Source organism: Chenopodium quinoa, unplaced genomic scaffold (assembly GCF_001683475.1).
Source record: "Chenopodium quinoa cultivar QQ74 unplaced genomic scaffold, ASM168347v1, whole genome shotgun sequence".
NCBI classification, from domain to species: Eukaryota; Viridiplantae; Streptophyta; class Magnoliopsida; order Caryophyllales; family Amaranthaceae; genus Chenopodium; species Chenopodium quinoa.
In genome coordinates, this window is record NW_018743920.1 from 28534 (window position 1) to 172712 (window position 144179).

A 144179-nucleotide genomic window follows, 5' to 3' on the forward strand; every position below is an offset into this window, starting at 1 on the left:
AGATGGGGGCATGTCACTGTTCTGTGAAACAGTGTTGAATTCAACATAATTCAATTGCACATCTAAGAAAGAAAATTCATCCTTGTGGAAGATTGCAAGCAATACTAAAGTATTAAACTCAAACTTCAAGAGGAAGTGACAGTTAGCAGCTACATTTTGGTCACCAGTAAATAAATACAAAGGGTCTCTGAAGGAGTTATGAACTCTAACCATGGCTCCTGCAAGGAATGCTGTTGGATTTCTGACTCCAAGAGAGAATCGTTCAACTGTTTATTAGGGAAAATGTAATACATAAACAGTCAGTAAATCATTCCAAATGCTAGACAAGCTGCATATTTAATTAAGGGAAACAGGACTAGCAAATAATTATAATAGATAAATGAGAAAGATTGCATTCCAGAAAACTAAATTAATTCTTAAACAACAATAAAGCTTTTGTTAGGGTCATTTGAACAACTACCAAAGAAAAGCGGCATGCATCGAAGTAGATGTACTAAAGGTTTTTTTTTTTTTCTTTTTTTTTTAGTTCTACTTCCCATTCATATATATAAGTATATTACCATACTATAGCTACAAGGACTCGTCAAATCTTAAAGGCAGGTTAGATGACACAACCTTGCCTGCAAAATTGTAAAGAGGCTCTTTTACCCAAACCATTAGCATTCATAGAGCATTAAAGGAATTCTTGCACCCAATTTCTTATACTTCCTCCGTTCTTTTAATATCGCATCACTTGCCTTTTTGGGAAGTTTCACAAATACTGCATCACTTCCATTTTAGGACGAAAAATATCTATGTTCATACTGTAAATACCCAACATACCCTTACTTTTTCACACTTACTTTTTATTTTATCTTTACATTACATGGACAATTTTGTATTTTTACGTTTCTCCCTCTTACATTTTCCCACTACCAAATTTTGCCTTCAAAACCCCTATGATGCAATAAAAAAAGAACGGAGGAAGTATATAGCTAAAGCAAGCTGTATAATGATCTTACAATAATCAACAATATAAATTCAAAACCGTAGAATATAGGATTAGCTAGTCAATGCCTAAATAATACTTGTAGAAAGACAATCTCTCTGCGTTATCCCACGTTACAAAGATCATATAACAGGGCAGTCAAAGGTCCCAAGGAAATAAGAGGAGCAAGAACACTTTTTTATAAAACAGAAAACTCAAACTACCCTCATCTATGCCAGTACATCAAGCAAGATCAAACCTGTGACTATATCCCCTTATTGGCATTTATACATGATAATGGCCTACTCTAAACCATAGGACATGATATTACAGACCACAAAATAAGTTGGAGAAAATGACTAGCAAGTTCAGAATATTTACCGAAACCACTAAGATTTCCATATCTTTGAACAGCTTGTGTAATGTTCATCGCCTTCTCTTTGCTAACCCCTAACTGCATTTATTGAAAGAATATTCAAATACAGGAAAAAAAATGCAAGGAAAGAGAAGAGGAGAGGAGACCTAGGAAAGTTTAGGCTTTAGGGCTCAATCCAGTTGCATAGATTTTGGAATAAAAGTCCTCTACATTTGAATTATGGATGAAGAGCAAACCTTTGAACACAAATCATCAGAAGCTCCAGATTGCTTAAATAGCTTCCCAACGTAAAATGGTATCATATCACTGATGCAAACTCCCCTAAAGAAAAGAAAGTTTCGTGAGTTTATCTAAGAGCAGAAAAAGTCATGGAAGGAGAACATTTTTTTCCCCTGGGAAATCTGTTAATACATAAACAGCATTAAATAAAAATAAATAAATAAATAAAAAACCACTAACCAGTATACCCATAAAACTGTAGAGATTATATATGGCGCATTACTGGAGAATGATGCAGCAAAGGATTGCCATGTACCATCCAAACATAATTTCCGTGCCAATGTTATACCAACCTATATCTTACACATTCAGTCAACCAATGAAAACATGAAATAGCTATGAAACACAAAACAAACATTGGAGTTTGTGAAACAGAAGTACCAGCAGAAAGGACAGACCCATATATTTAAAGCCTCTTCACTGATGAAAAGTCCACATCCAGCAGCCATGAGCAACAAGAAGTAGATCCACCTGTTATTGTTTTTCTATAGATTTTAGTTTTTACACTACATTGAAGAAAGCAATAGGTCCAAATTGAAAAAACATGATGTAATGTCCAAAGAGGAAAAAGCAAAATAGCATTGAAAATAAGTGTTTACAACAACATGATGCAATGACATACTCATACAATTTTACTCTTGGTTCTATATAAGCTCTATCCTTAAATGGTGAATACTTTCAGTCTTTCACAAACCAAACAAACTATAGAGTGAATGAGTGATGCCATTAAAACAATATATTACACCATCCTTTCGCTTTTGAACAAACAGACAAGTCAAAGGCTTCACTTAACAGTTAATGTAAGGTTCAATGATTGATTTGACACATACCCTGGAGCATACTGTGGAAGTAAAACTCTGTAACCAAATGCTTTAAAAGAGAAGCCAACAGATGATGCAGCCAAGCTTGAAGACGATGAAATATCAGACAGGCGTTGGATTTCAATTCCAAGGGAAGTTCCCAAATTTTGCTGCTTGAAACCAATAGACAAGAAGGTGACAGTTGCAACCACTCCAAGGCCAATTGCCAATTTTGCCAAAAATGAACTGCCTTTCCCACTATCTTGCTGGCCCTTGAACAACTCCTCATTCAACTTTACACCTCTATTCAAGGAATTGCCCGTGTTTGCAGCATCATCAACCCCTGCATCTTCTGGCTGAAAACTTCTCACACTGTTGGTGTCGAGCAAGACAACATAATGTATGAATTTGATATTTTGAGAAAATGATAAGACAAAACACTGAACACATATTCCATATATCATGCAAAAGATGAGGAAACCAAATAATAAATAAAAGCTCTCTACAAAACACACCTTCTCCCACCCCTCCCCCCACCCCAAAGAAAAAAAATAAAGAGCTGGCCTAAGATAGCTCAGTCCAGCGGAGGCCCTCCTTACTATCCTCTCAAAATAATGCCAACTTGGTCAATGCTTCTCCACCACAAAGAAATACTCATAACTCTTATCCTTCCACAAATCACTTAGAGGACCTCACACCAGGGCATACTTCAACCAACAATACAAATGACAAGTTCCAATGTCAAGTCAGATTTATTCAATTTGCAAAATATATTAAGACAATTAAATTGTTAATAAGTGAGCTAATGCCCCAAAGTGAGCCATGCTATTCAATGCCAATTGGTTAAGGATAGAGGCATTCGGTTCACAACAATAAGCAAGTGGGCTTTGACTCGATACATGATCATGTATGGAACCTTGTGCCTTGGGCACATATCCACATCATTGTGCAAAATTAACCTCACATTCATAATTAGCAACAAAAGAACATTTGTGTGGATGCCAATTAGCTTATCTAATTAGAGACTTAGGGGTAGTACCGTAGTACCATTACCCAAGATTCGTAATCAAATCCTGTCTATATTAATGCCCTTTATGACACCCTATACACCAAAAAACAAAAGACCATTGACACCTAGCTATCAACAACACTCACCAATATCAACTGCCAATCAATAACATTATTTCACAAATCTAAGGCTAGCAATTTTTCTCAAAAATAACCATGCCAACAATTTGAGCTCAATAAACTATCACAAAAACAATATCTATGATATATAACAATTACCCAACAAAGATTATAACACAAAAGGCAAGAAATAGAGAAAATAAGGAAGATATATACCGAAAACATAAATATTTGGAGAAGTGGGTAGCAGAAAGAAGCACCCTTTTGTGAGGAAAAGCACCATGAACTCCATTGAAGCAGCTTGAAAGCTTCAGAAAACGTGGTTTACAGGCATGGGAAATTGCTAAAGGAGGGCTAAGAGAAGGGTAGTGAGAGAAAACCGTCGCCATTGACGACATTCTTTCTCCTAAATGTGCTTCTCAATTAATCAGTTGTCAGTCAGAAGAATTCAGCAACACTCAGAATTATTCAATAATGGGGTGTAAAAGACAAGAATTGAATTACCATGTTAATTTTATTTTCAATTTCTTTGGGAAGTTTGTAACTTCTGTGGGGGGGAGTGAGTGTCAAGTTTTGGGGGAATCAGCAGAAGCATATGCCTATTAAGTAGGAAGTGTGTTTGTGTGAATCACTTTATATTATACCAAAGGAAAGGATTGTCTTCGGCCAGTTGTGTGATAAGAGTAATCTATTAGTCGACTAGATGATTCTCGATTCATGCTCGGTTTTTAAAATATATTTCCTCTGTTTTTTAAAATACAACACATCTTTTTGACACGTTTTTTTAGGAGGTGATTCGAATAGGTAAGTGAGCTATCAAAATAATTTTAACACCACGATTAGAGAAGGGTTAGCTAATATGTGTATAAATTATTTTGATTAATTTGTCTGTTTACCTACTCTAATCACCTCCTAAAAAAGCGTGAAAAAAAGGTGTGTTGCATTTGAAAGAAACGGAGGAAGTAGAAGTTTTTGGATAAATGTAACACAATAATCAATATTTAATTACAACAATAAATAAATAATGAATTTCTTTGACAAATTGATGATTATGTAAAAGATAGAATAGAGTCTAGGAGGGAAATTTCTCTCTAAAAAAATTCCACTTTGATATAGGTAAATAGACTTGTTAGGGCATACGATATCATTTTGCATCATCACTTCTAATTTTACGTGTTATTTGAGGTTAAGTCTTCAGTCGTTTATGATTTCAATGGCCAATATGGATATCAAATATTCTAAAAGCAAGGCAATTACAAAGTAGTTGCTAATCACTTGGTCATCAATTTTCTTAATTACTCCATTTCTCTACTACAGAGTATTGTATTAGTTAGATTATCAGAAAAGTATATCGTTTGTGATATATTATTCATATTAATTTTGAAAAGACTTGCTACATACAACTATTATTTTTGGGAGATTACTGCACCTATAAATCCATTAAATTTCAATATCGCTTCTACAGAGACTATTGGCATCCAAAGAGAATCTTAAACGTCCATAATTTATGTTTCATACCTTGTTTTACGATGTTATGTTGTTTTTATCCTGCTCAATTGCTCTTATGCTTGCCACTATCATTCCTATATACAAGTAATAAAGTCGTTTATACGGGTCAACTTTCACTTGTTTATGCTTTACAGATTTTATTTTTGAATTCAAGAAAATAAAATATATTAATATATAAACAAAATCTACTCTTGCCTACAGATGCATGAACTAGCCTGTCTATACAGCATTCAACATGCCAAAGCCAAACTTTTGTACATTTATTTAGGGGGCGCTTTATTGAACATGCTGCACCCATGCACCCAAAGTTACGGGTCTCGATCGGATTTATTGTTTCTTTTTATTTGCAACAAATGAATTTTTTATGTCTCACATAAAATACCCCTTTGTTGTAAATAAAAAAGAAACAGAGGTAGTATGTTTTTATGCCTTCCTTTGAGGTTTACTGTGGCGTGGCAAACTCATCCAACATTTCATCAACTATAGTAATACTCGCATTACTTTCATCCAGATTTAATTGTCACGATACTAGCTAAATACACTATCGTGTTGGAGGGAGATTATCCAAATAAGATGGGTAACAAGATATGCGCTGAAAGTAGGGGAAGTAACAAGAACATACAGGTTACTTCAGAACCAAAACTTAATTTTGCAAGTCCTGCAGCAGCATGCACTTCTTCACCAAAGTCAGTACAGAGAATTCACATTCATGTACAAGACAAATATACTTAATACACCAAGTGCAAGCACAGCATTACCGACAAGTTAGAACCAACCAAATGTCATATCTTTGGGAAGATAGCATCTACATAAGCATGGTGCATTGGATCACCCAGCCAGAGTTTTGACAGTTGATGGTATGAAGCTGTGCAGCGATGAACTTCCTCCACAAACCAGATGGTTGCTTCCGCTTTAAGAGGATGAATAACGGTGTCCAATGGCTGGTACTCATCACCGGTTTCAAATCTTGCTTGATCCCACTGTTTTAGGAGAGTGTTTGTGAGGTAGTGCAGTGGCTGCCCATATAGCTCCTTGATTGATTTGGCTAATCCCATCCATGAATTACACGGTATGACTGATCCGCGTTGGCATGGAATGGGGACCTTTTTCATGTACTCCTGGTATATTTTTGCCCTTCTCACCATGGCACCTGCACAATGTGAAGCACAATATAGACATCAGCAGCTGCATTCATAAATATACAACAGATCATACCACACACAGTAGTATCAGATGTTAAATGTGTGTAGAGAAATATCTAAAAGGCTGTGCTGGGAGAGATAAGAATTAAAGACTTCAGACACTTTCAATAAATAAGTTTGATTACAATACTCTCTCAAAAACTCAGATGCAGAAAAACTAGCAAAACATACATCTAGTAATAATTATTTCACTCTTGAATAAAAATCACGTCTCTTTCTCACCAGTTCCCTCTCATTCAGAATCAGAAACTCTTGCCGCAAAAAAGACCTCCACTTTTCCACCAAGTATGTTCTACCTCTGTGCATTGATATCAATTTTCCAGCCCCCTATGACAGAACAGTTATTCAATTGCCTTTCTCTTCCTCTTAAGATGTTCATTGGGCCAAAACATAGCCTAAATTCTCTAAAAAATCTCGAAATCAACTTCAGATCTTTGGGAAGCAAGAAATAATGTTCCTAATCTAACTTCTATCACTTTCCGTCTTAGTGCAATTGACTACAGTTTTGGGCTCTGCCTCCCAACCTCATTTACTTTACGACCTCACCATCCCATGTTAAAAATATTCAATGGCTTCAGAGTCATAAGATCAAAGTTCAAGGAACCTAATGAACTGAAGAGAAATAGTCAACTTTGACGAGAAAGAGGTGAGACTATTTTGTTGATGATAAAGAACACAATTGTTCAAGAAAAGAGTTGGGTTATTAAAAACTATACTAAGAATTAGGCAAGATTTATTAAAAGCATGGTAGTGACTGGCAGGTTTCAGTGATCTTTATATGCGGATACATGAATCAGTAAGGGCACTACTGATGGTGCTTTTGCTGATGGCATGCAGCATTTTGTAAAGGCCAGTAGATAGCCATTAATCTCTAGAAAAATTGCAAGGGACTAAGGGAGGTAGAGCTGCTTCAATGAAAGCTAAGACAACAGTAATAATTGGCATATAAAATTTAGGAAAATTTGTCAAAAAAAAACCTTTTAAATGCACCATTTTGCGAAAAAAAACCTTTTAAAAGGTTTTTCGTAAAAGAAAACCCAAAGTTAAATTTTTTTGCAAAAGACAACCGGTGCCTCTAATTCACTTAATTAAGCTCTAATTTTTTCGTAATTATCCTATAACTCTCACTTAGCCATTTTATAATTAAATTAAATAAAAACCACCATATCATCCCTACCACCACTCCACCAGCCAGCCACCCTCTCCGTCTCCTCCCCCTCCCCCCTCCCTTGGCAGCAGCCCCCTCCCCCCAACTGAGCCACCGCCCTGAATCGCTAGCCGGCCTCTCTCCCTTTACCCCTTACCCCCCGCTGCAACCCTCCCCCTTCCCTAAACCCTAACCCCGACCATCCACCTTCCCTCCTTAGACAGCGATGAGAGCATCAACATCGAGTGGCGGACGACAACGCGGCGGCGACTGCGAGAAAGAGGGAGAGAGAGTGAGTCAACGAGAGAAAAGGAAGAGGGAGAAGAAGCGTGCCACCTGACCAGAAACACCCATTAATTGCTCGATGTTATTGGCCGTCGAGGTGGGTCACCGGGAGTTGGGGGTTCAAGGCGGTGGCTCGGTTCAGGGGAGGGGGCTGCTGCCATGGGAGGGGGAAAAGGAGGGAGTGGCTGGTTGGTGGTGGGGGTGGTGGTTTTTATTGGCCGTCGAGGTGGGTCGCTGGGAGTTGGGGGTTCAAGGCGGTGGCTCAGTTCGGGGGAGGGGGCTGCTGCCATGGGAGGGGGAAAAGGAGGGAGTGGCTGGTTGGTGGTGGGGGTGGTGGTTTTTGGGGTTTTTTTTTATTTATAAGTTAAATTAATTAATAAATGGTTAAGTGAGACTTAGAGGATAATTAGAAGAAATTAGAGCTTAATTAAGTGAATTAGAGGCATTAGGTTGTCTTCAACAAAAAAATTTCACAATTGAGTTTTCTTTTGCAAAAAAATTTAACTTCGGGTTTTCTTTTACGAAAAAGCTTTTAAAAGGTTTTTTTTTCGCAAAATGGTGCATTTAAAAGGTTTTTTTTGACAAATTTTCCTAAAATTTATGTATTGTTCTGACTTAACTTTACAGTGAACTTATACACCACTACTACTATATGTAACTAAATCATCACCAAGGGATCATTTGCCAAAAAGACATAATACAAGAATTTATAAAGGGCATCAAGGCCCACCATCAAGCAGTATTCAAACATTAGAGAGGAACCAAGAACTGTTCATCCATCAAAATATAAAAGCTTACAAGTAATCATGTACCTTCAGAATGTTTTTCATTGGCAGGTTGGTAACTAAGACCATCGATGTTAGGCTTTTGGTCAGAGGCGCCATCATCTGCCTCCATATCTGCTGCTTCATCATCTGATGACACAAGATCTACCTGATCATCCCATGGAACTGGCCTTTTCGCCATTGATAGATTTCCAAATTGGAACACGGGTATTGCTTAGTTCAATCTGGTTCCAACAACAGAGGCAGTCTTTAATCAGACACACTAGACACATGATAAGAACATTATAATAATGTTTGCAGAGATTATTTATCACTCATTGACAATGTTAGAATATAGGGGGTTGATTATTAGAGAGTTGATTGGGCAAAAATTTGCTCTTTTCTCCATAGCCACCCATCAATTCATTCTTCTGGACATGAATTTGATCCAATTATGCCTGCAAATGAATCCAAAATTGTTACTGCACCTGCACTCAAACTTTTCAAAAGAAATTTATCAATCCTATACTATCTCCAAACCACACTCTCAAACTGGCTCAATTTCTTCACATGAATTCAAATATTGTTGCTGCATCTGCACTTAAATTTGCTCACTTCCAAGAATATGACATGAAGTACAATAAACCAAATGTCCAACAGCTCTCCCTAATTATCAGTATCATCATTCCCAAACTTATTTCATCAGTCTTATCATCCACTGAAAGATCAAAAACATATACCATCCCAAACCTGTACTATAACGAGGCAACATATAATATCACTCATCTTACAGCCAACACGACTAATCCACTCCTCCAAAAAAACCACTACCACTACACCAAAGCTCTTTCCACCACCAAAAAATTAAATGAATCAAGATTCCTAAAATAACATATGTAGCTAAACTTGTCTGCTCAAATTGTCAATGGTAATAAGATTTTTTATTCTCATGATTTTCATGGTTGACAGATTGGTGGTCAAATTTGACCACCAAATTAAAGTGAGGAATGGCAATTGAAGTGGTGCCAGAGCAACAGAGAAGGTGGACGCAATTGTTTTGGTGGAATAAGGCCTCTCGGTTTTTTATGAAGAGCCATATCCTATTAAAAACACAAACCATTGAATATCTAAAACAGAATTGGGGGGGGGGGGGTAGATCAGAAAACAGACAAAAGATATTAGGGGATGGCAAGGAAAAATTGAGAAAAAACTATCAGGATTCATGTAACGGGCCACTAGGCCAGACTTCCTTCTTTTTTATTTTTGCTATAATACCATTGATATAATTTTTTAACAAGTTAATAGCTAGCATTAGTACACTGTCTCTCTAATAAACCAATACTAGACAAGGTTATTGATAATATAAGAACTCGATGCAACAAATGACAAACTGAAACAATGAGCCATGGTAGCACTAATGAAGAACTAAAAACAAACAACTTGAGTAGTTCCATTGGAACTCATCAGACTAAGAAGAAACTCAAGAACATTACAGCAAACAAAAATTCTTGTTAGAGAGGAAAACAATTCTACCTTAGAGTCTTATCTCTCTTCAGCAATGCTTCTTTGGCATTTGAAGAGCTAAAACTAGCAATATGTTACATATAATCATGTCACAATAAGCAAAAAATGGAGAAGGCAGAAACTTGGAATGAGTTCCGCTACCAAATTCTTCCCTAGTCACAAAACTCACTATTGCAACCATCATCGGAAACCAAAAGTCCTATTATGTGGGTGATACTTCTGCCTTCAACATTAAACTTTCAATCTGCTGCTTCGCTTTCACCATGCCTTTCTGCTCAAGTTTTTCCATCAGCAACTGGTACGTGTTATCCTTAGGAACCATTCCCTTCAAGATAATTAGTTCAACAAAGGAACAGGCATGCTCCAGTTTCCCACTCTTACATAGCCGATCCACAAGAAGGCAATATGTTGAGAAATCAACACTAATATTTTTCAAAAACATGTAATCTAGCAAGTACTTGAGAACCTTCATTCTCTTCTGCACACAGCACATTTTCAGCAATGGTATAAAAGTCTGAAGATTAGGTCTACAAGACTTCTCCTCCATTTCTTTGAGTAACTCAAAAGCATATTCTTCTTTTGAATGAGCACAAGCAGAAGATATCATGGTATTGTATGTCAAGACATCAGGGGCAACATTTTGCTTTGGCATATCATTGAAGAGATCACATGCATCTTTAAACCTTCCAGAATTGCTCAGGATGAAAATCAAGGCACTATAGAAGCTTGAGTCAGGGACACAACCATTTTGCATCATTTTTTGATAAATTTCCAAGGATTCGTTTATCTCTTTAGCTTTCCCCAAAGCAAGCATAAAAATAGTATAAGTCACTACATTAGGGGGGCAACCTTTTTGCTGCATCTCATTTAAAATTTCATCAACTTTACGAAAATCTTTCTCTTGGCAATATGACTCAACAAAACAAGTATATGATGCCACATCAGGGAGACAGCCATGCTTCTCCATAACCTCCATTATTTTTCTTGCTTCATTATGTTTCCTAGCCTTGCACCAACCATGGATCAAGATATTAAAAGTGCGACAATTCAGAGCTATTTCATCCTTAAACTCCAAAAATACTTCCTGAGCACGCTCAACATTCTTTTCTTTCACCAAGGTATCCATTATTATGTGCAATGCTGTAGTGTCTTTGATCATGCCATAGTGCTCAAATTTCTTAAATGTCTCAACAGCATCATCATATTTTCCAGCTTTAGAAAGCCTTCTCATAACCCTACTCATTGTGACAATTGAAACTAATCCTCCCAATTTGTGCATCTCATCGACCAACTCCCACATTAATTCAAATTTCCTTGACATCCCCAATATATCAACCATCATATTGTAGCACTTATCCGTGGGCATAAAACCTGTTTGATCTTTGGCCCATTTAAAAAACCCAAATGCAGGGACCCAGTCATTACGAAATCTCTGTAAAATCTTCTCCACCAAGCTCTCAGATAAATCAATTTGCCCACACTCAGCCAGAGCATAGCCAACAGCATTGGGCAACTCAGACTGTCCCTTTATAACTTCGGCCAACCTATTGACGTCACTATCCACAATTTCACCTACCATGTGTTTGACATACTTGCTATGGTCAACATGTAGCTTTTGGGTGTCAGCCCATTCAGCAATTTTGGGCAAAACAAAATCATCCGATTCCACAACAGAAGGGTCTTCATGTTCACAAAACTTTATCCAATTAGGTAACTCGGGTGACTCAACAACATTAAGGGTATCAGCAGCATTAGGTGACTCCGGGAAAGTGCAAAAGGAAGCACAAATTGGACGTCTATAGCTGGTAATGTTTTGATAAACACCATACAAATGTACAGCTTCCCGAGGCCAAAAGCACACGACACACTTGGCAATTTTGCGACACGAAAGCATTTTTCCAAACGGGTTTTTTGTAATGAGCTGTGACAAACAAGAAAAGAAAGAAAGAAAAGAGAAAGAGGAACCCAGGACCGGTATGCTTCACTGTGCAGCAATGACCCAGAAAACTTTGCGGCCGAAATTCCTAAATAATAGGTCATAATTAGCGAATCCAATTAATTTCCAAGTACCATATTCAAACCCTAAATCATCAATCTAATAAAACTTCTCATAGCTTTTTTTAAGCTTTCTTCAAAATGTATCATTTCTCACCCAACCTTAATACAACAAAAATCATGCAAATCATAATACAACTTTAAAAAAAATATATAAACACTTATATAAATTCTCAAGTCAGATGTAAATTTCAGGGCAGGAGGTAGAAGATGTCCAATTTCATAGTTCAATCCTAACATTAGAGGGTTCTGAACACATTAGCAACAAAATTTGATTCAATTGCTAAATCAAGCTCGAAAAATCACATAAATTTAGGGAGAAGAAGGCATATTTGATTCAATTATCAAATAAGGCTCATAATTTTCTTCTCTCGCTCGTAATTAGAACCAATAGTTCGATTATTCGAACCCTAAATTTACTATACTGATAATTAAATTAGATAAACGATTAACCCTAGATTGTGAAATTGATATGATGATTACAAAAAAGAAACAACAAATTACCTCAGAAGCTGCTTCAATGGAGGATTGAAATATCAGAAGGTGCCTCAATGCAAACGGTGGTGTGAACTTCAATGGCAGAGTAAGAGTGGGAGAGTGAGAGTGAGAGAGAAGGACAAATAGGGCTACAACGTAAATAGAGTTAATCATATATTCATATTCATAATTTCTATCTAAGTTGAGCTAAGCTTGGTTCAGTGTTAAGGATGTTATATTTATTCTATTAACTATTACTAAAACAGAGTATGCTGACGTTTTCACTACTTATATGTCGCTCTTTTAATAAAAAAAATTCCCGTCTAAGTTCTAGGATGATGTGCTTCTACATTACTACTAAAACCTATCACTTTATCCTAGGAAATTGAAATAATTTTAAACAGTATAATAATAAATTGCCTCCTACATTGAAATATGTATTAGGTGACGTTAAACCGGTTCTATATCATAATCTTGATGAAAGTCTAAAATTTTAAAATTACTCATTTTTTTTCTTACAGGATGCATAGTTCTTATATAGATTTTATATAAATCGTGCATCGCACAGGTTCTAACCTAGTTTATACTAGTTTAGATCCCGTGCATGCACGGGTAATATTAAGTTACTTAATTCAAAATCTATCATAAATAAAATTTAATGAAATCAATTGACACATAAGTATATTTTGCATTTGAGTTTATACTAACATCAGTTTTATAATAAATTATTATGTATAAAAAGTTTATTTTTAAAATTATATTTAAATATTAAAAAAAAAGTAAATTTATTGTTACTAATAGTTAATGATATATCATGTACATATCTTGACTTATATATTACATAAAAAAAATACTCAGTATTATTATAATCATCCATGAAAATAATAATTTAAGAAATATTAATGATTAGTATCAATTATATTAAAAGAGAAATTTGGAAAGAAAAATTAGACGGAAATTTTTTTAACCACACATTGACACGTGTCGTTTAAGATTCGCTTTTAGTATAGGTTTATTGATTATTGATTGATCTCAAGATTAATGCTTTTCTTTTTTGATAAATAAAAGTACTCGTACCGGTTAAAAGACACTTTGAAGGTGATGATCCTTTACCCTACCTTTCCCCCTCACTCTCAAAGTGTCTGACCCGCAAATACCGGACCAAAAAAATCGTGAGGGTAATTTTAGGATACTAGACATCGGATAATGAATTTTTTGATACTCAATAATGATTGGAAAATATATTTTAAATGGTACGAGTACTTTTATTTATCAAAAAAGAAAAGCATTAATCTTGACATAAATATAATTAATCTATATATAAATTTTACATGATTAATTTGACTATATGAAACTTTGGTTTGAATATACAAACTTTTGTTCCAATACACAAACTTTAGTTTCAAAAAAGCAAGTGTTGTAGACATTGTAGACAAATTAAAGGAAAATCGCCTTAATTTATCTCCTCTCCTACTTAGTGCAACTGAAGCTATTAGAAGACAAAAGATGGCTAGTGGAGGTGATGCATATTTATCACGAAGGAAATAGAATAGTTGATTGGCTCGCCAATCAAGAGTATCACAGAACAACAAAGTTGATGTGTTGGTTTAGTTCCCAACTTTAACCTTAATTATTAGGCCATACTACGGATTTTACATGAGGATAGAGTGTGACATTCCCTTAGTTTGTTCCACACTTCCACCTTTGTTTTATTTAATATTTTTAGTTTCTTTCTAAGCCCCTCGTTTGCACCCCAAAATAAAAATAAAAATGTCAAAAAAAAAAAAAAGAGTAGGCATATAGCAAAGTGAAAGAAAAGAAAATATGTAAGAAGGTAAGTTCCGATTTTCATTTAGCTTTTATTTCATGAGTCCCACAATCAACACGTAGATCAGCATGTCAAAATTAACATATGTAGGGCCTACTGATTAGGGGATTTTTATCCACCAATCAGCATCTGACACGTGGACCAGCCAGGCTCCGCCGCGTGTCCATCACGTAGGCCAATGGGAGCTTGCCACGTGTCAACCGGAGATACGTCCTCCATGGACCAATTGCGACGCGACACGTGTCCATCCATGCCAAATGGATAAATCAGCCAACAAGGCCCAATTTTTGTGGGAAGCCCAGTCAGCCTTAGGTTTAACCTAAACCTAGTATTGGCACGCATCCCAAGGCATATAAATATGCCCATTAATCCTCATTAAAGGGGATTACACACATTTAACACTCTCACCTAGAGAGACCCAATTACATTTTTTCCGCATTAATTACTCCTTAATCAAGTACTAACTTGACCGTTGGAGGCGGATCTCCCATCATCCGGAGCATCCGTTTGTTTTGCAGGTACAGGCGTCCGGTTCCAGTCTCGGAATTGTAACTCTCCCGCAGGACATCAAAAAACCCCGAAACATCTTGGCGCCGTCTGTGGGGAGAGTACTTCTGATATGGCATCAACGTCTGTACCGAATCCTGAAGAGAGGCATCCCCTAGACGACCCTCAAATTCAGTCGGACCATGATACTGAAGGAGTTTTAAGTTGAAGCTCATACAGCTTCAGACGGGACCCTAAGGGCCCGGCGCACCCGTCATACCGAAAGGAGAGAACGGGAGGATCTTCAAACTGGACTCAGTGATCCAGTCGGCGCACCGCCTGTTCAGCAGCCGGCTGATGGGTCTGCTCCCATTACAAGGAACGAACTCATGACCTTCATGAGGGGCTTCGAGGGAGAGATTCAAGAGTTGCTCAACAAAAAGACGCCTGCTCTGGCCAAGGAGCAGTCGGCTAAGAAACCTTCCTCTTCAGGGAAGAGGAAGCCTGTTCAAGGGAGGGAGGCGACTCCTCATCTTAACTCTAGGAAGTGGGAGCCGCGTGTCCTTGATTTCGCAAAGTATCGCTTTCCTATTCTAAAGGAAAGAGGAAACCCGTTCGTCATATTCAGGCGGACGGTTCGAAGAAAACATACACAGACGCTCGGCTATTGCTAGAGCAGAAGAAGAACGACCGACTGTCAGAGTCGGCCTCTACTTCAGACTTCCAAGACAGTCTACGCAATACCTCGATGAGGTATACTCAGTCACATCATGAGAGTCAGTCAGGCGGTACCTCCCGTCAGTCCGGCTTTCATACTGACCAGGCGGTACCAAGCTTACCATTTGTACCGCAACAACAATATTTTTTGCAGCCACCTCTGTTTGGAGGACATGCGGCAAAGAATGTCCAACCTATGGACTGGCAACTACGGTTGCTTAGACTTGGGGAACAGCCGTCGGCCTTCTCCAAGGAAATTACTGAAGCCGCTCAGCCGGCCAAAGTGAAAAATGTGTTAGTAGGCGCCTATGACGGCACTACTAACCCAGAAGACCATTTGATGGCATTCACCAACCTGATGTACCTTCAAGGGTTGGATGGTCCCACTTGGTGCAAGTGTTTTCCAGCGACTCTCAAAGGAATCGCACAACAATGGTTCGGCAACCTGCCGACTGGTTGTGTGATTAACTTCAGGACGCTTGCTTACTTATTCACCTCCAACTTTGCCATGAACATACCTGCGAAGAAGACGACCCTTGATTTAGGGACGATTCAGCAAGGCGAGAAGGAGGGGCTTCGTTCTTACATCAGGCAGGTTAACCTGATGAGAATACAGATCCAAGGGCTACCGGATGAGGTGGCCTACACTGAATTTTTCAGAGGCCTCAAAGACGGGTCGACCTTCAAGTTTGATTTGGTTCGGAAGAGGGTGGCGACTCTTCAAGAAGCCTTGATTGAAGCAGAAGCCTATATACAGGCAACTGATCTTTGTAGTACGGGAAAACAGTCGGACGGGAAGAGGTTCGACAAAAAAGAGGGACGACAGAAACAGTCGTCCAACAAAGATGAGAAAAAGAGAAAAGAGGTATGGGCGGCTGATTCCTCTAAACCGCCGGCCCAGAAAAAGAAGAAAGAGTTCAAACCATACTCTCCGAAGTACGCATTTAACAAGGATAGCCAAACTATCCTAAAAGAAATCAAGGGACGGATCTCAATTGAGAAGCCGGACCCCATGAAGGGTTCTGCGAGCAACCGGAACCAAGAAAAATTCTGTGATTATCATGAAGATGTTGGTCATCAAACCAACGAATGCATCAGCCTCATGCGGTATCTGGACCGCCTGGCTGAACAAGGCGATCTTGACTCTTATGTCAAGAAATCTAAGGGGAACACTTCCTCGAAGAAGTAGTCGTCCAAAAAGAATCAACAGGCCGACAGCTCTGATACAGATGATGCAGTTGTCTACACCATTGCAGGCGGCTTCTCAGGAGGCGGCCCCACTATTAGGGGCAACAAAGACAATATCAGGCGGCTAGACGTCAATTCCGTTCACCAAGAACGGCCCTCCAAATATTCATTTCCTGAAATTGTCATCACTGAAGAAGATCTAGGAGGGGTAAGGGGGCCGCATGACGACCCTATTGTTATTGAATGTAAAGTGGCCAACCAGAGAGTTGGCCGAATCCTCATCGATACCGGCAGCTCCTCAGACCTTATCAGTAGCAAATGTCTGTCAAAACTCAAATATCAGACTGATTGCATACATCCGGTATCCCACCCTCTAGTAGGGTTTGGAGGAGGAGGAGTCCACCCAGTGGGACGAGTGGATTTACCCATCCGTCTGGGTGAAAAAGGGGAAGGTCGACACATGGTGGTCCGGTTCTTGGTAGTTGAGGAACTCTCAGCCTACAACATGATTCTGGGACGACCAACCCTGAATAATTCCAAGGCTGTTATAATCCCGTCTCTTATGTTGCTCAAGTTTGAGAGGGATGATGGAACAGTCGGCTCCCTAAGGGGGGATCAGAAGATGGCCCGAGAATGTTATCTCTCGGATATTAAGCCCACTGTCATGGCCGCTGGGTCAAGGGGTGGGAAAACAGACCTTGACAATGTCAAGGAGAGTGCGCCTGTTCAAGAAGCAGGCGGCAAGAAGAGAAAGGCTGCCCAGATGGGGGCCGCAAGAAAAGAGAAAAAATAGCAATCATTGGCAGAGGAGCGGTCAGATGAATTCCGCCCTCAGCCGGCTGGTGAGCATACGGACCTGATCCTAGATGACTCGCGTCCCGACCGAACAGTCAAAGTTGGGACGACTGCTCTGAGAGTCCTAGGTGACGACTTTCACCAACTCTTGAAAGAATACAAAGACATCTTTGCATTCAAAGTCCATGAAATGCCAGGCATCAGCCCTGACCTGGCGGTACATAAACTGGTTGTGGATCCAAAAAAGAAGCCGATAAGGCAGAAGAAGCGGAACCATGGCGAAGAAAGAAGTCAGGCGGCAGCCGCCGAAGTTAAGAAATTGCTTGATGCGGGGTTCATTCGGCAATGTTACTTCCCAGACTGGGTTGCAAATGTAGTGCTTGTTAAAAAGCCGAATGGTACCTGGCGAATGTGTGTAGACTACACAGACTTAAACAAGGCGTGCCCCAAAGACAGTTACCCTCTGCCTAAAATTGATAACCTGGTCGACTCAATAGCCGACCATGCTTTGATGAGCTTTATGGACGCCTATTCTGGTTTCCATCAAATTCCTTTATGGAAGAAAGATCAAGAAAAGACGGCCTTCGTCACTGATCAAGGGTTATACTGTTACACGGTCATGCCGTTTAGTCTGAAGAATGCCCCGGCCACCTTCCAGCGAATGATAAATACTGTGTTCTTTGATCAGATTGGGAGGAACGTCGAAGCATACATTGATGATATGATCGTTAAGTCTAAGATTCAGATAGATCATTTGTCGGACCTCCGAGAAACTTTCGCCACACTCAGGCGGCACCATGTCATGCTCAATCCCAAGAAATGTGTATTTGGAGTTGAGTCTGGGAAATTTCTCGGATTCCTTATCAATCAGAGAGGAATAGAGGCGAACCCTGAGAAGGTGCAGGCGGTCATCGACATGCAGTCGCCTCGCACCGTCCGAGAGGTTCAGAAGTTAACAGGTTGTCTGGCGGCCTAGGGAAGATTTCTAAGCCGATCAGGCGACAAATGCTTATACTTCTTCCAGGCCATCAAGAAAAAGGCAAGGTTTGAATGGGAGCCGGATGCTGAGGCGGCTTTCCAAAAATTGAAAGTTCCCAAAGAAGTACTTTACATGTACCTGGCCGTCTCTGATCATGCGTTAAGCGTTGTTCTTCTTGCTGAAAGAGACGGCTGTCAGCTCCCGGTCTACGTTGTCAGTCATGTACTGAAAAATGCCGAGTTGAGGTATCCCTTAGTGGAGAAATTTGGTCTTGCACTCTTCATGGCTGTTAAAAAATTGAAGCCCTACTTTTTGGCACATGCAGTCGTCGTGAATACAGATCAACCTATCAAGCGGCCTCTGACCACCATGGAGTCGTCAGGCCGGATGATCAAATGGGACATAGAAATTCAGAGCCTCGAAGTTACATTCGAGCCTAGAAAAGCAGTGAAGGGGCAAGCCTTTGCTGATTTTATTGTTGAGATGACTCGTCCCCCCGACTCTCAAGTTCCAGACCAAGTCTGGAAGGTATATGTGGACGGAAGCTCTACTTCGAATGGTTGTGGAGCAGTCGTCATATGTCAGTCGCCTGAGGGCGACAGGTACGAGTATGCTCTACGCTTCAGTTTTCAGGCCTCAAACAATGAGGCAGAATATGAAGCTTTACTAGCCGGAATCCGCATGTGCAAGGCGGCAGGGGCAAGAAAGATAGACGCCTGTTCTGATTCACAATTGATAGTGAGTCAGTATAATGGTGAATACGAAGCAACTAATCCGGCCATGATGAAGTATTTACAGGCGGTACGACAAGCAGTCGGATCCCTTGAAGATTTTCATCTGACTCAAGTGCCGAGTTCAGAAAACAACCGGGCGGATGCTCTTTCAAAATTAGTATCCTCCGCCTCTTGTGATACTCCTCGAACTGTTTTTTGGGAAGTAATGGAGAAAAGAAGCATCGAGGAAGACCCCATTGGAGTCCTAGACAGAAGTTCAACTTGGATGGATCCAATCAGGGCGTATCTGACAAATGGTACCTTGCCGGATGATCATCACCAGGCGGCTGCACTGAAAAAGCGAGCAGCCAGTTTTGAAATGATAAAGGGAGAACTTCACAAAAGAGGGTATCTCCAACCCTACTTGAAGTGTGTTACTCCAGAAAAGGGGCGAGAGATACTAGACGATCTTCACTCTGGTTACTGCGCTTCCCATATAGGCGGCAGGTCGCTTGCCCAACGGACAAGGCGGCAGGGCTACTTTTGGCCTACTTTAGAAGCAGATGCAATGGAGATGGTGAAAAAATGTGACAAGTGTCAAAAGTTTGGCAAACTAATTCACCGTCCGGCTACTGATCTCACTACCATTCATAGCCCACTATCGTTTTCCAAGTAGGGCATGGATATTCTGGGTCCCTATACGCCTGCTACAAGCGGTAGGAAGTACATACTTGTTGCAGTCGACTACTTCACTAAATGGGTGGAGGCGGAGGCTGTAAAGGGAATCAAGACGAAGGATGTAATTTCATTCATCTGGAAAAATGTCATCACTCGGTTCGGGGTTCCCATGTCTATGGTTTTTGATAATGGTCCCCAATTTGAGACGCCTGTTCTCAAAAGCTGGTTGGGTGACCAGGTTATCGCACACCACTTTGCATCAGTCGGCCGTCCACAAGCAAACGACCAGGTAGAAGCCTTTAATAAAATCATCTCAGACGGTCTCAAGAAAAAGATTGAACGAGCAGGCGGCCTATGGGCGGATGAACTACCACATGTTCTCTGGGCCATTAGGACGACTGAAAAAGGGGCGACTGGAGAAACTCCGTTCCTCCTAACCTATGGTGCGGAAGCTGTTCTTCCAATTGAACACTACGAGCCGACTCTTCGAGTAATGTTATACGACGAAGAGGCAAACTAGGAATCCATGCGCTTGGCATTGGACTCACTCCCAGAAAGAAGGGGCAATGCCGTCTTGCACCATGAAATTTACCGCCTGAGAATGACCAGATCATACAACAAAAAAGTACACAGGCGTCCACTCAAAGTGGGGGACTTTGTACTAAGAAAAATGGAAGCAGTCGGCAGGGCCAATAAGTCTAGCAAATTAACTCCCAACTGGGAGGGACCCTACCGAATTTATGAAGAGGTCAGGGACGGTACCTACCGTCTGGAAACACCAGACGGCCAACCGTTACCTCGAACTTGGAACGTAGATAATTTAAAGACGTATTATTTTTGAATGATGTAAATAGCCGAGAGCTAATTAATAAAAGTTTGATGTTTCATTCAATCTTGTACTAAGAGAGGCATGCCTACTGACAAACAGTCGGCTACTCTCCATGTTTTATTTTCATTCTTACTTAAGAGGGGCATGCCGCTTGTTCCACACAACTGGCTATTCTCCCATAACACAGTTCACCAAGAACTATCAAAGGCTCATGGCCGAAATGATCAGACCAGGCGCCAGGCCAACTGATCCAAATATTAAATTAATTCGACCTGTCCCAACATTATAGCAGGCGTCCGGCGGCATCCATCCGGATGAAATTCGTCGCAGAGAGCAGCTCCCTTTTGGGTGGAACATTGTTCTATAAAATCATTACACGGCACCTATACGACTGTCTAACTAAGACAACCACGTAGCCGTTTCTTAGACAAGGATACCTCTCACTTAACCGACTAATCAGGTCAAACAAGTGCTTGAGCACCCATCCGTGTCAATTAACCGACTAAACTACTTGGGATAAGAACAGTCGGTACCTTATGAGTTAATAACCAACAAACATTGGCGAATAAAGGGGAACAATTGGTACCCACCGCTTGAAACCTCTACTACTCAGTCACCCGGCGACTAAGTAACAACCATGTTTACTTGGTCACTTCTTAAAACTTAGTATGAAACTAAAAAGGTGTTCACATAGCGCCTATTTACACTAAGTTAAATATAGCAGGGACCAGCCGGCCTAGACCGCCTAGAGTCTCTAGCCTAAAAACATGGCAGGTAGGAAACCACTTTCCTACTTGGTTAATTTTACAAATGACAGGACCGCCTGCCTAAAGGGGATCCAGTCTTTAAAATGAGTCAAATACCGATTGGATAAATGGCCGACTGATCGCCTAGCCTGGAAACATACAACCAGTCGTCCAGGGGCATAGGCGGCGTGACTACCTCTTACCTGTCTGCAACTATCGGCCATGCAGAACAGTCGGTATAGTATGCAATTGGATATCAGAGTTTCGATACTTGGAAAAATAAAAGCACAAATTTGAAACATTTTGGCAAAAAGGCGACCTAAAATAATGGTCGCCTAAGTTATATTAACAACCGGCCATAAAGACCGGCATAAACATTCAAAACCCAGGCCCTTGGCCGGGTAAAATATACAAAAGAAGCCGGCCATTAAGACCGGCAAAATATTCAGAGCCCCGGCCCCATGGCCGGGTAAAGGAAAGCAAACGGCACGCAGGCCGAAGAAAAAGAAGACAAAAAACTTAAGAAGGGGGCAGATCTTCAATAATAGCAACTGCCGCCTGGTCATCATTCTTTTTGCTAGACTCGGCATCAGCTGCATCCTTCTTCGATGCATCCACCCCAATCGGCACTATGGCCACTACCGGCTCCTCCACCTCAAACGCCTCGTCCTCAGCAGCCGCCAGGATCTCTTGATTGTATCTACCAGAACACTGGCGGTACGTTTTTTCCCATGAGGCAAAGTTGGCATTGGGGAAGAGGCGGCCCCAGGTCAGGCGCTGGATCTGAGCAGAGTCTTCCATCATCTCTCGGACCAGCTCCTTCTTTTCCTGCTCGGCCTTTGCCGAGAGCTCCTGAGTGAGGCTCTTCTCCTGATTCGCCAGGCGCTCATTAACGCTCGCCAAGGATTTCTCCAAGGTGTCGTATGAGCTCATTTTCTGGCGAAGAGGCTTCAGCTCGGCCTTGAGGTTGTTGATGGTCGCCTCCAGATCATTGTTCTTCTTCTGGGCCGCCTCCAACTGAGTCCGGATAGCAGAAGTAGCTTGCGCCTGATAATAAAGAATATCAGTTGTCAAAATCTCATTTTGGGCAATTTGAAACATTGCCTTATCACAGTCAAAGGCGGCCATAGCTTTAGCAGCCTTTACCTCTTTGTTCTTCCTATCAAGCGGCTTGCGAAGGCCGTTCACTCAGAGCAAGGCCTAAGTAAAAGGGAACAGGCGTCAGTCTCAAACAAAAAACAAGCGTCCTGGAATTTAAATGACAAAAATATGCTAAGTATACCTCAGCAAGGACCCCTGCGATACCGTCTAGGTCAAGGGTGCCGACACCCCTGACCGCCTCTCTTTCAGCCGGAGGGACGACTTTGATCATAGACTTGGCCACCTCGACCAAGTCCGGTTCCTGAGGGCCGACTGCATCAAGCATAAACAAACGCGTTAGACCTAGTAAAGAAGGAAGCAAGTCTAAATTCACAAGGACAGTTCCATACTTCTAGGCAGCCTGTTTAGAGTTTGAGAAGGAGTGGACGGCTGTTTCTCAGCCGCCGCATGTTTCCTGGAAGTACCAGGAGAGCTCGCAACAGTCGTCCTCCGGGTCTTGGAGTCCGGCTGTTGGGAAGAAGAGGTTCTTGGAGTGCCCGTCTAAAAAAAAAACACACAACAAAACACACGGTCAGTATCTGCATAAACTCTAACTTCAAAAAGGAGTGAGAGGCTTGGAACTTACCAAGGGCGCCTCCTTGTTGGGGGAGTCGGCAGAGGACTGTTGCATGATGGAAGCACGCAACATAGCAGCCGCAGTCTTTGAGGCGGTAATTTTGCTCATGGCGTCCTCTGCAAGAACAAATACCAAGGTTAATAACAGTAATAACAGTAATGCAAGGCAAAATAGAGTATTCGACAGGCCGGCTATCTCTTGAGCACCGACTGCTGAGGCCACAGGCGGCCAAAAAGTACTCGTCATAGAGCCATTTAAAGCTCGGGATGCAGTGCAGGGGCACTTGCTCTCGCACCCCTGTAGTAGAGTCGACCCTCGACTCTACTTTGAAGAGTCCTTTGTCCAGGATCTCTTTCTTAGCCTTTGGAGGAACAGGCGGCATGCTGCGGCCGTTTGCAAGAAGAGGTGGATCCCTGTTCCACCTGTTGAAGCGCTTGTTCAGCTCTGTGTCTGAACTTTCAATTATAAGGAAGGTGCTTCGCCAATCCTTCCATTTATTTTCTTTACCTCTTGCCATGAGGTAGCCTCGGTGGCTCGTCAATTGGTACCAGCCGGTACCCCCTGCCTTAGGGGTCCGGCTGAGATAGTTCATATGGGCGAAAGCCTCGAAGTTTGGCTCCACCCCGTGCAGTTCGCACCCGGCCACATAGCCGAGAACGTTGAACCAGGAGTTTGGGGCTAACTGCCATAACCCCAACTCATACCCATCCAAGATCCGCTGAACATCCGGATGTAGAGGAAAGCGCAACCCAGCCTTGATGGCCGCCTCGTAGCAGCCAAAGCAGGCGCCATCATAGTTAGTACCAGCCGGCCAGACAACCGTTTCTTCTGGATCCGGCATAAAAACTAAAAAGCCGGGGCCCATTGTGTGGTTCGCAATAAAGCTCCCCACTTTCTCTTGCATGGCCTTGATCCGGCCCTGTGGGACAGTGCAGTAGTAAGGGGTATTTTGCTCCCTGTAAGAGGCGGACGGCTCCGCCCAATTGTCCCCCTTCTCAACTGCGTGAGAAAGCCTCGCCTCTTGTAGGCGGCTATTTTTCTCTTCTGTGTCTAGAGAAGCATGACCAGAAGAACTAGACTCGGACTCGTCCTCTGACGAATCCGAAGAGGACGACTCCTCCCCTCTCCCAGAGGGACCCGCCTCCTCTCCTTCAATGGGAGTAGGAGAGAAGGTAGACATGTCAAGTGTAAAATGGGAAGGGACCACCTTGACCCCTCCCTCAGAACTGTCGGCGGTCAAGCCGCCTTGGTTCACTTCAGCATCTGGCGCCTGGTCAGATGTTTCACTAATCGGCACCCTATGGGAGGAGCCGTCTGAGTTCGAGATCCTAGCAGTTCTTTTTGTTCTGGTCATCATGTTCTGCATAGACACAGAGACAGTCGGACTTTGTATAAAGGGCAAAGATGGGTCCGGAAAAGGGCAGGTGGCACTCCTAGTCCTAGATTCAGCCGTCCCCGGTGACCGACTGATCACTAACCTAGGTCGTGTCGTGTGCTTCCGTGGTGCCATTTCAAAAAGGAAAAATAAAGAAAAATAAAAGGATGAGAACCGACGGTTACCTAAACGAGCGAAGTTGACGAAGTTCTGAAAATTCTGAGTAGCCGGCTTGTCAGAGCAGATGGTAGGCAGAAAGAGTCCCGAATGTCAGAGCAAGTTCAGGGGTCCGAATGTTCTCTTCAAAAGTTCTCAAGTGTGAAAATGACTGAAGTCAACACACCCTTATATAGGCAAAATGAGAAGGCGAAGAGTCACTCCCAAAATTCAAAATTTGGGCGGGAAAATCTCTCGGCCTTTCACCGCGTGACACCTGTAGCAGGCCGTCGCCTGTTACGGTGCGACACCTGTCACAGGTAACACGTGACCAGTCACGTGCCACCTGTGAGGGGCAAATGATTAGGGGATTTTTATCCACCAATCAGCATCTGACACGTGGACCAGCCAGGTTCCGCCGCGTGTCCATCACGTAGGCCAATGGGAGCTTGCCACGTGTCAACCAGAGATACGTCCTCCATGGACCAATTGCGACGCGACACGTGTCCATCCATGCCAAATGGATAAATCAGCCAACAAGGCCCAATTTTTGTGGGAAGCCCAGTCAGCCTTAGGTTTAACCTAAACCTAGTATTGGCACGCATCCCAAGGCATATAAATATGCCCATTAATCCTCATTAAAGGGGATTACGCACATTTAACACTCTCACCTAGAGAGACCCAATTACATTTTTTCCGCATTAATTACTCCTTAATCAAGTACTAACTTGACCGTTGGAGGCGGATCTCCCATCATCCGGAGCATCCGTTTGTTTTGCAGGTACAGGCGTCCGGTTCCAGTCTCGGAATTGTAACTCTCCCGCAGGACATCAAAAAACCCCGAAACACCTACTACACCCCTAAATAAAGAATAATAAAATTGGACACAAGCGAACGATAACTTCATATATACGAAGTAGGAAACAACAAATAAACAAAATTAAATTGCCTTTAAAAAAACTTTGAGATCCTATGCATAATCCACCAGAATACAAGTAGAACTAATATAGTGGAATTTCTGTGTCATCTTCCATATATATATAAAACCATTATCATATTTTTAGCTTTTAATTTCCCCATACTTACTAATTAAGTTTCCCATGTTACTCACAAGGATGTATCCTTCCTATTTGATCGAGTTATTATTTTAGTTTAACTAAGATTGATATATTATAAGCACATGTTACAGTAATTACGTTGTAATTATGTTTCATACTTTCATTTTGGTTTTTTTTTAGCCATGATATGTTGTCAAGATATTATAGCATAATACTAGTAAGTATGTTGTGCATGCTCAACAAGTGTGTACAGTAATTGTAACTTTTATTAGAGATAATTTGTTTATATTAATCTATATACCTTTGTAGACATATTTGTGATCCTAAACTATTACCCTATTGAGATCTACTAATACGTCTTATTATATGATGCACAACTCAACACGTCACATTTACTGATATAATCAAATATTTTACATATCTTAGAAAAGCTAAGGGAGTAGTTATTGGATGATTAACTAAAAGGCCAACTCAATCTAGTCAATATGTAATTATGTATCCATCTTAGAAGAAAATTCTTGATGAGAAAGAGAGAGTTGTATCTCTTCCATTGTTTCTTTTATATACGATCTGATCCTCCATAAAAGCTAATATTAAGAAGATATTTTTTTTCTCAAGTGAAGTATGCCATGATGATTGAACCATGTTATATGATGTTCTCTTCTTCACTTGCTTTTATCTTCTCATGCTTATGCTCGTCTAGACTTTGTTGTCCATGTTTTGCACAAATTATTGTCTAATTCATTGCATCAACTAAAATAAAACGATGTCCTATAACAAGAAATATAAAATTCCCAAACTTAACTACTCTAATCACCAAAACATTGTGATGGCACCAATCTATGAATCGAGTAATTTTGGTTGTGATAAAGATATGATATGAATTTTTTTTTTTTTTTTTTTGAAACAATATGTATCCAATAATTTTATAAGATAATAATGAAAATCGGTTTAAAATTAAAGTTCTTTATGTTTTTTTTTCATGCAAATTTTCTTTATGTGTGATTTTGGTAGGTAGAATTAGCGGCGATGAATAGTTGAATACTTCTACATATCAGTGGTAAGTAGGACATCCAACGGTTCTGTTTGATACAAGTAATTTATGATGGGGAATGGGGATACCATTTAATTTGGTTGTACGATATTTTTGCGTTTGTTTTGAAAAGATCCAATTTCTATGTTCAAATCTACATTAAAAGAATTTTTTCTTTTGGAATTCTAGTATGGCCATATGATATGGGCTATCTTGTATCAAGACCCGTTCAACGGGCTGAATCCATATAATTGGTATCTGGAATTAGTATTACGGGTTCAAGTCATAGTATTATTGGCTATTTGTGGCGGATCTAGGAATTTTGTTACTACGACTACTCTTATAATGAAGATTTTGAAATTAATGCAAACTTCATTTTTGAACTTATTCAATGGTACAATTGCAGAAGTACTATAATAGCATTACACCTATGTTTTCATTACTAGTTCCAATAGCAACTTAAAATTCTTGTTGGAGCTCCCATCAAGGGCAATAGGCTTTCGAACCACGTCGTTTAGGCATTTGATAGCCTCTTTCATTTTCTTCCCTTCATCACGCACGCAAAAAATTCGATCCAAGCTCTTCAATACTTCATACTTGGTAAAAACCCTTCCTTCAACTTGCAGTCCAATTTTCCAAACGGCCTCTACCAGTCGTCCGTTTAGCTTATTGTCACCGAGAAAGGGCCTCCCAATCATCGAAACTTCGGCTTCTACACTCTCAAAGACGGAATGGTAACCAAAGTGGGTGATATACACCCCTACTGCATCATGTGCTAGGACATCTTTCCGAGGTGCCCAAGGGACTACCATACCATTTTCTTTGTTATTTTCCAAAAAACCATTTGGAAAAATGTACCTGTTTAGGTCATGTAAAAAAGTTCAATGCAACACTGTATAAGTATTATTTTAACTTATTACATACACATGACTATTAATTATAGACAGAAAGAGTAATACCTTTAAGTGATCTTTAATCGACCATAAGAACTTGAGTCCACTAGCTTGAAGAGCCTCAGCCAAAGTGAAAAGCTCATTTGGAGTTGGTGTAGCAACATAACCAAAGCTCACATAAACAACCGAGTTAGCCCTTTGTTTGTCAAGCCAGCCCAAACAATTATAAGTGTCTGCCACTTTTGATGGTGCAACCACTAAGCTCAGAGGACCGACCTCAAACACGTTTAAGAACTTAGACTTTAAGTCATTGGTAAAAATTGGGTCTAATTCTTCACAAGAGCGAATGCAAACTGCATTTGCATAAGGTAAAACTTGACTCATTTTATGTAGCATTTGAGAAATGGGTGAATTAAGATTTCTTGTTACAAAACAACATCAATGCAAAAAATTGTGAAGTCTTATCTTAATAAGACAAGTTGAAACCACTTTATGATAATGTTATGACAAGTCTTAAGATTTAGGGCTAATTTTGCCTCTTACACTCGCGATAATAAAGTAGATTACGAGAGACTCCTAGAGAGACGATATTCTAAGGAAAATAAACAATTTAAGAGAACTTATTGACCTAAATAGTTGACCATATTCATGATATTTATGTGATAGCTTGTTAAATTCCTGATATTCTTTGATAGTGTATCTCTTAGAATTTTTACTATTTGATTTTATTCTTGATTTTCGTTTTAATTGCTCTTACATAGTCTAGATCTTTTTAATCGACAATCATGCATAGAATAATAACTATCTATTTGCGGATCCGACCCTACCCCCCTTTCTATTTTAGCTAGTGGACTTTAGGTTATATTTAATTAAGTGATACGACTTTAACATGTCAAATATATAGTATCCATATTTTCAAAGAAATTGATAATATAATTATATAATATCGAATCTTTTTTAGAAAATGTGAAAACAAAAAAATGGTTGGAATTCACTAGGAAATGATATATGTCGTCATATCTAGTGCGTGATTTAGTATTTTATACTTCTTCCGCTAACATATAACCTCACACACACTATGAGGAAGGGAATAGATAATATAAATCGACAAATTAATTAATATAATTTATACTTATAGTAATTTAGTCTTCTTTTATTTCTTATGTAAAATTTGTTCTGATGTAATCGTTTGATTACTTTCTCAATGCCTCTTTAATATGATTATAAGAGTATTATTGATTCAATGATATTGATTATGCATATAAACCTTAAATGATTAATTTCTTTTTCAATATTTAATGTTTTCATGAGCTATTTTATAAAAGATGTTACATAATCATTCTACTTTTACGTACATTCTTTAATAACTATTATTCCTTTGGAAAATTTGTCTAGATCCACTTTTTAAAAACTAAAATTTGTGAAAAACCACCTTATAAAATATGTTACAAGAACCAATTCAGCTATTTTAAAAAAAAAAATTCGCAATTTATCACCTTTTGTCGGAATATGTGACATTGACTGAGCATGTGCCGGGTACATAATTTCATTTAACCCCCAAAATTAGTAAATGTTGTTAGAAAACACCTTTTAGAAAGCAAAATTTGTACAAAAAAAAAAAACACCTTATAAAAATAATATGTTGTAAAAAACCATCTTTAAAAAAACTTAATAAAAAACCAGAAAGAAAAAGGAAATATTGAATTTTAACACTACAAAAAAACACGAAAATGGTTTTTAACACTATTTAAAAAAAAAAATTAAAAAAAAAATTATTTTAACACCGCAAAAAATTCACAAAATTGGTTATTACCACCACTTACCAGTTTCCATCAAAAAATCCGTTAAGTGGGGTCCGTTGTGCTACGTGTCGCCATATTGTTAGTTTAAAAAAAAAATTAAAAATTTAAAAAAAAAAAAAAAAAAAAAAAAAAACCATGTAGGATAGTTGGTAAAGTGAGAAAATCCATGAATTAATTTAATTCTAAATTAAATTAAAAAGCATGTTCAATAGTCAAATAACAAGTGTCAATTCAAGGGAGGGTTAGGTAAGGACCACAAACACTCCCCTTGGAGAGCAAGCAAGTCTCAACTACCCCATGTGCATGACATGCCCCTAGCCTTGGGCCTCAAGGCATGCTGCGCTGGCAGCCTTGGCCTTCGGCTGGGCCTGCCTCGCAAGCCCAGCTTGCTCCTGGTGCTTGCGGCATTACGGGCTGGCCTCGCTGGCTGGCAGTGCACATAAGCGTGCTGGGCCAGCAGCCTTGAAGCACGCAACGGCGTGCAAGCCTAGCACACTTGTTGTGTGCTTGCGGGCTGGCGTTGCTAGCTAGCCTGCTCGGCCAGCTTGCCCAGCCAGCACACATGCATGGTTGTTGGGCTTGCAGCCAAGGCAAGCACATGGCTAGCAGCCTTGCTAGCATAGCACGCCTAGCCCTCGCTTGGCCAGGCCAATGCGAGGCTAGGCACGTGCGCGTTGACTTGTCATTTGACTTATTTTCTCATTTTCTCGATTCGATGAATCAACTCGACGTTCAACGCTCTAAGCTCAAAATTCGACGTCTTTGTTCGTAAAACTCTATTGACTCATTTAATCCTTCGGATTAATTCGTCAATTCGGTTCGGTTACTCAATTGGGTGTGACCCGAAGGGTTCAGTCAAGATTAAGCTGTAATATTAATTATGCATAAATATTACTAATCGGAAGCGACCTCCAACTAGGCATTCCGATCACTTGACCTCACTGTATAATTAGCTTTCTAATAATTCCAAACCCTCTATCTGAATAATACACTTGTTTGAAGGACACCATTCCTTTCATGACCAACTTAACAAGAATGTGACTTTTGTTCTACAAGGTTTTAAAGCTTGGTGTTATTTATGGCTCTTGAACTTTGAAGATTTCTTTTTGATAAAAATCAACTCAAAACTAGACTTGTACAATTCTGAACAAGTAATCTTTGTATATCTGAAGTGTATGTCTCTCACTCTCTCAAATGCATTGCTAGGAAATTGATCAATTCTGGAATCCCTTGTTGATATGCAGGGCCTTACCTTTTATAACTTTGGGCTGTTATGTAACACCCCCAAATCTCCCTCTACGGAAATACTTGTATAATACTTATAATTATACCGTAGAGATAGACTTAGGCGTATTACCGCTGCGTGATTACGCAAAGCTACTCAAAATACTTAACTCAAACAAAACTTGCAACGGAAAACTCAATTTTCTTTTATTAATACTTATAAAAATAGTAACATTGTTATGAGTACTCAAAATAAAGACAAAACCAACATTCCTAAACTAGGTGAAGTAAATCCCGAGACTCCCATATGCTCATTCATGACTCCACCTGAATATATTCAACACTGGTTACCAATAAGGTAAACAGGGCAAACTAAAACAAATAGAAAATACGGATTAACAAAATAGTCTAAGTACGATAACTGCAAGATAAATAAACTCAATTTATTAGCAAGCATGCTTTTAAAACCAGTTCCAATAATTAATCCAATAATTCTAAAACTCTTGATTCAAAACCAAGTTTTTCAAACTTCTCAATATAATTCCAATAACTCAAGAATTCAATAATAATGATTTATAAAATCAACTCTTTTAAAAAACCCAATTCCTCTCTAAGTGTGCACACCCCTGGCCCCAAGCTAGTATCTTTATGTTGAAAGGCTATCCTTGAGGAAAAACTAGGTCATACAAAATCCATAGTTTTCAATGAATCCGCATAGTGGGATTAATATAATAATCATGCTTGTAAAGCTTTTATAAATAATTCAATAATTCTCATGAAATTCCTCTTTTGAATAAAATCAAACTTTATAATAGAATAATTCAAAAACTCCTTTTATATTTAATTCAATAAATTTTTAAAATAAAACCTTTTAAAAACTCTTTAAAGCAATCCAACATATTTTTAAAAACCAAATTCCTTTAAACATAATAAATAATTTCAAACCATTAAAAACAATATAGAAATCCATTCTCAAACATATCTATTAAAACATGAATTCTCAAGGTTAATTTATAAATCATAATTCAAAACGATTAAATCACACAAACATGCTTATTCATTCAACAATTTCGAAGGCATATATCTAGCCACCTAAACGTACCTTGATTCCGAATCTCAATCAACAATTCGCACTTTCAAAGTTCAATCACGAATACACCTTGCAATTAACATAACCATAAGGTTATCACAACTTCCTTACACATAAACCCAAATCTAATGTGCATGGACTATAAAACTCTTTTAAAAATAAAACTATAATATAAAATTATAGCTTTGAAATAAGTATTTATATTTTAGAAAACTAACCATAAAGAAAATAAAGGAATAGGATTAAAGAAAATTGAATTTGTGTTGGAAACAATAGGCAAAATTTGTAGAGGCTATAACTTCTTCAATATAACTTCGAACTGAATGATTCTTGAGCCTAATCTCAAGGATTTTTCGATAGAAACAATTTTTCGTGAAATAGCAAAACCCCAAAACTGACCAGAAGTCCCAAAAATTGGCTTCAAAGATATACGAGCTGATTTTCTTTTAGAAAAGAGGAGAAGAAGAGTGGAAAAGGTTGAGGGAAAAGAAGAGTAAGACAGAAAAAAAGAATTGAGTTTTTGGTGTGAAACAATATGAGAGGTATTAGGGGCTATTTATAGGTTCATGAATGAAAGAATTAAGGTAAGATTTTGTAGGAAGAATTATGGTAAATTCAGTTTAAGGAATTACTTGGAAAAGAGAGTTAAAGAATTTAGGAAAGTCTAGTTTATGGTGATTAAGAAATGAAGAAATAAGGTAAGTATGTAGTCATGAAATATTAAATGGTAAATGGCTTTGCTTGGGGAATGATCAAGAATGATTTAAGGCAAATAAATTGTATGATCAAATCTTTGTGAGATGGAGAATACGAATTAAGGAAATAAGGAAGATAATTAAAATACAAAACTAACAAAATAATTAACCCAAAATTAACATAGGGTGGCCGAAAATATTGAGCATATCCATGCTCATATTTTCAGACCTCCACTATTAGTTTTAGGATAATATTTGCTAGATTTTAAGGATTAAAAGTGATTGTGTAAATAATATATTTTGTAGAAAATAATTAATTAGAAAATATTAACTTAAAACTAACTTAATTAACTAATACAAATCAGATTTTCTACACTTAGAAAATCCGAAAATCTCATTAATTAATTTAGGAATTTTGGCCCTTTAATTTATAAATAAGAAATATAATTTTTGTTAATTAAAATATACGAAAATATATATATAATTCGATTTTTATTAAAATAAATGGATAATAAATCTTATCCAAAATCCACAATAATCAAAATGTGTTGGCGCCCAAAATTCAAATATCATTTTGGCTCCAAAATTCAAATAGTAAAATAAATTACTAAAATGCCCTTTTTAAAAAATACGTCTAATATTAATGTGGAAAGAAAGAAAAAGAAAATGAAAAAAAGGTGAATGCGTGTTTGACGTTGCACATTGGGGTTAGAATTTGTAGACTTTATGTCCAACTTGTAAAAAGTCTTCTATGAGAAGGAAGACTTGAAGATGTACTTGTCAGCCTTTGTCTATGTAGAGTAGGCAATAGGTATTGACTTTTCGAGGCTTGCAATTATGGCATTTGGTAGAAAGCTTATGTAAGAAGATTTGCACATATATGTGGCAGTGGCGGAGCCAGGATTTATAATTCGGGGGGACAAATTTTGGAGGTTAAAGTTTCGGCAAAAATCTCAAGAAAAAAATTGATCACCTAAATTGTTTAATATTTATTTGAAATCACATATGCCAATTATTTCTATATGGCAAAAGAGGAATAAAAAAGTTTTATTGTATATTAAGAAAATTATCCAACAAAAATGAATAAATTTATGTTTGTAAATCCTGTTATGTAATCACATAATTGATATATACGAATTAATTACCTTATCATAAAGTCAAATAATTATCGTTAGAACAAATTGATGGTAGATATGAAGGGTCTGGGTTTGAGTTACATTCGAAAAAATAAACTCAACTTTCTCAAATCAATCATATTATTACATATGTATTTCGTATGTATTAATAAAAGTTAAAACACAGTTACAAACAATTAATTAATAGTAATCTATTTATTAGAAATGTAAAAAAATAGAGTTTAAGCACATAATAAAATTAAAAATCCTAAAACAAGAAATAGGAAATGAAAAATAAAATTAAAAAGACTATTGAAAATTAGAGTAATCAAAAAACAAGTAGGGGAAAAAAAACAAAAAAGCTGAAAAATAGTAGAGTAGGGAATCGAACCTAAGACCAAGGCACAGCCTTACTAAGGACTCAACCACCAAACCATATTCAATATTGTGATATTTACTGTAAGTATATGATATTTATAGCCTTTTACTGTATTTTCTTGATTTTTTTTTTTAAAAAAAAAAAACTTTTTTTTCGAAAATGGGGGGACAACTGTCCCCCCTTGTTCTAATGTGGCTCCGCCATTGATATGTGGTGTGCCGTGTGTGTTGAAGTGTGTGTGGGGTAAGATACACCACCATAGAAGGAGGGTAGCAAAATGTAGTTTACTAGCAAGAAGAAGTGTGAGTGTGGGTGAGAAGCCACACCATTGTGGAAGTGAGGCTAGCTAGAAGAAGGGAGTGTGTAAGACGGCACACATCGTGAGGAAGTGGAGTTAGCAAGATGTAGTAGCTAGCAATTGAGGGTAGAAACAGTGAGTGCATCTTAAAGTGAAATAGAGCACAATAGCTGTAGTAGTGAGGGAGGAACAGACGAGAGGCAAACACCATATCAGTGTGAGGGGTATTTTATGATTAGTATAAGTACCAATGTTAAGGGTACTTAGAGTAGACTATCCTATAAATACAGTGTATCTAATATTGTAATTGTAGTGGTGGTCATTGTACTCCCGAAATTATTGCTAGTGAAATTGTTTTCGTCCGTGGAGATGCGGACCGTGGTTCTTCCACTTATTGAGGAGGGGTTTTCCACGTAAAAATCTTGTGTGTTGTTTTCTGGTTGTTCCGTATTTTATTATTCTTCCCGATGTTGTGTTTATCTGTTGCTCCGTCCCCAACACTTTCATTCCTTAACTATTGTACAAGTCAAAGGTTTATTGGCGGTGCTAATTAATTAATGATATACATTATCAATAAGCTGATTAAGAAAGCACCTTATATGTTCTAGATGTGATGTTATATTAATTCGTAAAACCTTTTCATACTTGTAGTCGTTGTAGGTTCATCTACTTTCCGATGTTATGCATGGATTGCTCAAATCAGCTGCTAACATTTCGTTCATCGTTTTCCAACTTGTGTTTAGTAGACAACTGCTATATCAATAGCCATGGCCAAAGAAGTTTTCCGATTGATTCACAATAAATCATTGATCACCAAGTCGGTATCTTTTTCACTCCATCCTTGGTAAAAACACCGCCTTTTCAACTTCCAAACCTATTTAAGTGGTTATTGACAATCTTTAGACGCATTTTGGACTAAATTAATTTGAACTCGACTTCTATAGTGTATCGATGACTTTGTGTTAGTGCCTTGTTGAAAAATTATGCTGAAAATTATTTAGATAGTATGCATATATGTCCGTCTCTAAGCAACTTAATCAAAAAATCCTACTGATGTGCATATTCTTGAGCCAATCAGTATTGATTGATAATTACATTGGCTTAGGACTTAGCTACATACCGACCTCAAATCTATTTGAAGCAAACTACTTCATGGATCACATTGTTAAAGATAATCATCACTCAAGAGGCGAAAAAGAATTACCTTTAAATTGTCCCTTAGAGACCATATAAACTTGCCTACACTTGCTTCCAGTCCTTGAGCTAAAGCTGCAAACTCACTTCGACTAGGCCTTGCAAAACTAAACATACATGACCACTTTTAGCCTCGTGCTGTTTATCAAGCCAAACTAAACAGCTGTTTGTATCAGGAATTTCCGGGGGTGGCATTATTAGACTAGGAGGTCTAAGGCAAAGCGCGCAAGTTTGGAAGCTTGGATTTCAAACCATTGAGTGAAGCAGAATTCAGTTCTGTACAAGTACTAACACACATTACAGCTGCTCGAAGTAAGACTTGAGCCATTTCGTGAAGCATCTTGAAGAAAAAGGATACGAAATTTCCCAATACTTTATCATCTGCTAAATGATCTCCAACTCTAAACTTTTACATTCCTCATACAACATCTAAGAGCTCATCCTTTTTTCTTTCAGCAATGTCTGTTCATTTAGGAGGGAAATACCAGTTGTCACCAGTCAGACTAATCATATGCATAGGAGCTAAATACTTCGTATGTTATACTTGGACTTGAGGACTCATATTAGACGCGGACATGCTTCCAAGTGTAGAATTGATACAAGTACACTTGAGGTGCGATGAAGAGTCCTAAGTACACATAACAAGGTATAACTAACACAAACAATAATGAAATTGATGTGGATAATTGTTTCTTCATGTGAAAATTCAAGATATAAATAAGAAACATGCTTTGTAAATCAAGGTGCAAGAATGCAGTCATCCTATGCTACTATATTAATATGCAGCATAGCAGAAACAACTAATAAATGACTTAACAGATTGATATACCACTAACATAAAACCTGTATTATTAAGTTTTTGGTGTCATTTTTTGCTGAAGCTTTGCAATTAGTCTTTAATTCTGGCTAACTAGCTGGACTTGTTCACTACCTTTAACAACTTCTTAAAATCTTCGTTGCAGCTTCCCTTGGAGCTAATGGCCTTTTCTACAAGACTTCTTAGACCACTGCCATTTTCTCTCATTTTTTTGCCTTCATCACCATGTAGAATTTTCTCCAGGCTCTTGACTACTCCATCCTTGGTGAGAATTCCGCCTTCAACTTCCAGACCTATCTCCCACACAGCTTCTACTAATCGTCCATTTAACTTCTGTTCACCATGGAATGGCCTTCCGATGAGTGGAACTCCAGAGGCTACGCTTTCCATTATGGAGTTGTGACCGAAATGGGTTATGAACACTCCTACTGCATCATGTGCCAAAATATCTGTTTGTGGTGCCCATGACACGAGAATGCCATTCTTCCTGCTGTCCTCTAGAAATCCATGTGGTAGATGCTCCTGTAAACGTCGTTCCCATGTCAAATACTTGGGGCAGTAAAATGCAGGAACATTAACAGTTATAGTGCAGTGTCTAGCCAGCTATATATGGTCGAAATTCAATTTCTTAAGAATGTTTAAAGCCTTGCCGCATGCCTTGTATGTTACTACTATAGAAGGTTGGATATTAGGCCTCTATAATGTAACACTACGACCGCCGAGGGTAGCTACTATATGCATATTCAGGGACTTACAATTTGCCTCACAAACTACACACATGTTTTTCTAGCACATTTTGGTTTCATTTACGTGTATACTCAGAAACTTCCCAAGAGGTCACCCATCTAAGACTACACCCTTAGTACTCTGTACATCAAATCAGAGTTATCGTATCACATATAGTGTATAACGGATTTTGTGTTAGTGCCTTGTTGAAACATTATACTCCGGATTTGTTTCCAGGCTTATAATTAATTAAATCAATAAAACTTGTTTGGTTACAAACATCGAGAGAATTTGCAAAGTTGCATATATGTTCTCTGCATCCAATTTAACCAAGAAAGTCTACTGATATGCATATTCTTGAGACATTGGCTTAGGACTAATTATGTTCTTATTGACCTCAAACTCTATATGAATCAAACAAGTACTTGACTGAGATAGTTACAGAAATTGATCACCAAAGAAGCGAAAAGGAATTACCTTTAAATTGTCCCTTAGAGACCATATAAACTTAACTCCACTTGCTTCCAATCCTTGAGCTAAAGCTGCAATCTCACTTGGACTTGGCCTTGCAATAGAGCCAAAACTAACATACACAACCTCTGAATTATTATGAGCCTCCTGCTGTTTATCAAGCCAAACTAGGCAGTTGTTTATGTCAGGAGTTTTCGGTGGTGGCATTATTAGACTAAGAGGTCCAAGGCAAAGCAAGTTTGGCAGCTTCGACTTCAAATCATCGAGTACAGCAGAGTTGAGCTCTGCACATGTACTAACACACACTGCAGCTGCTCGCGGTAAGACTTGAGCCATTTGGTGAAGCATCTTTGAGAAAAAGGATCTGAAGTTTCCCATGACAATACCATCAGGCAAATCTCTTACTCTGAACTTTGACATTCCTGGTACAAATTCTAACAGCTCATCTTTTTTTTGTTCAGCAATGCCTGTATTCATTTAGGAAGGGTAAAAACATCAGCTATGTATGTTATTTGGACTACTCAAAAACTTGTATCAGACACGAGTATGTGACCAAGTGTCACACTTGACTATTTTATGAAAGGATTTTTCATGTTTATGATTTAAAATAGTGTCTACACACAAAATAAATCGGAGTATCAAAGAACCGACACACATACTTGAGGTAAAATAAAGAGTTCCAAGTAACGAACATAGCTAACACAAGCAACACGTAATGAATGTATTAACGTGTATAGTTTCATAATTAGCTTCATGTATGTGAAAATTCAAGGTATTCCTAACATACATTCTTTATAAATCAAGGTGAACTGATGAAGGGAATAGTACTATTAACATTCACCAACCTTATCATATGTATTAGTTTAGCCACAATATAATTATAAAAAAGAATAGATTCCCTTTACTTCATTTTTCTTTTTTTCTAAAAGATTGTCCCGTAGTTAGCTGTAGCAAGGCCAGGGCAGGTGGGGCGACCGCCCTAGGTCCCCAAACCAAAAGCCCATCTTCAGATTTAATAAAGGCCCCAAAATAATTATTTATAAAAAAAAATAACAAAAAATAAAAGAAAAAAGGAAGAAGCGTATTATAGTAATTAGCAAAACATTGAGTTTCAGAAGAATTTCAAACACCAATTTCGCTGTTCAACCTCCTTCCTCCCTAATTTTTCTCCCAAAATATTCACTTTCCTAAGTGAATTTTGATTAACCCAAAAAAAAAAAAAAAACTGTCATTATTTCAATTTTATCCCCTTTTGTCGGTGATTTTGTTCTTCAAAATGTATCTCAATTCAATTTTCAGTCAGATTAATTCCTTCTCCTTCGTGATTATGATAAATGGTAATTTTATCCTTCAATTATCAAAGGGAATTTATCTAATTATATATAATCCTCTTTGTATATTCTACTTTATTCATCAAAATCTTTTCTTTCTATTAAGTTTTCATAATCTTTACAATTTCTTTCAATCAAGAATTATAAAATTGGGGGAAAAAAATATCTAATTCATTGATTGAATTGGTTCGTTTGATAACTTTAATTGTTCTAATTGGAGTAATTTCTTATTTGCTTGATTTGCTACGGCCCTGATTGCTTGATTTGCTTCGAGTCCTTCGTCCGTCGACGAGAGCCACGGCCTACGGGATCATCATTTCATCAAAATGCTAGATTGCTAGTATGCTAAGGTTAATTCTTATTTAACTTTTTAATTTCATACTTTTTCATTCCTAAATAATCATAATGTAATTATGTAATTTTATTTTTATTTGGTTAATTTTAATTGTTTCAGTTCTTCGACCGTCGACGAGAGCTAAATTTTTTTGTTTCAATTGTTTTCTATTTTTTAAATTTGATTACTTGAGATGACATTTGTTTGGAGTGCAAATTGAGCGTATTAAGTCTTTTGTTCAATTGCTTCAATAATCAGGTGTTTTTGTTCTTTTCTATACTTATTAATTTATTATTGGCTTTGTTTGATAGAATGTTGCCTAGAAAATATTTATCTAGTAATGATAAGAGGAAAAAAAGAAACGGGCAGAAGAGTTAATAGAATCTCAAAAGAGTGTCATTGACAAATTTTTTTACTAAAGTAGTATAAGTAGAAGAGTCTTCTAATGAATTGGGTGAAGATGAAAATCATGAACAATTTAATGAGAATATAAATAATGAAAATCGTGATAATGAGGCAAATGAGCCAAATGAGGATGCGACTAATATGAATGAACCAGCGAATGTACCAAATACATCCGATGTTAATGATGTTGGCATTGATCAAGTAGTCCCTCCTTTAGATATTTATGATCCTAAAAATTGGGGTATCTTGACATTAAAGGAAGGGATATTTTGATACAAAAAGGACCTATTAGAGATTTGAACCTTGTGTTTCCAATTGATAACAAATTAAGGCATTTTTCATATGCCTATTATACTAAGAAGTTGAGTAATGGTGAGACTTTTGATAGAAAATGGTTGGTTTACTCAAAATTAGCTGATAAAGTATATTGTTTTTGTTGTAAATTGTTCACATCTCAAAATAACAAAACTTTTTTAGCAAGTGATGGTGTGAATGATTGGAAACATCTTGGCTAGAAACTCAAATTACATGAGAATAGTGTTGAGCATATGACTAATATGAACACTTGGTATGAAACAAGTGTGAGATTAGAATTGAATAAAGGCATTGATAAAGACTTGCAAGAGTCAATTTCAAAGAAAAAAGAGCATTGGAGGCAAGTCTTAATTCGAATTGTTTCTGTTGTGAAATGTCTAGCTAAAAATAATTTAGCTTTTCGTGGATCTAGTGGAAAACTTTATGATGATAGTAATGCTAATATTTTGGGCTTAATTGAAATGATAGTTGAATTTGATTTGGTAATGCAAGATCATGTTAGACGTATTCAAAGCCAAGAAATTCACAAACATTACCGTGGTCCTCAAATTCAAAATGAGCTTATTTATCTTTTATCTAATGGTGTTCGGACTTCAATGATAAAAATAATAAAAGAGTCAAAATATTTTTCTGTAATCCTTGGTTGTACCCCTGATGTGAGCCATCAAGAACAAATGACTTTGATAGTAAGATATGTGAATGTATTAAGTGATAAAATCAAGATAGAAGAGTTTTTTTTAGAATTCTCAAAAGTAGATGATACTACTGGTTTGGGACTTTTTAATGTATTGTTAGATGTATGTAAGTCCCTTGATTTGGATATTGATGATGTAAGGGGGCAAGGTTATGACGAATCGACAATGGCTTTAATATGAAAGGGAAACACCAAGGGGTTCAAAAGAGATTGCTTGAAATTAATCCAAGGGCTTTATATATGCCATGTGCTTGTCATAGTCTTAATCTCACTCTTTCTGATATGGCACATTCTTGTGTTAAAACTATTTCTTTTTTTGAAATTGTACAACGTATAAACACATTATTTGCACATTCCGCTAAAAGGTGGAAGATTTTAGTTGACAATATCCCAAGTTTAACTGTTAAATCTTTGTGCAATACTAGATGGGAGAGTCGAATTAAGGGTGTTAGAGCTATAAGGTTTCAATCTCCTCAAATTAGATTAGCTTTGTTGGAATTGTATAATTTTAGTGGTGATGACGCTAATATTGCTAAAACAAAAAGTGAAGCCGAAAGTTTGGATAATTCTCTTGCAAGTTTTGAATTTTTACTTGGCATGGTAATTTGGTATGATATTTTATTTGCTATTAACATTGTGAGTAAAAAGTTGCGATCTAAATCCATGAGTATTGGAGTTGTAATGAACGAAGTGCAAGGTATGATCACATATTTTGAGAAATATAGAATTGAAGGGTTTGAATCTAGTTTGAATACTGCCAAAATCCATGCACTTGATATGGATATAGAGCCAACATTTCCAATCAAGCTTCGCATCACTAGGAAAAGACAATTTGATGAGAATGAGAATGACGATATTGATGAGGAAATACAATCACCCGAGGAATCTTTTAGAGTCAATTATTTTTTGGTGGTTGTTGATATTGCAATAGCTTCTTTGAAACACTACTAGAAATAGGCTTATTTCCGAGGGAAAGCTTCCGACGGACTTTAATTCCCTCGGAAAATTCAAAAATTCCGAGGGAAATTGACTTCGTAGGAAAAATTCGTCGGAACTGTTCCCTTCCGACAGAATATTCCGTCGAAATAGTTGCGACGGATTTGTTTTCCCTCGGAATATTGATGTTTCGACGGAATATTCCCTCGGAGAAGCTTCCGACGGAAATATTTCCCTCGGAAATCACAAGTTCCGACGGAAAATTCCGTCGGAAGATGTGGTTTCCGAGGGAAATAATTCCGTCGGAAGCTGCGATTAATTAAAAAAAAGAAATAACGTTCTGCAGTCTGCACAGAAGCGAAAATAAAAATAACGAAAGAAGAGAGAGAAGGCGACAGGAAAAGGAAGAAGAAGAGAGAGAAAGAGGAAGAGGGAGAAGGAGGAAGAGGGAGAAAGAGGAAGAGGGAGAAAGGGGAAGAGAGAGGAAGCGGAAGAGAGAGAAAGGGAGGAGGAGAACGAGGAAGAGTGAGAAAGGCCTCCACCCAGTCGCCGCCGCCGCCACAGGGCCCCCTCCGCTGCCGCCCCGCCGCCGGTAAGGGTTTGTTTATATTGTTTTTAATTTTTTTTTCCTTCAAACCTTAACCACCACCTTTGAACTAGGGTGTACGGGAGTGTTCACCTAGTGGTGAAGTTGCCGGCGAGTCAACCACGACCAGCCACCGCCACCGCCGTCGCCGCCAGCAGGTTGTTTGTTTTTTTCTTTGTTTTTCTGTTTTTTGTTTTTTTTTTTTTTTTTTTAAGTTAATTATTCAAGCTTAAACCATAAATGTAGTTCATGATTTTGTTTGGTGTTAATTATTTTTGTTAAATTTGAATATTTGTAGGTTTTGTGTGTTGAATTGTTTTTTTGGCAATTACAAACTCAGATCTACAGGTTAGACATTATTCTAAAGCTAAATTTATAAATTTAGTACATACTTGGCATGTTAAATCCTAATGGTGTGTAGATATGTGGTAGGTTATTATTGTTTTTAGTTATTGTATTTACAATTTGTTATATTTATATTTCAATTTGTTGAAATTTTTGAAATGAATGTGTTTGTGTTATAATATGTTAGATTAGTGTAGTTAATTTAAGTATAGTTTTTAATCACTTTATTATAACCCGTTACTTTAGTTTGGTATAGTTTAGGGTAATATGTTAGTTTAGTGTAGTTGTATTATAATAGGTTAGTTTAGTTTGGTTTAGTTAAATACAATAATGTATGTTGGCTTAGTTTAGTTTAGCTTAATATGATGTATGTTAGCTTACTTTATTTTAATATAATGTTGTTTAGTTTTGTTTAATTTGTTATAATGTAGGTTGGTTTGGTTTAGTTTAATATGATGTATGTTACATTACTTTAGTTTAATATATTGTAGCTTAGTTTAGTTTAATTTATATAATGTATCCTATTTTGGTTTAATATAATGAAATTTTATTGTAGTTTGGTTTTGTTTGATTGGTTTATTTGAATATTATGATATTATGATATGTTAGTTTTCTTTAGATAAATTATGATATATTTGTTAGTTTAATGTAATGCAAGTTAGTTTATATATATATATATATATATATATATATATATATATATATATATATATATATATATATATATATATATATATTATAATAAATGAATCATTTGCATAATCATATGCCTAGATACCCGTTCAAGGCGTACACATTAGGAGTATGTCTTGAATAGTCCCCGGTTGGGACTGTCCTTGTACGCTTATTCTCACTTAGGTGGTGAATGTAAGCCTTGTTTTTTATTTTAGGGAAAATCCTGTCTTTTCATGCACTTCTCTACCGTGTTCTCTGGGTACATATGTAGGTGTGTATAATCGCCTACATCGTGTACCTGGAGAACTGTAGGGAAATGCTGGCGGATTTTCCATAGAATTGAAAACCTGGGTTACATTCACTAGTGAGAATAAACGTACAAGGATGGGTTAGGTTGGAGTGATAAGGACCCTTTGGAAGCATTTCAAATCTCATTTGCATTTCCATAACGCTGTGGTGGATAATTACTGCGAAATACCATTCATGACTAATGTGATTGTACATATGCGTGAACTGTGTAGAAGCTGTAATCATGAAACGAAGAGAACGTAGCTGGATGTATAAACGGACGATTGAGAAAAGTATTAATCCAGATTTCGTGAAAGGAGTTGATGAATTCATTCAGTACGTCAGAGATCATCCCGAGAGTAGTAATCCGGATGAGGTTAGGTGTCCATGTGTTAAATGTAAGAACAAACGCCTTTGGAATGCGGATACGGTTAAAATTCATCTGTATGACAAGGGTTTTGTACCTAACTATTATGTGTGGATGTGTCAAGGGGAGGGGTATCTGGGAGTTCCCGAACGGCGGTCCAATGAATATCATGACATGGTTTTGGATGCTTTTGGTCATAGTCAAGATCAGGGGCATTCCGAGGAGGCTAGTGTTTCATCAGAGGAGGAGCCTAATGCAACTGCTAAGCATTTTCTGGATTTGTTGAAGGCTTCAAAAGGCCATTATACGAAGGGAGTTCTTTGTCTGTGTTAGAGATGGCCGCTAGAATCACTAGTCTCAAATGTGAGTATAATTTTCCTCACAGATGTGTTTATGGGTTTGCTTCTTTGCTAAGTGAGGCGATTGCGAACAACAATCATATGGCCGACACTTTCTACGAGGTGAAGAAGATTGTGAAGGGGTTGGAACTATCCCATCAAAAGATTCATGCGTGCCCGAAAGGGTGTATGTTGTTTTGGAAGGATGATGCTCAGTTGTCTGAATGCAGGGTGTGTGGCAGCGATCGATACAAGCAGACTTCCAAAGGTATCCTAGTGCCTTTGAATGTTCTATTTTATTTCCCGATCACACCCAGGTTGCAAAGACTGTTTGCAACGAAGAACAGTTTGGAGGAAATGACATGGCATTCGAAAAATCCCAGAGTTCAAGGTACAATGGCACACCCTAGTGACAGCGCAGCTTGGAAGCACCTCGATTGTCGGTTTCCAGAGTTTGCTTCTGAGCCTCGTAATGTGAGACTTGGCTTGTGTATAGATGGTTTTTCTCCTCATGGTAAGTTTGGGGGTCAATATTCTTGTTGTCTTGTCATTTTGACCCCTTATAACTTGCCTCCCTCAATGTGCATGAAAAGACAATTCATGTTCCTTTCGTTGCTCGTTCCTGGTCCTAAAAACCCTAAGGGCAACTTGGATGTTTACATGCAACCATTGATAGAGGAGTTGAAACTGTTGTGGGAAGTCGGCGCGGCTACTTATGATATTTCGAAGAAACAGAATTTCAATCTTCGAGCAGCCATCCTATGGACCGTTAGTGACTTCCCGGCTTATGGCATGTTGTCTGGTTGGGCCACGGCTAGTAAGAAAGCTTGTCCACATTGCATGGAGAAGACCAAAGCATTTTGGCTTGAACATGGTGGTAAAGTTTCTTGGTTTTATTGCCACCGACAATTCCTGCCAACAGATCACCCTTTTCGGAACAGTAAAACAGCATTCTGTAAAAACAAAGTAGAGAAAGAAGCCCCTCCACACATCATGTCAGGAGAGGAGCTGTGGGAATGTGTTAAGGACCTTCCGAAGGCTACAGATGGACCCGATTCAATTAAAAGGCTGAAAAATGAAAAGAAGGGGTGGTTCAAGCAAAGAACCTTGTGGGAGCTCCCATATTGGAAGCATCTCCTCATTCGTCATAACTTAGATGTCATGCACATCGAGAAGAACTTCTTTGATCAATTAATTCACACTGTAATGGATGTGAAAAAGCTTACGTGTGACACGCCTTCAACTCGGAATGACATTGCTAAATATTGTAAACGTCCCCAGCTTCATCTTCAAGAGGATGATAGAGGAAAAGAGGTAATGCCAAAGGCTCCATTCGCTCTTGACAAGGCTCAGAGAAAAGTTTTGTGTGAGTGGGTTAAACAGTTGCGGTTCCCTGATGGTTACGCCTCCAATTTGAGCAGATACGTAGATTTGCAAGCGTGTAATCTCTATGGAATGAAAAGCCATGACTGTCACGTGTTCATGGAGAGGATGTTGCCCATGGCTTTGAGGGAATTGCTCCCTGTCCATATTTGGAATGCAATTACAGAGATTAGCCAATTCTTCCGCGACTTGTGTTGCTATACAACATCAGTTAGTAACATGGAGCGATTGGAGAAAAACATACCTGAGATCCTCTGCAAGCTTGAGAAGATCTTCCCTCCTGCATTCTTTAACTCCATGCAGCATTTGCCTACACAATTTTCGTACGAGGGGAAGTTATGTGGTCCTGTACAATACAGGTGGATGTATCCCTTCGAAAGGTAAATCAAATACCCTAATTTCACATCCTTTATTTTACATCCTAATCAATTGTTCATACAGTTACATAACAACTGTAATTGCAGGTTCCTCAATCATTTGAAACGGAAAATTGGGAACAAGGCTCGTGTTGAAGGGTCCATATGCAATGCTTATCTCACTGAAGAGATAGCAAACTTCTGCTCCAATTACTTTCAGTCGACAGTTGACACTAAAACTCGAGATCTTGGTCGAAATGTGAATGCCGACATTGAGTCCACATCAAACGACGCTGAAATACCAGAGTTGTTCAAAGAGGACAGTGGTGGTGTGTCAAATGAGGGTAGAACTCGGTTCTTAGATGACAAAGAACTCGAGTGTGCACATTTGTTCGTGTTACGAAACACCGACATTCTTGGCGAATACGAAAGGTATAATAGGCCCAGGTATTCAGTGTATTCGTATTTACGATCATTTACAATGATGACTTTGTAGATTTACATTGTGTGTTTGGCCTCGTAGGAAGTTTGAGGACTACATTCTTAGTACTCGACCTTTCCTGCGTAGAGAAGATGTCATGGAGAATTTCGAAACTGAATTTTCTGATTGGTTTCATCACAAGGTGATATACGCGGTGTAACCGTGAAATAATAATGAATTTTACATGTTACATTTCAATTCATTGAATTCAGGAACCTTGATGCTGATATTCAACCACTTTATAGGTGGTCGAAGAGAAGCCAAATTCGGATGTCCTGCGAGTGTTGTGCATGCGTCCCTTCAGGCGAGTTTGTACTTGGGGCCAGATTTTTGTAGGTGGATTTAATTTCCATACACATGCCCATGGCAAGCGTTGGGACTTGTAGTAAATGGGTAAATAATAGGTCATATACTTCATAGTTGGTTCAATTTGGCTCCAAATGCGTCCCAAAACGTAGGGACTTGTAGTTTTTTGTGATTTCAAGTCATGAACCCCTTAGAATACCTATAATAGACATGTTATGAGAAAGAAATAGGTCATTTGGTCGAAAACGTAGTAAATGGGTAAATAATAGGTCATATACTTCATAGTTGGTTCAATTTGGCTCCAAATGCGTCCCAAAACGTAGGGACTTGTAGTTTTTTGTGATTTCAAGTCATGAACCCCTTAGAATACCTATAATAGACATGTTATGAGAAAGAAATAGTTCATTTGGTCAAAAACGTAGTAAATGGGTAAATAATAGGTCATATACGTCATAGTTGGTTCAATTTGGCTCCAAATGCGTCCCAAAACGTAGGGAGTTGTTGTTATTTGTGATTTCAAGTCATGAACCCCTTATAATACCTATAATAGACATGTTATGAGAAAGAAATAGGTCATTTGGTCGAAAACGTAGTAAATGGGTAAATAATAGGTCATATACTTCATAGTTGGTTCAATTTGGCTCCAAATGCGTCCCAAAACGTAGGGACTTGTAGTTTTTTGTGATTTCAGGTCATGAACCCCTTAAAATACCTATAATAGACATGTTATGAGAAAGAAATAGTTTATTTGGTCAAAAACATAGAAAATGGGCAAAGAATAGGTCATACAGGCCTTAGTTGGTTCATTTTGGCTCCAAAATGCGTCCCAAACCTTAGGGAGTTGTATTTTTTTGGCATTTCAAGGCATGTACCCCTTAGACTACCTGTAATAGAGATGTTTAGAGAAAAAAATAATTCATTTGGTCAAAAACATAGAAAATGGGCAAAGAATAGGTCATATACTTCATAGTTGGTTCAATTTGGCTCCAAATGCGTCCCAAAACGTAGGGACTTGTAGTTTTTTGTGATTTCAAGGCTTGTACCCCTTACAATACCTAAAATATGCATGTTTAGAGAAAGAAATTGTTCATTTGGTCAAAAACATAGAAAATGGGCAAGTAATAGGTCATATAGGCCATAGTTGGCTCAATTTGGCTCCAAAATGCGTCCCAAACCTTAGGGAGTTGTATTTTTTTGGAATTTCAAGGCATGTACCCCTTAAACTACCTGTAATAGAGATGTTTAGAGAAAAAAATAGTTCATTTGGTCAAAAACATAGAAAATGGGCAAAGAATAGGTTATACAGGCCATAGTTGGCTCCATTTGGCTCAAAATGCGTCTCAAACCTTAGGGACTTGTAGTTTTTTGTGATTTCAAGGCTTGTACCCCTTACAATACCTAAAATATGCATGTTTAGAGAAAGAAATTGTTCATTTGGTCAAAAACATAGAAAATGGGCAAAGAATAGGTCATATAGGCCATAGATGGCTCAATTTGGTTTAGCTTATTTGTATAACTTACTACCTTGTTTTTTCCTTTTTATATGTTTATCTTGTAGGATACCTACCAGAAGAGGGTTGAGGCGGCTAGCACTCAAAGGATTCAGAAGAGTCCGAATGAGCTGTACTGGGAGACAGTGGGTGGTCGGAACAAAAAAGGATGTGTGAAGGGACTAGACGAAAGTGCTGACATGTACTATGGCAGCCAGATAGGTCGCCGACTTTCTACCTCTTCCATGCAGTACACGCCCTCCTTTGTTTCTCAGATGCAGGATCAGATGGAATCCAGGGTCCAGGCTCTTCGGAAACAAATGGAAGCCGACATGGAAGCCCGAGTTCAAGCCCAACTACAAGCCCAAATGGAAGAAATGGAGAAGAGGTTGGAAGAAAGGATGATGGGTCGTTACGCCAATGACCCATGTTCCAACGTGCGACCTCCATTTCGAGATCCCAGGGACGACGACCCGGGTTTTGGTGGAGCTGGCCAGGGCTCTCGCGATGTTGTATAGCATTGATGAACTTAGTGTTTGTTAGTTCTAATTTTATATTAACTTAGTGTTTATTGTAAACATTGGAATTAGTATATATATATATATATATATATATATATATATATATATATTTGCACAAATTATTCAGTGAGTAATATAATATAAGAAGCAGGAATTACAGGTTTGTCCGGAAGGAAAATATATAGCCAAAATAGAAATTTATTCCGTCGCAAAGAAGAAAAGTTCCGACGGAATTATAATCTCTCGGAAGAGGAGACCTTCCGACGGAATTATAATCCCTCGGAAAAGGGGACCTTCCGACGGAATTATAATCCCTCGGAAAAGGGGACCTTCCGACGGAATTATAATCCCTCGGAAAAGGGGACCTTCCGACGGAATTATAATCCCTCGGAAAAGGGGATCTTCCGACGGCATAAATCCCTCGTAATATTCCCCTCTTCCGGCGGAAAATTCCCTCGGAAAGGTGGGGCCTTCCGACGGAAAATTCCGTCGGAACAGGGGAATATTCCGAGGGATTCTTTTCCGTCGGAAGTTTGCGACGGACCTCCAATTCTGGTCAAACTAAGGTTCCGAGAAACTAAAATCCGTCGGAAATTCCGTCGGTAAGGTAGTTTCCGACGGAAAATCCCTCGGTATAACCCAAATTTCCTACAAAGAGGTCTCCGACAGCGTTTTCCGACTAATTTCCGTCGGAAACTGGACTTTTCGACGGATTTTTAAGGTTTACCGACGGAATATTTCCCTCGTAAATCAGCTGTTTTCTAGTAGTGAAAAATAGATTTGAGCAATTGGAGGTATTTGATAACATTTTTGGTTTTTTATTCGATGCAAAAAGGTTGAAATCATTAGATAATGATGATTTAAGAAAATCTTGCACAAGTTTTATGACTACCTTTACTCATAATAATTTTTCGGATGTTAGATGCAGATGATCTTTTTTCTGAATTGAAAATGTTACAAATGACTTTGCCAAATGATTTGATGTCAACATTTGAAATCCTTGAGTTTGGCAAAGCTACAGAATGTTATCCAAATGTTTCTATTGCCTATCGAATTCTATTAACTATGGCGGTGACAGTTGCATCTGCTCAAAGAAGTTTTTCAAAGTTAAAATTACTAAAGACCTACTTGAGATCTTCAATGTCACAAGAAAGGTTGAATGGTTTAGCTACTTTATGTATTGAGAAAAGTATGTTAGAACATATTAATGTAGAAACTATTATTAGTGACTTTACATCTAGAAAGGCTCGTAGAAATATTTTCATATGAACGCTTAGGCTTTGATTTCAATGTTTTATCTATATGAAATTCGATGTTTTTAAAGATTATTATGCGTAATAAAATATGTATTTTTTTGCCTACCCAATTTTTATTTTATTTTAAAATATTATATGTGAATTAGGGCCCAATAAATTTATGTCTTCGCCCTAGGCCACCGAAATTTCTAAAACGGCCTTGGTCCCGTATAGTGGGATCAAAACTTAATAGAGTAAAATATAAATATAGGGATAAATTAAATAATTGGGGACAGAGGGAGTATGCCACGATTTTACCTTTAATACCAATCTTTTCCCTAATAAGATCAGTGTAAAAATGAACAGCAAGTGAATGTTCTTCAGACATGTACACAGGCACCCAAGGCACACCTTTCTCTTGAGCCATCTCCACCACAAGCCACAAGAAAGAATCCCCAATCATGCAACTAACCTTCCTCCCCTTCTCCTCTTCTGCCTCGGCTACCGCCTTTCATAAAGTCCCGGGGGCCGAAACCATGAACAACTCAATGGGTTCTAATGGGTTGCCATTGAAAACATACCTTTTTGACATCCCATCCCAAACATCATAACCCTTTATGTTAGGCAACAAATTTCCATCTTTACTCCCCAAAAAAGTCTTATTGTTAGACTCACTAGTACTAAAAAATGAGAAGATTACATTTGGTGCAAATGAGGCTAATCTTTTGGTAATGTTAAGAAGTGGTGTTGCATGGGATGCAAATGGGAAGGCAAATACAGCTACATGAAGTTGATCATCACATGATTTGGGGTTGTAATTACAACTTAAAATTGACATTATGGTATGATTTTGAAGGATTATTATCAAGTGGGTTTGTTAATTATATAGTATATATGATATAATTAATCAAAATAGCTACTAGTATATGAATTGAGTAATTTTGGTTGTGATAAAGATATGATATGAAAATGATTTTTTTTTTGAAACAATATATATCCAATAATTTTATAAGAGAATAATGAAAATCGGTTATGTTTTTTTTTTTCATGCAAATTTTCTTTATGTGTGATTTTGGTAGGTAGAATTAGCGGCGATGAATAGTTTATACATGTGATTAGGATGAAAAAAAAAACACATAAAGAACATTTTTGCAACTTTAGAGGGGTTTACGGAGCACAAAGTAAAATTTGATAATAAAATAGAAGGGTACTTTATACATGTGATTAGGAGGAGAGAGAGTATTTAATTTTATAGCGGGGAAATTAAAAATCAGAAAATCTAAAAAAAATAAAATAAATAAAGAACATAAATTCTGAAAATCAAACTCCAAAAATCAGAAAATCTGAAAACAAAAAAATAAATTAGAGAATGAAGAACAAAAAATATCCAAAAATCACGAAGCAAAAATAAAAAAATAAACTCCAAAATTCCAAAAATCAGAAAACCCAAAAAATGGAGAACACAAACGATGAATTCAAAACCCAGAAAATGAAGAATACAAATGAAGAATTCAAAACCCGGAATCACCTACCCAAAATATCCGGCCAATTTCCATACAAATCAACTACCTTTCAAAATCCGGCCAAATTCAAAATCCAGAAAATCCAGATCTACAATTCAAAATCCAGAAACTCAGAAAATCGAACAAAACCAAGAAAATTCGAACATAAATCACCCAAAAAAACGAAAAAAGTACAAAATTGAAAAAAAACGAGTGAAGAAGACCGAGAAAAGATAGCGACGGCGGTTTGAGGAAGAAGACCGAGTTAGGGTTTGAAGTTCATCAGATCTGATGAAACATTCAATTCAATGAGATAGTTGGGGGGATGAGTAAATGGGGTGGGTAGAGTAGGTTAGTGGGTTTATGTTATTTTTATTTTTTGTAAGTTAATGTTAATCATGTTAGATTAGTGTTAAAATGTTGTTTAATTAAATTCATAATCTGATTTCTAAAATTTTAAGTAAGGGCAAGAATGTCATTTTATAGGAAAAAAGTTACTAAAAAGGGAAAAGAAAGGGAAAATTACACATAATGTTAGGCGGCCAAAAATTGTAAAGGTTGCAAATAATAGCGACCAAAGGTAGTATTAAATTTTGCGTATACACAAATTTTGCAACTACCTCATGCTATGTAAATATTTACTGAACATATGACAAACTTTAGTGATCCTTTAATATTCTCTTCAAAACTACTTGTTCCTTAGCAAAATCAACTAATAAACAATTAAAAATCTTATATACTAGTAGTTCGTATAATCTTCCTATATTATCTTAAACCAAATTTATTCAAAGTTTAATTTAAATTAAATAGACCTTATATGATACTATTAAGCTCTAATATTATATTTAGCTAATGGGTCAATGTTTAAAACCTACTCTCTTCTTTTAGATTGTATATAAACCTTGTGAATATAGAGATACAAACCACGAAAAATTGATTCCCGAGATATACAAATATAAGATAAGGAATCTTTAATCTAAGAGATATATTTATTGTACTTATTACAAGATACAAATTACTAAAGAACAACAATAAAGAGCTAAGGGAGGAAAAATCAAAAGTCAAGAAATATCTGTTTTACATTAAACAACAATTTAGACAACAAATTAGGAGTAATACGATTCTTGAAGGACAACGTCCAAGTCATTATTATCCTAACTCCGTCTATTATACATTTATTATACTTGATTAGGACATTTTGGTAAAGTAATGCTCAATATCATCATATTTAATTATTTATATTTATCTATCACTACTTGGTTTCACTATTTAAGATGTACTCAACCCACCACAAGAAGTATTAAACTTCATCTCATGTATTAATTTTTTTTCTGATGCGCAAACGTAAAATGAATTATTACACGTGTTTATATTTTGAAATCTCACGTACTATATCTAGAATATATCTCTTATTGGAATGCCTTGGTAAAAAACTAACATGTGATTCATACGTCAAACTTGTCAACACAATCCAATGTCATCTTTACTTGAAACAACTCACCAGAAGTCCACACATACGTTACCTAACTTAGCTTACATAGTTACACGTCGGCCTTACAACAAAATCTACTTCAACCCCATCTACCCTAACTATCTAGTTCAACCATCAATGTTTCTCCCCAGCTGAAAACCAGATTCATTCCAACTCTCTCTACAATTTATTAGATAATTACAAGAGAAATGAATGCGACATATCCTGTAAATATGGAAACACACTTCACACTTGGCATATGTTATTAGGTACAAATAGTATATACTTCAAAAATCATAAAGCAATATAAAGAGATGTTATATGTTAAGTGTTAATAAAGTTAGTGGGGGCCTAATAAGCTGGCCATTAACACCACAAAATTGAACAAATGATGGACACCAATCACCGTCATTATTTTAATAATTAATAACTCAAGTAATCACATGGGAACGTAATATGCCATTTTTCTTTCATTAATTAATTAATTACTTTTTACTACTACTACTACTACGTCCTTAATTCCTTATATATTAGTCCTACCCAAATTGGTTGCTTGGGTTACGTGGTTGGGGTTAGGCCAGAAAAAAAATGGGGTCATTAGACATTAGTTGTTTGATTGTTTCATTTCTTCTATCTATATCAATTTTGTGTTGTTTATCTATTTATTACGAGAATCTTGCTAACCAACTCCCAGAGATAAATAATTAATGTTTACGTTAATTTTTTTTTTAAAATGCATGTCAAAATTATGCGTCGATTGATATATAGAGTAATAATAACGTCCTTTATTTATTTTAATCTTTCTAATTTTAATTGTCATATTTAACGTTTCCAAAAGCTTCTTAGCTTTTGCCTTATTTAACAAATACTACTATAAAAAAAGAGAGTTGTTTTACAGTTGAACTAATTACAACACACGGAATGAAAAAGTCACGCTCTTTGTTCATTCCGCAGCAGCATGCATCACTCATCACGTATTCGTGTATTATGTATTCATCATTTGGATCACTCGATTTGCGAGGAGTATTTAATGACTTCCACAGCTAACGTACGTACGACATAGCATAATTATGAGATGAATTATTATTCATGTACATATACAGTGTAGCTACGTACCTTATTAATTAGACTTGATCTAGTGTTTATTCTTTGTTTATTTCTGTACCTCTAGCTACTTGTTACGTTATTGTTTTGTTCTTTCTTTTTTTAATTATTAATTAATACTTATTCCGTTTTATAGTACAGAGTTACAGACTACAGAGTAAACGAAACATAATGTAAGGGATGTACATGCATTAAGAAGATTATGTGAATGGGAAATAAAAATTAAAAAAGAGATTGTGTGATGAGCAGAAGTAGAGAAAATGCATCATTCAAAATGACATTAATACCCTTCTTATAGACAAGTTAGGTTAGACTTGTCATTTTTATTTCTTTTAAAATTCATTTTTTCTTCATTATTTCGGCGTAATGAGAGTTATAAAAGATTAAAAAACGTAAACTGAGGTTTTGATCATATATATATATCTATATATATGTATATACCACACCCATTAACTAACTAATTAATTAACCTAGCTTAACTTTTTTTTTTTTTTTTGAAATTTGGCTTAAAATAATCCCAACTATTAACGGTGTGTGCAAAATAATACAACATCAACTATTTGCTATCAGCAGTACAACTTTTTATACAATATGTGCAAAAGTATTGTGTTATTGTAAATAAAAATAGAAAAATTATGTATTTTGAAAAAAAAATTAATAATTAATATAAAAATAGTATAATAATGAATATGGACGAATTATTCCTCGAGATACCTTCTTTGATGGATGACATACCATTTTGCACATATACTATAAAAGGTGATACTGCTGAAAACAAATAGTTACGGTTGTATTATTTTACAAGAGAAATTCCTAACGTGAAACCATAATGTTAGACGGAAAATTAGTTTTTGCCACTCTCATGAACTAATTGACAACCTAAAACACGGACAACCGTAGAATTAGATTTGTACGTACCCTCACCCTCACCCACATCCAAAATCCCAAACCCACACCGTATTTCCGTATACAAAAAAATCCGTAATCGTACAGCCGCCGTTAACCATTTTTTAATTACCAAAAAAAAAACCTACGAAACAAAACTCAGACTTGATTGACGGAGACTACTCCCTCTCCCCTCGACCGTGACGGAACCTTTCCGTTTCTGGCAATTTCTCTCTCCTCTCTCGACAACGACTCCCACACTTTTCACTCTCTCTCTCCTCCTTCTCTCCCTCTTTCCTTCCTCCCCTCACTTTCTCTCTCCTCTTTCCAGAAGCAACAACAACAACAACAAAAAACTTCCTTCCTTCCTCTAGCCGACACCAACGCTATAGTAGAGAGAGAAAACTTAGAGAGAGAAAATTCTAGAGAGAGAAAATTTTAATTCAATTTTTTTTGGCGTTTTTTTTACCAGCTGATCGATAGATTGATGATGATGAAAACGATGTTTCAGCTCCATTGAATGAATGTAGCATCATTCTCAGGTTTTTTTTTTTGCTCAGATTCCTTTTTTCATTGCAATTAATGCGTCGGTTTTTGTTATTATTGTGTAATTCAATTCAATTCAATTTTAATTCCATTTTTCTCGATTTCTGTAAAAAAAAATTTATTATTCAATCGCTTTCGTATCGGTTTTACCGTTCTTGAATTAGTCAGAGGAGAGAGAAAAAGTGTTACGAGTACACACTACTGCCGCGATCTTCTTCTTTTCGTTGTTATTTTTTTTTTTAATTTTTTTTTTCAGATTCCTTTTTTTGTTTGAATTTTTCGGTTTTCTTGGTATGTAAACTATTTTTGAGCTTTAATTAATTTAATTTAATAAAAAAATAATAATTAAATAAGATCACTTAAGATTGAAGTAAAGCTAAAAATCTTGCTTAGATCTGCATAATCTGTATTGATATACTGACCTTTCCATATGTTTGAATGTAGAAATTTTACCAGCAGAAGAAAATTCAGCAATGCCAGGTATTTTCGCATTTGATTGAATTTAAGATATTAAAATTAATCAATTTTGCATTGATTTTGATTAATTTTGATTGAATTTGGATGATTTATGACGAATTTAGAGGATATTCATTTGATTCGAGAAGAAGAGAGGGGGAGAAAGTCTGAGATTGAGGTTTCTGAGGATGAGCCAATCAGAAGAACGAGGATCAAGAGTTTGAGAAAGAAAGCGGCGAGTGCTTCGACAAAATTGGCGCATGGCCTCAAGAAGAGAGGCAAGCGAGTGGCTGATTGTAAATTCGCCTCGATCGCCATCGACGATTTTAGGGATGAGAAGGAGGAAGAGGCTGTTGATGCGTTTCGGCTGGTTTTGGTGGAGAAGAATATGCTTCCACATCATCTGGATGATTATCATACCATGCTTAGGTGAGAAAAACAAAAATGCATGTTTTATATTATGCTATTATTAAATCTTTTTTTTTTTTTTTGAAATATTTTATTTAGGTGCTAGTATGTGAATTGTGATATAATTATTATGATGCAAAAACTTCTAGGTGTATTTGGATAATCAGGATTTAATTTTTTTATAAGGAATTTTGCAATGATTGATGTTTCACATAGAATATGAATTTCATACTTTGAATTGGTACCAACCTTGGATTAGATGTCAGCTGGTCAGCAGTGATGAAAAATTAAGAAAAATATGAGTTTCATACTTTGAATTGGTACACAAATTAAAACACGGATTAAATGACAGCTAAAAGTTGGAGTAATCTCGGAGCCTCATAGTCCGAGCTTGTTCTCCTATGGTTTTCCTAGATTTCTGTCTCAAAGAGTTTGACTGCACAGTGCAGTATATCATGAACTAATTGACACCTTGTAGGATTCAAGAATATTATATCTTTTATATTGGATTATTTACAAAGTCTGATATAGTGATATGTGTGTTGTTGATTCATATTGTATGAGAACAAACCAGCAGCTATTTCTATGGTCCAATAAAATGTGGTTATGGGTTAATGGTCACAGTGTGGCTAGAAAAAAATTCAGAATAATTCTTTGATTACTCAGGGTTGGCATGAATCATTAAGAGAGAATTTTGTTATACATTGAGAAACATTAACATCTTCTACTATTCCAGTGTCAGGCTCTCAGCTTGCAACTTGACATGTGCATCTTGCCCTGTCATTGCTTATTGTGGAAAAATTACTGTAGAATTATCCAATATCTGTTATATTGAAGGAGTCATGGTACATAGAATAAAAGATCTAAACATGAAGGCCCCATCTAGTTCGATGTAAAATGTTTTCATGGAAAATCACTTTCCATATTTCTTTGTTTGGTTTGTGAAGGGGTGGAAAACAATTTTCCTAATAGTGGAAAATTGCATCCTTAATGGTAGAAAACATTCACCTTTACAAAATAAAGGAAGCCACATATTCCTCCCTCATCCTTTACTATCCTCTCATCCATCCTCACATTTTCACTCCTATTTATAATTTTTCTTGTAAGGATCCAAACAAGGTAAAATTAACTTGCAATTGTGGTTTTCCTTGAAAATATGTTTTACATCAAACAAACAGGGCCTAATAACCTACTCCAACCTTTTTCTGTTAGCTCGAATGGATACTTAAGGACATGATTAATGTCACCCTCAAAAAGTGCTAATATGGTTATCTCAATGCCCTTTGACTATTTATCCAAGCATTGTGGTGGAGACCTTTTTTTTTTTTTTTTTTTAATCCCTTAGCTGATTAGTAACAAAGAAATACCCCCTCCAACTCTAAATAGTATGAACACTATTCTATGTAAGTTTGTTCCCATAGAGGGGCAATTCTAGATTTAGTATGAAAAACTTCTCCATATAATCCTGAATGATAATCTTCACCAAAACTCCAAGGAAAGACTCTAATATTGATATGGAAGGAATTGTCACCTATGTGTAAAAGAAAAGCTAGAGCCAAAACATCCTGTCTGGAAAGCAACTAATATAGAGGAGACTAGGAAGTCCTAGATGTGGTTTTGAGAGATTTCTTACAAATTCCAATAAAATTCACTTTCAGCTGGATGCTCAGAATCATGGCCCTTTAGGCTTTCGTTACATAGTCAAGCATGCTAGTTTTTGCTTCAACTATGGTGTATGGCTGATAAGGAAAATCTTCGAAAGAGAAGATATATGATAATATTTGTCAGTTAATTATTACTCCAAATTTGACAATTCTTGCTGTACAAGGGTGGCTTTCAGGTTTATCAAATATAGTTCGAATAGTTCTGTGATTTTTAATTGCTTAGATTTTGCTTCATTGTGCCAGGTTACTTTTGTAGTATATTCCTGAGGTTGAGAAATGAGAACAGTGTTGCTTAGAAGACTAGAATGTAGGTAATCTAAATGGAAGAATACTGGTCCAGATTCAGTTATCCTCCTAGTATTGGATTGTTTAGGGAATTTATGAATCTTTTCATTAATCTACCATATGAACAAAGCATGAGTTAAGTATTCGTAAGTTATTTTGATTTGTAAGCTGTTAAGGTCACTGAATTCTGCTCTCCATCAAGAATTGGTTTGGTGGTTATCCTGGTATCAATCATTGCAAACAATCAGCCAGGAGATTTATCGTATCAAGAATATGACTAATTTAGGACAATGGGCTGAATATAAACATGTGTTCAAAATTATTTGGAATATCTAATTTCAGTCTACAGACAGATTTGTTGTATTATTTGAAATGGAAAAATTATGATCCTTCTGACAATTAAGGCAATTTAAATTTCCTAGAGAGAGCTTTTAATTTCTAGAATGGTGGATAAGCAATGTCCGACCCACCTGTTAGCATTTTTTCTGCTTCCTTCCACATTGGTGTGGTATGTTTCTAAAAAAATTAGCTCATCGAGTGGAAATGTTACAGTAATTATTAGGCACGTGTTTTGGATAATTGAAAACGTTATTTATGTGGCATATAAATGGAAATGATATCAACTTTCCGATTCCAATGATCTAATTGTTGTAAATGATCCTTTCACACGGTTGGTATTAATATATTTCCCCACATGGATCATGTAAATGGAGGCGTTTTTCCCCCCCTAGGTAATTGAAAATAGATATATCTCCTTGGTAGTTCATATACTACGTATATGATGTTTGCCCCAAATGGCTTATGTAAATGAAATTTTTACTTTATATTCATCTAATTAAAAAAAAGAGATGCACATCTCCTCGATAAAACTTGTAATCATGATGCTTTTGCCAAACTCTAGTACTATTGCTAAAACACAACCATGTTGGCTTAGTTGAGCATCTGTTAGCTTCACGGAGCGTTAACTGTTGGCAATATAAAGCTAACTTGTAGGTTACGTGAACCCATCTAAACCTTGGACTGTAGTGTTCATTAAATTAGTTATGATCCGGTTAATGTATTAGTCTTCAATTGACATGTGATGTTTTTCTGTTCACTGTGACTATTTTTGAACAGAAATGTGTCATTTCTTGCAGATTTTTGAAAGCAAGGAAGTTTGACCTTGATAAAACTATTCATATGTGGGAAGAAATGATCAAATGGAGGAAAGAAAATGGAGTAGATACTATTGTACAGGTAAAAAAGTTTTCAAATACTTCGTATCAACAATAAATTTTACATTAAAGAAAAAGGGATATCAATTATTAAGCTCTTTTAACAAAAGTTGGCCTCTCAATTGTAACTCCAAAGATAATAGCTGTATATAGTTGAAGTTTCTTTTCAAGAAATAAGTGTATTTGCTTGAGAACTTGGTGTTGATATTCTACTTCCTCCGTTTCTTAATACTTGCAACACTTCCCTAAAATGGAAATGTCACAATACTTGCAACACATCCCTAAAATGGAAATGTCACAATACTTGCAACACACTATATTTAGAAAGTTATTTTGAGGAAAAGTTGTACTGTTTCTCTTATTTAAAGTACATGGCCCACTAAATTATACTTCTAACAACCCATCACCCCATTTTAAAGTATATTAAATCATGTGAACCCCACTATTCTTAAATACCGTGAAAAGTGTGTGTTGCAACTATTAAAATACGGAGGAAGTATATGGTTATGTGACTACTATTGTCTTCCTAAGTTGTACTCACTTTTTTACTTTATTCCATTTATGCGACACCTTTCACTCATAATTTGTATCTCCAACCCTACTCTGTGGAACAAACTGTATTTTATAATTCTCTTATCTATTTTTCTCCTTTTAAAAGCTAAAGCCACCCCTCTCTAAGTACAACTTATCAGCAGAATCTCGCAGAAAATTATGGCTGTTAATTGGACACCACTTTTTTTTTATTTGCGCCACCCTTTTGTCCCTGTGTTTGGGAGAAATTCTATGCCTTTGTTTGAGTCATCAATGACTCAAATAACACTTGCTGCCTTGCTGGTATTAAGTTGTATTAAGATGGTATCATCTTTATACCAACAAAAAATTCTATTGATAACAACAAAACTTCAATTCTAAGCACAATTTGATATCAATAGGCATTATTAGTCATAGAAGACTCAAGCTATTAGAGGCCGAGAATTTCTCCTTTGTTTGGTAGACATATAATGAGGGTGAGGGAAATCAGAAATGGAGGAAATTTCTTCCCTTCATTCTTAAATAAACAAATCTCTCCAAATTTGCAAGGATACGTAAGTAAAGTGGAAACATAAGAATACTCGAATGCAGATTAGACCATAATAGCTTTACTAAAACTCATCCAATCATATACTTATATCCCAATCAATAATATCTCTCCTCTCATTCAATGGGGTAAATACTTTCCTTTTCAGCTTTGATCAGTTAAAACCAGTTATATGTAATCAAAATTCAGCTTCTATCTGTAAAATTCAAATTTAATGTAAACAACAAAAAAAACCAGTAATTAGTTAAAATCTATTTTGACTTTGAATAATGATTTCACTTCAGTACAATTTAAGCAAAGTGAGTAAGGCTATAGCTTGTTCTTTCATTTACATCATCAACGTCTATATCAATGTTAGAAGTTATTTTTGTTGTCCCCGGGTGAGAAGTGATTGTTGGTAGTTGATCATTAATTTGATATGCAGCTGCCTGGAAATAGAAATGTGTAGACATTTTACTTTGATCTATTGTCACCCATAGGCTTGTACTATTGTTATTCTTATTGGATGCGCTCCATAATGTTAAATTCACAAAGTTTCTTTTAACTCTTTTCTGTAGGATTTCTACTATGAAGAATTTGATGATGTACAGCGACACTATCCCCATGGTTATCATGGTGTAGATAAGGATGGACGACCTGTTTATATTGAAAGACTTGGCAAGATTGAAACTGCCAAGCTTATGAATGTGACCACAATAGAGCGTTTTTTAAAGTATCATGTACAAGGATTTGAAAAGGCTTTTGCGGAGAAATTTCCAGCTTGTTCCATTGCTGCCAAGAGACATATTGATTCTACAACTACAATATTGGATGTTCATGGGGTGGTATGGATGATTTGTCTTAAGTTTTTAACAGAATAATTTATGCAAGCAACATCTCTTCTTCTAAGTTCTTATTAATTCATGATTTTTGTAGAATTGGATGAGCTTTGGTAAAGTTGCTCTTGATCTTATAAAGAACATGCAGAAAATTGATGGTGACAATTACCCTGAGGTAGGTTGCTCCATTAATTTGATAGTATTTTTGTTTTACACGAAGGACAAAGTTTTGTTTACAAGGTAGTGGATCTATGCTCACCTGTTCTCCCCTTTCCTCCAAATTTCTTCAGACATTGCATCAGATGTTTATAATAAATGCTGGTGCTGGATTCAAGATGATATGGACTACTGTGAAAAGCTTTCTTGATCCGAGGACTACCTCAAAGATTCATGTATGATATACTCTGACTTTATACTAATTTTTGAAGTTTTGAAGGTAAACTTCTTAGCTTGACATTTTTCTTACTTGGCAGGTTCTGGGCAGCAAATTCCATAGCAAGTTGATGGAATTTGTAGATCTCAGGTAGGTTATTCTTCCTTTCTATTGCTGCATTATTGTTGTTGTTCAAAATAAAGAAAATCACAATCTCTGGTTTCAGAAGCTGATTGCACCATCTTTCTGCAGCCAATTGCCTGATTTTGTTGGTGGGACTTGCTCTTGCCCTGGCGGATGCCTTAAATATCAGAAGGGACCCTGGAATGATCCAGAAATAATGAAAGTAAGATTATTGTTTTTTTTATGATCACTGGCATTCTCCATCTCTTTAGTTGGACTTAAAAGTGTGAAGCAGAATATCACATAAATGTTTTTACTTGCAGCTGGTGCATTCACAAGAAATTATGTATATGAAAAGAACTACAAGCTCTTCTGATTGTGAAGATCTGAAAAGCAAGATATTTGCTAATAAGGTATTGTGCCTAATAATAATTAATGGCATTACACTGTTTTATTCACAATTTTCTGGCAAGTTTTCAAATTAATGCACGTTGCTTGCACAGGCTACAAGGAATGACATGGTTTTTGCCGGCGTTGTTCCTGATTTAGATGGCCAAATTCCTAACATTGCAGCGTCAGCGGATGATAATGTAAGTTTCTCAAGTCAAGGCCAATCGTCCTTCGTCCCTCTCCCCGTTTACTTTCCTAAGGGGTTTGGGGGAAGAGGGAAACAAAAAAGAAGTTCCAAAATAATATGATTAGTCTGTCAATGTATTTAGCTTTGGCTCTTGTTTTAATTATGGGGCTAGCTTAATATAGGTGCTAATTATGAACTAAGAGCAATGGGGAGCTATGTGAAAGTGATACAAGACGTACAATATGCTTGTTCACATAGTGTGTGCCAGAGTGGGGTTTAATTATTTATTTATTTTCCTTTATCTTTTGTTTTTGGTTGGAGTAGGGAGTTTGGGGTCCTGCAAATGCAAGACTAATTATGATATGACTTGTTTTCGATCATAAGTTGTTTGATATGGTGCTGACCTGGTAACCAGTGAAAATATCCTCCTGAGTGGCTGAGACCGTAAGATATGCTGAAATGCCTGGCCAGAGGCATTCAGAGCATTGAACCTAGTTGCTATAAAACCTTTCATTTGATGGAAAAGTGTATATATATAGGCTAATTTGCTAAATGTATACTACAAATATGAAAAGCCACATGTCTTCTCACATCAATATTGCCATTTGTATAATTGCAATTGCTTATATCAATCTATTGAATAACATTGAGTTTTAGCACAATTTGAAGGTTACGGACACATAATTGAAATCACGTATTCTTCTGTCTCTCATCTTTATGCTGTCCCAGGTAATATTGGGTGAATCTTCGTGCATTGGCAACCCAGTGGAAATAGTGAGAACTAAAGCTAAAGCTGAAGAGGCTAATTTAACAAGTATGTGATCCTTTGTCTGTTATAATTTACTCTCATTTATTCTCACATGTCATTGTCTTGTTGGTATCATTTACACGATTTCAATAGTTTATTTGACAAAAGGACAATGTGTAAGCATGATGTCCTCATAAAACTCCTAACTTTTTTTGAACTTGAGTTTTCACTAGAAATTGATTAGTGGGAAAAGGAAGGATATGGTTTGTTTTCTAATGGACAACTCTAGCCCTGAAGTGAACCTGATTCTCTTATCAACTGCAAAATTCCCAATTAAGCTTAATTGAATATCTCTTCAACAAATTCTGTAAATATCTTTTATATTGTGACATAAGGGATCATTGTTCCTGGGAGGATGTCTTATTTAGTACTTCGTATATAGTTGATTCTTTATTTTATTGACTAGACATTACAAGCCACCTAATTTGGAAGTTGTGAGCAGATCATGCGTTTGGAAAGAGCGAAGAAACGAGGTCTCTGAAAGTCATTCCTGATGTGAGGGGTTTACCAGCTGGCTTCGTATTCAAATTTTTTGCATGTTTGCAAATTTTATTTCGTTCCTTGGGAAAACTTTGGGCGCTTAGACTAAAAGATAATCAGCCAAAGGTGCAGTGCGAGCCTGTTGATTTAGCAGCTAGACAGTCAGAGCCAGAGTCTGAGTCTGAGCAAGAGCCAGGTTTCGAAATTCCAGCTGTTGTTCAGAAGATTGAGGACTCTCTGCTTAATCCTTGCTGGAAAAGGCTTCAGCATTTAGAGCAGATGGTGACAGACCTCGTAAATAAACCTACAAGAATCCCTCCAGATAAAGAGGCAACACTTGTTGAGTCGTTAAAAAGAATCAAAGCTATAGAGTATGACTTGCAGAAGACGAAGAAGGTAAAAGCATTATTATATCTACTTACTGAGATGTGTTTTCCAAGTTGTTAGCATGTTTATAGGTTCTTACTTTGATTCTATCTGGAACAGGCCCTGTTTGCAACAGCATCAAAGCAAGTAGAGCTTGCTGAGTCACTGGAAAATCTAAGGGAAAGCAGCATGCATGTAAGCTCTCATTTGCCGAAATACTATTATATATCTGGTTGTGAAAATAAAAAAATAAAAAAAATAAAAAAATACCTGTGAGCTTGTTAATCAAATTAGTTTGGTGATTTTAGCTGACCTTATACTCCTTAACTTTTAGCCATTTACGACCTTTATAAGGGGGGTTCACTTGTCAAACTGCCATCAATATAAATAATTAGTTCCATTTTCATCTCTTCTGTGTCTCAAACATAGATGGTATATGAAAGCTTCAAATGGTATGATATTCAAGTAATTAAAATGCTACCACAAAAACTAGAGGAGAGAATTTTGCTAAAATGCAGCATTAGCTACATTTATTTGCTGAATTTCATGCCATCAATCCTACCATAATGAGTAGAAGAAACTGGAAAGAGAGGAAAACGAGATGGACTTGGATGAGCTAGTAACCTTCCCATCAACTCTCTTTCTATATAAAGGGGAGAGGCGGAATCAATTATTTTTAGGGCAGCTGAATATGAGTATCCTAGCTACTATTATATCTCAAGGAGTTGTTCAGTAAGCAAAATTTGACAAATCTGCAGAAGACTTTAAAGCATTTGGGGCTTTATGGCTTTCCTTTAGCATGCATCCCATCAGCTACAACTGCTTAAAACGCTTTCTTCATGTTTTCAAATCATCTACTGGTCTGGAAATTAAATGAAAATTTTTATCCATGTATTGTGTAATAATAGTTTTTTTCTATGATCCAAGATAAATTATCGCTTGAATCCCATTTGCTGAGATTACCGTATTTGTTACAGAGACCAACGTGTTGGAGGAGAAGTTGGAAACCTGCCCCTTCAGAAAGTCGATAGGATGGATCAAAATAGTATTATGTGCGTGTTTGTTACTTCCTTCAACATTGACGTTGCTGACTAATGACTACAAATTCTTACAGCTGGTAACTTGCTTGATTCCTTTGCCTCTATTTGCCCTCTTTCTTTTTTTTTCTTATCTGATCTTTGCATGTTATGACTACCCTTGCAGGTATTTTTAATTTATTGCTCCGACTGCTCGAGCGGACTCCAGTGCAGTGCAGTCATTTCACAGAATTGTGTGTATAGCTAACTAGATTTTGCTTGTGTGTATAGATCGGCCATACAAAATTTAAAGCTAGAGATTTTAGATTAGGATTTAAGGGAACGATACATAATACCGTTTTCAACAAAAACGAGAGAATATCAAGATGTAACAATAGATATGGCCTAATTTTGTACTGTATTAGAATTGGAAATGCTATAAAATATGCAAGGGGATAGGAAATAAATTCCCCTCTTCTTTTTTTTTTTTTTTTTTTTTTTTTTTCTTTTTACATTATTACCTGTCTTTTTTTTATTTTGTTGTTTTGCACTTATAAATTTTTTGCGCACACCATCAGATTCATATTAGCGGTTTGAATTAAACCCATTTACTCTAGTGTATCTAAATGAAGTGTTTAAAACTGTGATGATTGTTTTGGAAGGAAAACAGGATTTGGAATTTTGGAAACTACATACTCTCTATATGAACTTATGAAGTATGATGAAAAGTGAATTTCAAAAGGTGTCCAATGCTCCACTTAATGCGACTGTGCGAATAAAAAGACAATTCAATTGTTTGTTTCTTCTCTATTTCACTTAGCATTTGATACAAGATCTCATCAGTCTATATAGCATATATCTACTATTATTTGTACAGTATGTTTAATTTGTGCACTTGATTCCATGACAAACTTTGCGATTGGCCTAGCTTGATAGACAACTATGGATCTCAAATTCATTATACTGGCCCTTCAAACGCCTATTTTCCCAATATACTCGACAGTCATAGGATTTTCATCTACTCATATTCTTTTTGCCTATATACATAAGAGCATGTTTGATTCATTTGATTTGCACTTAATAAAAACTTATTTTAATTTCAAATTGAACTTGAGTTGCTCTTAATAACCCCTAATTGAACTTATCTTCCGTTAGTTATCTTATCAACCCTTAAAATTTCTAAAATGAGTTTATGTAAGGCCAACAAATGAAGACCTAAGTAGCATATTAGATGTTAATTGTAGCTCTTCAAATTCATGGATGTAAATTTTGCTTTGAATCCTTGTAATTTTCTATTTTTGTGATAATTATGAGGATGTTCACGTCAAAATACCACCTTTGACAAATGTATGATAAAATTTGCAAGTTTTTACTACCATATGAGGAGAATTCACGTACTTCGTTTGATAAAATTAGGTGACTTGTTATGTCTTTGTACGAGGAATTTCAATCTATTGCCTCGCAATAATTTTATTAGTCTATCTCATAGCTCATGTACACCTTATTGTAATTCAATACGAAATATTAGGATAATAAAGTTATTATATTTTTACGGTTCTTATCTTACATTATATTATAAAATAAATATCCTTGTATTTCTCACCAAAAAAAAAAATATAATGCCTTTGCTTTTGGTTTTGGATGGTAAATACTTAAGCATGTGGATAATTATAAAGACAACTAATCAAGCTTGGATCTAAAATTAAAGTGAGATCCATTTATTCAATTTTTTATGCGCTGCAAAACAACAATTTGCAAAATTATGATGATTAATTGCGCTACCAGTAAAAGGTATTAGTCAAAGTTGCTGTGGTGTAGTGGTTATCACGTCAGTCTTACACACTGAAGGTCCCCAGTTCGATCCTGGGCAGCAACAACTCTGCGTTTTAATTTATTTATTTTTGAATGTTTTCCATAAATCTACCTTGAGAACGAACCATTTTAAGAGTTAAACCATTAATACATGAAAGAACGATTATGGCTATTATTACAAAAAAAAAAAAAAAAAAAAAAAAAAAAAAAAAAGCTACAAAATACGTTGTCTAATTTGTTTCTCGAAAGCAATGGTGAAAACAGATCAATTTACATTTAGAAAAATTCTTCACCACGCCACGCCGACAAGGTAACAATATTGTTAAAAACCGTCTAAAAGATCTTCCTTTTGCTCTGCTTCGCTTCATAGTGTGAGCAAGGAGAGCATACACCTTTTTGTGTTACTTCGTCCCTTCAGACCATGACGAAAATAGACGCTATAGTTTTAAATCGAATATTATATACATCATTGTACAAATTAAAAAAAAATAAATAAATAAACTGCTCCATTTGCGCGACCATGCTATTTAATCAAGATATTAGAATTCAACTAATCCGAACTTGATCCAGGTTAAATTCTAATTAGGAGTAAACCATCCCCACAAGCATTGTTGTGTTATGTTCTAAGTTTTAACCCCAACACTTTGATTAACGTAACTACTCATTATCAGTCGGTCCAAATACTTGGTTACAAAAATACTCGCTATCGGCTTTTAAATCCGCATCACATGGGTCAAAACCCACCCACCCCAAATGGGTCGGGTCCATTAACTACCCATCTCACCAAACCCCCCAATCCATTCACCCAACCTCCTATGAACCCCACCTTCACCCACCACCACACCACCATTCACCACCACCCCATCTTTTCTCCCTTTCTCTCTCCTCCCTTTTCTCTCTCCTCCCACAATGTCCTCCTCTCCTCAACCCGAACCCCAACCCCAACCCCAACCCCAATCACCACCACCACAATCACCACCTCCCTCACCTCCCACCACCGCCGCAATCACAACCACCACCACATCAACCCCACCACCACCACCACCACCAATCATCCAAGCCCTCTCATACTCACCCCTCAAAAAACCCCAACCAATCCCATGGTCCCACGAAGAAACCCTGAACCTCATCAAAGCTTACCAAGAAAAATGGTACTCCCTCAAACGCGGCCAATTAAAAGCCTCTCAATGGGAGGAAGTCGCCATCACTGTCGCTGCTCGTTGCGGCCTTGACGACCCCTCTAAGTCCGGCACTCAGTGCCGCCACAAGATCGAGAAGCTTCGAAAGCGGTACCGTGCCGAAAAGCAGAAGATGGGTCCTAATTTCAATTACCACAATCATCCTTGGATCTATTTTAGTCTGATGGATCAGCTCGAGCGGGGTCCTCTCCCCATCTCCGCTATCGCTCCCGCTGACAATAATAATAACAGCAGCAGGTACTACGATGTCAATGGTAACAATAATAGTAATCATTATGTCAGACACGGTAGCGACGATGATGACGAGGAAGGCGGGGGTGTTCGCTTCGGGAGTATGGAGAAGCTGAGGAGGGATTTGAAGAGGGGTTTCGGAAGAAGAGGGGGTGATTTTGGAGGTCTCAACAAGCGGAAGAGTTATTGGGAAGGTGATGATGATGAGGTTGGCTTTGAAGATGGAGATGAGGAGGTTGGTGGGGTTCAGGAGAGAGAAAATGGGAGGAATTTCATGGCTCAATTGGGTGCTCAATTCAGGGGATTTGCTGAGAATTTTGTCAGAATTGAGAAGAAGAAATTGGATTTCATGAGAGATAATCAAAGATTGAGGATTGAAATGGAGAGTAAGAAGAGGGAGATGATTCTTGTTTATCAACATAAAACTATTCAGTTGATTAACAAGGCTTTTACTGATGCTTCTGCTGCTGCTTCTTCCTCTCAAAAGAAGATGAAGATGATGAGTCCAGATTTGTGATCAAAACTTTCAATTTTTTTTTATGTCCCAAGTTAGTTGTCCCGTTACTAGTTCAAATTATACTTGTAACGGAATTATTAGTATCGAATCGAATCCAAAGAGAGTAATTTATTTTTCTTGTTGTTAATTTTGTGTTACAAACTTGCAATAAAGTTTAGGTTGATGATGGATGATCTGCATTTTTATTTGGTAGTCTCTGAAAGTAGAAATGGTACTTTGGGTGTAGTTTTGTAATATTGAGTAGGGTCAATCTTGTAATATACCAAGTACTGTACTTCATAGTGATATCAAAACTATGATTTACTAAATTGTACTGTATGAAGTTGAGAAGAACTCAGAATAACAAAAATGATGTTCTTCAAAAGAATCTTGTCTTTTTTTTTTTTTGGTGTTTAAAAGAATCTTGTCTTTACTTTGCATGTTCAAACACTTCCGAGTTATGTTCTGCTGCTTTTATGTACAGTACATTGTGACTAACTGTTCATTACGGAGTAGTTTTAATAGTACTTATAAAAGTCAACACTTCCAAATTACAGTAGTTTATTGGTTTTTGAACTATTTTTTAACTGTTAACATTTTCCTGCCAACAATTAAAAAATGAAAGTAAATTAAAAATTGTTGACTGATAGGAGTTTTAAAATGTCAACAAGTAAAAGGAGGAATCATGACTTGATTTATCATTGCAGAAATTATTATGTTTAGCAGAGTCAATATTGGGAAAATTATTCATTTATCATAAGTTAATAACTTTGACATAAGTTAATTCTTTCTACAGACTAATTCCTCCATTCTATAATCGTTGTCAATACACTTGCAAATAATTATTATTATTTTAATAAAGGTAAGATAAAAAAAACATTAGGATTGCCTCCTCACGAGGGTACAATACACTTGCAAATTACCGCCATACCATTGCAAATTACTTCTGTTAAACATACATCACCACACCCTTGCAAATTACTGCATACAATGAGCTTTTGAATCAAGGTAAAAGTACAACTAGGATGTTTCAAACCAAAAAGTACAATTAGGTTGTCCTATCGAATTCTGGAAGCCATTAGTTAGGCAGTATAATTATGCCAGAAAATGACCCAAAATGTCATTAATTAGACACCAAAGTTACATCAAATAATTACAGAGATTCTTCTGCTTTACTAGCAACAGTTCTAGCAGAAAGCCAAGACATTTAACTGGTTTTAGTAACAAATGTCGGCAACCTACTGAAGAATGACCAGCTCATCACAGCTTAATCAGGGGTCAAGAATTCATTTCATGACTTGGTTGAATTCCCCTCTGAAGATATAGCTGAGTTTACTTACCACTTAGAGGGAAGACTAGATCAGCCTTACAATGTCGATGGTAAGAGAAGACAACGAGATGGTGCAGGAGCATGAAGAAGACCAACCTCATCCTGATGATTGCTGGAACTGGTATTTAAACAACTTTGATATTGCTGGAACTGTAATTGCAGATAGTTAATGAAACCAAGAATTGCATGGAACTTGCGAGGTGGCAAAAACTTAGAGAGGTTATAGTTATACCGTTATACCACTTCAATGACTTCAAGACAAACCAACGGTCGGTAAAGCATACACAGAATCCTGATTTCTGGGTGATTTCAATGCATCAGCATATACAGAATATCGGACCTGAAGCCTGAATATGCATAACTAAAGCAGAAAACAAAGGAAGCAATTGATACTGATGCTGCTGCCACAACCTATGCCAAAGTTGCCTCTTTCTAACAAGGTCAAGAAAGAATCTTTTCCTTTCACATCATTATTATAGTATGTGGTCAAGGCAGCTCCAAAAACTTTACCATACTAAACCCAATAAGTAAAATGATCAAATAATAACCTTAGCTCCTTCAGTCCTTCCATCTTCATGAATAGCGTTAAAACTGAAGTCAGAATTCACATAGAAACAGATCCTCCAATGGTCTTGAGATTGGCATGTTTAATGGTTCCGGACATCATACAAAAGCTGCTTCCACCAGCAGGCATATGCACAAGCCGATTGATTCTTTGTTCAACATTTCTTCCAGGGCATAAAAATGTACTGCTAAAGTTTCAGCTGATGATTTATTGGAATAGAATGCCAGACCTAGGAACTGCATATTCTGCATCTCTAAAACAAACAAGGTGTTAACCACGTGACCAATAAACAGGAAATATGCCAGAACAAAGCAACATAAAAGAGTTACAAGACTCATGGTAAAGTGATGGGAGCCATCAAATTGAGAACATGAAGATACCTTAAGAGAGGAACTGATTCCAGACTGTTTCTGGAAGACTGAGGGAGTAGATACCAGATATTGCTTTCACTGCATATAGACACCATTAGCATATCAATAGGAAGACTCCCATCTAATTTACCAATGATCACCACAAGAACATTCGCCATCCTTGAAGTGATGGTAACGATTGACATCTCTTATAATAATTTCCCTTTGTGTCACTTTTGAGACAAATTTAATGAAGATATGACAATCTTCACATGCCCGAAGGTTCTTCGTGATAAGAAGCCTTGTTCCAGGTTGAGTGCTGATAAGTCCAAAAGCAATTGCTAGCCTTTCACTGTGACTGCATACCATGCCGGTCTTCTCATCATCTTCAACATCATGGAATACTGTCCCAGTAGTTGGAGAATACCCAGCTTCCATTACCAATCCTGTCACCCTCTCTAGTTCTGCATATATAGTGTCACACATGGGATGCGAAGTGTCTCCAGAGAGGAAAGCATGAACTTCATTTTTCAATTCAATCCAACTACATGCTATGTTCTTTTTAACTCCTTTATCAATCATCAATCTTCTCACCCTTGCAACTCCATCCCATTGTCCAGCTTGTGCATATATATTAGACAAAATCACATAATTCCCAGAGTCATTAGGTTGAAGCTCAATGATCTTCTCCAATGCTAATTCCCCCAATTCTACGTTTCCATGGATCTTACACGCATTTAGCAATGAACCCCAAACAGCAGAATCCGGCGTAACCTTCATTTGCATAATGAGATCGTGAGCCTCCTTTAGTCGGCCAGTATGGCCAAGGAGATCAACCACGCATGTATAATGTTGCACCGTAGGATTGATATGATACTCTTCAATCATTTGGTTAAAATATCTCCAACCTTCATCCAGTAAACGACCATGGCGACAAGCAGAAAGGACCCCAACAAAAGTAATATGATCACACACATAACCTTGACTGATCATTTCCTCGAATAAGTCGATTGCATCATTGTAACAACCATGCATAGCATACCCAGATACCATAGCATTCCAAGCAACTACCCTTTTCTCCTGAAGCCTCTCAAACACTCTCCTTGCCACTCTAACTGACCCACATTTTGCATACATATCTACAAGAGCGGTTTTAACCTTATCTTGAAACGCAAACCCTTGCCGCCAACTAAACCCATGAATCTCCCTCCCCTGAGGAAGGGCACCAATGTCAGCTGAAGCCGAGATAACTGTCACCAAGGTAGCAACAGTAGGCCTCTGACTCGCAAACACCATCTCACTGCACAAAGTAAGTGCATCTTCCGGGTGCCCATTTTGGGCATAAGCAGCAAGCATAGAGTTCCACAAAACAACATCCCTACTTACAATTTTATCAAAAACACCTCTAGCACTCTCCAAATAACCACATTTTGCATACATATCAATAAGTGCAGCACCCACAAACACATCATTCTCCCAACCAATTCTGATAACATGCTCATGAATCTCCCTACCCTCCTTAACAGCCAAAAGCGCCGAGCACGCCTTTAGCACAAAAGGGAAAGTAAAGTTATCAGGATTAAGCCCATGATCAAGCAACTGATAATAAAGTGATATAGCAACTTGATAAGGTCCATCCCACGCATACCCACGAATCATAACATTCCATAAAAACAAATTACTCTTAGGCATTTTATCAAACAGTTGGTGTGCATAAACCAAAGCATTGCAATTACAATAAAGATCAACAAGTTTTGTAGCTAAACCAACATTTAAAGCTAACCCAGATAGGCAAATTTGAGCATGAATCTGCTTACCAGGTTCAATCGCTCTTTGAGAAATACACGATTTAAGAAGTGAGGCGTAATCTGCAGGAGACAAAGAACAACTAGGGTTGATTGAAAAATTAGATTTTGAAGATGGGTAATCAAAGTTTTTGCCGTAGTTTCTATAATTAGTAGTTACTGGTGATGCAAAAGAGTGATAATGAGCATTTTTCAGAAGTAAAAATGGTGGAATGAAGAAGAAATGGGTGTTAATTTCATTGAAAAAACAGGGTAATGAAGAACAACAGTAAGAGATTTTCCGCAAGCTTATTGCGGCATGGAATAGCATTTTGATGCATTTGATAGAAGACGAGTTTCCTTCAATTGGGGTGATTCATAAGAGGCCGCCCTTATCAAGATGTTAAATTTGTAAAATTATAGGCAAAGTGGTTTTGAGGTAAAACCAGTAGCGGTTTAAGACTTTGCCCATGAATAATAGAAAAAAAAAAATTTGCATTTAGGATTACAGTGATTTCAATAAAGAAAACACTTAAAATATGTGTTGGAACAAATCTTAAATTATATGATTACAATATAAATTGTAAATATCAAATACAACACAATGTATCTCAATCAAGTATTATCTAACTCTAAGAAATTACAGAAATTTACAAAGAATACACTAGTGTGAAAAGATCAAACTTGCCTTTCCTCCAATCCGATGACAACAAGCATGAACATGAGAATAATTATGTCCCGTAAAACTCAAACCTTGATACACTGTCAAAGGCGTGTATACACTTTCCAAAAGAGGTTTATTTCCCCCACACGGTGCTTGAGTTAAACCGGAAATCCTCTTTGAGATACAATTGACAGCAAATTTCGTTCTTAGCACTAGAATCGAAATCTAATGAACAATTCACAAAGAAGGCTAAATTTCAAGAGTTTTCAATGAGAAGTTTGCAAGATTTCGCAATGAAAACATGGAGAATTATTTTTCTTGGAGAGAAAGAACCAAAGAGAAAACTAAATCATTTCATAATCTCTCAATCATATCTTTTAATAAAAGATCGAAAAATTGCAACTGCCAGAGGGTCGCGGGTGCGGTAGCCAACCCGCGGGCGCGGACAGGGTGAACATGGTTCACTCCCAACTTTCTGGAGATGCCGGACCGCGCCTTGGGAGAGAACTCTCCTCAGACCCGCGGGCGCGGCATCCTGGCTCCCCACATACACTATATATTCCAATAATCCTCCCCCATATAGAGTGTATACTTTTAAACCTTCTCCACAACTATCAATTTAGCCACATCTCATGCATCAATGTCAATGTCCCTACGGATTGAATTGACACCTAGTACAACACACTTAACAATGATCATATCCCATGATTTCCATGTGGATTGAATCACACATATAAATCCAACCATTCGAAGGTGAAGTACACACAAGACAAATCGAATTAATCATCACTTGACACTTTTAAACAGCCATGTATCCGTATCTTTCATAAGTTCATCAAAGTCTATATGTCCATCTAGACTTCTTGAAGCGGCTAAACTTCGAACTTATTTAGGTAGGTTCTCATATACGTAATAGTGCCCTTTGTTAGGTTTTTTCCCCGCATTCACCAACCAAAATAATGTGGGGAAGTTTTTGGATTTTTTAAACAATTTTTTAAACTAATTACATCAAATAATGCATTTAAATACCCTATTTACTATTGCGTTGTAGTAAAAATTACTACAAGTATTTTGAAAAAAAAAAATTAAATACATATTGAATATTAAAAAAAAATTGCCTAACAAAGGGTTGGTGTATATATGATGTAAAACAGAAAAATAATAATAATAATAATAATAATAATAATAATAATAATAATAATAATAATAATAATAATAATAATAATAAATAGACTATACTTTTCCAGTGACTGAAGTACTATTTTGCACATATAATATAAAAGGTGGTACTACTAATAGCAAATAGTAAAATTCGTATTATTTTGCTCACACCGTAGATAGTTGGTATTATTTTAAACCAATTTTCGTTGATAATATGAGCCGCTACTGTTAGGTAGTTAAGTCGCAGTTGAATTGGAAAAAATGATGGCAACGAGGAATTAATAGTTGAATAGGAAGGCTGAAAGAAATTTAGATTATATACAAACTTATAAGCTCCTAGATAAAGCTCCTAGATAAGGCTTCTAGATACAATCTCCATGAAGCTTGAGACAGCTTACTGTCGTACGCCTACCTTCTTTGTAAATGTACAAAACAAAGATCAAAATGTAAACGAGCTAACATGTTTCAATCGTACAACAGTTCAAATTTCTATGACAAGTCAAATATGAAATCATAACATATGAACGAGGGAACCACACTATATTGCAGCGGTACTTGTGCAGGATGCAACCCTTTTCAATTGCTCCTCATATCCCATAACACATAGTAATCACCTCAAAGTAACATTTCCACCCATCATTCTCCACCTCACAAGAACAGAAGTCCCCTCTTTCAAGCAATCAGGACTACATACCTGCAAAAGAAAAATAAACAGGCTTGCTCTTCTCTTGCTGCTTCTTTTTCAGCTATTCACACTCTCTTTTTCCTTTATATAGCAGAATGGGAATCAACTAATCAAGGATATAGCTTCAAAGCTATTGAACCGCAGCACAAATTGTACAATAACCAAGGAGAGAGCAAATGTTTAAACTAACATTTGCAGAGTTCTCACAAAATCAGCTTACAAAACAAGGAATACATACTAATATTACTATGAAAAAAGTTACAATTAGAGCAAGAGAACAAAAGGTGATCAAGATAATGATAAAAAAAATCATTATACACTACGAAGCTATATTCACAAAATTTTCAAAGGCATTTGCCTGTAACAATGAAGCTTCCCCCCTTAACTCTAATCAAAATAATACATGGACTAACTATTGGGGGTGGAAAGGAATAAGACCCCATATTGATGAGCGGGAAACCCAAAGTTTGGGGAGGGGAAAAGGATTAGAAAAAAAAAAAAAAAAAAAAGGGTGGTTAACAAGATAGAGAGATGAGATCCTGTACATACATACCTCTATAATCTCTATCTTCACAAAGCTCTAAGCAGTGGTAATATACATTATAAACCCAAAAAAGGCCTGCCTAAACTTGTCAAGTCAGTAACCTGAAAGTTACGATCATCATCCCATTTACCTTTTCCCTGTAGTGCCCTTGCAGATTAACAGCTTCATCTGTAAGTAATGTCATAGCCTAGTTAGCATCTCATTAAATGACATCCATAAAATCAATTTAGCCCAACAGAGATAAATTTGTCACAGCTAAAAACCTGAAACACAGATGCAATTTAGAGACCTTTCAATTGCCTGAATACAGGAAAGGAAGTAGCCACAGCCAACCAACCAATTAAACTATAAGTTGCATAAAGAAACTTAGAGAACCCACAAAACATGAGCATGCTACCCAAGGGAAAGAGCATTATAGTTAACAAACAAAGGAATAGAGGCAAGAATAAAGAATAATAATTTGGTTAGAGATAGGCATGCTTCAAAAATTTTCACAACCTGTGATTAGGCTTGAAATTACAGACAAATCAGATTCAACTAGCTCTAAAGTTCAGAACAAGGAAAGATAAAAAATAAAGACATTTAATATCTTTCCACTCTTTTCAGCTGCTTTCTTCCCCCCATCAATCTACAAGCACAGCCTCACAGATATACAAGAAAGCCAGGAAGAGTGATTACATGGGCCCAAGGTGATTTTTAAGAAGTTAGTAGGGAGTATCAAGTGATAAGTAATTAGATAAGGAAGTCATGTTTCCCAGAAAAATCGAAAATCCATCAAAATACAAAATCCCCTAGGTATTAAAAGAAAACATTTGGCTGGGTGTGGGAGTAGACATCCCCAAATTCAATGGAGGGAGGGGGTAAATTAGGTAGCAGCTTGCCACATTTTATAGTAATTTCTTGTCTTTTCCAGTTAACCTTTTTAAATTACCTTTCAACAAAAAGTACAACTCATTATTCCATGTCAAGCAAATAACTGCCAAGTGTCTAATCCTACTGTCACTTTAACAAACCCATAACCCATCCAAGAAGAAAGAAACAGACACTACCCATCACACTCCCACAAAACAAGTTTAGATGCAACACCTGGTCTGGAGGAAAATTGAAGTCTCAATTGAAACTCACCTGTACATTGCTGTTACAAGAGCATGCCGACTTGATCTTGGCAGGTACAAGCGTGCCGAGACTAGCACTCAATAAATGGGGAGGATCATTCCAATCTCGAATTAGGGGTCCTTGCAAACACACCACTTTGCCCAGCTTGAATCTGTGACTGAGCCTGTGATTGTGGTACTCTCTGGGGGGATTTTTCAAGTTGCTGCAGCTGATGCTGTGACTGCTTTTGCGGTAAAATGGGTTGAAGTGGTGATGGATGTTGTAGCTGTGATTGTTGGTGCTGAAATTGTACCCCGTGTCCATGAACTGCCAAGTTACCTGATAGCTGCCTCTGCCCCAGACCATCGTTAACTGACGGTAAAGTTTCATTATCTGATGAAGTTGTAATAGCAGGACTGCTGATAGGACCTGATGCTGTGGGTGGATTAGTTAAAGTTGGATCGCTTAGAGATTCCAGACCTTGTTTACGTGCAGCAGTGCCGGCAGAAGATGGTGCAGGTATGGCACTAGTAGAATCAGCACATGCTGGTTGAACCCCTGCAGTTAAAGTATTATTCGCATACTGCTGCTCCAATGGGGCATGATCAGGTTGCGATTTGGTCAAAGGATCAGAATTCACTTGACGATTTTGATGAACTGCCCTCTGAAGAGCAGGCTGAGATTGACTAACCACCTTAAGGGGAGGCTGTGACTGTCCTTGTAACGGTTGATGGTTAGGAGAAGGCATTACGGTTGAGGGAAGTCCTTGGGTTGACCCTCCAGATGCTGGATTAGAAGAAACAACTGGAACCTGGCTCTGATTGCTACCATCCAAGTGAGAAGGTATTTGGCCTTGTTTTGGTGCTGCCGGAACGGAATTTGCATATGGCTTTTGATGTTGCAACTGATTTGAACTATGGGGTGACGCCAGAGGTTTTGATTGTTGCATCGTATTTACACCAGATCCTGGATATAAGCCCTGAGGCTGCATCAAATGCACATCCTGCTCCCCTTTCTCAGCAACTTGGTTTCCTGAGTTAGCTGTAAGGCCATTCAGATGAGACGGATCAATGGGAAGATTTTGATGCATCAGCACGTTATTTCTTCCCATTCCTTTCAATAGTTTAGCTGGTGGCTGAGACTGTGATTGTTGACGCTGTTGGGGATGTTGCCTGCCAGATTGCAGATACTGCTGCTGTATTTGTTGAGCTTGTCTTTGACGTTGTTTTCCCGCTTGATTCATTAATCCACTTGGGCCACTTTGCGCATTCCGCCCAAGTCCTTGAGGTGTTGCTTTTCCCACCTGGTGCTTTTGCTGCAGCGATGACTGGGAAGGCACCTGAGTGATTGGTGATGACGAAGTCAGAGGAGGCAATGACACCGGCTGAGAAGAAGATGGTGATTGAAGCTGGGAAGAGTTTTGAACAGAAGATGATACAGGTAGCTGGGAAGGAGTTTGAGCATGGGTCATCAATGCACTGGACGCAGGAAGCTGTTGCTGTTGCTGTTGCTGTTGCTGTTGATGTTGCCGCTGCAACAATCTATGCTGGATTTGCTTGTCTCTAGCAAGGCGGAGAAAGGCTTGTTGCTCTGGCGTGACAGAGTGATTTGATCCAGGAAGATGAGGAGTACCAAGCACATGAGAATGTTGCTGCGTCATTAGATGCTGCTGATGATGGTGGCCAGCATATGCTTGAAGAGGTGGAGAAGCAGACTGATTATTGAACCCAGAACTCAGAGAACCAAAAGGAGGCACCCCTGGGCTCCCAGATTCTGGCAATGTCATCTGCCGCTGATGCTCTGCATTCTGCCCAGGCTGTACACAGAAGGCAATGTAGAGTGAGTGAGATTAGGAAGTTGCACTGAATGAAATCACAGTACCAATGTTGAGTATTCATCCTATGCCTTATGGAACTAACCATCATCCACCCCCCAAAACAAATCAAAAAAATGAAATCTAAATAGGTCCCAAAAAAGAAAAATAGGATCTATATCTTATAAGCTAATTATGTACAGAAACAGCTTGTTACGGTCTCACTTTAATCAGATTGTAAGATCACTATTGATGTCACTTCCCCCTCCCCTCTTTCCAAGGCCCCAAATTGTCTTTAAAAAATATTTTTTTTTAGTTAATCAGATGATATTTGTTAACATTACTCAGCTGCTTTATGCTGATGCAGATTGAAAACATTAATGTTACTATATGGAACCAAAATATTAACAACGAAATTGACATATTGAATTTATAAAAAATATCTATAATCTCCTCCAATTAGTTTTAAACTATGTGGGTAGTGAGGCACCATATAGAGGAATGCAGTAACTTGTAACGAAGCAAAAAATAGCAGAGGAGAAGACTACAAAGGAAAGAAAAAAAAACTCACCCGCACCATATGCAATGAACCACGAGGTCTAAACATTGAGTTTCCTTGGCCAGAAGCTGTTCCAGAGTGCACATTCATGTTGTTAGGCATCCCTCCCATGTTGGAGGTCAGCATACTTCCAGTATTCAGCATTGATGAAGATGAAACCCCCTGAATTCCTGGTCTTGACATTGGCATACTTCGGCTCATTCCAGCTCCCATACCAACACCATTTCCACCAGGAAGTATACGCACACCACGATCTGATCCTGAAAGAGACCCAGACGACAAGTTTGACGGCTGAACATTTCTTCCAGGCAGCATATGATTGTACTGCTGGAGTCTTTGCTGCTCCTCAATAGGCATAGCTGTAGACCTAGGGACTGGGTATCTAGCATCCCTAGCAAAGCAAAAGGTTAAGATCAAGAAGATTCATTCACAGATATGCCACAGCAAATCATGATCTCGAATCATAAAGCAAATTACCGAGAGTTGGAAAACTGAGTTTGAGATGCCATATTGTTATTAATACCCATGCTAGGAGAACCTGGAAGACCTGGGATTGAGGTATTGAGACTGCCAGATGGGTGCATTGACGGACTAGCACCTTGATTTGGCAATGTCAACCCTCCAGCATGCAAACCTTGAAACCCAAGAGGAATTGTATCTTGGTTGGATGCAGCAATATCACACAGATCAAGTGGCCTGGCAGAAGTGAAAACAAAAATGAGGATCTAGGATTGAACACGATAACAGTAAAGATGACATACAACAATAAATGAAAGATCATCCCATCCTAGGAAACACTTCAAAAGTTCTAAACAATGAATAAAACTCACGTCAGAATCACCCCATTCAAATTGTTCGGCATGACTTGGGAGAGTGCACCAACATGTGACCCATGAACAGGAGTTATTTGCTTCAGATCTGGATTATCATTCTTCACAAGCAGGAAAGATCAAGTTAAAAATTAAAAGAGATTTCAAAATCAAGGTAGGAAACACATAGGAGTGTAGGACCCTATTACAGCTTACACAATTGAATGAGTAAGTTTTCCTAACTTTTTGTTGCATAAACCTAAAACTTCACAGGAGAAATTCCAAACCAAAAAAGAAAAAGCAACATATTTCATCTGAATTTGAGTCAATTTTTCTGGGATTATTACAAGGCAAGGTAACCATTTTACAGCCACCAAAGATCTTTTAATGGTTAACCAGAATAATAATCACATCACTCCCATGAGACAAAAATGAGCAAAAGGAAAACACAAGTGTATACAATAAGGACGATAACATTAAATTCAAGTACGCCGCTGGATAAAAAAAAAATGACTTTGCAACAGCAGATGTTATTTGTAATCTATAATTCAATCTATTGTCCATATTGCTTTAATTGCTTCACAATGAATAGCAATCAAAAACTTTCGCATCTCGACAAACATTACTAATCTCTGATCTCCTATATATTTCATACGTAGAAAAGCTAAAAAAAGCTAACACCGCTTTCAAAGCAGATGACCCACCATTAACTGCAATAAAACCACAAGCAATTAATTGAATGCAAACTATCAAAACCTCATAAAAGAACTGCAGAATAGTTTAGGAATTGTAGGTTTTTAATAAGAAACTCATCTGTTACTGCCATTGCTAAACACCTTAAGTTATAGCGAACAATACTTCATCAATGCCTTCAAACAAAGGGCCAAAATAGCACCACAATTGAGACTATAAAAAATTCCAACACAAACCAGGAATTGGAGGAAGAGAACTAATATTGAGCAATATGGGATAGCAGCAGTGAATATATGCTACATACCAGTCTAACTGAGTTTATTACAATGCCTCTATAGAAAAGAATGATTAGATACTGCTATGATATTAAAGATGATTCTGAATGACCCTTAATCACACAGTAGTTATTTCCCAATTCATAATACTATTGAAAGCATAGGCAATCATTCAAATCATATGCCTATGCATTTTTAAAATAAAATAAAATAAAATAAAAATAAAAATAAAATAAACTACAAAACACAAAAAATTAAATTAAAAAAAATAAAAAAAAACCTGTTTTTTCCGGTAATGCAACTGCTGCCCAATATGAATAATCTTCTCAAAATGGGACTTGATAGTATCCTCCTCCATCGGTCTTTGCAGTTGCTGAAACAATTGTCTCGCACTGCCCTGAAAAAACCAAGTATGATACATTCAGAAAAAGCAGGCTTCCCCAACACTATGATGCAACAAGGAGAGAACGCGTCATTACAAGCAATTCTAAAGCATATATATATATATATATATATATATATATATATATATATATATAATAATAATAACTTAGAATAGCCTATTAATTTACCTTTGGTATCCCAGGTAACGTAGAAGGATATGGTGCAGAAGATCCTGAATCTTCAGCACCATCACCAGGAGTCCTGTCCATCAAATTTTTGTGCTGCTCCTTGCACTCTTCAGGTTTGCGGAAAATGCACTGGAAAAATCAGCAAGAACTAATAAGCAATATCTCTTTGGCAAAAGGAAAAAACATCAAGAATTAAGTTTGACTGTAAGAAATCGATTTGTGGAACAAGTGAAAAATCACTAATCATAACAGTTCCTCAGAATACCTTGAATCGCAAAGTACTGTTAATAGCATCACTTACAAGCTCCCAATTTGGACCCATATCATGAACAAGCACAATAAGTGCCTAGAGCAAAAGAGAGCAAAGAATATCAGGCAAACTCAAACTATATAACAAACTTACAGCTGGTAGTAGAAATGGAAAAGATAGCAAACCTGATCTTCAAAAGAAGACCATGGGCTTCCAGAGCCAGGCTGCACAGCAGGCACCTACAAGCAATATTCATCAGTTCATGCTGTGATCACATAAAACAACCAAACAGTTTTGTTTTATACCAACAGAAGGGTCCAAGGTGGTAGAGACATATCAGGTCATACACTGAAGGACTGCACTAATCGAAACTAGTCTAAAGGTTGTTCCCGGTATTGTATTCATATATTTTTACAATAACTAAAAAAACAAAAACAAAACACACTCTTCATATATTTACCTTAAGCCCTTTCGCTTTTCTAATCCTATCCCGACCTCCAATCAATTTGATGATTTTACTCTGGCTTGACATGTTACTCATTTGAGAAGCAACTGGTGAAGCAACTGACCCACTCATGGGCATTGTGTTATCAAAAGAATTATCCAACGACTGCTTCAATGTCTTTGGCTTCTTAGCATGGTGACCAAACGGGCCTACATATGGGAGTGGAATAAACAATCAGTTAATATGGTTATACAAAGGTAATTAAAAAGTGAGATAAGAAAAAAATTAATTATAAAAAAAATCTCACCACTATTCCCATTGGATTCAGGCTGGTGACAGTCCAATCTCTTTCTTGCGTGATCTTTCTGTATTTGCAATAAAGAAGATGCAGGACATATAAGTATCATCCAGACATAGTCCATATATAATCCAAACCACCACAGATAAAGAATTACAACTAAGCATCTATGTTTGAGCAAAATATCAATAAAAAATGCCAGTCTCTTCTAAAAAAACTTCACTTCACCACGAACTGCTACCCCCTCCGTCAATTTTCTACAGTTACATTTGATTTGTTTTACGCGGAAAATAAGAGAAAGACTTTGGGAGTACGTAAAATGAGAAATTTTGTTTTGAGAGAAGGCAAATATTTTGGTAAATGGAAATAGTTGCTTTGGGAATTGGTAAATTTTGGTAAATAGGAAAAGTTGCATTAGAAATAGGTAATATGAGGGTAAGTGTGTATTGGGAGTGTGAAAATATGGGGTAAGTATATTAAATTAGTATTCTATATCAGGAAAGTTTAAAAAAGTAACCACAGAAAGGATACAGCCAAAATAGAATACGTAACTATAGAAAAGTGACGAGGGAGTACCACACACAACTAGAAAGACAAGATATGCACAAGCACTTAATGCCCACTTCCAAATTCACCAGCAATAATACCACTACAGATATGGTTTAGGAACCCCAATCAAATTATTGTATTTTACACAACTAAAAAGACAAGAAATACACAAGCACTTAATGCCTACTTCCAAACTCACCAGTTATAATACCACTACCAATTAGTTTTAGAAACCCCTACCAAAATATTATATTTGTGAACTGATGAAGGGCCAAAATGTCAAGGAAAAGATGCTAGAATGTTACAATAGATATAGGAGGGTACCAAATGAGGCAACATTTAGTCATCTGAAAATAGGTAAATGTACAATAATAGATGGGTTTGATATGACATCTTCGCTGTGCTGCTTCAGTACAGCTATATAAATGGAACAATTTGTCTTAGGAAAGGATAAAAGATGCTTCAAAAAACCAAAAAAAAAAAAAAAAGGTTTACAGAAGGAGGAAACAAAGGGATGCCTGGGAATTGGTGAAGACTAACAACCAAAGAGTTTGGTTGGAATTAAATGGCCAGAAAACCTTATATTTTTCGAAGAAAGGCTTATGATGATTGATGAGTATAACTATTAAAGGAGCATCAACATAGTCAATATAGAAGTTGATGCATCTTTGCCCTTTCTTTTTATAATCTTAGTGATTATGTTTTCCTGCTTTTATTTCATAATTGCAATACCCCATAATCACAAATTTTAAATTTCTTTTAACTGTAGAGCTTTCAGCCATAAGTAGTAAACGATATCCCTTGCCTGGAGGCAAGATTATGTATGGCTACTTTGGTTTAAATCAGTTTTTAAATAATAGATAGCCTCTTCATACCAAAATATATAAACTAACTGAAAGCCCGTTCAGCCTTATCAAACTTTGCAGACATGGAAGTAAACTATGAGAAAGTAAGGATCACCTGCTCATTTTGGAAAGAAGAATCAACCTGCCACCTAGAGTCATATGCCGCACCCTGCAACCATTGAGAATAAAGCAAACAATTAAGTTGAGTAATATCATTTAACCCAGTATTCAGTTTAACAAATTACTTACCGGATGCTTAATTTTCTTCTTCTTCTTGGGCTTTGCCAAAATTTCTGCAGAATCAAATGTAGATTGATTCTCATAGTCCATAGCAGAATCAACCTCTGAGCCTCTTGGGACAATGGACCCACCATGCAGAGTACTCATGTCATCCTGGTAAGAATTAGTATCTCCACTAGAAGCATCTGCCCTACTTGGTGCAGGAGCAACACCCATGGACCCTGGACCAAAGGGACCCACAACCCTCGGCCTAGAAGCAGTGCGTACCCTTTTCGTGGGAATAGAACCAACATGAAAATTTTTGTCAGCAGGCCTTTTTCCCATTAAGGCAGACTGAGGGGTTCCATTTCTGCTATCCACACAGCGTCCATAGGCAAGATCACCTCCCAATTCATATGATCTAGCAGAAGGATATGATTTCATATTTTTTCGTTTCTTTTTTGATGGTCTCTCAGTGTCAAATGCTCCAGGCAGGTAGTAAACATTATCTCCTTCATCTTCTTCATAATCATTCTCTTGATATCCAAATTCTAAAACAGTAAAGAGCAATTGTTAAACATAATAACCACTGATTCAGCAAAAATAAATATAAAAAAGTCAGCACACCAAGCAGTACCTGCTGTAGCATCATAAAAGGATGTATCAACTTCCTCCTGTACATTGTTGCTCGCCCTCTAAATGATCACGACATCCATGGAAAGGTGCATAAAGAGAGAAGGTTAAACGTGCTATAAAGAATCACATTTAAAAGGGGGTAAAAAAAAACAAACATACAAAATGCAGAGCTCAATAATTGTTGCATAACCTTCAGTGACTATCTGGGATCTAAAATAACTTAGTGATAAAAGAACAATGTAAGAAGTATCCAACATAGAGAATTAGGATATATAGCATGACATTTACAAAGACTAGATGTGTGTACCTCAAGCTCTGTTAAACATGATTCAATTGATTTTCTGTACGTCTCTATTGCACCCGGAGGAACCAAATAAAAGAGATTTTCCTGAAAAAAGTAAAGGAGTAAAAAATAAGACCACATACAGCAGAGAGACATGTAATATTAAACATACAAATTAATCTCTGAAGACATCCAGATAAAACACACATCACTCATGTGAGAAAAACTGTAAAATAAAAATCAGCCATGGGAGGAGTTGAGAACCTTGGAATCACATAAAGCTATTTGTCATGAGGATAATTGATTTTAGGTTCAAGTGTTCAACCAATTAATGTAGTTACACACAGTCCAAAAGGAAGAACCCCCCAACCAACCTTTATTACACCCTGTCTCAAAATGATGGTATTTTTTTAAAATAGATTTAGACATCCCATAATATGTTAATCTTGTCTTGGGTAAATGCATAAACAATAGTGTATAATTCACATATCTTAGTTTTTATAACAGCAATGAATCAAACAATACTCCCCTTTTCTTAAAATCTTGATAAGCCGAGTGATTTCCCTTTCCTTAAATCCCCCAATTTCACTAAGTTACAACAATTATGGGGCTTGGGTGTCTAATCTATAAAAGATCAAAGCCAAGTATTTATAGCCATTTAAGGCAACATAAACAGGCTGGGCAATGTACAAAGGATAGAGATTCCAATAAAAGGCTAACAAGTGGAATGCAACCATACACACATGTTGACATGTCATCTTTTAAGCAAAGAAACCCATGGAAAGAAACAGATAGCCATATGTCATTCCCAACATCACCAAATGTTGTACAAACCAGCATAGCAATGAAAATCCAAACATACCTCGGTTAGCTGGTCCTGCCAGGAAACTCCTGCCAGGTCCATATCATATGCAACATCCGGAGTCCCTGAATCCTCAACTTTAACAAGAGGTGTTAGAGAGCAATTGTATTGCAAAAACCTAACTGCATATCCGTAGAGAGAAAGGTCCTGTTTACTTCCAGTAGATTGCAGCTTCTCTTCAGAAGCTTCACCCTGACCAACAATAACATGCAATAAAGTTATAGGCACTCAAAAGCAATATCTCCTATCTAATAACAGATGCCATCAGGAAATGTAAAGTAGCACCACATAATATAACCTTAAAAACAAATATGATATCAAGCAGCAGAAGACATATCCATTCACAAACAAAAATTGCATTAAGACTTGTTACTTTATTGTGATTCACATGGGACAGAATGAAAACAATTACCCAAAGAAAAACTAGAGCATACCAACTCAGAGACACAACAGGCTAACGAACTGAAAAGACATCACTACATTGAAATATAACATCATAATAAAATTTATATCCAGCATCAATACTGTTCATTTTTAATCAATAAACAACAGGCCAGCAACAATGATACAACGATGTCAGAGAGGAACATAGAGTAAGCCTGCTACAAAAAACAAATTTGATCAAGACTATTTGGACAAACTATTACTCCCTTTGTTTCATAATGTTAGTCCCATTTAAAATCTTTTACGTAAATTAAGAAAAAGGATGATTCATGTACATTGGGGCCAATAAACATTAAGACCATTAAAGTTTTGCATAGGGACCATTATAACGAGGGTAATATGGGGAAATAAAGAGGATATGTGAGGGATTAAATTAGAAAGTGGTACAATCAATTTCAAACGCCCAAAATAGAGAGTGGGACAAACAAAATAAAACGGAGGGAGTAAATGACAATACAAAATGAAAACCACACATTCCAAAGGTAAAAATTAGATAATAGCGGACACGCAATACCATATCAGGAACTCCAACCTCATCCTTCGCCTGTCCACTTGCATCTGCAATTAATGAAGCATCATTCATACATTTTTCTAACTGAGAACTGGCAACATTCTCAGCACGAAGACTTGCTGAATGCCAAAACTCCATCACGGCGTTTGCCAAAGTATGGGCTACACTTTTCTGCTTCATAAACTTATGTTGTTTTTCCGATCTTGACCGAGAAGCAAGGGCTACCTGGTGGCCAAGTTGAGCAGCAGCTGTTATCTTCCAAACACGCTCCTAGAAAAAATTGAAGAGTGCAAAAAATAAGATAAGAAAGATATATGACACTGATGGAACTTGCTGAAATGTCAGGCAACAGAAATCACAAACTCCGGGACTAGAGGACCAAACGAATTAAAAGTATGGCAAAGACAAATAAAAGACAGGTTCAGCTTCACAGACCTGTGAAAAATCATTTGCTAACCAAGCCATCTCTTCAAGAACAAAATCCCAATGAGATTTACGTTTGTGCTCCCGTGGCATCAAACCAACAGACAACTCTGCTATTCTTTTACGTTTGGCCTGTTTGAAAAACCATAATCCTTTGATCAAAAAGCAACAGGTACACAATCTAAGAGCTAAGATATCATAAATGAAGAAAAAAGAAAAAAACAAAAAAATACCTCTATAATCCGTGCCTCTTCTAATATTCTGTCCTCGTGTGCCTTGTCAAACTGCTTCTGCTGGTTATCATTTGAAGTTTGAGGCTTCGAAGCAGGAGGTGGAGCAGGAATATCATTGTTATTCACCTCTTGGGAAGAAGGTTCGACAGAGGAAAGTGGTCCCACAGGACAAGAGCTCTCTGCTTTGGGAACAGAATCACCTAGGAGAACATGCTCTTTATCGGGTTTTGTCTCAGCATGATCATTTGCCCCTAACTCCTCTCTATTATTAGGACACTCAAGCTTGTCAAGCTTGTCTCTAGAAGAAGATTTATCTACCTCAACTTCTTGATCCTTATCAGCAAAGCCATTGCCTTGGTGACTGAGAGAATTCTGAACATCCTTAACACAAGAAGTTTCTACTGTATTGGTAACATGCTTCTCATACAGCATTTCATCATCTACACTGATGGACTTATCCCCAAGTGGTAGCTTGTGCTCCTTAGGGGCCCCATTACTATCTACATTCTTTAAGTTAGTATACAAATCACTCTCAGTATTTCCATTTCCATCAACACTAATGCTAGTATGGGTGCAAGAAGACTCAGAATCTATTCCCTTAGTAACAACTGCAGCATTGTAAATAAGGGCATCATTTGGTGTCGATTTGCCATCACCGTTGAGTTTACCACACTCATCTGGTTGGGAAGAACTAGCGATATCTTCCTTTTTCTCTGTACCAGAACCAGGAGGACCTTCAGCGTCTACAGTAACTACATCTTCATTTACTGCATCTAGATCAGTTTTGACAGAGGTAGTAGCAGCAGGAACATCATCAGCTTTTACTCTTGAAGTACCCAGTTCCTCCCGTTTATCCTTTAAAGTTGACATATTTAACTTACCTTCAGAAATTTCAATAGGTCTAGAGGTTGTTGATAGATGCAAGCCATGTGCGCCATCTGACTCTATTACAAACTTATTCTCAGGAACAACCGGTTTTGAAAGTAATCCATGTCGACCAGGCAAAGCAGAATTATGTCCACCACGAGTAGCCATGTCACTGGAACTTGATCGAGGGCCATCACGGTTTGTCCGAGACCGATTCCTTCTCTTATATGCTTGACCCTTTTTGGGCTGAAAAATAGGGGAGTCCTCGGAATCTTTGACACTTTGGCTCCCATCAAGTTGAGAAGAATGCTCTGAAGGAGTGATGCTAACCCTAGTAGGATGTTTAGACTTTCTTTCGCTTTCAAGAGTCTCATTATCACCATCAAAATTATCAGCACTATTTGGTTCACAGGCTGTAGTAATACCCAGTCTCCCACTACTTTCCACAGAATCTCCATGAGGTGAGGCAGTCAGTGCAAAACTGCCTTTTGCTTCACTGTATCACAATTTAAAAAAAAATCGGTAACTACTGATCAATACACAATGTCCACGCTTCCGCATAAGAAATCAAGTTTAGGAGCTAGCTACCTGGTCAAAATCTGATCTGGGTGTTGATACGTATGTGAAGTAGACTGGACACTCACTGATGCAGCATGACCAAATTTGAAGTCAAGAGGGTTTCCACCCTACAAAGAGAAGGGCATTAGCAACAAAGTATTTGACACATGAACCACACAGCAATAGAGGATGGCATTGATGCACTGAAAAAGGATGATAGAGATTCTTACTTTCTCAAGAAACTCAAGCTCTCTCCTCCTCTCCTCTCGAACATCATATTCCAGCCTGTCATGAGTGTAAGTATTGTAGGTAAAACAACAAAAAAAAAAACAACAATCTCTAAGAGATAAATCCATCTTACCTTAGATCAGCCTGTGCTTTTGCAATTGCTGCTCGGCGTGGAGAGGGTTTGTTGCCAATACCAACTCCACCGTCAACAACTCCTCCCATGGAATCAACCTCAGCATTTACGAGGAAAGTAGATCCAGAACTAAATCCATGCATTCCTATCCAGAAAGCTATAGCTGGTCCCCTTCCATTGCTCTAAAATTTGGTCAGGTCTCTGAAGAAAAGAAAATTACAAAAAAAAAAAAAAAAAAAAAAAAAAAAAAAAAAAAATTAGTTACCTCAAATTATCACTAAAATTTGACAGTAAAAAAGATGAAAAAAAAAAAAGGAAGGAAATAGATAAGTCACAATAAAGAAACTGGAATAGAAAAGGAAAAAAAAAAACCAAAAAAAAAAAGAGGGAGAGAGAAATTATAACTGCTTAGCACAAAACTTGACTAGCAGTTTGATAGGACAACTATAGACTATAGAAAACAGGTAAGTATACTGAAGTTTAGCCATATTGCAATAATTGCATACAGCCAAAATTCAAGAACGGTCTCTCCACAATTCTGGACTACATATAGGGCTTACATACATCTGTGAATCCATATACACAAACCATACAACTGGATTCTCAAAAGTCATTGCTGTTGTATACAATAAAAGGTTAAAGGTAAACTATCATCAAGAAAGATAAGCAACACAGTACAACAAATACCCACACCAAACCAGGGCCCAGAGTCTAAGTCCTTGAAGAATTTTACTTGATTAATGGAAATTTGTATAATATAAATTTGCACTCTAAGATCTGTTAGCATGTTGCAGTTGTCCAATTAAGTCCCACATAATAATTACAATCCCCCAGCCATATAAATTCTAAGATCTGCTAGAATGTAGCAATTGTCCATTTAAGTCCCAATAATTATAATTTCCCAGCCATAAAAAGATCCAAATTCATGGAGAAATCATAGGTCTCTCATGCCTGCTTAGATATGAGCTTAAATAACAAGAGTAATTGACTCTAAAAAATCAAAATTAAAAAAAAAAAATAAGCAGAAAACTAAATCTAATGGATACCTTAAGGCGGAACCCATTAATGACATATTTGTACATATATCTAACTTTTTATGCTAATAAGGTCTGAAACAAAATAAGTACCAAAAAACCTTTGCCATAATCCTTAACAACCCCCCTTATCTTTGCTCCCTGCACCCTCCCTCCTTCTCTCAACTCACGGCCTTGTCGTCAAAAAGCCAGCAGCCAATAACTAATGTGAAAGTCAAAGACAAATCCATGACTTCCTAGCAAACAATCAAGCAACTACGATATCATGCATTTAAGATATACATTACCAAAATCAGAAACATCTATCTAAACGGATAAAAACATGAAAATACTTGGCAAAAATCCCTTATCGGAGTTAAGTGGCTACTGTTTCAACTACAATTTAAGGATAAAAAAAAGTAATAAACAATTTCACAATAAAGGCACACAGTTAAGCCTCAACACTTGAATTCAATAATGAGAGCAAGATCAATTACAGGAAATTTGGACAAGAAAAAAATAATAATAAGCTTGCTACCAGATCAATAATTTCGGATACTAGCAAAATTTACCAAATTAAGCTCCAACTAACTCGATAAAAATTATACGGTAAAAGATCTAAGAGAGAGAGGGGGAAATATATATATACCATCCAAAACCACCTATTGAAGCTCCAAACTACCAATTGAGGTAGGAAACCATATATGAATAAAAATTGAAAAACAGGTGAAGATGTTGTTAAGAAAGAATGAGTGAACACTGGATGTTGTTTAGAAAGAATGAGTGGACAATGGATGTTTTAAACGTTCGAGTAAAAACAAAGGAAAAAGAAAAGCTATTTAAACCATCAAAGAAAGTCTAGCCAGTTGCTTGAATCCTTTGATGGCCAGCCAATAGTATTTCAAGTACAGAGACTGAAGAGAAAGGAGGTACAGGGTAAAATTAAGAGAGCTCAGAGCAGTACGTCAAACACAGTGCAATAAAAGAAATTAAATGGCTCAGGTTCCTACTACCAACAGTTGTGTGTCATTGAATATCAGATTCATTGAATATTTAACGTTATAAATCCTAATTTTCAAAATCCATTTCAAATAACCTCACCTTCTATATAGACACATACATGCTATACTTCTTTACATATATTTATAACTAGTATATGTATGCATGTGATTGTGTGTTTGTGCGCGTGCATGCATGCACAAATGCATGTATTTGTATATTATGTACACTTATTTTAATCACTAATTGTAGCTTTCCCATTAATATTGTAAGATTTTCCTTTTCATTGCTTATCCTAGCTGCAAAAGACTTTATTACTAGATTACAAATATTAAAAATGCTTTATTGCTCAGGCGTTCAAAGAACTTACGTAGGGAAAATTATGATACACAAATACCCATTGACACTGCCAATCTAGAATGTAATTCCGTATGTCATATACTATACATACTCACAGCAACCCTCCAATAAAACGATGAGGGAGTTTTGACTTGCTCTCGTGCCATGCTCCATATACTATTGAGGAATATCATGGGCAACTATCAATAATTTGTTCATAAAAGAAGGTAGGAACAAAGAATTTGACGAAACAAACCTGAAACTCACAATATTGTTTGGATTATATATATTAATACCACGATGACTTTTCTCATTAGCTGAATAACTATTATCTTTGTACAATAATTACATTGCAAACAAAAACTAATGTTTTAACATGTAAATGGATATTAACATTTAATACATATTGACCAACAAAATGGTCAAGGGAGGGTGGGAGGAGATATAAGAGCAGTGTTTTCAACACTCAAATTTAAAATAGGTGGGCAGATATGTATCTAATCTAATGCTGATATAACCAAGACTAATTAACTGAGACAAAATAGATTAGTAGCAGAACACAGCCACAGCAAAGTTTGAAAACTGTACAGACTTGCAGAAGATGTACCGAAATTGTACCGTGCGCTATCAGCAAACAACGAAATGAATGCTAATTAATAACAACACTAACAAGTGAACAAATAAATGAAACAATAATTCCTCATTTCACCTTAGAACAACATTCTACAGATGCCAACAACACAAAACCTTGACTAGAAATGATCAAATAATGACCTCCCGACAACGAGCTTCACTTTACATCTAGAGCGAACTCAAATTACAGTTTAGCATTCAATGCCACAGATAAAAAGCCTCGAGATTTAAAGAACTGATCACAAACAAGCACCCCATCACCATCCCAACAAAAATTGAGCAGCATAATGCAAGGAAAATCACATTTCGACAATCCCCAGCTCATCAATTGACCAAACAAGTCGAAAATCAAGACAAATTGAACACAATTTAACATCCACTAACCCTAATTTCCCAAACTTGATGACATTCTAGGGTTTGCGAACCCAAAAAACAAAAAATTAGGTCAAAATTGAAGGTCGAGAAGATCACCTGAGCAAATTACAACACCCGCGCAACGCGAAACCCTTTGATAAAAACTCTAGGGCACGAGAATCAAGCAAAGTATGAAATCCGTTGCCCTAATTTTCGAAACTAGGGTTTTTTTAGGGCTTGTAAAACGAAAGTGAAATAAAATAAAATTTGATTTTTGTTTATCCCCCTTTTCAAACAACGAATTCCCAGCAAAATTTCATGAAATTATCAACCAATTTCTCTCTCCAATTTCTCTGTAAAAATGTTGAAGCATGCAAACACGTCCTCAAATCGTAGTGTACTCAATTTTTCTATTTTTTTGCTGTTTTTGTTTTCCCCCTTTTTCCCAGAAAAAAAAAATACAAGCTTTTCGACCTCGACGTTGTTGGTTCTTCGTTTCAAAAAAAATAAAATAAAAATAATTTTTTTCCCTCGTGGATTTTTTTTTTTCCTTTTTCCCAAGACAATAAATAAAAAAAAAAAAAACAAAACTTAGGTTTTTTTTTTCTTTTTCTTTTTTTTCCCTCTCTTTTGGTGTAATAAATAAATTTTGGTTTTGTTTTTTTCTCTCAAAATTGAGTATCTTGTTTTTCTCTCTCTAAAAAGATGTGTAATAGTGGTAAGGGGATCTAAATAGTAAGAGGAAGCAAAGTGAGCTTGGACGTGGGGAACTATGTTTTTATAAAATTGTAAAATTGAGGGAATATGTTGGATTTTGGGATAGAATAATGTTTTCGATCGGAAAAATAATTGTATCATTAACAGAAAGTATTTTCACGTTATAATAAATAATTAGCTATGTAGAATACAAATGCAAATGTATTAATACAGAACATAAGTTTACGATTAGGATAATAGAGACGAACCTGAATTTGCGACTTTAATAGAGGTCGTCATCGTTCACTTTGTAAATAAAGGTGGAATTTATATATGAGTTTCATAAATTTCATAAGAACAGTAATATATAACTCATGTGTGGTCATCAGAAAAAATTCACGCGGAGAAAGACTCAACCATGAGAGATATATTAAACTGAAATGCATAAACTACAAAGTTGAGAGCTTTTTAGAAACCGATATTGTTAATGACGAATCCAATGCACGATAAATGTTATATGCGAACCGGGAAAAAAAAAGAGGGGAAGCAAGGGGCTAGCATCTACCTAGACACGCATGAATACATAATCGAAAATTTATTCTCACAATTTGACATTTTTGCAAATTTATGATTCGAATATGCTCATTTTTGGTACAATATAAAGGTGATTGTTGAAATATACTTAGTGATTAGGGGATTTTTATCCTCCAATCACCGTCTGACAAGTGGACCAACCAGGTTCCGCCACGTGTCCTTCACGTAGGCCAATAGGAGCCTGCCACGTGTCAATCACAGATTCGTCCTCTGCGGACCAATTGAGACACGCCACGTGTCCACCCATGCCAAATGGGAAAACCGGCCATCAAGGCCCAATCCAGTCTAGAGGCCCGGTCAGCCCTAGGTTTACCTTAAACCTAGAGAGTGGCACGCTTCTCAAGGCTATAAATACTTAACTAATCCTCATTAGTTGGGGGATCGAGAAGAAACATACATTAATTACACACAGTAATAACCGGCTGATCTCGCTAACAAAGCAGATTACCAACACTAAGCACTCTCACCTAGAGAGACCTTATTACTTTAATTTCCGTATTAATTACTCCTTAATCAGGTACTAACTTGACCGTTGGAGGCGGAGCTCTCAGGAGTCTCCGTTATTTTGCAGGTACAGGCGTCCGGTTCCAGTCTCGGAATTGTAACTCTCCCGCAGGACATCAGAAAACCCCGAAACATTTGGCGCCGTCTGTGGGGAGAGTACTTCAGAGATGGCATCCAAGTCTGTACCGACTCCAGAAGTGAGGCGTCCCCTAGACGACCCTCAAGTTCAGTCGGACCATGATACTGAAAGTGAATTTGAAGTTGAAACTCATACAGCTCCAGACGGGACCCTAAGGGCCCGACGTACCCGTCATACCGAAAGGAGGGAACGGGAGCATCTTCAAACAGGAAGCGAGCCAGCAGGCGCACCGCTTGCTCGGCAACAGCCGACTGATGGGTCTGCTCCCATCACAAGGAACGAACTCATGACCTTCATGAGGGACTTCAAGGGAGAGATTCAAGAGTTGATCAACAAAAAAACCGCCTGCTTCAGTCAAAGAGCAGTCGGCCAAGAAACCTTCCACTTCACTGAAGAGGAAGCCAGTTCAAGGGCGAGAGGCGACTCCTCATCCTAAATCCAAAAAGCGGGAGACACCTGCTCTTGATTTCACAAAATTCCGTTATCCTACGGGAAACAGGAAACCGGTTCGTCATATTCAGGCGGACGGGTCAAAGCAAACGTTCACAGATGCTCGGCTCCTGCTAGAGCAGAAGAAGAGTGACCGATTATCAGAGTCGGCTTCTACTTCAAATTTTCAAGACAGTTTGCGAAATGCCTCGATGAGGCATACTCAGTCGTACCATGAGAGTCAGTCAGGCGGCACCTCCCGTCAGTCCGGCTTTCATAGTGCCCAGGCGGTACCAAACTTACCATTTGTGCCGCAACAACAGTATTTCATGCAGCCACCTCCATTTGGTGGACCTGCAGCAAAAAACGTCCAACCTATGGACTGGCAGCTACGGCTGCTTAGACTTGGTGAACAGCCGTCGGCCTTCTCCAAGGAAATTACTGAAGCCGCTCAGCCGGCCAAAGTAAAAAATGTTCTAGTAGGCGCCTATGACGGCACTACTAACCCAGAAGACCATCTGATGGCATTCACCAACCTGATGTACCTTCAAGGGTTGGATGATCCCACTTGGTGCAAGTGTTTCCCAGCGACTCTCAAGGGAATTGCACAGCAATGGTTCGGCAACCTGCCGACTGGTTGTGTAAACAGCTTCAGGACGCTTGCTTACTTATTTGCCTCCAACTTCGCTATGAACATCCCTGCGAAGAAAACGACCCTTGATTTGGGAACCATTCAGCAGGGCGAGAAGGAGGGGCTTCGTTCTTACATCAGGCGGTTCAACCTGATGAGAATACAGATTCAAGGGCTACCGGATGAGGTAGCTTATACTGACTTTTTTAGAGGTCTCAAAGACGGGTCTACCTTCAAATTTGATTTAGTTCGAAAAAGGGTGGCGACTCTTCAAGAGGCCTTGATTGAAGCAGAAGCCTATATACAGGCGACTGATCTGTGTACGATAAAACAGTCGGACGGGAAGAGGTTCGACAAAAGAGAAGGACGACAGAAACAGTCGTCCAACAAAGATGAGAAAAGAAAAGAGGTCTGGGCGGCTGATTCCTCTAAACAGCCGGCTCAGAAAAAGAAAAAAGAATTCAAACCATACTCCCCAAAGTATGTGTTTAACAAGGATAACCAGTTTATCCTAAAAGAAATAAAAGGACGGTTCTCAATTGAGAAGCCGCTCCCCATGAAGGGTTCTGCAAGCAACCGGAACCAAGACAAAATCTGTGCTTATCATGATGACGTTGGTCATCACACCAATGACTGCATCAGTCTCATGCGGTACCTAGACCGCTTGGCTGAGCAAGGTGATCTTGACACATATGTCAAGAAATCTACGGGGAACACCTCCTCAAAAAAGCAGTCGGCCAAAAAGAATCAACAGGCCGACAGTTCCGACACTGATGATGCAGTCGTCTACACCATTGCAGGCGGCTTCTCAGGAGGCGGCCCCACTATTAGGGGCAACAAAGATAATATAAGGCGGTTAGATGTAAATTCCGTTCACCAAGAACGGCCGTCCAAATATACTTTTCCTGAGATTGTTATCACTGAAGAGGATCTAGGAGGGGTAAGGGGGCCGCATGACGACCCTCTCGTTATTGAATGTAAAGTGGCCAACCAGAGAGTTGGCCGAATCCTCATAGATACCGGGAGCTCCTCAGATCTCATCAGCAGCAAATGTCTGTCAAAACTGAAATATCAGACGGACTGCATACATCCGGCCTCCCACCCTTTAATAGGGTTTGGAGGAGGAGTCGTCCACCCACTGGGACGAGTAGATTTACCCATTCGCCTGGGCGAAAAAGGGGAAGGACGACACATGGTAGTCCGGTTCCTAGTAGTAGAGGAACTCTCGGCCTACAACATGATTCTGGGTCGACCAACCCTGAATAATTCCAAGGCTGTTATAATCCCGTCTCTTATGCTGCTTAAGTTTGAGAGGGATAATGGAACAGTCGGCTCCCTAAGGGGAGATCAGCGGATGGCCCGAGAGTGCTATCTCTCGGATGTCAAGCCCACTGTTATGGCCACTGGGTCAAGTGGAGGAAAAACAGACCTTGACAATGTCAAGGAGAGTGCGCCTGTTCAACAAACAGGCGACAAAAAGAGAAAGGCGTCCCAGACAGAGTCCGCAAGAAAAGCAAGAAAATAGCAATCATTGGCAGAGGAGCGGCCGGATGAATTCCGCCCTCAGCCGGCTGGTGAGCATGCGGACCTGATATTAGACGACTCACGTCCTGACCGAACAGTCAAAGTTGGGACGAATGCTCTGAGATACCTTGGTGACGACCTTCACAACCTGTTGAAAGAATACAAGGACATCTTTGCATTTGAAGTCCATGAAATGCCAGGCATTAGTCCTGATCTGGCGGTACATAAACTTGCTGTGGATCCGAAAAAGAAGCCGGTACGGCAAAAGAAGCGGAACCATGGCGAAGAAAGAAGTCAGGCGGCAGCCGCCGAAGTTAAAAAATTACTTGATGCAGGGTTCATTCGGCAATGTTACTTCCCAGACTGGGTTGCAAATGTGGTGCTTGTTAAAAAGCCGAATGGCACCTGGCGAATGTGTGTAGACTACACAGACATAAACAAGGCGTGCCCCAAAGACAGTTACCCTCTGCCTAAAATTGATAACCTGGTCGACTCAACAGCCGGTCATGCCTTGATGAGTTTCATGGACGCCTATTCTGGTTTCCATCAAATTCCCTTATGGAAGAAAGATCAGGAGAAGACGGCCTTCGTCACTGATCAGGGGTTATACTGTTACACGGTCATGCCGTTTGGTCTTAAGAATGCCCCGGCTACCTTCCAACGAATGATAAACACAGTGTTCTTTGATCAAATTGGGAGAAACGTCGAGGCATATATTGATGATATGATTGTCAAGACTAAACTTCAGAAAGATCATCCGACGGACCTCCGAGAAACTTTCGCCACACTCAGGCGGCACCGTGTCATGCTCAATCCCAAGAAATGTGTATTTGGAGTTGAGTCTGGGAAATTTCTCGGATTCCTTATCAATCAGAGAGGAATAGAGGCGAACCCTGAGAAGGTACAGGCGGTCATTGACATGCAATCGCCTCGTACCGTCCGAGAGGTTCAGAAGTTAACAGGTTGTCTGGCGGCCTTGGGGAGATTCCTAAGCCGATCAGGCGACAAATGCCTATACTTTTTCCAGGCAATTAAGAAAAAGGCAAGGTTTGAATGGGGGCCGGATGCTGAGGCCGCCTTCCAGAAATTAAAGGTTCACTTACATTCCTTGCCGAGGCTGGTCAGCCCTTTGCCCAAAGAAGATCTCTACATGTACCTGGCCGTCTCTGATCATGCGTTAAGCGCTGTGCTCCTTGCTGAAAGGGACGGCTGTCAGCTCCCGGTCTACTTTGTCAGTCACGTACTGAAAAATGCCGAGTTGAGGTATCCCCTAGTGGAGAAATTTGGTCTTGCACTCTTCATGGCTGTTAAAAAATTAAAGCCCTACTTTTTGGCACATGCAGTCGTCGTGTATACCGACCAACCAATCAAACGACCCCTTACCATCATGGAGTCGTCAGGACGAATGATCAAATGGGCCATAGAAATACAGAGCCTCGAAGTTACTTTCGAGCCTAGAAAAGCAGTGAAGGGGCAAGCCTTTGCTGACTTTATTGTAGAGATGACTCGTCCTCCTGACTCTCAAGTTCCAGACCAAGTCTGGAAGGTATATGTGGACGGAAGCTCTACCTCAAATGGTTGTGGAGCAGGCGTCGTATGTCAGTCGCCAGAGGGCGACAGGTACGAGTATGCTCTACGCTTCAGTTTTCAGGCTTCAAACAATGAGGCAGAATATGAAGCTTTACTAGCCGGGATCCGCATGTGCAAGGCGGCAGGGGCAAGAAAAATAGACGCCTGTTCAGATTCACAATTGATAGTGAGTCAGTACAATGGCGAATACGAAGCAACCCATCCGGCCATGATCAAATATTTACAGGCGGTCCGACAATCAGTCGGCTCCCTTGAGGATTTCCATCTGATCCAAGTGCCGAGATCAGAAAACAACCAGGCAGATGCACTGTCAAAATTAGCATCATCCGCCTCCTCCGATACTCCTCGAACTGTTTTTTGGGAAGTATTGGAGAAGAGAAGCATCGAGGAAAACCCTATTGGAGTCCTAGACAGAAGCTCAACCTGGATGGATTCAATCAGGGCATATCTGACAAACGGTACACTGCCGGATGATCCTCAACAGGCGGCAGCACTGAAAAGACGGGCCACCAACTTTGAAATTATAAAGGGAGAACTTCACAAAAGGGGGTACCTACAACCCTTCTTAAAGTGTGTTACTCCTGAAAAGGGACGAGAGATACTAGACGATCTCCACTCTGGTTACTGTGCTTCACATATAGGTGGAAGGACGCTTGCTCAACGGGCAAGGCGGCAGGGCTACTTTTGGCCTACTTTGGAAGCAGATGCAATGGAGATGGTGAAAAAATGTGACAAGTGCCAAAGGTTTGGCAAATTAATTCACCGTCCGGCTACTGACCTCACTACCATTCACAGCCCACTACCGTTTGCTAAGTGGGGCATGGACATTCTGGGCCCATATACGCCTGCTACAGGCGGCAGAAGGTATATACTTGTTGCTGTTGACTACTTCACTAAATGGGTAGAGGCGGAGGCTGTAAAGGGAATCAAGACGAAAGATGTAATTTCATTCATTTGGAAAAACGTCATCACTCGGTTCGGGGTTCCCATGTCTATGGTTTTTGATAATGGTCCCCAATTTGAGACGCCTGTTCTCAAAAGCTGGTTGGGAGACCAAGGAATTGCACATTACTTTGCATCTGTCGGCCGTCCACAAGCAAACGGCCAGGTAGAAGCCTTTAATAAAATCATCTCAGACGGTCTCAAGAAAAAGATTGAACGAGCAGGCGGCCTATGGGCGGATGAATTACCACATGTTCTCTGGGCCATTAGGACGACTGAAAAAGGGGCGACTGGAGAAACTCCATTCCTCCTAACTTACGGTGCGGAAGCTGTTCTTCCAATAGAACACTACGAGCCGACTCTTCGAGTAATGCTGTATAACGAAGAGGCAAACTGGGAAGCCATGCGCCTGGCATTAGACTCACTTCCTGAAAAGAGGGGCAATGCTGTCTTGCGCCATGAGATCTATCGCCTGAGAATGACTAGATCATACAACAAAAAAGTACACAGGCGTCCACTCAAAGTAGGGGACTTTGTACTTAGAAAAATGGAAGCAGTTGGTAGGGCTAATGAGTCTGGCAAACTAACTCCCAACTGGGAAGGACCCTACCGAATCTATGAGGAAGTCAGGGACGGTACCTACCGTCTGGAAACACCAGACGGACAACCGTTGCCTCGAACTTGGAATGTAGATAACCTCAAAAAATATTTCTTTTGAATGATGTAAAGTAAAGAGCTACTTAATAAAGTTTGCACTTACTATTTAATTGTATTACGAGGGGCATGCCGTCTGTACCTTTACAGTCGGCTACTCTCCATTGAGTTTTTCACTCTTCTGAGGGGCATGCCGTCTGTACCTTTACGGTCGGCTACTCTCCATTGAGTTTTTCACTCTTCTGAGGGGCATGCCGTCTGTACCTTTACAGTCGGCTACTCTCCATTGAGTATTTTACTCACAATACTTAGCTAAAAAGATTAGGGCCTGGCCGACCCTGTGCCTAACAGGCGGCTACCCTTCTTTGACTTAGCACCTACGTTCACCAAGAACTTACCAAGGCCACCGGCCGAATGATCAGACCAGGCGCCAAGCCACCTGATCAAATCTACAAAACTAATACGACCTGTCCCAACATCATAGCAGGCGTCCGACGGCATCCATCCGGATGAAATTCGTCGCAGAGAGCAGCTCCCTTTTGGGTGGAACATTGTTCTATAAACTAACTACACGGCACCTATACGACTGCCCCCAAGGGCAACCACGTAGCCGTTTTTGAGACAAGGATAACTCTATCACTAACCAAACCAGTGGTAGCAGTTGACATCTGAGTCAGATAACCGCCTGTATTACTTGGGATAAATGCAGGGGGTACCTATTGAGTTAATAGCCAACAAACATTGGCGAATCAAGGGGTCTAGCCGGCCTACGCCGCCTGGTACCTCTACTTCTCAAACAAAAGTGGCGGCGACTGAGTAACTCCAACGTTAACTCATAGTCACTCCTTCAAACTTGGTATGGAACCTAAAAGGTTGGAGTCGTCCGCCTGTTTAAACAAACAGGGGCACTCAAACCCCTATTCCTACCAGGTAACCTATTGAGTTAATAGCCAATAAACATTGGCAAATCAAGGGGATCAGCCGGCTTCCGCCGCCTGGTACCTCTACTACTCAATCTAGATTGTGACGAAGACTAAGTAACTCTTATGTTAACTTAATAGTCACTCAAACGTAGTATGGAGCCTAAAAGGTATGAGTCGTCCGCCTGTTTTTAACAAACAGGGGCTCTCAACCACTACTCTTGCTGGGTTAACAAATTATGGGTTAACAAATTACGAGTTAAAAGCCAACATTGGCAATAAAGGGAAACAACCGGTACCCGCCGCTTGTTTTCCTACTTAATTCCTTGGCTACTAGGTAATTCTATTTACTTGGTCAAATTGAATAAAGAGTTCGAATACCGATTGATTAAATGGCCGACTGATCATCTATCCTGGAAACAGACAACCAGTCGTCCAGGGGCATAGGCGGCATACTTACTATTTGTACCTGTCTTAACGTTCGGCCATACACAACAGTCGGTCTAGTGAGCAAATTTCAAATACTTAGACAAATTTGAACCAAAACAAAAAATTTGATTAAAATGAGCCGGCCATAAAAGACCAGCAGAATATTCAAAACCCCGGCCCCCTGGCCGGGTAATTACAAAGCAAACGGCACGCAGGCCGTGAAAAGAAAAAATACTTAAAGCTTAAGAAGGGGGCAGTTCAGTATCAGCAGCAGCCGCCTGGTCAGCACTCTTCTTGCTGGACTCGGCCTTAGCTGCACCATCTTTTGATGCCTTACCCCCAAGTGGCACAAGCGCCACAACCGGCTCTTCCTCCTCCAACGCACCGTCCAACGCCTCTTCTTCAGCAGCCGCCAGGATCTGTTGATTATATATTTCCGAACACTGGCGGTACGTTCTTTCCCACGAGGCGAAGTCGGCACTGGGGAACAGTCGTTCCCAGGTCATGCGTTGGATTTGAGCGGAGTCTTCCACCATCTCCCGGACGAGCTCTTGTTTCTCTTGCTCGGCCTTATCCGAGAGCTCTTGGGTAAGACTCTTCTCCTGGTTCACCAGGCGTTCTTTTACGTTAGCCAAAGATTTCTCCATGGCTTCGTAAGAGTGCATTTTTTGGCGAAGGGGTTTCAGCTCGGCTTTAAGGTTGGTGACGGTCCCCTCCAGCTCGTCCACCTTCTTTTGGGCCGCCTCTAGCTGAGCCCGAACAGCGGCGGTCGCCTGCGCCTGATAATAAAGAAGATCAATGGTCAGTACTTCATTTTGGGCAATTTGAAACATTGCCTTATCACAGCTGGAGGCGGCCATAGCCTTTGCGGCCTTTACCTCTTTGTTTTTCCGATCAATCGGCTTGCGTAGGCTGTTGACTCGGAGCAGGGCCTAAGTACAAAGAAAAACAGGCGTCAGTTTCTAGATAAAAAGTTAACAGGCGTCAGTTTCCAGATAAAAAGTTAACAGGCGGCCTAAGTACCTCAGCAAGGACCCCTGAAATTCCATCAAGGTCAAGGGTGCCGGCACCCTTGACCGCCTCCCTGTCAGATGGAGGAACTACTTTAACCATAGACTTGGCTACCTCAACCAAGTCTAGTCCCTGGGGGCCGGCTGCATTAAGCGAAAGGAAAAAACAAGTTAGACCTAATCAAGAAGGAAGCAAGGGTGAGTTTTTACAAGCAAGTGTCCATACATCTAGGCGGCCCCGCCTGGGTTTTTGAAGAAGTGGCCGGCTGCTTCTCAGCCGCCACTGTTTTCCTGGAAGACCCAGGAGAGCTTGCAACAGTCGTCCTCCGGGCCTTGGGGTCCGGCTGTTGCGAGGAAGAAGCCCTTGGAGTGCCAGACTGAAAACAAAAAGAGTTAGTATATGCATAAGACAACTAAAAGGAGAAGAGTTTTCAAAGCTTACCAAGGGTGCCTCCTTGTTGGGGGAGTCGGCATACGACTGCTTCATTAGCGAGACCCGCAGCATGGCCGCCGCAGTCTTAGATGCTGTTATTTTACTCATGGCGTCGGCTGAAAGAAATAAACAGCAAAGTTAGTAAAAATCCCAAGTAAACAAGGCGTGAAAAAAAACAGAGTATTCATCAGGCCGGCTACCTCTAGAGCACCGACTGCTGAGGCCACAGGCGGCCAAGAAGTACTCGTCATAGAGCCACTTGAAGCTCGGGACGCAGTTTAGGGGTACTTGCTCTCGTACCCCTGAAGTAGAGTTCACCCTAGTCTCTACTTTGAAGAGTCCTTTGTCTAGGATCTCTTTTAGCCTTTGGGGGAACAGGCGGCATGCTGCGGCCGCCTGCGAGAAGAGGCGGATCCCTATTCCACTTGTTAAAGCGTTTGTTCAGCTCCGTGTCTGAACCCTCGATGATAAGAAAGGTGTTCCGCCAATTCTTCCATTTGTTTGCCTTACCTCTCGTCATGAGGTAACCCCTATGGCTTGTTAATTGATACCAGCCGGTACCTCCCGACTTAGGGGTCCGGCTGAGATAGTTCATGTGGGCGAAAGCCTCAAAACTTGGCTCCACCCCGTTCAGTTCGCACCCGGCCACATAGCCGAGTACGTTTACCCAAGAGTTGGGGGCTAACTGCCATAACCCCAGATCATACCCATCTAAAATCCGCTGAACAGCCGGATGTAATGGGAAGCGCAGTCCAGCTTTGATGGCCGCCACATAGCAGCCAAAGCAGCCGTCACCATAGCTGGTACCAGCCGGCCAGACGACAGTATCTTCTGGATCCGGCACAAACAGTAAAAACTCCGGGCCCATTTTGTGGTTAGCAATAAAGCTCGCCACGTTGTCTTGCATGGTTGCAATCCGGCCCCGGGGTACCCTGCAGTAGTAGGGGGCGTTTTCCTCTCTGTAAGAGGCGGACGGCTCTGCCCAATTATCCCCCTTCTCAACTGCATGAGAACGTCTCGCCTCTTGTAGGCGGCTATGTTTTTCTTCTGAGCCAGAAGAACTGTGGCCAGAAGAGCTGGATTCGGACTCGTCCCCTGACGAGTCCGAAGAGGACGACTCTTCCCCTCTCCTAGAGGGGCCCGCCTCCTCTCCCTTAGAAGGAACAGAAGGAAAATTAGACATGTCCACGGTAAGGTGGGAAGGGAACACCTTGGTCCCTCTCTCAGAACTGTCAGCTTGACAGTCGCCTCGTTCTACATCTGGCGCCTGGTCAGATGTTTCGCTAAGGAGCACCCTTTGGGAGGAGCCGTCTGAGTTTGATATCATAGCAGTCTTTTTTGTTCTGGCCATCACGTTCTGCATAGACACAGATACAGTCGGACTTTGTATAAAGGGCAAAGATGGGTCCAGAAAAGGGCAGGCGGCACTCCTAGTCCTAGATTCAGCCGTCCCCGGTGACCGGCTGATCACTAACTTAGGTCGTGTCGTGTGCTTCCGTGGTGCCATTTCAAAAAATAAAAAGAAAATTAAGAGTAAGAGAACTGAGTTACCTGAATGAGTGACGGTTGATGAAGTTCTGGAAATCCGGGTCAGTCGGCTTGTCAGAACAGGCGGTAGGCAGAAAAGGGCCGAAATGTCAGAGCAAGTTCAGGGGTCCGAATGTTCTCGCAAAGTTCTCAAATGTGAAAATGACCGAAGTCAACACTTCCTTTTATAGGCAAAGTGAGAAGGCGACGGGTCGCTTACAAATTCAAAATTTGGGCGGGAAAATCTCTCGGCCGTTTGCAAGGTGACACCTGTAGCAGGCCGTCGCCTGTCATCGTGCGACACCTGTCACAGGCGACACGTGACCAGTCACGTGCCACCTGTGAGGGGCAAATGATTAGGGGATTTTTATCCTCCAATCACCGTCTGACAAGTGGACCAACCAGGTTTCGCCACGTGTCCTTCACGTAGGCCAATAGGAGCCTGCCACGTGTCAATCACAGATTCGTCCTCTGCGGACCAATTGAGACACGCCACGTGTCCACCCATGCCAAATGGGAAAACCGGCCATCAAGGCCCAATCCAGTCTAGAGGCCCGGTCAGCCCTAGGTTTACCTTAAACCTAGAGAGTGGCACGCTTCTCAAGGCTATAAATACTTAACTAATCCTCATTAGTTGGGGGATCGAGAAGAAACATACATTAATTACACACAGTAATAACCGGCTGATCTCGCTAACAAAGCAGATTACCAACACTAAGCACTCTCACCTAGAGAGACCTTATTACTTTAATTTCCGTATTAATTACTCCTTAATCAGGTACTAACTTGACCGTTGGAGGCGGAGCTCTCAGGAGTCTCCGTTATTTTGCAGGTACAGGCGTCCGGTTCCAGTCTCGGAATTGTAACTCTCCCGCAGGACATCAGAAAACCCCGAAACACTTAGCATCTTAATATTTATAACTAAATCGAATTTTCAAAAAATCTAATTAGATGCAACTTTTTTGGTTAAACAATATTTATTGTTTATGAATTTATGATATTTGCGGATCTTCGTAAATCCGTGTAGATAATCTATCTTTTGAATAGAAAAGTGTTGCCTGTGACAACATTCATTTTAATTGATCATCAGTATTTGGCCGGGAGATGCTTCGGGTCATTACATTTTTTCTTGTAATTAAATTTGTTATACATATTAATATTTTGTATTAAAATATCACATAGTTTGGTGGTAAGAACTTCAATTCTAATATTAGAGGTTGCATGTTCAAACCTTGTGGAGAACTTTTCTTATTATAAATGCATGACATGCACTGAGAAACATATGGAAGGGAGAGCCACGTGACTTTAATGGGTGACGTGGCGTAATATTGAGTGGATGATGTGGCGTAATGGAGGGGTCTAAGTGACACATAGACTTTCTTATAAATGTTTTTTTAATAGATTAGTATAGATAATACAATATTTATTCTATCATAAAGGTGATTATGGGAAAATTGCCTTTACCATCTATATGTTTATGAGTGAGTTATATACTTATATCTATATTTCAAACAAAAGTATATATGGAATTAAGATAAAACAAAATTAATTAGACAAATAAAAATATAGGCAATTACATACACAAATAATTTTTTCCAAATAAAATGAGTTGAGATAGAATATGTTTAAATAAATTTAGACATAATTTCCTCAAAAAAAAAAAAAAATCAGACATAAAGTTTAGATTAAATAAGTTTGGATAGATTCAAATGAAATAAGTTTTATATAAGTTGAGATACATAATTAATTAATTACAAACATGTTCATACAAAATAAGCTTAATAGGATAGAGACTAAGGGGCTGTTTGGTTCGCAGGGGTTGATCGGAATGGAGTGAACAAAGCGAAAAGAAAAGAATGGAATGAAAATACCTTATATTTGCTATGTTGTTTGTTTTAAAAACAAAGGGAAACAAATCCCACCAGTTCCACCGCCACACAACCACCTAATTCATTAACTTTCCACCTTTTCCAGCCACCATCCATCCACCAAACCACTCACTGCACCTCCCCCACCATTCACCGCCTTACGCCAGCCCTCCCCCGCCCCTCGCCGGCCCAGCGCAGCTCATCCGTCCCCCGAAAAACCTCCCTTAGCCCAGAAAAACCCTAGAATCTAGTCTCACTCCCCGTAAAACCCATCGCCCGACCCTCCCCCACCCTCAAAACCCTAGCGCCTAGGGTTTCGAGGGTGGGGGAGGGTCGATCAGTCGTTTTACAGTGAGGGAGATGGGTTTTTTAGATTTTTCGATGGTGGGTTTCGAGGGTGAGGATGGCCGACGAAGGGAAGGGAGGTGTGGCGAAGGGTGGGGGAGAGGAGGCGAGTGGCGACGTGGCTGGCTGTGGTGCGGTGGTGCGACTCTCCGGTGATTTGGGTAGGTAGGAGGGTGGTGGTATGGTGGTGTAGTGGTGGCTAAGGAATGAGAATGGAAATACCTAGGGGGTGGGGAATCAACTTAGAAGGATATGGGGGAATGAAGAGGGTAAAGGGAATGGGGAAAATGGCCTAATAAACAACAACGAAGGGAATTAGTGCAGTTGATTCCCATTCCCTTTGATGAATACCCCCAACCAAACGGCCCCTAAATAGTTTCACATAACCTAGTTACATATGAATTGATAGTATATACTCATAGTAACCCATAATAATATGTGGCGCATACCGTAGGAGTATATGAATTTATGAATGAACTTGAGTTATTATTATGGGTTTACTATAAATTGATTATCGCGTAACTATTTAGCTCGAGTCGACTTTAATTTGTTTCTGCAAAGAATGATGGTGGTAAAGGGAAAAAATATCTCACAACATCGTGCTATTTGCGTAATGGTTTTACATAATATAGTGTGATGCGTAACGAATACTTTTTTTTGGAAATACGTTACTTATTCCTGTATATTTGTTTGTATGCTAATGCACACACTTTGGGTAAAAAATAAATTACTAATAATTTGTAACAATATTTTGATTAATTGATTCACATCCAAGTTCCATAAGCATTTGGTCTTATAAAATGACCACTTATGCCTAAAAATAGAATATTTTGTTGTTTATTTGATAGTTTTATGATACAATTTTACATCGTGTACTCTTCTTAGCATATGAAACTTAAGATGTTAAATTAGTACCTTTTTTTTTCACTTGCTCAAGTAGTACATCTCTCACACTCTCTTTGAGAATTTATAATACATACTCCGTGTAAATGTGTTACGAATTACAGAGTACTTTATAATGTTATTGACCTAAAGTAATATAAAATGTTCTTATCAACATTTATGTGCCACATGGGGCTCTAAGTCATTTCATGTCATCAACTGGCAATTACATAACAAACCGTGACGAAGCCACTCTTACGGTATCCACCCAAAGAAGACTTTTTATTTCGATCGGAAAATCATCGAAATAAACTATCTTTTCTTCAAGAAGAACACCCATATTTGTTTATCGGCTACTTTATTGCCTTCTCTAAAACAATGAACAACATTAACATTACTACCTAGATACTGAATAAGGTTACCACAAGTGTTTACAATTTTTTTCTTTTTTTTTTTTTTTTTTGTGTGTGTGTGTGTTGGGAAACTCCGTACACGTATTTACTATAATAATTAGTCATAGTTTAGTATGTGATGGTCTCTACAGATTATCGACTGAGGATATTACATAACTATTATAAGTTATAACAATTGAACAAAAAATAATTTACATTTTATCCTTAAAAATAATATTCCAAATTTCCAATAATTAAGATGATTTTAACGACATCTTACATATTAACATTTGTTTTTATATAAAAGCAAAAACAAAAATGGTCAAAGTTGTGCTAAAAGTCAAAGTTCGTGAACTAAAAAGGGATAGAAGAAGTATAATGTCTAATTTTCTACACTATACCTTTCAATCTATGTTATAAACAAGACAAAACTATAAAAATTCATACATTAATTTTGGTCCTTCAATCTCAAAGATTTTTCTGAAGATCTAATGAAATCTCTCAACTCCTTTGCTTGACTTGTCATTCCAGCTATGTTATAAGCTTTAATGATGGTTCTATAAGTAACATTATCAGGCTTACATCCCTTCTTCTTCATCATCTCAAGAATCTCCTTCATCTCAGCAAATCGTTCCATCCTCCCATATGCATCTACCAGACAGTTAAAGAACACAGTATCCAAAGTTGCATCCGTGTTCTCAATAATCCGCAACACAGTACCAATTTTGTCAGCGCTTCCAGCTTTACCATAAGCCCTCACAAGTGAGCAAAATGTGACACAATTTGGCTTAACCCTTTCCGATTGCATCAGCCTAAACAAAAATTCCATCTGCTTTAATTTCCCAGCCTTTCCAAATGCATCTATTACCACATTGTAGGTCACAATAGTCCAGGAGTAGTGATATTTCTGCATATATTCCATAACAGCACTCATCTTTTTATAATATCCAACTTTGCCATATGAATCTAAGAGTATGTTGAAAGTTCTGATATTGGGTTCAATTCCAGCACCCTAGAACTTCTCATAACATTTCTCCATCATCTCAATTTGTCCGCTGTTGCCAAAAGCTCTGAGTGTAGAATTCATGGTCCATACATCAGGTTCACAATTCCGATTAGTAAGCATTTCTGCTAGTACCGATTCCATTTCTGCAAACCTTTTATGAAATAGGAGAAAGTAAATGAATTCTCTGTCCATCATCACAAATGTCACACCCATCTGGTTCCAAAAAGGGGAAAAAAAAAGGAAAACAAAGAATTACAAAAGGTTGCTTGAAGGTGGGGTCAATTTTGTGCAAATTCACAAAGAATTACATAAATAAAGCAATGTACAATTTCCAATTTTAAATCAAGAGGAAACCATGCATATCTTTCATAAGAAGTTATCACAAATAACACGACCAGAACAAATAAAGTACTCCAAGACTAGCTCAAAATTCGGTTCGCAAACACTAAATTTTGGATGGATAAAAAAATTAATAGAAAAAAAAAAAGTTTCCTTTTTTCTACACAGTTAAGCAAAAGTTTATTTTGTTTTTTTTTTTTTTTTTTTGGGGGGGGGATGTTTTTGTCATTTGATTACAACAAATAGGAGCAAGGACCAGACAACCAAAACCTGGTACAAGAGGCAAACACCATAGATGCATTTATGCAGAGATAAATCAATTCGGAAAACAGATACAAGCATGCAACTAATGCAACAGGTAATGATCAAATAACATGAATTAATAGATAGGCCAAACACAAAACGCTCTCTAATTATCCTAATAGAAAGTAAAGAGATGAGATAGAACCCACGTACTTTCCTGATTTTCCATAAGCATCAATCAGGGTATTATATGTGACTGTGTTGGGCGGGATTCCCTGTGATACCATATCAGAAAGCAGAATATGAACTTTATCAAAGGCAAAGACTTGGAGGCATGACTTTATGAGGATTGAGTATGTGTAAACATCAGGTCTACAATTAGTACTGTTCTTCATATGCTCAAGCAGCGAGAAAGCTTCATCAAACTGACAGCTCCTGCTGTAGGCTGACATGAGAGCAGTGCATGCTTCATGATCTATAATGCAGCCCTCATCAACCATAGTTTGAAACAATTCATGAGCTTTTTGAGGCTGCTTACATTTTCCAAGCATGACAATAAGCTTGATGTATATACCAGAGTTGGGTCTATACCACAACTGCTCCCGCATTAGTTCAAACACCTGCATTATATCACCTGGAGATGTTTTAGAGAAAGCCTATCCCTTCGTAGAAATATCAACTCTAATAAAACAAGAAATCAATTTTCAAGGTGTTTTTTTCAGGATCTTTACGTTTGGTAATTAAGAAGTTAAATTATAGGGCTTACAAATCTAGTCCGTTAAAGGATCCCTGAATTCAAGGACTCAATAAACATTAGTATCAATGTTGACCTTGATACTATATACTTCCTCTGTTTCTATTTAGTTGACGAGTTCAATTTAGGAACACATATTAAGGAGAAGAGAGAGAATGATAAAGCAAGTGGGGTAGACTAGTAAATGCAAAGTATAAAACTTACCCAAACAAGGAAACATGTCAACTAAAAAAAAAAAGAGGTAAGTATAAATTTCTGAGCCAAGAACGTCTAGCTTGGCTTTCCACAAATATGTCAGTCAGTTGGTGTGACAGAGTTACAACTCATAAATAATACGTAGTACAAGTATTTCGTATTCAACAATACAATACAATACAATACATCAACTCAAGGACCAGCATGTATTAGTAAGTATCTTGACAATCTAGTACCAGCAAAACCTCATATACATTATCATCAAAAAGTTCAGCAAGTTGTAATTTTGAGCTATGTGGTACACTTTTTTCCCTTTCCTCTTCTGAAAGCCTCCTAGAAATCAAATTCTATTTTGGATCCCTTCTCAACCACAACACCAATAAAATAGAATATAAAATTATAAACTTTCTGCCCATGGGCTCTAACACAAGGACATCATATTCATATATCACTGAGTCAATGTTTTTCTATTGTACTTCTTCATAGTTAGGGTGATTGGGTGACTTGAGAAGTGATCTTGTTCTTATTGCTCAAAATTCTCACTTACAGTCTTGATCCATTTAAGTTCTCAATTCTCATCTATGATAACGTACATTGTATAATTTTGCTCCTTGGGGTGCCGTTGCCACACTTTTTTTGCATACCGTGCTTTTAGCTTTGTTAATATAATTTGCTAATCAAAACTTCTTTGAATCCATTTGGTAGAATTCCAGTTTGTTAAGCATTTATAAACCCTTTCTTTTTCTATTCTATTTGAAAATTCTTGTGAACAAAGGAAATTACATTACTTGAATTTGCACAAACTAATGTTCTAATTGATTATGTTTCTCAATCTACACCTATAGCTATAGTGGCATACTAACTTGCTGAAAATGCTAGTTGGCCCCAAGCATATTCTTTACCTAAACACTCCCAAATCCCCACTAATGATCTCTCTCCCAACTGATAGACTTTTAACTTACAAAGATCCAACATTGAATGACATTACAGGTTTGAAAACAGTCCTTTCTATTTGATTTCACTCTAATGGACTAAGAATCAGGCAACATCTCATTTAGCTCCTGCTCTTAATTGCTTCATTTTCGGGATGGATCAATACTGTTCAAACACACATTCATCTAGCCAATAAACCACACCAATACACTATACAAAACAAGCACTAGAACAAACCCAAACCCCACATTCCTTCACAAACTGTAAACCTGCTAATCCAAACTTTCAATCACAAACATTTTAACAAAAAACCCAACTCCAAAATTCAATTAAAGAAGCAAATAAGCCCCAAAAATTAATTCGCAATAATACCCAAATATCAAAATTCATTAATAAATGCAAAAATTAAAGCAAACTATATAACTCAAAAAAATTATCAAAACTGAAAATTAAACCTTGAGGGCAGATTCCCAACGAAGAGCTTTAATACGTTCATGAAGAGCTTCAAGAACAGTCCTAGGTAATAGCCTCTTAGAACTAATCCCTTTCTTCTTCTCAATAACAGCTTTAGTAGCTTCCCTTCTAAGAATCACAGAAATGGCTTTTTGGGATGCAATTTTTCTGTTGATTTCTTCTTTTCTCTCTTTTGCTTCTCTCTCCTTCTCTTTGGTAGCAGGAAACCACCATTTTTTCTGGGTGTTGTCGGTTTTAATGGAGGTTGAAGAAGAAGGAAGCTGCTCAGAGAAATCTGGGTCGGATGAAGTGGTGGGTTTGGAGCGAAGGGGTGTTGCTGTTGTTGAAGGTGTTGGACGGTGGTGGTTGGGTGCCGGCGGGAAGGGGAAGGTGGGTCCTGTAACTGACTGTATTGCCATTGGATTTGTATGTTTTGAAAAATTTAGGGAGTTCGATGGATAGAGTCAGTTAAGAAATGAGAAAGACCTTTTGCAAATTTGCAATCTGCTTCGGTTAGCCTGGCCGAGGCATGATACGATATGGTATGACATGACATAATATAGTGTAAGTGTGAAAAGAGGACATCACGGCAACGGTATGGAGTAGGCATAATTGCATAAATATGATATTGCAATGGTCAGTTTGTAAATGATGGGTTGTTATTAAGCACGGCATGATGGATATGGACTTGCACCTTGTCTAAATTAATTTACGTAGTTGGCTAGGTCTAGCTAGTCCCATGACATGCAAATTTGACATATCATTAAGCATGACATGACACGACACAACACAACACAACATGATCTAAATCAATCTTTAGAAAAACATTTGTATGGAAATAATTATTAGCAAGTTTGGGCAAAGTAAAAAATTAATTAGGAAACCCTCCTCACAAGGGAAATTCTTAATGCCACGGAAGAGAAAATGGAAACAAGACTAGAGTTATCACAATGGATAATGTTCATGATATCAATAACTAGGTGGCCAATATTTGTGATCCAATATGTCGCTCTATTTGCCTTTAAATAAACTGATAAATGATGTAAGCTGCCGAATTGAGATTGAATTAAATGAATGTTTACGATGCTATGCTCCATGGCATGGACAAAATCAAGCACCCATTAATTTTAAAGGTTATTCGGGCTTAACTATCATCCATGTCAAGTACACATATTATTGTTCAAATCATTAATTTTTTATCAACATTAAGATTTGACTAGAACAACACACAAACTGGTGATTATAAGTGGCAAATTTTCCTTTTTATCTAGAATAAAACTACGTACTCTCTTATAAATTCATAATACTTCATCATTATGCCAGTCTTGAAAGAAGACTTCCTTAACCGTGGTGTACTTTTCCTTTTATTTTATTTTATTTTTCAGAAAAATCTCCATTAGTCGGTTTTTCACTTTTTTGTAAACACAAAGAGTCCAAAAATCATCACACGTAAAGAGATGTCAAAATGAGTTATCAAGTCTTGTGAGTGTCTATTTCTTTATAATTAGGCTTATAAACCAAGTTAGAAGGAGAACCAAGTCTAAAATGTGAACTAGGAACTAATCTAGACCCTTAAATCATCTTAATCGGATGGCTCACGTCCTTCCCGTGTCATTGATGGCATTTTCGTAATTTTTAACTTTACAAATTGGTTTCCGGTTTTATTTACAAAATGTTTATTAGTTTTATTTACAAAAAGTAAATGAAAAATTAGTAAAAGTAAATAAAATCATCAAAAAGTAAATAAAATTGCGTTAAAAGTGAATACAGTGGAAAAAAAATTGCAAAAACTATGAAATTACAAAAATGCCATTAATGAAAGTTGGTGAAACGTGAGCCGTTAGATGGACCGCAATTAAAGGCTAAGATTGGTTCCTAGTTCTCATTATTCACCTTGGTTATCACATGATCTCAATTCTAGGTTTATATAAGGCTGGCTTTTATTAATTTATTGAATGACAATCAAATTAATACTTGTAAATTTTATGGTAACTTGAACCCATCTAAGGGTAATTTTTAATTTGTAATGAGTTTGATTGTATTTTAATGTGTATTTTCTAATGGATACATGTTATAAAACCTAATATGATTAGTCTACTACATTATAAGTGGTTTTTAAGGGTAAAAGTTATGGTAAAAAATGGTAATTTTTGTAGAATAAAAAGGTAACTTTAAATACTTTTAAGATAACTTTAACCCGTCTTAAAATAATTTAATAAAAATCCACCTTATTTAAGAATTTGTGATTTTTTTACTACATATATAAGTTAGACAAGAACAAAACAATATTTGTTCATTAATAGATAATAAATTATGATTCAATTAAGTACTTAACTTTTTTTTACTAGTAACACCGAAAATTAAGAGTGTTTTTTTACAGTACTGCGCCCACCGGGACCCAGGAGGACACATCGTCCAGCCAGCTCACTCCCCCACCGCCCCGAGACCCATTCACCTCCATTTCTCATTACAGTCGGCGTCATAGACGAACGGATGACAGTCAGGCTAGGGTACCTTTAGCCCCAATTGATGAGTCGGGATAGTATTGTATGATTTATTTGTTGTAGACAAACATTTTCTAGAATGATGTATATAACGATTACATTATTAATATAATACATGTTTGTTGAATGAATCTGTGTGTAGTTTGAAGTTTAGTTTCCTTATTTATCCAAATCGGACTTATGTCAGTCAAAATAGATTCTTCTAGGCTGATATATATCAAACAACAGACATTTGGGATCCATAATCAGAAACGGGGTAGAAGCGATGGCCCGTGGTGGTTAATGTGGTGGTTCATGGTGGTTTTAGTGTTGTTGGTTGTGGTGGGTGGTGGTCGACGGTGGAGGAAAGGTTTGGGCTGGTGGTGGAGGTGGTTGAAGTGTTGTTGGGGGTAGTTGGACTGTTTTGAAGTGCATAACGGTGGTCGAAAGTGGCGAAAGGTGGTGGTCGACGGTGGGGGTTGGTGGTTGACTGTGGTGGCTTAATCAAGGCAGGGGTGGTGTGCTGGGGCAGAAATTAGAGAAGTAGGGCAGAAATTAGAGAACAAAGGCTGCTGGCTGCTGGTGCTGCAGACCAGCAGAGAAACGCTGTCCCAAACAACGTTTTATGTTGTACATAAGGCGCAGACAACGTCTTATGTGTTCATAATTTTTTTTTCTTTTTATTTTTAAAAAACAGAAATTACAAAAAAAAAATTTAAAAATAAGTCAACAACTAAAAACGCTGTCCCAGATAGCGTTTTTAAGTTCAATTTTTTTTAAAAAGACCAGGGCATAAAACGCTGTCCGAGACAGCGTTTTACCCTGGAAACTTAGTTTGATAAATACTTTTTCCACGCAACCATTTTGGTATTTATTTTGTCAATTGGGCTTAGTTTGGAGAAAAGTCCAAATTAAGAGTTATAAGCACATAAATGTCAAAATGGTTGCCCATGTTGTTAAAGGGGTACATACGTTTCTATAGTGAAAAAAAAAATAAAAAAAATAAAAAGGAAAAAAGGGACATTTGTTATATCTTGTGTAACTCTAATGGAAACTATTACACATTTACACCCCTTTTAATCTATCTCGGGCCAATTGACCAGATTGGTAAATAAAAAAGATCCCTAGCGATAATTTGGTAAAAAAAATAACTCCGGCGACAATATGGTAAAAAAAGTTAATTCCATGCGACAGTTTGGTAAGAAAATTAATCTCAGGCGACATTTAGGCCAAAATATCAAATTTTTCCGACACAGTTTTCAAATTTCCTAATTTAGGGTTCGTTTGGTATCATTGTGGTTTTCTATTTTTTGGTTTTCAAATCATATGATATATGTCATACAATGAATAAAAAAAAATTAGTCAAATTTATTAAACTCATTGTAATTTTGAAAATTGGCAACAAAAAATTGGCAACACCTTTTTCTTGTTTCCTATTTTTGGTTTTTTGTTTTCAAAAAAACAGAAAACTGAAAACAAAAATCAATGCCAAGAAAGCCTTTAATTTGTTATTGTGTTTTTTAAATTTATTTTTCCCATTTAAAAATTACAATTAATATGTCATCTCCTTTTATTTTGCTTATAAATCCCAATATGAAATTTGTTTCCAACCTTTTTTTTTTTTAAAAAAAAATCATTAATAAGGGTAGGAAAATCAAGTGAAAAATAATAATTTTTCTTCAAATTGTTAGTTCTGAAAAAAGTGGTTGGAAAATTAGGTAAGAAACCACGAGAAACAAACCTCTTTTTTTTTTTTTTTTTTTTAAAACACGAAAACGAACTTAATTAAGCATTTGCGGGTAGTTTCTCGAAAACTTTTGTATATTTTGGGTTAATTGTCGCCTGAGATGTTTTTTTTACCAAATTGTCACTTGATGTTAGCTTTTTTTACCAAATTGTCTCTGGAGCTATTTTATTTTACCAAATTGTCATTATGAGTCTTTTTTATTAACCAATCTGGTCATTTGACCATCTACCTCGTGATAAAATATTTCTAGTGACAAAACTCTTAAAGTTATATACATCGGTTGTATTGCATACAACATGCATAATTACCCAATCTCGTAAGCTCGATTTCACATATAATTGTGTTTTATGACATTCGAAGTGAGTATAAGCATTCTATACAAGACCTACACTTTAATTTTACACTTTAGTTCTCAAACTTTGTTCATTATGCCATCACTAAACATGCCTTCTAAAGAGCCACTACTATCCAAATGAATGGTCAAGTACTCTGACATCAGATGACAATTAACAATAAACTAATCATTTTCTTTACAATAAAATATTTTGCTGCTTTTGTTGACAAAAAAAGATTGTCATCCAAATATTTTTGTAACAAAAAGGACATATCATAGATCTCATGCATGTGTAATTAAAGAGTATTAAAGTTACAAATTAAAGTCAATAGAATAAGTAACATGGTTAGATTCTTTGATACCTTAACTCTTGAATCTTGTGTTACAAAGGGTGTTTCACAGAAATCAGGACTATTGACTACACAGCATCCCATTAGTATGAAGGTGCTGTGTAAACTGTAAACTCATTATAATTTATTTCTTTTTTGCCAAATGCCCTCAATTTAAGGCCCAAATATCACAAAAAATTGCACCAGGTTTGGACTAAAAAGCCCAATCTCCGAGATCAATTTATAATTCATTGAATCGGTCTAACTGGGCCAAGCCCTAACCAGGTTGACCCAATTCCTATATTAAGCTGGCCTTTTCAGCCCAAATTAATAATTCCCAAGGCAGACTGAGGTTGATCAGACTCGCTGGTGTTTACTCGGCAGACTGTACTTATTAAAAACTGCACCAGAGGAAAACTGGAATAGAGGCAGTGCACAGTAGAAAGCTGCATCTACACTTCACAGATTGTTATGTTCAGGCACAACTTACACGAACAATCAGCACCCCGAAACACCTAGAGAAAAATTTCGACGTACAGTACGAGTGCAACCACTTTTATGCAACGTAAACAAACACAGACTCAATAATACTAAACAGAGGCATCAACAAAAAGTACAGAAAATCAGAACCAACCAGGAGACTAATTTTATGCAGACATGCAACAGGATTACTGCAACAGGCTTTGGATCAAAAATGTAATTCAATCTCAGTATACTCATGGATATTACCATAGTCATAACATAAATGTCATGACAAATTATTTTGCTCCACAGGATTCGAAAGCCCAGAAAAGGGAACATCAAAGCAGATATTACACATTAGATCACATTAAACAAAGATAAGAATGCTTTCGTATAAAAATTTCATACTCTGCTGCATAAATGAACCAAAAAACTCTTAGAAAGAAATTCTTACTATAAAATATCACAAGGTTAAGAAAATACTCCATATATAATACTTTGAGTGATTTTAGAAATGAACAATCACCACTTTTACTCATATTAGCGTTGCTACATGTTGGCGTCGTTTCTTTGATCTTTTTCTTGATTAACATAGAAAAATTAGCAACAAGCTTTTTTTTTTTTATTGTTTCAACTACACTTTATTTTCACCTCAGTCAAAAAAAAAAAAAGAAAAAAAAAAGAAAAAGAAAAAAGAAAAAAAAAAAAGGAAGCTCTTGCTATTTGTATGGTGAGCAGGTCCTTGGACAATCATAGCCAACATTACAATTTCAAATAATGCAGGCTTTACCTTTGGTAAGTACACATTCAATGTTCTATTGGCAGCATCTAGCTTCTAGAGAGTAGAACCAAATCCCCCTCCCCCTGGAGTTAAAATCACTATAGTTTCTCCACCCTGTAAATGAACGGTATTTTTGCCTCCTAAATAAATTTTCCTCTTATCTTTAGTAATTAGGTAATTAGCACCACGAGCCCCGTCTTTTCCTCCTCTCAATCCTCTTGGAGCATGAACACGTCTCTCAGAAAGAATGCTGACTGTGACTGGCCTCCTGAATTCAATCTCCCTCACAAGCCCATCTCCTCCTCTGTGAACCCCAGCACCGCCACTATTCTCTCTAAGACCAAATTTATGCAGAATGACTGGGTACCTCTGCTCGAAAATCTCAGGATCGGTCATGCGAGTATTAGTCATGTGACACTGGATACCACTAGTACCATCCCATGTTGGACCCGCCCCACATCCACCTCCAATAGTCTCATAATAACCAAATGTGTTATCCCCGAAAGTCAGATTATTCATGCAACCTTGAGAGCAAGCACATGCCTGGAACGCAGTTAGTATGACATCAGTGACTCTCTGAGATGTGAGAACATTGCCTCCCACCACGGCAGCTTTGTCACTTGGAGAAAGAAAAGAACCTGGAGGAATGTAGATTTTTACAGGGGCAAGACAGCCTTGATTTAGAGGAATGTCAACATTGACCAAACAGCGAAGGCAATATATAACTGCAGCAGCTGTAACTGCTTCTGGTGCATTCCAATTGCCGTATACTTCAGGGCTTGTAGAAGAGAAATCAAATAAAGCTTCTCCCTTCTTTGAATCAATTGTAAGTTTGAGGTGAATAGTAGAACCATCATCCATATAATCTTCTTCTTCAATGGTTACACTGTCACCTGCTTCAGGTCCACTAGATGGAGCTGACACTTTAGCAGCCACTGATTTCAGCATTTCCCTAACAGCTTCTTCTGCATTGAGCTGTACATATTTCATGTATGCATTTACAGTCTCCAAGCCATACTGATCAATAAGCTCTTTGATAAGTGAAATGCCTCTTTGATTAGCAGCTACTTGTGCATGGAGATCTGATAAATTGTCTTGGAGCCTCCGGGTTCCAGGGATCTTATGAGCAGGATCATCAAAGCATGGGTACTGGAGAAGTTTGACAATACCTTCTTCCTGAAACACACCCTTTTCAACCAGCTTGAAGGCTTTGATAGCAGCCCCTTCTTCCCAAATAGCCTTGGAGAAAGGAGGCATGCTTCCAGGAGTAATACCTCCAATTTCAGCATGATGACCCCTACTAGCCACAAAAAAGACCAGTTTTCCATCATCAAATACAGGAGTGATAACAGTTATATCAGGAAGATGGCTACCACCAGAACAGGGATGATTAGTGACCAGCACATCTCCTTCATTCAAATTATCACCCCAGTACTTCAATTGCCAACAAACAGTACTTGACATAGCGCCAAGGTGTACAGGAACATGAGGGGCATTCGCTACAAGCCCTCCATCAGGATCAAAAAGAGCACAGGAAAAATCTAGCCGTTCCTTAATGTTTGTCGATATTGAAGTCCTCTGTAGAGTCCGTCCCATCTGCTCAGCTATCCCCATAAACCTGTGATTGAAAATTGAAAGCTGCACAACATCTGCAACTTTGTCTGAAACTGTTATGTTTGAAGTTGAGTCAATCTCAATTTTAATGTTTCCGTACTTTGTTATCACAGCTCTACAATTTGGCTCCACAATCACTGTACTGTTACCATTCATGATAATAGCAGGGCCAGGGATGGCATGACCATAATCCAAGTTTTCAAGCTTAAACACAGGTGTCTCTTGCCACCCGTTTTGAAAATAGACCTTGAAAAGACAATGACTGATTGGGTTTTCTGAAGCAGGATTCTGAGCTTTGGGTTTCAAAATATTAGTGACTCCCACGCCCCGAACTCTTACGTCACAGACAAGGATGTTTCTGTTCTGCAATTTGAATCCATACTCCTGCTGGAACAGCTTTACAAATTCAGTAGTGTAGTCGAATGCTGATCCATCATCGTCTTCTTGTTTTTTGACCATAGTAGCTGTATCTGTACCCTCATACCTCAGATTCAAATAAGTTTCAGTTTTGATGTTCTCTTCTTTAATACCTTGTTCTTCCAGTTTGTCTTTCACCTGCTCCAGCAACTTAGCTTCTCTAAGAGAGGCTTCCTGAACCGATTCACTGCAATAAACAGCAGAATATGGCTCTTGAGCCTCTTCCACAACATCAGCTAGTCCCATGCCATATGCACTCAGTATACCACAAAACCTATGGATTAATACTTCTTTCATACCCAACGACCGAGCAATAGCACAAGCATGTTGGGGCCCAGCACCTCCAAAGCAAGCAAGAGCATGGTTCCGTGTCTCGTGGCCTTTCATCTCTGTCAATTGACGTATTGGACGACACATTGTCTCATTAGCAACATTGACAAACCCAAGCGCTATCTCCTCAACAGACATATCTTTTGCCGACAGGTCCTGGTTCTTCCTGTGCGAATTTATTTGCTCAGCAAGCTTCTTGAACTCTTCTCTGGTTGCATGGACATCTAAAGGCTGGTCTTCGTTGGGTCCAAAAATCGAAGGGAAGAAATCAGGTATAACATAGCCCAGCACTAAATTTGCATCTGTAACTGCTAATTCACCTCCTTTCCTGTAGCAAACAGGGCCAGGGTGAGCACCCACTGATTCTGGACCCACCTTGAAGGCTCCAAACTGGAATTTTAACTTTGATCCTCCACCAGCGGCAACAGTGTTTATGTCAAGCTGAGGAGCCTGAATAATTGCTCCTGCAATCTGAGTTTCGAGTACTTGTTCATAACCACCAGCATAACGACTGACATCCGTTGATGTACCGCCCATGTCAAACCCAATAAGAGGCTTATCTGTTTCAATCCCAAACAAAGTCTGTGAATAACCAACAACACCACCAGCAGGGCCTGATAAAACTGCTTTATGACCTGAAAATCTACTTTCAGGTGCTAGCCCTCCATCTGATTGCATAAATAGAACATTAACCTTCCCTAAGCCTTCATCAAACTTAGATATGAATCCAGACAAGTAATCTTTGATAACTGGGGTGAGATATGCATCCACACTAGCAGTTAGACCTCGTGGAACTGCTCGGACCATAGGTGTCAAGGCTGATGACAAGGACACATGTCTAAAGCCCATGCTCAAGGCTAACTTCTCCACGGAAATTTCATGCTGTGGGTAGGTGTAAGAGTGCAACAACACGACAGCTAGACAGCTTATTCCCTTCTTCAACAGCCCATTCAGCAAAGGCCTCAAGGATTCTTCATTCAAAGGCTTTACAACTCTCACCAGTTCACCTGAAACACCTTTAACAACATTTGATGACTTGACGTTTTCTTCTGTATCAAGAACGAGTTCAACTCTCTCTTCAACCTCCAAGACCTCTTCGTAAAAATTTGAAGGCTTGGATACAGTAAGATCGAATATGTTTGGGCGAGCCTGATTCCCGATTTGCAGAAGGTCCCTAAAGCCTTGAGTAACACAAAGTGCAATTCTCTCACCTTTTCTCTCTAACAGGGCATTTGTAGCCACTGTTGTACCCATCCTTATCCACTCAATTTTGTCAGTGGGGATCTTGGAGGATCGAGGAATTTTTTCCCCGGTGTATTCTTCCAAAATTCTCCGGATGCCTTCAACTGGAGCATCATCATAGTTAGAAGGATCAACAGATAAAAGTTTCATAACATGGCCTTCAGTTTGACCAGGGAGTTCAGCATACACATCAGTAAATGTTCCTCCCCGATCAATGCAAAACCTTAGTTTCTGAGAACTGATGCTTCCCATTTGAACACGCAATTTCCTGAAATCAGATAATCCTATCCTGTTTATTCACAGGAAAATGTCAGTTTATGTGACCAATGAATATCTCCATGAAAAGTGAAAAAATCAATAAATATCACAGACATCACTTCAGTGATTCAGACATCTCCCTAAAACTGAAAAGTCGCCAAAACTTGAAAAAGGGACATAGAAAAAAGTGTTGTCCGTGGCGGGATGGGGGGTGGTTAATGGTTCACTAAATAGAAGGTACCCATAATGCCATAACCCAAGGCCATGAAAAAAAAAACTCGGTCTTTCCAAGGATAATAGGCACAGAACTGTCTCTGTCACAGCTACAATGTATCACCAAACCTATTTTTCCTTCCAACTCCCAGAACTGTCTACGTCACAGCTACAAAAAAGCAAGGGAATTCAATCCTAGAGATCACATTGACTGTACAATCTAGAGGAGCTAGTAGTAAGTGGATGATCACACACTATGCTACTCGGACTTGGGTGCCCACATCCGACACGGGTATGTGTCCATGTGTTCGACCTGGCTTTTCTTGTGAAAGATTTACATAATTTTGAACTAAAATGAAGTGTCCAAGTATACTACCCATGCCTGAAAATCATACAAAGTATAGCCTAAGCGAATCGAATCCACATTTTCGAGCAATGATAGATTCATCCCAGGAAGGGTACAAATATTCCAATTTCCAGAGCAGATAGGTAATCCGAATATCCAATACTCATACTTCAGTTTACTCACTTTTTTAAAAAAAATTGAGTTTTCTACAATTATCGGATTGATTTCATGCTTATTTTGTTCATTTTTAATCATTAAAATTTGAGTTTTCTACAATTATCGGAGTGATTTCCTGCTTATTTTTAATCATTCTACACATCCCAATGATAAATAGATAATTCCAATGCAATTTTATTTTAATAAAAAAAGAAAGTGAAATCTTGGATTCAATCCCACACCATAAAGTTTGCAGCTGTAAAGAACTTAACAAGATGATCCACAACCAAAATCAAATTCATCTAATTAATTCAAGAAAACATTTCAGCAAATTTGGATGTGCATATACTATAAGACAACTGATTTAATGGTATAATTAAGAAATTATTGAAATGATCAAATCATATAGTTAAATCAAGAAATAAAATCCGTAATATATTATCCAAAGTCCAATAAATAGAAAATGAAAAAGGGAGGAGAAGAAAGATGTACCTGGTTCGCGAAAGATGTGTGAGTGAGTAGAGAGAAAGCGCTGTCGAATTTTGTTTTCTGCTCCACACTAATAACTTTATAATTGTTTCAAGAAAAAGACACCTTTCTAATCCCAAACTCTCAAATGGTCAAACCTCAATGGCAAAGTATTATTCTTTTGTAAGCGTTTTATTTTACCTTTTGCACTATTTACATGAACTTTTTTTTTTTTAGCAATTCGTGCTTTTGGCATGAGATCAAATAGAGTTGTATACTACAGAATACGAAATAAGCATATGTGTTTGTTCAAAGCATTTTAATACGTACTCCTTCTGTCCCTATTTTTTTACTACATTGCAAATAAATGAGTTAAACTTCAAAAACTTTGATAAAAAATTCACAGTAATTAATAAAAGATAATATAGTCATGTGAGGTCTTGTTAAATTCGTCTCATTGTATATCGTACGAAAATGGGATTACATACGTTTCAATATGCATCTTGGAGACCTTGAAAAGTCAAATGGAGCAAATATTTAGAGAAAGGGGGAATAATATATAATTTTTTAATAACAACTTTTTATAATGAGTAATGATATATGTAGCCCTTAGAGCTATGTATAAGTATTAAATATACTTCCTAAAATGGAATTAAGTTGGATTTCATGACAAAATTACGCACAAATCGGTGTAATTAATGTTACTTTATTCTAAATATTTCCTTTTTTAGCTTTTTATACATAGCCTAAGGGGTATGTTTATCATTTTTCTTTTATAATAAGCAAATAAAAGTGTTTTTAGATAGACATGAAGTTATTCAAAACTTGACTTGTACTGCGTATGACAGAGATAAAAAAATTATGTTAAATCTTATCAGGATTGTTGTCATGTGAATTTATATACTCCGTAATTTCTTTTATAATCTGTACTAACATAAAATTCAAAGTAGCATTGAGCAAATAATACTTTAGAAATCGTGTTAAGTGTAAATGAGAAAAACTTAAGGAATAAAGTGGTAAAAGGGTAATTGAAGTTGAAAATGGTCAAATAGTTTCGAAAAATTACCTTAAGAAATGCTATGTATATACTATAGATATACTCGTATACCCGTATAGTTTTAGGTAATTTATCATTTAGCTTCCATGAATCCATGATATTTAAGATAATTGAAAATAGGTATTCTAACATTTTGAAATAGTACTCAGCATTTGTTAATTCTACAATTGACAAACTCCAACCAAAATTCAACCATTTGTCCATTTGCCTCATTCTTTTAAATGCAGTATGTTAGTATGTATCATAACTTCTAATGCATACGAGTATTTTTTTTTCAGATTTTGAAGTTTTGAACTATGAACCATTCAACGGACATCGAGGATTAGGATAATTACCATTGAATTTGGGTCATCCACAGCTAGGATTACTTAGTTGCCATCAACCAAAAGATCTCAAAAATTACTTAGTTCAATGGTAATTTAATAGGAAGTTACACTCAATAGAAAATGTGCCACAGTAAACTTTTGATAATGTCAAGTCAAGACAAGATCGCCGTGATCTCCAGATCCTCTGAAAAATTGGCTATATTCCATCACCACTCGAGAGAAAAGAAAAAAACTGTATTCATTGGAGCATATGACCATACACTGTATTCATCATAAGAACCATTTCTCATCATAAGAACATGTAACATGTACTTGGAAGTACTAATGCTCTGACCTCACATCCACAGCAGTTCCAATGTACTCTGTTGAAGGTTTTCCTATGTAAAATGTTTCAGAATCGCAATGCATAAGTTCAAAGCAAGAAACAATTTTGGCACTCTTTATACATAATCAGCTCCTGTTCAAGGTACTGAAGTCAGATATATACAGTTACAAGACCACCCCTAGGCAGAAAGCACTAGCAGCCATGAAAACAGGGGAAGAGCGAGCAAGGCGGATTTATGATAGCTGCTCCATAAATGGCTAAGAATGATGACCCTCTTTGGGCTGCTTGGGGATTGATCTTCCATTATAATCTGATTGAATTCAGAAGAAAATCTAAACATCTGACCGATGAAAGTCATGATGATCGTTAGAACATCTATGGTCGGCACCAGACCACCAGCAGCCTGTAGGCTATATAATCTTATAAAGTACTCCATCTTTAACCTTCTAACATCACTCTTACACCAAGCTCGAGATATTCAGCAGTACAGCCCCAAATTGTGACCCAAACTCAAGAAATCCAACAATACAATCACAAGTAGATTCAACAATACAATCCCAAAATATAATCCGAGTTCAGAAATCCACCAACAATTCCAATATATGAACCAAACTCAAAATAATCAACAATACAACCCCAAAAATGTAACCCGAGCTCAAGAGATTCAACAATACATCCTAAAATATGACCTAAGCTCAAAAGATCCAGCATTATAATCCCAAAATATGTCATGAGCTAAAGAAATTCACCAATACAATTCCATATTTCCAATTGATGAACCAAACTCAAAATATTCAACAATACAATCCCAAATGTAATTCCAGCTCAGGGATTTCAACATTACAATCCCAAAATATGACACAAGCTCAAGAAAATCAACACTACAATCCCAAATTGTAATTACAGATCAAGAAATTCAACATTGCAATCCCAAAGTATGACCCAAGCTCAAGAAAATCAAACTACAATCCCAAAAGACGATCCAAGCTCAGGAAATTCACCGATAAAATTGCAAATATAACCCAAGCTCAAGAAAATCAACAATACAAACCCAGAATATAATCCAAGCTCAAGAAATTCAACGATACAGCCCCAAAACACGAGTTCTGCTTAATCAATGACAGTCCACTATAAAAAAAAATCAGATAGACATCACTTGGTACCACACCAAACATTTCTCTAAATCTTGCAACACCAAATAGAGCAAGGCAACAAAATCATAATTGTACAGCCCAAACAAGACATAAAATAAACAAATGAAATATCAAATTCATTGCTTTTAACTTTTGTGTGGAAACCAAACCAAAGCAAACTTTGCAACAACCATGGCAATCCCCAATTCTCCAACATACCTATATAAAATTACTATAATTCTCAGATCCAACACGGGTAATTGGGTACGGGTTCAAGTATACGACTTTGAGAAATAAAGAATCCGCATAACACAAAACATAAACTTCCAATCAAACAAAAATTGCATTGAATCCATATAAAACATCAAAGTTATAAAACAGAAAGAAAGGATAATCACTATCAATCAACAATTAGATATTAATTTAAGGTTCAGAAGCCAGATCAAACTGCCGAATTTACCAAAGAAACCATTATTCTTCAATACAATTAACTCAAAAATAAGACACTCCCTTTGAACTCCTCAAACCCATAATCCCCTAGATCAGATCAATCACACTAATGTTACAACAATACAAACCCCCAAAAATTTTCCAACCCGTATTTAAGTCAATTAAAATTTACAACCTAAACAATTTTGGGGGTGAAAATTATCAATTATTTCCTAGTTTTACCTACTTCCTTCTTGCTTTCGCTTTCAGATTGTGACTTCTTTTTCGCTAATTTCTCTTGCAAAGCTTTTGCATCCCTATATAAATCAAATCAGAACCCAAATTATAATTGATTCTCAGAATTTGAAAATTAATTGATTTAATAAAAAAATCTGTAAAAAAGTACCTTTCTCGACGCTGCTCAGGTGTTAAACCGTCGCTTTTAGACGCCTTAGTTTTGCTAGAATTGCGAGCTTGAGCTCTTTCACGATCTTTCTCCCTTTGATTTCCGCGTTCAGCTTGAATTAAGGCTCAAACAAAGAACACCCAGAAAAATTTACAAAAAAAATTAACAAATTAAACAAAAGTTCGTTGATTCCCGGAAAAACCCAGATCAAGTTAAATTCTTTAATTTATTTAATTTCAAAATAAAAAAAAAAACATTGAAAAGTGGGTTTTTTCGGGAATTAAACGAAGTCAGATTTAATAATGTTAAGAAGATGAAAGAAAAAATAGAAAGATGGAAAGGATATGACTCATAATGTCAGGATTAAAGCGACGAAGAAGAGAATAAAAGCGTCGTAAAACAGGATATGAAGTTGAGGAGATTGATTGAGTTTTTGTGAGAGGAAGAGTGCAGAAGTTTGATGGGTAGATGAGGTTTGAAGGTTGAACATAAAGATGGAAGGAAAGGAAGGTTCGAGAGAGTGGAAAAGTGAAAGAAAGGAATTTGTGAATTGGGATGAGATATAGAAGGGTCGAGAAGCCGCGGTAATTTGGTGATTGCCAACTAGAGATGGCCATGGATCGGATGGACAGCGAAAAAAAATACGTACTCGATAACTCGCTTAGTTGGGCTGAGACGGGTCTGGCCAAAGTTTGGGATGAATATGTGAGATCATTGGGCGGGCTGGCTCTAAGCCTTTAAATTAGCCCATCATTATGGGTCAGGCTAGTTTGGGCCGAAAATGCTCGCCCAAACCCGCAAATTTTAACTGGGCCACTGGGCTTTTTTGGGTCATTTTCGGACCGGAAAAAAAAAAGCAATTAAAAAAGCGTAAATGCATGTTCAAGGCCCGCCCAAAAATATAAATTCGGGACGGAATTTCATGTCTATGGCCTGCCCAAAATCGAGCTGAGTCGGGCCTATACTGATCAGGTCTCATATGATAAGACCAGATTTAGTGTGCTTTTTCCAGTCGAACTAAAAACTTTTAAGTAACTAAAACTGTAACAAATTTCTTGGTCACCTTTTGTGATTTATGCATTAATAAAAATAATCATGTGAAACTTGTTAGACTCGTCTTAAAATTGTACTTTCATTTTCTATAGATTTTACTACATACAATTTAAGATATTAGTGTTATAAAATGAGCATTAACAAGCGTGAAATCCCTAATTTTGCAATTACAAAAATAGAGAAAATATATTATTGATCAAAAAAATGTGTTTTGACTTTGTCAAACGAAGAGAAGTTTTGTGGTCAAAGGAATGGATGGATATGATTGATTTCTCAAATTTCAAGGGATAAAATTTAAAATAGTTTTACTCCTCCTTTCTCTTTTTAATGGTTATACTTTGACCTTCAAAGTCTCCAAATCTCCAATGCACATTTTTTTTCAATAAAGATTGATTTATAAATAAAAAAAGTCATACGATATCTAAAACTCTAAAATATTGAAATTTTGACACACACACAAAAAAAAAAAAAGAGAGAGAGAGAGAGAGAGAGAGAGAGAGAGAGAGAGAGAGAGAGATGAATGCAATTACATCCCATATGATATGTTTTTGTAGAAGTTTTTAAATGTCGACTATCAGTCAAAATGTTACCAACTTATCATTGTAAAAAGAGAGGGAGTAGTAGCAACAATTTTTTGATAGGTCTTGAAATTGATTAGATAGACAATTGATGACTGAAAAGTAGCGGAAAAAAATATACTATGGAGTATATGATATACTCAAATGGAGTGAAATCATTTGTCTATTTATTGTTCATTGCATTATATAGCAATAATCATCATATCTCAAACAGTAGTAATCCTCTATCTAATTAGAGAATTGAATCGTAACAAAGCTAACAATACTACAACACAATATAAATCATCATATCTCAAGGACATTTGGGCTTTCCTTCCTTTGTTTTCCAATTATTATAGCATAGACATTCTTCTCTGTTTCCATAAGTGCCTGATGGTACGCACAAACATTTATCACAGCACTTGTTGCAAAAGAATAGACAAGGCTTCCTATGTTGAGTTGCTGAGCACCGGTAATCACATGCTGCCGGACAATCTGTGAATTCGAAACATCCGATTAACTATTAGTTGCGCAAAATAAGAGATTCTTTTTGCCTTGTTGCATGACGTGGATGATGTGGTGTTACTATATATAAAACATCTTGTATATTTAAGAAGAATAAAAGACAAAGTTTCTCGTATTTTTGAATAACATGTTAGTGTGTTAGTGTTACATTATTACATGCTTATATTATGGTCATTTACCCAGTTTTTTTCTTGTTTATTTGGAAATCATCATATGAGCAAACATTTACCCTTATTAACTAACACTAGGCGAAACCTAGTGACCTTACAATTTTCAATCTATAAAAAAATTAAAAAGAAAAAAAAAATATTGAGGAAAAAAATAAAGCGCCACATACCTTCTTTTTTCACCGAACCTTCACCACCAGCCTAATTATAAATGATGAATTACATGAGTACAAAGTGAAAGAAAAATTAGATTGATTTGAATTGGATAGAATTATGTGAATACACATAACACATATAGAGGTAGTTAGAGCAAAACGTAGGCAGAGATGTCAAAAACTTACCATTGAAACTTCAATAATTATCATTGACACGAGTAGGAGCATCAAAAACTGACAACAGCCATATTTGAAATACTTCAACTATTAGTATTTACTTGTGTGTGTTTTTGAAGGGATGGTTAATGTGTATATATTGGTGATTAATCATGTATTATCATGTTATTAAGTGCCCCTTATATAGAGATGTCACTTAACCTTTGGAAGAACAAGAATTATTGAAATTCATGTACAATGATTTGAGATCATTTTGGTACAAAAAAAAAATGGAAATAATCTTTTTTATACATGGTTATGTTCCATAGTTTGGAAATTTGGGATTTTTTTATTTTTCATTCCAACTCATTCTAGCTTATGTGGTTGTATCAAATGAAATAAATTATGCATATTTCTTCCCTAATGAATAAAATGTGGAATATGGAAAAGATAGATTTGTGTTTTTGTAATAACTAGGTTAAAATCCCGTGCAATGCACAGTTGTTAAATATTTTTGACAATAATATAACAAAATATAAAGTATATAAAAGATATTTAAAAATATTTTATTTGGGTATATATGCAATATGATTGTCAAACTGGAAAGAAAATATCATAAGGTATAAATAATTTACTTAAAGATTTTGCAAAAAAAAAAGGCAGAAATTTTTTTAACAAGGTAATGACAAGTGTCATGATAGGATTTGCTTTTAGTATAGGTTAATAGATTATTGTGATAACAAATCTCAAATGATCATTTTCATCTTAATATTTTGTATTTTTTTGACAAAGGAGAAAATAATATTTTACAATGCGTTTGTACTATGTGCAGCTGGTAACAACATGTGGCCGTTTAAAAAAAACAAAAAACAATATAACCCCTATAATATTAACCGAATAATCCTTGTAATACTAACTGAGTATTCCCTCTAATACTGACCAAGTAACAGTGATCGAGTAACTTCTATAGTACCAACGAAGTAACCCTCATGATCGCTGACCAAACGATATGGCTAACCACATATAAAAGTTGGTGAATATTTTATATTTATGATCTTATGGACCCTAGAATCTCATAAAAGTTGTATGTAAGCTAATTATATCCTTATTCAATTTAGTGACAATTTTAGGGGTGTTTGATGTGGATGATCAACAAGCTCAAAATACTTAATGTCATTAAAGGTCCCAAACTTTGGGCCTGACTCTGAAACTATGTTAAATATGGGTGTGGGCTGCACCCGTAAACTAAGAGAGAGAGTCCACTTCACAAGTCCAAAGGAGATTCCATCCCAAAACCATATGGCAATATGAGGAGTAGCCCCTTAGCCTTATAAATTGTTCGACTCCTTCTTTTTTTCTCAATGTGGGACACTAACATGTGCTATTTAGTAGGATATACTTTAACACTCTTTAATGCATTTACTTTTTTTTTCTTTTTTATCAAATAATACAAAACGGTAAATTTTATACTTGTATTATTCTTTTCAATCGATATAAAAGTGTTTCTAGAGGCAAGGTTTCCTTATTTTCAGGTTCGGCTTGTGATATTTTACATTAAGTTCTTCTTGATATTAAATGTGATTCTAATCGGGCGAAAAAACAAACAAGAACCAATATTGTTTCAATTTGAATCAGCAAATATAATTGCTCAAATTTATTGTCTCCTTTAGGCAACACAATCACCAACAAATTAAGGAGAAATTGACAAGTTTTGAAAGCATCTTAAATGTTCTTAGTTCTTTTAAGGGCACTTAGGGGATCCTTTCTTAGTTTTCCACTGATCATAGCAAGGACATTCCTCTCTGCGACCATATGTTCCTGAGGGTACACAATGGCATTTCAGGCAGCATTCGTTGCAATACATCAAGCATGGCTTGCGATGCTCCGTTTTCGAGCACCTAGCGTTACAAGCCCATGGACAATCTACAAAAACAACATCCAAAAACGAAACATGGTAATTTTTTAAGCTATATGATAAATAATAATTAAGAATAAGACACAATTTTACTACTCCGTATTTAGATTGAGTTTAGTTAATGTTATAATCAATCTCGAAATAATCCACATGTATGGTTGTTACGATAATGTTACTCCGTATTTACAATCTTGCTCTTGGAAACAAAACAATTACGGAGTATTATTCAGAGAGATTCAAGGTTAATTTCAAAGGATTTTATATAGATGTGTACCTTTTGGTTTCACTGATCCTTCTCCGCCAGCCTAATTAAAAAATGTAAATATATATGGGTTAGCGATGTCCTTGCTAGCATCAGGCATAAAACACATGAACAAATCCCATGACCAATAAATTAAAAGCTACCATGAATGATTTATAATAAATCTAGGACTTACAATTGAAACTTCAATTTGGAGTAATAAGGAGAAAAGGAGGAGCAAAAGCACAAACAAATGAAACAAAGAGGAAGAAAAAGCCATTGATGCTCTTATGCTATTGGTTTTGTGCCTCTAAGTGACAATGAGTTGCTTAAATTTTATGGTCACATAATTAGAGTTATTTATAAGAGAAAAGTTTAACAGATTTATCATTTATGTAGTGTATGTAGTACTGTCAAAACAGTTTTATGCTATTGGTTTTGTGCCTCTAAGTGACAATGAGTTGCTTAAATTTTATGGTCACATAATTAGAGTTATTTATAAGAGAAAAGTTTAACAGATTTATCATTTATGTAGTGTATGTAGTACTGTCAAAACATTTTTACAGTTCGGTTTCGGTTTAGTTTGAAATCGGGTCGGTTTGAAATTGGTTCAAATGTCTTACTGGTCGGTTTAAATAATTATTGGTTCGATTCGGTTTCGGTTTATTCTTGAACGGTTTAACTTCGGTTCAGGTAGTAAACGGTCCGGTGCAGACGGGTTGCGGTTTGTCAACGGTTCGGTGTAAACGGTTTTTATCCCGGTTTAAATTCGGTTCGGGTTGTAAACGGTCCGGGTAGTAAACGGTTCGGTGCAGATGGGTTGTGGTTTGTTAACGGTTTGGTGTAAACGGTTTTTATCCCGGTTCAAATAGTTTCGGGTTAGAAACGGTTCGGTTCTTTTTTAGTTCAATTTTATTTTAGTTCGGTTTATAACTGGTTTAGTTCGTTAACGGGTTCGGTTCTTCTACGATTTAACATTATTTGGATCGGTTTTATTTCAGGTTTACTAAATTACGGTTCAGGTCTGTTTTTGATTTCAAAAAATAGGTTTTTTTTATCGAGTCGTTTGGATTCGAGCAATTAAATAGTTTTGGTTTGAAACTTTATACTACTTTCTAACTTTTTGCTAGTTAACAAGTTTTATATCAAGCCGAGACTTCATCACTTCATATAGAGTTATCATATTATATGCAAATTCTCATTAATTTTATAAATACATATCATGTTATGTTTCAAGTTTAGCCATACTGATCTTACTAGTTTATTACGAAGTAGATTATATAAGTTTAGTGCATTAATGTATTATTGTTTTACTATCAGATTATTATTTGCTTCTTATTTGATCGTATAGTTAATAGTGTCATAATCATGATTTGATGAGTTGTTGTAAGTGGTTTGTAAACGGTTCGATTTATAAGCGATTCGGTTCATACACAGTTCAGTTTATAAGCGGTTCGGTTTATAAACGGTTCGGTGCAAACGGTTTGCAGTTTGTTAACGGTTCGATGTAAACGGTTTTTATGCCAGTTCTAACGGTTTCGGATTAGAAACGATTCGGTTCATTTTCGGTTCGGTTTCCTTTCAGTTCGGTTTAGATTTGGTTCGGTTCTTAAACAGTTTAACGTTATTTGGATCGGTTCGGATTCGGGTTTACTATAATGCCGTTCGGGTCGATTTTCGGTTTCAAAAAATCGATTTTTAATCGGTTCGGTTCTCATTCGGATCGGTTTGACTTGTTCGGTTCGGTTTTTGACAGTACTAAGCGTATGTGCCTTGAAAAGGTATTTTGTCGGTGTAAATTGGACATTTGATGAAGGTAAAAATACTACATAACATACTAATACCCTTTTTTAAAAAAAATTGTTAGAGCATCTTAGGGTAGCATAAACAAGTTTGAAGTTTAATGAACGTTATAAATTGACTAATTAAATACATAAGGGTGTCTAACTGTCTATGATAATACTCAAGTTTATTCACTGCATGATGCTCCATGTGTCAGGTATAGTTTATTAGTGTGTTACAGTAATTTGCATACTATGTTAGAAATATGATGCAATCTATATAAATTGCATAAAAAGGAGCTAAATAAAATTGAAAAATTAAGATAGTCCAAACATTAATTTTACTAAGAAATTTGAAAAAAAAAAAAAAGAATAAAAGTCATACTAGCTACATACACAAAGAAGAATTATGTGATCTTGTGTTTAAACAAGCGATAATTAATGAGGGGTCATAACACTCATATAAGTTATATGTTAGCATCCCAAGCTGCAATATATATATTCACAAAGATCCAGATTCAAACTTTGACTGTTTTTCTGATTAAAAAAAGATAGAAAGAGCAGATAAATGCAATTAAAGAGGAGTTAAAAGACAACTAACATGAACATGCCTTTAATTACTTCTATAATAATAATAATAATAATAATAATAAGGGAGATGGTCCTCCTGCCAGTCTGCAAATGTATATTTTTTTTTAATTCCTGAAGTAATATATAGTCTCAACTCTCAAATACTGCTAAGTAAGTATAAACCAACATCATTTTTTATCCAACTCAAAACCTCACTAAATTACTTAGCTTATTTCTAAAGAGCAATCAACTCAAAACTCATCCAAAGTAATTATTGTTTATAACTCAAATTTCCCAAATTCAAAATTCCAAAAATCATGACATCTAATAAAAAGGACGAAGAGCTGAGACAAGCAGCAGTGAGAGGAGATGTAGACTACCTTACCAAATGTGTTGAATCCAATAGACCCGTCGAATATATCATGACTTTCTTCCCCGAGGAAGACGACCACTCTGAAAGAAGACATTGGGGAAACATCTTCCACATGGCGGCAAAGGAAAACCAAGAAGAGTTCATAAGAGAAGCCATTGGGATTTTACCTCCAGAAGCCATGCAGCAGCTCCTCCTTCAACCAGGGGAAGACGAAAGGAATCCTCTTCATGACGCAGCTAAAGTTGGTAATGTGGAGATAGTAAGTCTGTTTTTAGATGTTTACAAACATTACCATCTGATCTTACTAAACGACCCTGGTTAATGAAGACTTCATTCGGAGCTAACCCTTGCCTTGTGGCTGTTGTTAATGGTTTCGAAGAACGTGCACTAGAAATATTTAAAATGGATACTGAGTTGATTTCCAACATGCCTAGTGGTCTTGGTTCCTCCTTAGTCTTCGATGCCATATTCACAAAGATGAGCAAGTTAGCTTTACAGATCTTGAGGTCCCCTCATCCTATTAGTTGCTCCGGAAGCGATCATGGCAACACTCCATTCGACATCATACATTATATCGAAGACTTAGGTAAACATACTTCTTGTTAAAATCTTAATTAGAGAAACTAAGTTACAAAGTCAAAATTGAATAAACACCTTTTGAGCAAATATAAAAAGTGATTGATATCGTACAACATATGAATTAAACAAAATCTTACACAACTACATTTTTCTATATATATTTATCGTGAAATTTTATATGTACACATATCGTATATGCATGTATAAATAAACACACAAATATACATAGATGTGCATAAACATAATCTTTGAAAAATCTTTTCTGAATACAGAGGGATCAGAAGAAATCTTTTCGCAACTACTTCAAAGAGATCCAGAGCTAATTAAACATAAAGATATAAATGGTGGTTCGGCATTCCATACGTGGGCGTGTTATGGTAAAATGTGGCCATATAAAATTCTTTTAGAATGTAATGATATCATCCCAGATGTAAATAAGGTTTTCACAGACTTGGTATCTTCAACAACGTTTTCGTGTGATAACCCATTACACTTTTTAGCTTATGGCCCATGTGATGAAGATGCAAAACAAATAGCAGAAATGCTGATTGGTATTTTCAAAAAAGAATCACCAAGCATTTCAATTAATCAACATCCCTGAATAGTCAAGAACAAAGACGGAGATACCCCTCTGACATTGGCCATAACCGAAAGGAAAGAAATTCTGGCAAAATATTTAATGTCAGTGGATGAAAATGCAGTGATTGAAAGTGAGAAGAATGTTATGTTCCTGGCTGTCGAGAATGAATGTCATGCAGTTGCCGAAGAGATATTGACGATAATCGATAACAAAGGTTGGACTCAACTTCTTACTAACCATCGCAACTTGACTGTCTTGCATCTTGCACCGTTATGCACAGGTGAGTTCACTATTTATTTGTCTTTCTTTTTTATTTTTATCTTATATAGCATCATATTAATTATCTCTATATTTAATAATTATTTGTAAAATAAATAAAGTCGCCTAGGATCTTGTTAAATTGCTTGTCAAAATATTTTATACTACGTCTGTTTTTTATTATGTGCAACAAAGGGATATTATTTTTGAGACATAAAGATTCCTTTGTTGCACGTAATTGCACATAATAAAAAATGGTAGAATTTGTTATATACACCTGGGTGTATCGTACACCCAACAAAATTAATGTTAGTTTTTGTTCTTTGTTCATCTGATGATAAAATGAAAAACAATCATAACAATGAGAACAAATACTCATGGGTGTATGGTACACCCGGGTGTATATAACAATCTCTCAAAAATGGAAGTAGTATATCAAAATAATATTTTAACATAAATTTTATTGCCAAAAATAATTGGAGAAAAAAATTAAAAGAGCGATAATATTGATGTTATTATAGATAAAAATATTATTCTAATTACCTTATATATGTTAGTATAATTTTAAATTTTACCTAGTATATTGTTGAATAATTGTAAATATGTTCTAGCATTTTTTACACGAAATAAATTCTAGTCAAGTATATATAGATTAAATATGATTATTACTAATATTAAAAAAAATGTTATAGGTTATAATTAAATTGAATGTCATGAATATGTATGCGGCAAAAAAAAGCCAAAATTTTTAACCCGCAGATGACATACATGTGTCAACCCTAATTTCGCTTTTGATGTGTACAATAAATAAATAATTATGCAATATACACCTGATTTTTGTAAAAGTTTATGTTAATTGATTGATTAATATCCATATTATATGTACTTTTACGTCAAAAAGTCTTAAAACAATAATCCCTCCCATCATTTTTAGCAGTTAAGTGTTTAACTAAAAGTACATAGGAATTAAAATACAAAATAAAGTGAAGCTTCTGTTACGAATATTTTTTCATTATGAGTGATTGATATATAAATTATTTAATAGAAATTCCTCTATAAAAGCAGAAAACTTCTGTGCACGGCTAATCGAAGGACATCCAGGATTAATAAAAAAGGTTGGTAAAGCAGGATCCACAATAGTTCACTTTTGGATAAAAAGTGACAAAGAATGGTTATTTAAATTCATACTTGAGAGCAAGTGGGAGGCTCTATTTGTCAAACTTATTGAGGTTAAGGATTACAAATACCAAAACAATCCTTTTCATGTCGCTGCAACTATCACTCATGAAGCAACAAACGAGATTGTACGACTCCTTGTAAAAGCTTACAAAAATAAATAAATTGAATTGGAATAAATATAGTATGAGGCATTTGCCATGGTTTGAGAAGAACAAAGAAAATGAAGGACCTCTGCACTTGGCAATATACAAAAAAAATGAAGATCTGGCAGTATACATATTGTCTCTACTTATTAAGAATGATCAAAAGGTAGATGAGCTACTAGATTATTACATACCGAAGCACTTTACGTTGTTTCTTGCTATAGAAAACAATTGCTCTAAAGTAGCTCAAGTTATTTTGGAAAATTTGGATAAGGGCAGCCGAGCCGAATATCTTAAGAATTACTCAGATGGCCGGAATATATTGCATCTGGCTACAAATTTAGCAGGTAAGATTTTTTCCCAATCTAGGCCTACTCAGTTAAATATTTTAATTTATAGATCAATATCATGATTTTTTTCTTTCTTTTCTAGAATTTTACTAGCAATTATTATGACACATAATTTTACAAAACTAAGAAAATGTTATAATATTGTTTCACTATCAATTGTTTTTTTTTTTCGCAAATTAGACTAAGACATACTCCGTAGATTTCAGTCTCATTTCAGCTAATTTAATTTTAATTTGTTGACAAGGGAATATAATAATAATAATAATAAAAATAAAAAATAATAATAACAATAATAGCTAAAAGAGTGGTGCCAAATTGTTTCTCGGCCACCCACCACTTTTATGTAAATGTTTTGAGTTTATAGTAAAATTTTATTTTTTATATAAAATAATAATAATATTCATTTTTACTACTTTGTATGTTTTTTATAGCATACATTATATCTTTCTGTTCTCACATTATTCTACTCTTAAAATACTATGTTAATTATTTCAGTACTTCCACTTTGTTTTTATATTGTGGATCCAATTTAATTAAAAAAGCGTTGACATTAATTAAGAAAAGACATTTAAAAGAGAATGATAATTTATTGGAGATAGATTAAAGGAATATGATTCTTGTTTCAACTTTTGTAAAATATGAAAGCAGACGAAACGTTCGGGACATTACTAGTAAACGAAGCACCGGAATTCATCACCCAAAAAGACAACAGTGAACAATCAGCTTTGGATAAAGCGTATGAACTTGGTTCTGCATGGTTTATAAAAGCAGTTTTGGGAAAAGATTCGTCCGTGTTCAATAGCGAACCATTGGCTTGGATTAAAGCATGTAAGAAGGGTCATGTCTCAACTCTTCGAGCATAATACAGGAGAGTTTCGAGATCTTTGTGTTAAGTATAGTGATTCTCCTTTACACCATATAAAACTTTCAAGTTTAACAGACTATGAAAAGTTTCTCAAGATTCCACGCATGAAGGATCTAATTAATCTTCAAGATTCTACAGGTGCAACACCTTTACACAAAGCAATACAAAATGAAGATTTATTCCTGACCGAAACTTTACTCTCCTTTGATAAGATAATATATGACATCAAGAACGATGAAGATAATTCTGCCATAGATCTGTTGGCTCAAAAATGTGAAGACAACCAACAATGTCCATGGGTATGAGAGAACTGTAAGAATTTTGTTTGTGGGAAGAGTCAAAATTGTTCTTTCCAACATAATAATTTATCATATTGATGTTCTATCATCAAATGTTGAAGTGGGTGATGATGAAATTAGAATTAAAGCTTCAAAAGCAACTGCTAATTTAAGTATGGATTGGAAGTATACTTACCAGAATTGGTTAGTTGAAGTTTCTGATCAAGGAAAAGCTTCAGTTGAGGTATTTATTTTATCAATTTTTTTCTTACTAATATAATAATGTTATGGTATTTTTCGTTCCTGTATGATTTTACTGCAACTATGAAGTATAAACTGTGAGGTTAAATGAACAGTAGTGTTGAGCCTTTTGGTTTTGATGGACAAATTGACAAACTCGACTAATGAATGTTTTGAGTCTTTGGTGAATAAAGGATTCAAGCAAAGTTCGTTCCGGAGTAGGAACTTGGATGCGGAGTAGCATTCTTTAAAAAGCCTCGTGCAAATCTCACGTTCTAGTTTTAATTGTGAGCACTCAATAATATAAAGTCGGAAAGGAACTCAATGACTTATGTTAAAGACTACTGGAATAAAAGTTAGTTTTAAAAGATAATTTCTTAAAGAAAAGATAATTTGTAAAAGTTTTAATAAAGATAATTATCGAAGATAATTATCTAGTTGTTTTAATAAATAATAAATTTATCTTTTCAAATAAAATCTTTTTAAACAAACTTTTGATAATCTTTTAAATAAAATATTTGATAAAGTTAGCAAATGGTTTTTCTGTGAGAAAATCTTTTATACGGCTAATGGTTATCAAGTTGTTAGGATAGTGGTTTAATTAGATAAGGCTAGGAAACCTCTTCATGATCACAATCTGTCAAGATAACTCCACAAGTTGTTAGTGGGTTGTTGACATGTGGACGTGATTATGGTGGAGGTTAATGACTAAGCCTTCTCTATAAATACTCGTGCAAACTATCTCAGAAAAACATAACTCTTAAGAATAAAAATTCCAGTAGCCATCTAATAACATAAAGAGAGTTATTTTCCTTCATATATTCTTGAGTGCAATAGGTATTTGTAATCACAGATTGTATACAAGTACTTTGGGGTTGGGATTGTGAGTTTGTAAGGTGAGGTTAAGGAAGCTTCGTTGCTGAAGTCTTCTGTGAGAGTTGGGAACAAGTTCCTAATTTGGGGAACTTGTTAACGGGTTTGAATCTTCACTTGTACAGAGTTTGATTACATAGTGGAAATTTAGAAAAGCCTATATCTTCTCTCGTCATTATTTCATTTAGTTAAATTCCGCAAAAAGTTTTTAGATTTCACCTCAAATACAATTCACCCCCCCTCTTGTATTAGCCAGTTAGACTTTCAGTTGGTATCAGAGCAGGAACTCAGAACACGCAGGCAACCCTGTTGAGTAAGTTCCTGGAAAATGGCTTACACAGAGGAAAAGGAATTCGGGAGTACATCCATTCAAAGGCCTCCATACTTCAACGGCAAATTTTATCCTTATTGGAAGGATAAGATGGAAATCTTTATCCAAGCAGAGAATTATCAGGTATGGCGAATTATACAAGTAGGAGATTACGAAATTACGAAAACGAATGCTAATAATGAGGTAATCCCTAAACCTATGGATGAGTATGAAAAAACTGATTTTGAAAAACTTGAAATGAATGCTACTGCCAAAAAGTTTTTAATTTGGGGACTTGGACCCGATGAACATACTCGTGTCAAAGGGTGCAAGTCCGCAAAGGAAATTTGGGATCTTCTGGAAGTTACACATGAAGGAACGTCAGATGTTAAACGTTCCAAAATAGACATTCTTTTGTCTCAGTATGAGCGCTTTGAAATGGGAAACAAAGAATCCATTAAAGACATGTTTACTCGATTTAAAAGTATTACTAACGAACTAACGTGTCTTGGCAAGATAATTCCTATAGATGAGCAGGTCAGAAAAGTCTTAAGAAGTCTTCCAGACAATGACAGATGGAGAGCAAAGGTCGCAGCGGTGCAAGAATCAAAAGACTTCACCAAGTTCAATCTGGAACAGCTTGCGGGTTCCCTCATTACTCACGAGATCCAGTCGAACAATCGGACTCAGGAGACTGTCAAAAGTCAAGGGCTAGCATTAAGAGCTAATGAAGAATCCGAAGAGAAGTCTGACATCGATGAAGAAGAAGCTGCAATGTTGGTGAGAAGGCTGAAAAAATTCTACCGTAACAACAAGTTTTTAGACAAGAAGAAAGGATACAGTAAAAGAAATCAGGAACCCAAAGCCAAGTCTTCTTGTCACAAATGTGGAAGCACCAACCACTTCATCAAAGAGTGTCCATTATGGGAATCTGAGAAAGGCAAGGGAAAAGAAACTGATCAAAGCAGAAATTCCAAGCCTAACTTTTCTAAAACAAATTTCAGGAAAGCAATGATTTCCACGTGGGGAGAATCGAGTTCCGAAGAAGAGGAACAGGAACACACAGACGATGAAGTAGCCAATCTCTGTCTAATGGCAAAGCATGATGATGAGGTAGTCATTCAACCTAGTTATTTGAAATCTCTCTCAAAGGATAAATTAATCTCTTTATTGTTAGAAACCTTAGATGAATATAAAGAATTATGTGCAAAACTAAGGCAAGCCGAAAAGGCAACTGGAATTTGTAGAGATCATGTTAAGTATCTGAATAGCTTAAGAAATGATGTTCAAGGCAGATTCTTTGAATTGTTAGATAAAAATATTATGCTAAAAGAATCCCTTGAAAGAGTCAAGAGTGAGAATATCATGCTGAATATTGAATTGACTCAATATAAAATGTTGTGTACTAACATTGATTCTTGCAGGTCTACTGAAGTTCCTTTAATCATGTTTAATAATGAACTAGAGCATGTTAAGAAAGAGATAAAGGAAACCAATGATAAAAATGAGAAACTAGAAAAGGACCTAGAAATTGCAAGAAAAAGTAAAAATACAGCAAGCACGGGTGTTCCCAAGTGGGTAAAGGAAGCTCAGACAAAAAGAACAGAAGGTCTAGGCTATGTTCATAAGAAGAAGTCCACTGGAAAGAAAAAGAAATATGTGAACTTACCTAGTGAGACCGTTTGTTCTTTTTGTGGTAAAAAGGAACATCGCAGTGAAGAATGTACTAAGAAAGCAAATCTGTACAATAAGAATGTGAACTATGTTTGGCAGAAGAAATCTGATTTAAATGTGTCAACACAGGAACCCATGAATGAAAGGGTTCCTGCTACTAACCCTTAATTTCTTTTGCAGGTCGCAGTGAGGGGGAACAACCAGTGGTACCTCGATAGCGGTTGTTCTAAGCACATGACAGGAGATGAATCCAGATTTCTCTCACTGACGGCCTATACAGGGGGAACAGTGACCTTTGGAGACAATAAGAAAGGCAACATTGTTGCTGTTGGCAAAGTAGGAAGGTCAAGTTCCCATGCAATTGACAATGTATTTTTAGTCGAGGGTTTGAAGCATAATCTACTCAGTATTTCTCAGTTTTGTGATAAAGGAAACTTTGTAAGCTTTTCTTCTGAAAAATGCAAAATCATCAACAATAACACTGGTAAAATCGTTTTGGAAGGAACTCGTAAAGGGAACACATATACCGTGGACCTTAACAAAGTTCCAAAATACAATCTATCTTGTTTAAGTGTTATTGAGGATGATCCACTTCTATGGCATAAACGTTTTGGACATGCTAGTCTTTCATTGCTTGACAAATTAAGGTCAAAGGACTTGGTAATCGGATTACCTTCTATCAAATTCCTAAATGACAAAATTTGTGAAGCCTGCATCAAAGGAAAGCATGTTCGATCATCATTTAAATCAAAGAAAATGGTAAGCACCACAAAACCATTGGAACTCATTCATATGGATTTGTGTGGCCCCGTTAGAATTCAAAGTAGAAGTGGAAAAAGATATGTCTTAGTTCTTGTGGATGATTATTCTAGATTTACATGGGTCATATTCTTACATAGTAAAGATGAAACTTTTGATATGTTTATGACTTTCTTGAAAAAGACACAAAAATCAATAGGTAATCAACTTATTCATATGAGAACTGACCATGGTACGGAATTCGAAAATTCCAAGTTTGATGAATTTTGCAGAGAACAGGGAATAAGTCACAATTTCTCAGCGCCAAGAACACCACAACAAAATGGTGTGGTTGAGAGGAAGAACCGAACATTGGAAGACATGGCAAGAACAATGCTAATAGCAAGTGGGCTTCCAAGGAATTTTTGGGCAGAAGCCGTCAACACAGCATGCTATATCGTCAACCGAGCCATGCTCAGACCAATGTTGGACAAGACACCTTATGAATTGTTAAAAGGGAGAAAACCTAATATTGCTCATTTAAGAGCTTTTGGATGCAAGTGTTTTGTTCACAATAATGATAAAAGAAATCTTGGAAAATTTGATGAAAGGAGTGATGAAGCAGTCTTTTTAGGATATGCATCTAATAGTAAAGCTTATAGAGTTTACAATAAGAGGACTATGTGTGTAGAAGAAAGTATACATGTGATTTTTGATGAAACTAATAATTATGAATGTGTACAGGAATATGAAGATGGAGATTTCGAAATTGGTCTCACTCGTTCTACAGACCAAGATGAAGAATTAACTCCCAAAAAGCAGCCTGTTCGAATTACTGAAAATGCTGATAAGGAACCTACTGAAGTTCCAAACAATACTGAAGCCTCTGATCAAAATACAGAAGAAACAGAAAATACAGAAGGCGAAGCAAATGCAGAAGCAGAACACCATGAAGAAATGGAAGAAAGAGCAACTCAAAATAACACTTTTATACCAGCTCAATCATTCCAACCAAAGCCATGGAAACATCAAAGGTCACACCCCCTGGATAAAATTATAAGTGACCTAAGCAAGGGAACTCAGACGAGATCCCAACTGAAAAACTTTTGTGCATTCAATGCCTTCCTATCAACACTGGAACCTCGAAATCACAAAGAAGCTTTGGAAGATGCTGATTGGATTGTTGCCATGCAAGAGGAATTAAATGAATTCGAAAGAAACAAAGTGTGGCACCTTGAACCTAAACCAAAGAATCAAAAGGTTATTGGTCTCAAATGGGTATACAGGAATAAGCTAGATGAACATGGCACAATTGTAAGGAACAAGGCAAGATTGGTTGTTAAAGGCTACAATCAGCAGGAAGGTATCGATTTTGAGGAGACTTTTGCTCCTGTAGCTAGATTAGAAGCAATTCGTATTTTAATTGCATTTGCTGCATTTATGGGTTTTAAACTTTATCAAATGGACGTCAAATGTGCTTTTTTAAATGGTTTTTTA

At 37.2% G+C, this 144179-nt stretch overlaps 7 protein-coding genes, 1 non-coding gene and 4 pseudogenes across 13 annotated transcripts; 3 read left to right on the forward strand and 9 right to left on the reverse strand.

Moving 5' to 3' along the window:
• Positions 1-4226, reverse strand: part of LOC110687721 — a 5947-nt pseudogene extending 1721 nt beyond the window's left edge.
• A 1407-nt stretch (positions 4227-5633) lies between these two features.
• LOC110687723 (protein RDM1-like) lies at positions 5634-12677 on the reverse strand. Its single transcript, XM_021864342.1, has 3 exons — positions 12541-12677; positions 8506-8702; positions 5634-6209 (listed from the first exon to the last, which is right to left on the reverse strand). The coding sequence occupies exons 2-3, from the start codon at positions 8657-8659 to the stop codon at positions 5842-5844; spliced, it is 522 nt and encodes a 173-aa protein (XP_021720034.1). The 5' UTR covers positions 8660-8702; positions 12541-12677; the 3' UTR covers positions 5634-5841.
• LOC110687722 (pentatricopeptide repeat-containing protein At3g22670, mitochondrial-like) lies at positions 9898-12642 on the reverse strand. The gene is made up of 2 exons (XM_021864341.1): positions 12541-12642; positions 9898-12005 (listed from the first exon to the last, which is right to left on the reverse strand). The coding sequence occupies exon 2, from the start codon at positions 11873-11875 to the stop codon at positions 10184-10186; it is 1692 nt and encodes a 563-aa protein (XP_021720033.1). The 5' UTR covers positions 11876-12005; positions 12541-12642; the 3' UTR covers positions 9898-10183.
• A 14022-nt stretch (positions 12678-26699) lies between the features above and the next one.
• Positions 26700-36063, reverse strand: LOC110687657 (annotated as a pseudogene).
• A 152-nt stretch (positions 36064-36215) lies between these two features.
• LOC110687724 lies at positions 36216-51202 on the reverse strand (annotated as a pseudogene).
• A 3561-nt stretch (positions 51203-54763) lies between these two features.
• Positions 54764-65561, forward strand: LOC110687725 (phosphatidylinositol/phosphatidylcholine transfer protein SFH9-like). Its single transcript, XM_021864343.1, has 16 exons — positions 54764-55405; positions 55854-55889; positions 55991-56294; positions 59359-59458; positions 61072-61338; positions 61430-61507; positions 61623-61724; positions 61806-61855; positions 61958-62051; positions 62152-62241; positions 62332-62418; positions 63135-63219; positions 63656-64089; positions 64180-64254; positions 65037-65176; positions 65263-65561. Exons 1-15 carry the CDS (start codon positions 55384-55386, stop codon positions 65088-65090), a joined length of 1878 nt encoding a protein of 625 aa, XP_021720035.1. The 5' UTR covers positions 54764-55383; the 3' UTR covers positions 65091-65176; positions 65263-65561.
• A 1317-nt stretch (positions 65562-66878) lies between these two features.
• Positions 66879-66951, forward strand: TRNAV-UAC. The gene has a single exon. It is a non-coding gene; the product is annotated as a tRNA-Val (tRNA).
• Positions 66952-67785: 834 nt separating this feature from the next.
• LOC110687726 (trihelix transcription factor ASIL1-like) lies at positions 67786-69261 on the forward strand. Its single transcript, XM_021864344.1, has one exon. It carries the CDS (start codon positions 67797-67799, stop codon positions 68832-68834), a length of 1038 nt encoding a protein of 345 aa, XP_021720036.1. The 5' UTR covers positions 67786-67796; the 3' UTR covers positions 68835-69261.
• Positions 69262-69594: 333 nt separating this feature from the next.
• Positions 69595-73376, reverse strand: LOC110687727 (pentatricopeptide repeat-containing protein At3g46790, chloroplastic-like). Of its 3 annotated transcripts, XM_021864347.1 has the most exons (3): positions 71089-73376; positions 70376-70961; positions 69595-70293 (listed from the first exon to the last, which is right to left on the reverse strand). In XM_021864347.1, exon 1 carries the CDS (start codon positions 73171-73173, stop codon positions 71206-71208), a length of 1968 nt encoding a protein of 655 aa, XP_021720039.1. In that variant the 5' UTR covers positions 73174-73376; the 3' UTR covers positions 69595-70293; positions 70376-70961; positions 71089-71205. The 3 variants fall into 3 exon arrangements, with proteins under 3 accessions (XP_021720039.1, XP_021720038.1, XP_021720037.1); XM_021864346.1 differs by having other exon boundaries at positions 69595-70953; XM_021864345.1 differs by having other exon boundaries at positions 69596-70961.
• Positions 73377-75616: 2240 nt separating this feature from the next.
• LOC110687728 (chromatin modification-related protein EAF1 B-like) lies at positions 75617-93396 on the reverse strand. 4 transcript variants are annotated; one of them, XM_021864351.1, is made up of 23 exons: positions 92952-93396; positions 89497-89697; positions 89366-89420; positions 89166-89263; positions 87711-89073; positions 87490-87609; positions 87076-87324; positions 86100-86291; positions 85262-85342; positions 84956-85013; positions 84349-84869; positions 84215-84268; positions 82715-82772; positions 82423-82616; positions 82148-82201; positions 81978-82058; positions 81713-81841; positions 81421-81537; positions 80194-80294; positions 79841-80059; positions 79376-79754; positions 77022-78807; positions 75617-76064 (listed from the first exon to the last, which is right to left on the reverse strand). In XM_021864351.1, exons 2-22 carry the CDS (start codon positions 89637-89639, stop codon positions 77107-77109), a joined length of 5967 nt encoding a protein of 1988 aa, XP_021720043.1. In that variant the 5' UTR covers positions 89640-89697; positions 92952-93396; the 3' UTR covers positions 75617-76064; positions 77022-77106. The 4 variants fall into 4 exon arrangements, with proteins under 4 accessions (XP_021720043.1, XP_021720042.1, XP_021720040.1 ...); XM_021864350.1 differs by having other exon boundaries at positions 79376-79745; positions 87058-87324; XM_021864348.1 differs by lacking the exon at positions 92952-93396 and having other exon boundaries at positions 87058-87324; positions 89497-89639.
• A 15278-nt stretch (positions 93397-108674) lies between these two features.
• Positions 108675-112815, reverse strand: LOC110687729 (annotated as a pseudogene).
• A 5277-nt stretch (positions 112816-118092) lies between these two features.
• On the reverse strand, positions 118093-123786 carry LOC110687731 (5-oxoprolinase-like). The gene is made up of 2 exons (XM_021864352.1): positions 123471-123786; positions 118093-122294 (listed from the first exon to the last, which is right to left on the reverse strand). The coding sequence occupies exon 2, from the start codon at positions 122255-122257 to the stop codon at positions 118457-118459; it is 3801 nt and encodes a 1266-aa protein (XP_021720044.1). The 5' UTR covers positions 122258-122294; positions 123471-123786; the 3' UTR covers positions 118093-118456.
• Between the last annotated feature and the right edge of the window lie 20393 nt (positions 123787-144179).

What these genes read in the sequence shown, in the direction of transcription:
- LOC110687722 (XM_021864341.1), bottom strand. Translation starts at nt 11,875, where the DNA reads ATGCTTTCGTGTCGCAAAATTGCCAAGTGTGTCGTGTGCTTTTGGCCT.
- LOC110687726 (XM_021864344.1), top strand. Translation starts at nt 67,797, where the DNA reads ATGTCCTCCTCTCCTCAACCCGAACCCCAACCCCAACCCCAACCCCAA.
- LOC110687723 (XM_021864342.1), bottom strand. Translation starts at nt 8,659, where the DNA reads ATGGCGAAAAGGCCAGTTCCATGGGATGATCAGGTAGATCTTGTGTCA. An exon ending in CAATGAAAAACATTCTGAAG is followed by an intron (nt 6,210 to 8,505) that starts GTACATGATTAC and finishes CACATTGTGCAG; the next exon opens with GTGCCATGGTGAGAAGGGCA.
- LOC110687731 (XM_021864352.1), bottom strand. Translation starts at nt 122,257, where the DNA reads ATGGGAAGCATCAGTTCTCAGAAACTAAGGTTTTGCATTGATCGGGGA.
- LOC110687727 (XM_021864346.1), bottom strand. Translation starts at nt 73,173, where the DNA reads ATGCTATTCCATGCCGCAATAAGCTTGCGGAAAATCTCTTACTGTTGT.
- LOC110687728 (XM_021864348.1), bottom strand. Translation starts at nt 89,639, where the DNA reads ATGCATGGATTTAGTTCTGGATCTACTTTCCTCGTAAATGCTGAGGTT. An exon ending in CTTTTATGATGCTACAGCAG is followed by an intron (nt 84,870 to 84,955) that starts GTACTGCTTGGT and finishes TTACTGTTTTAG; the next exon opens with AATTTGGATATCAAGAGAAT. An exon ending in TGCATTACCGGAAAAAACAG is followed by an intron (nt 80,295 to 81,420) that starts GTTTTTTTTTAT and finishes CTGCTTGTGAAG; the next exon opens with AATGATAATCCAGATCTGAA.
- LOC110687725 (XM_021864343.1), top strand. Translation starts at nt 55,384, where the DNA reads ATGAATGTAGCATCATTCTCAG. An exon ending in GGACTACCTCAAAGATTCAT is followed by an intron (nt 61,725 to 61,805) that starts GTATGATATACT and finishes CTTACTTGGCAG; the next exon opens with GTTCTGGGCAGCAAATTCCA. An exon ending in CAGCGTCAGCGGATGATAAT is followed by an intron (nt 62,419 to 63,134) that starts GTAAGTTTCTCA and finishes ATGCTGTCCCAG; the next exon opens with GTAATATTGGGTGAATCTTC.